This window comes from Bombus vosnesenskii, unplaced genomic scaffold (assembly GCF_011952255.1).
Source record: "Bombus vosnesenskii isolate JDL3184/JDL3185 unplaced genomic scaffold, Bvos_JDL3184-5_v1.1 scf7180000013315, whole genome shotgun sequence".
In the NCBI taxonomy this organism is placed as follows: Eukaryota; Metazoa; Arthropoda; class Insecta; order Hymenoptera; family Apidae; genus Bombus; species Bombus vosnesenskii.
Genome location: NW_022882961.1, coordinates 13,765 through 157,943, shown reverse-complemented (window position 1 = coordinate 157,943; position 144,179 = coordinate 13,765). Strand labels below are relative to the sequence as shown.

Here is a 144,179-nt window from a genome sequence, read left to right as displayed (position 1 = left end):
CGAAGACAGAACGAAGAATCAGAACGATGGAAGGAGAAACGTCTGGCGCAGAGAATATTTCTACGATTGGCCGAGCCTGTCTTTACGACTGGGGACAATAATTTCGAGGGGTTTGCTTCTTTTGATTGAACCAGTTCGACCGTGTTAATTGCTTTCGTGCTGTTCTTCCGCTTTGTCCCAGTGTCCCTCGTTTGAACCATATGCCGCTTTGTTCACATTTCCTTTCTCTTATTTCCGTTGCGGTCGAATTGGACACACGTTGAAATCGATCAAAGAAACTTTTTTCGCGGCATCCCATTTTTTCCCCTAATAGTTTCTATGCAAAACAAGCCATCGTACAAAGCATTTGGTGGAGATTTCTTTTAGATGCCACGTAGATGCGAGCATTGAATAAAAACCGGCTATGGTAAAAAGGCATAGAGCGCGTATGAAGTAAACTGTACGCCAATTGTAGGAGGCGTGCCCGTGGGTTGCAAAAACGCAGAGGAGAACCTGACGTGTTTCGATCTCACTCGCTGCACGCAATTTGCCGTAGATAAAAGCCAAAGTCCCAACGAAACACCTCACGTACGTTCCGACCACATGATTTATAGCGCAGTAGGTATTCGAGGAATTGGGCTAACGTTGTGTCGGTTGCTCCTTGAATGGACAAGATTGCAGTGTTTTCAGCTTTCGGGCACTAAGGGTTTCCTAATGCACCGCCACGTCGGACGACGCTTCTACCTCATTTCGAACACGGACTGACTCGAACGTGAATTTCCTTCCGTTTATATCGTATTTTCATCAAAGCAAAAATAATTGTGACACCTCAAACACTTATTGTTTATTTTACGCGACCACTCGTATACTTCTCTTTCTAAGTCGCTTGATATTTTGCGAGGCAAAATGATTGTTAGAATATGGATACGACTTTTTAGATTAATTCTATTATTTATCCATATGTTACTCGGTTGAATGTAATTTTACGCTATTTTATACGACGAAATACAAATGAAGCGCAATTTTATAGCATGAAAGTGTCCAGTGATTAACGGATCGGAGCGTACATATTCCCAAATCGAATCAGATCAGATGAGAAAGATACTTCCATTTGCAATGAAATGCGACCGAACGTAAGACAAAAATAATGGATGGTACACTGACAATCGGGTGGCGCAGTCGAACGCATCGTGTCAAAACGTTCATGTCAAAATATGGGTCACAGTAGAGCAATCAGCAACGAACCAGTCTTTTCGTTCGATGGGATGGATCGAGAGCGTTTGGAGCTAAAGGGGTGTGCTTTCAGGGAGGGGAAAGGACAGGGGAGATGGAAACAGCGACATCGGTGGACAAGTTCTCGTTTTTCTGACGACTACAGTGGAACGTCACTGTTCGATGGGAAAACAGCGTAGCTGTAATTTTTCATTTTCGTCATTCCTATTTCATCTTAGCCTTCGATCTCTTTGAATTTTTCTCTTATCAAGCGAAAAAATCCCATCTTCTCTGTTATTCGTTGTACGGTGTCAATTTAAAAAAAAATTTCGACATCAAGCAACGCGGAATACCAAAGATCGGTCCTTTCTTGAAATTAAAGAAAGGAAAAGAAACGATACCGTGTCTTCTCGTGGTATCAACCTTGGAAGTTGAGAATCGAATCCGGTGGACCGGCCAAATCGCGATTTCATAGTCCATCAAAACTCGATCTTGCTCGTGGCGGCTGTAAATTTTGAAATTCCTAGCCGAAACTTGCTGGCACCGTGTTCCACCGGTGTATTCACGCACACAAAGCCGCGACGGTGGAAGTTATTGGTTTCAACCGATACGCTTTATCCGCCTTTCTCTACCTTCATCTCGCTCCTCCGCTACCCTTTGGTCGACTGAATTCCGTCTTTTACCGCTCTGAGTAGCACCGATTCTTCTTTTCTTCGCCTCCCTGTCGGCCGATTTCGCGGCCAGTTTTCTGGACGTCGAATTCAGTTTCGAACAAGGACACCGTGTCTCGCGATAACTCAAGACCTGCATTGTTGCTTCATAAATGAAGAATCTTCACTTTTGTTCTTTGGAAACCAGCGAAAAAGACCGATAGAAAGATGTGAACAGAAGTGGCTTTCATATTTGGACTAATTGCAAGAAAGGAATCTGTCAAACAAGATGTACACGGTTGACTCTGGATATTAAAAACGATGAGAACATCTTACGTGTAGTTTGAGACTTATTTTTTAAGCTATGTACAGTTCCATTTTGAATTGTAAGTGCATGTGAGCATGCGATCCAACCTACATCAGCGTACCTATGCATTTGGCTGGCACATTGAGTGACGTATCACAATGTCGCTCGTCAAATACGTACCGGTTGACTATGCTTGAGTAAGAAATGTTGGAAATGCACGTGTGCGGCCATTTCTAGCTCAAAATTAGATTGTTTATGGCCGGCAAACGAGCTTTAATCACCATTTCAGCCATTCAGAGATTGCGATAATCAGCTTCATAAATGGAAAAATAGCGTAACGTCATAATATAAACATTCCTTATACAACTAAATTATTAATTTTTTTAGAAGTTCGACATTGGAGTAGCTTCCCTGTTTGAATTTCCAAAATACTTCTTGAAAAAGAGCGATTAGCGAAATAAAATACCAATTTTCTGACAGAGAAATCCGTCAGCGAGGAAGGAACGTTTTTAAATTTCGCGTCTCCATTTGTCGAATACCGTTGCTTAATGACCTTCTTCCCTCGCTGCGAATTTACGCCTTCTTTCATTCCCCCATCCGCCGTCTTTGGCGTCATACTTTGTATTTAGAAGGGCGTATAATAAATTTCGTGGTCGATGCTGGAGAAACAAATCAAGCTCGCAGCACGCCGGTCCATGGCCTCCTTTAGAAGCTCAACGCGATTCTTCGAAATATAAAGGTGGCTGTAACGATGCAAGGGAGTGAGGTTGGTAAAATTAGATCGCTGCTATAAAATCAAAATGGACGGGATGAATCTGAATGCGCGGCCTGTCACGTCGATATCGTGTTATTTAAATTTCTTCGACGACAGCCGTTTATGAAATTCTAATTTCCTTCTCCGAATCGCTCAGAAACATGGATATCGTATTTTTCGTTGTTTTCTGTTCGTTTTAATACACCGTGCTCAGTCAAGACTCAAGAAAAGAGAGACTCGGTGATCGACGATTACAGAGGAGAAACGAATTGATCAGATAATACTAAACGTTTATAGATCTTTTACAGTCTGACATTTCGAGTAAAATAATAGTTTTTAAACGTTTTAACAATTTACTAATTATTTTTCAAGTTTACATAAGTTTTCGTAGGTGTACGGATACCTGAAGATTATTTTGCATACATATACACAGATACTGAAATTTCGTAGACATAGTTTTGGTAAAATGTGATTGATTAGGAAGATATTAAATTCTAAAATTCATTTGGGAAAGAAAAAAATATAGCGTAGGTATTATGGCTTTCACAGCTTCTAGAAACATCGATCTCAATTATTACGTTTGCCTGGAATCAAAATGCATAGATAATTTTTCGAAATACGGTTTTGGGTTTAAATGGAAATCGCGAAAGTTGGCTGTGCAAGTCCGTTAATTCGCGTTTACGCGAGCAGTTCCAAGTGCAAGGTCTACTTTAATCTGAAAGTTCGCGGGAGTTGGATAGTGAATAATTAAAATGGTTGACCGAAGAACGATGATTCGGTACGTTCGCAGTTTCGCTTCATCATATGCACTCATGGAGATTAGTCGAACTTGGCGAAACTACGCGGTTGCCTTTTACAATTTTCAGAGAGCAGAGGAGTTATTCGAATTATTCAACGATAGCGTTGGTTAAAAATGAAAACTTGAGGGGAATGTGGCGAAAATGCGACGCACAGTTTTGGCGAAAACAACAATATCGACGCCATGGAATTTCGACGTTTTCATCGAACACTCGCTGTCGATCCTGAAATCCTACATTACCATTTATATTGAGTTTCACAATGCGCAACAATTTCCACAATATTTCACCGAATGTTCGCTGAATCAGCGATTTGACATAGATGAACGTGCTCTCGTAACGTGTTATAGCGTTATAACTACTCTCGACGAGCCAGCGAAACTAGGTTAATATGTATACTTCGAGTTTTCCTCGCTTTAGCCTAATCGTACAATTTTACCGTGGTGTTTTGCCGATTTCTACGCTTCTAAATTCGTCGTTTTATCGCGATACATATCAACATGGGATTACATTCGGTGGAAGAAATATCCCTGAGTTTTCTGTGTTCAACGAAAAATAGAGAAAAAGAAATATCATTGTCATTAAACATCAAAAAACGGCAGAAAAACGTCGAATTCATAGCTCACTGTCTCGTCTGCGGATGTATATAAGCTTTGGTCGAGAGGATTTAAAAAGGATCATGGATCAAACAGGGATAATCTTTCGACAATAGGAGGATCCTCGAATTCGAGAATCCAAGGCACGCGACCAATACACACGTTTGTGATTTAATGCCTCGAGGCTAATTCCGAGTCGCTGAGATTCCAGTACCGAGAACTCACGCCGGACGGCGATAAAGCAGGCTACTTAATCCGCCAAGGAACATGAGATTTATGGGTCAAGGATCGATGAAATCGCTCCGTTGCGACTGGAATATCCTTAAGCTTAATCGGACGTGCGCACCTAGTCCTTAGACTATCACGAATCTAAAGATCGAAATATAACTTCGATCGTTTCTCGTTGCTTGCTACAGGAAGATTTGTGCCCGTGATTGTTCTATTTCGAATAAGAATCGTTTAAAAGAAATAGATACTTCCTAGCGATTCTTTTTTTATTTGTAAACTGTTTTAAAAAACGATCGATTTATCGTAATAATCCTTTCGAGTCTTGAAACGTCTATGGGTCTTGTTGTAAAGATTTCTTCATGTGTTAAATTGTTAGTCTATAAATCTCATCGTAAAGATATTTCCAAACTTCAATAGTTGTTCCACTAGTTTTATCGTACAGATTTGCTCGACTTTTGTAGTACCAGGCGTCTAAGTCTCGAAATACAATATTACTGTATTTATTCTATTATGAAAATTCCTTGCGAATTTGAAATTGTTACTCTATAGACCTTTGAGAGTACCATTTCTCAAAGTCATGGCAACAGGCTAAAGAATTTTCATTTAGATCGAGTGCTAACCCTTTCCGGCGGCCAGATCAAACGAAAGGCAATTCCTGCGAGAGAAAAATCCCAGCCAGAGCGGCACACTTTTATCCCGTGGAAGATGTATTACTTAAAATCCTGGTGGTCGAACGATTCCGTGGATCGATAAGTTCGAAGTCTATGGCGAATCTCCTGCTGGAAATCCTCGAGGCGACACACGTCCGACCGGCGCGGCGTGGCCACGTCGTAAGAGGGAGAGCCCTCGGACACATCCACTTTTCTTCTGCATTTTTGCCAGCTGACAACCGTTTCCTCTCCCACAGGAGAGCCATCGCAACTCACTCTCTCTCTCTCTCTTTCTCACTTAAAATCTATAGGTAGCCGCCGAGGCGACGCGACAGAAAGGAGGCCGTGTCGACCGGTGATGGATGGACGGCCGAGCGCCAAAAGCAGCGCGTTGCCTGTGAAAACTTCAAGAATTGTTGAGATAGAAAGGCAAGAAGAGACGGTAGCGGGCTGGAAAAATGTAAGCAGCCACTTCAAATGACGGAAGACGCTTCTTGCCAACGACACCTTGTTTAGGATATCAATTTTCGCTTATCTACTTCCTCTTCTTATTCAACTTATGTTCTTTCTTAAGTACATTTAGCAGGGTATCTTATATCTTCTTGCTCGTGTTCTCTGTTAGGAATAGCCAAGGTATGTCACGAGTTTAACGAGGTTTATGATATTGACATTGTTGTTTTTCAGATGAAGATCTTCGATATTTCTTTTATATTATTTCTACTTACATTTATTCCCAAAAGAATACCTAATATGAATTGGAAAATTTACTTTCCACTGGAGACCTTTCCTAAACCGATATCTGTATCTTGTACACGTTTATCATAAAGTGACTCTTAACGCAATACAAAGGAACACGACGCGTTTACAGCACGGCACAGCGAAATCAACAGAATAAATAGACGTACCTTGCGTACAATTTACTTGGCAGAATCTTCCAAAAATCGACAAACATCGAGGGTCTGGAAGGGTCTGGCGAAGAATATGAGCATCGTCGGTCACATCTCTAGAACCTTCTGGCAGTTCGAGCTCACCTAGAAAAAAGATGAAGAAAATGTTAGAGGCGAGGGGAGAGTAGAAACGAAGAAGAGTGGAATCCGTGGGATAAGTTGGGCGGAGCTGGTCGTATATAGAGAGAGGAAAAAATGCGAGTGTCGCGGTGGTTCGAGCGGGCGTACGGTGCGGCGTGTCCATTATTTACGCGGGTCGCAGCCGGCTGGAATTGTCATTGTCTGAAAATGTGTTTACACCGGGTTGAAATACGGCCGGGATTCGGTCCAGCGACGGCCGCCTTCATTTTTCCAGCGTTTGTCTCCGGGAGAAGCGTCAACCGTTCCGGGAAAAGAACCAAGGGAAATTCCTTCGTTCCTTCACCAGTGTTTTGACTCCGTGCCCCTTCCTCCTTCACTCTTTCGCCACGTTAAGACGGCTTTGGATTCGCGAGGCCCGTTTTTCATCGCGTGTCTTCCGCTTTAACGTGGACTACCCTTGCGCCCGTTTCTACTTGAATGAACGACCGTGAATCGTCAACACGAGCAATTTACCGCGTAAACAGACGTATTCCCCCTCTCTCAGCTTGAAATGTTGAAACGCAGTCTGCCGGTTCTCGGTTCTCTCGTCTTTGAGAAAAGCTGGCGAATCCTGAAAAACATTTGGAGAATTAGAAAAAATTAAAAAGATATTTTTACTTTAGAGAGGGGAAATATGATACAAGGACATTGGGAAAAGAAACTGTAGCAATGAAAAGAGTACACAGAGGTCCTAGAAATTACTGATGACAAAAAGCAATGGTAAAGGAAATTTCAGTAATTAGAAACAGCAGCGATAAGAGAAACGTAAAGGTGTCGGGAAATGAGATCAGTAAAAGAAAAAGAAAAAGAAAAAGCTGTAGGCATTGGGAGACGATACATGATTTCATATACCGCAGGCTAAGGAAACATCGATATGTATGATGTGCAGCATTTTTAGCGTAATTTCTACACTTTTTACGAGATTCAAAGAAAAGAAGAGCAAGTTGTTATAAATATTCGAGTCTGTTAATAAACGAGTAGATTTCAGATAATTAAGATGTAAATAAGCGAATAAAAAATTTGCAATCACTGTATCGTGGTAAATATTATTAAAAGTATTTTTTACATTTCTGAAAGATAATTATTCTGGCAATTTTAATACTGATTGCTACAGTATGTATCTAACTACGGTACACAGATTAAAGGACCATTTAAAATATCTCGCAAAATCTCTGATTACAGCATTAAATTAATTATTATAAAATAAATGGAGAATAAAACAGTAAACAAATGAATCATTAATGGAGAGAGAAAAATGTCAATGCCATATGAGTAAAATCCTGATTGTTACTTTATAGGGCGTACCTTTAGTAGAACAGCAATTGACAGGTAATTAACATGCAGCAGAATATGAAAGAGTAAAAAGTTTATAAAACATCAAAGAAATGTAACGTTACAGCAAAATACTTCAAACAAATATAAATATTTTAATTTGCATGGTGCACGGTGAAAATTTTAGAGAAATCATTTTCTCCAGTTTACAGTACACAAAGTTGGAATATTCGAAGCGAACGTACATCAAGGGAAGGCGATTTTAACGACGTAGCCGAAGTGTTGAGAAAATACGTCGCTGTCGTGGTCTCGTGAAAGAATTATGGAGAATGGGAATCGCGGCGTGAAAATAAGTAATATATTTTAGCGTTTCGCGCGAGGAATAATCGGCTGTCGGCCGTCTCGAGGAGAAAGGAAAACCGCGGGATACATGGAGCGCCGTCGTCAGCGCAGATACGGGTGATTAATGAATCGAAAAAATGCTTTTAGCATCGCTACCGACTAAGAAGCGTCTATACGTGCCGCTAAAAAATGTCCAGACGTTATTTCCACCGAATACCGCGAGGCTTTCCGAAATTTATTCGCCAAGTTAAACGCAGCGATAAATCACGTTATTCAACGTTACCGCGTTGCGATTGTTACGCTTGAAATTGCAAAACAGGATGTGTTCTATCCTATCGCTACTAATCCCACCGTTTTAATCATCGTTCATAAACCAAAGCAATTCGTAAACTCTTTAATATCCGATTTATCCTAATCCTTGCAGGAAAATTGGAAATTTGAAGTAGAGTTAGGAGATTGGAGAAATTGCGTACGAATTGTTCGTTTGTTTGTTTCGTGATATTTAAACAAGCTTATGTATTATGATAAGTATTACAGCAAGCTTTCTGGTCGTTAATGGATTAAGCAAGAAAAGCCTCAGATATTAAAATGGAAAAATAGAAATATAAAGAGGTTTACAAAAGCATCTTGTTAAACAAATTTGTTATAATTTAACGTGGCTTACTATGAGATAGGAACAAAGCACTTACGAATTTCTCGAAACTCTGTAGATTTTTTGTTAACTCGTATTTGAGAGCGAAAAAAAGCCACGACTCATTCTGCCAACAAAGAGAGCTTTGAATATTACACTCGCTTTTTAGTTACTCTCAGTTTTATCCCATTCCCTGGCTTATTTACGCTTTGTTTATTGCCTCTTTTTTGCTGATGAACAATTTACAATTACTCCAACTCACAACTAGTAGAAATTTTTCAGAACACAGTTTCTTGTGATACACGGGCATCTTACTATTAATCCATTATTGTCGAATTCTGTATGCTCGTCCAACGTCGGAACTTCGACAATCTCCTTGGGGAGGTCTCGTTGTGCTGGACGCTCCAAGTGTGATATAATCCATGTTGAAGCGTCTCCTCGAGGACGAGGCATCGATCTAGGTTCTCTCGGGTTATGCACCGTCTACGAGAGCCCCGGGAGAAAAAGGCGCTAGGGAACGAAACTAAAAGGGACAGAAATTCTCGCGTGACTTGTTGGTCACAATACCGGCTCGTGATGGAGTTGCAAGAGCAGAAACTTACCTTTTCGACTTCCTGGGGATTCCCGTTACGCTTTCTCTGCTTCTTCAACCATCGTTCGTATTCGAAAATCATTTCATCTTTGATCGGTGACAGTTGATTAAATTTAAGCAAAGGAATATCAGGCAGACAAGAATATCGGCATTATTTCCAGTACATAGCGATTCAAAGTCTTCGGTGTCCATAAAAGAGTAGAATAGATTTCAGGAAGAAAGCCAAGGCACCGAGAATTCCATCGTTCCAGTTTTCTTCTTTCGACGAAATACGTTTGCTTACATGCACGCTCCGCCTCTTCAAATATGATATCTCGAGGATATGATATCTGGTTCGTCGACGAGCCTTCGCGAGCAATTTGCCAACGAGCAACGGGAAATTTCCGAGCGAGAAGAGAGACTTTTGCCGGTTCCAGTCTGTCGCGCTTGGTTCAATTAGGAAAAATGCCGTAGACGGTCGACGGAGTTAAAGGTTCGCCAGGCAAGACCTTCCGACGGAATTCTTCCTCTTCCTGCATATTGCTCTCGCTGCGAATCACAAAAGGCCGAGAAATACAATAAACTTCTCTTCAACAGGGACATCTGGCAAATAGGAAACGAGCTATAACCGAACGAAGTTACACGTCAAAGCAGGCAAAGTTGAATGAAGTTTCATATATCTCAGTCTTGTCTACGTACCGCTTCCCGTAGGCAATTACGCGTTGCCAGTTCGCTTCCTCTCCAAGCTATCTACTAATTTACAAGCAACAAATCACGGTTCTTCAACGTCATCTTGTTTTGTTATTCGAATGCAACGTATCAAAGTTACAGGATCGCCATCCAATTTCTCGACTTTTTCTAGTCGCTGCGAAAAAGGTAACGAGACTCTTCGAGTATTGTTTCAACGACTAAGCAGACGACTCGAGAAAATTGCTGTCCACTTATATTGACAAAAACTTAACGTTCTACGGAACAGTCAGGTGTCTACGGTCTAAATTCTAGGACACTGGAAAACATTGTCTGGCTGGAGACAGGTCGTTCTGGAAAGGAACGAATTATGTCAGTAACGTCCTGCATTGCGTTGGTAGCGTCGTCATCTGGCGTGCAATTATCCTGTGTCCGTTTAAATTAGGTGTTCGTTCGTTCTAACTGACGTTTTCGTGCGATACTCTTGCAAGAGAATGCGCGAGTATTTCGCTTTACTTTGTTATATCTGTCTGTTCCTTTAATTTATCGTATATCGGTGACTCGGTCGTTGAATCATTCGATAGCAGTAGTTGAACACTCGCGATGATTCGTTTAAATTGAAACGATTCAATTTCCAAATTGCATTAAAGAATAAATTTCATTGGAGAAAACGAATCGTAGAATAAACTTACTAAAGCAATATTTCTCGATCTATTTTCAGTCATATGTTTACAATCATACTTCTTTGATTCAGAAAAGCCAAATGACTTGTGACTTCTTTTGCTATGTAAAAATACAATTTTAGTAAAATATGTTACTTTACTTTTACATAATACGACAACGCAATCATATCGAAACGAATAAATATCAAAAAGAAATCAATTCCAAGGGGATTACGACGCACAGATTGAGAACCTTGAGTTTAAGACATAAAACTGTCATTGGTTCTATGTCAAATAAGAAATGCCAAGTAAGATATTCCACGCCTGTCAATTTATCGAAAAATTAAATAATAATTTTATCGCAGAAATCAGTTAGTTACCGTTAAATTATCGGGGAAAGTTTTATGAAAATACGCCGGTTTTAAATGTTCGAACTTAAAACCATTAGAACTCTAACCATAGAAAGTCGACGATTATCATGAAATCGACTTGATCTTAGAGAAAACTTGAGATTAAGGCCTTCTTGCCGAGCTTTCGACGATATATCAGGTCTTTTCATATGCAAACACTATCGTCGACTTTGCTCGAGTACTATCGGCTAGTGAGTTATTGATCACAGATATCTATACCCGTGTCGAGTACTTCGGACAGATTTCAAGATTTAAAAGTCGACGAAATATTCGATTCCGTTTTTAATTCCAATTTTTCCCAAGTTGCGCCATGTAAAAAGCGAATGACAGAACGATTTTTCGAAATTGACACTTTTCAGTACAAAGGCCCGAGCAGAAAGGTTTCGCCATTTATTTTCAATTTATAGCTTTTTTGTTCCACGACGAAACATCTCCCTTTTTCCGGTTTGGCTATTTCTGCTTCGCCAAGCGTTTCAGAATTTTATATTTCGACAGAGAAAACTATAATTTGTTTGAATCGACGGTATCAGTAACAAAATCTCCGTTGTCCGTTCTATTTTCATCTTTGCATACAAAGATTCCAAAAATTACGCGACTTTATTGATCTTTCAGCTACGATCGTCGAATTCGAAACGTAATAATTTGGACAAAAATTGAAAAAAGGCGGCGAGAATCTTATGAGAAAACTTCTCACATTTCGAATGGTATAATGGGAAGCTATTCTACTAGCCGCAGGAGTGTAGCTTGTAAAATAATACAGTGCGGCAAGAAAGTTAGTTTCTTAAGGAGTTTCGTAACGAACGAGGCCAGATAGTATTTCGGGCGTAATTTTGGATAGAGACGCTAGCTTTTTAATTATTACATCAGAATTTGTTGGTACCCCGGGCAATGGTGGTTGATAGTCGAACTCCGTCGACTTGGCCCGTACTGATCTGCAGGCTAACCTCGTTTAGAAACTCGCCTCGACATTTTATACGTACCTTCTAGCCAGCAAAGTATAACGAGATTACGATATCCAATTACTTCAGCAGCGACGTTGGTAGCTACAAAATTTCACGTCCTCCGTCCTGCTGGACGGGAGGAGACGACGATACAGGTTGGTGAAATTGAAAAATTACACGGCCACCGTCCGGAGAACGTCCCGGACACGGGGAGAAAAATGTTGCCTCGGAGAAGTATAAATCGTGTAAAAATCGCAGGTTATCTGACCTAGTTGTCCGTGCTGCTTTCTTTACAGGATAAAACAGATTCAACGACCCACTACTCTGCCAAACGACGGCAAAACAACTTGCACAATTGGCATTTCCTCAAAGCAATCTGTCAGTCTCGTTACCACAAACGTCCATGTCCAATCTTCCAGACATTTATCGTCTAGCCATTCGCGTTACTCGCTTTCGTAACGGAAATTGCTAGATCGTTCGATTTAGAGATATCCACCATCGGGTATTGTCCAAAGAAATAGCACTGACTATCACGATATACACTCCCGCCCATAAGTATTACGATATCTGTTGTTTTCATACGAAGCATGGCGATTAATCTAGATTATCAAGATTCGAACAATTATAAAATCTTTAACGTATCGTTAGCACTAATTATATCGGTAACTTTTCAAACAAAACTGAACATTTTTAAACGTTTTGATCATCACTGAACGATGCTGCAGGTTCTCGTAAATATCCTGATATAATACACGAAGATTGCAGGAGAAAAATATCATAATTGAAATTTCATTGATTTTTTGATTTTGAAGAATCGATATTTTTTATGTGAAACAGTTTTCAAGAAAACCCAAGTAAACAAATTTAATGAATATATGTTCTTAATAAAATGTCGTTGATCGACAGGCTACTGGATTTCAAACTTCCTCTCCCGTGAAAAATGAAAAATATTGCTTATCGCGTCTTCTTTCTATGTTTTCTACTTATGAACAGGGGTGTACCGACAGAATTTACTGTTGTCGGGTACACGCTAAGAACGCGAGTAGAAACGCGAGAGGCTGACGAACGCGGGTCGTTGCAGAAACGTTTCTTTTATAAGGAAACGTCGAGATGTACCGCTAGAATGTTTTTGCGCGATCACGCTGATAATATACACGCGGTAGTAGTCACCGATTAATCACTGGATGACACGTGCTGTCGTCGACGATCGTGTTCGGCCCGATATGGAAGGCTGAATTTACGTCGGAGGCTTGTGCCGACAGAGGGAACGAGTCCGGTAGGAATCCCGTTGGAATGGTGTTCCAAAGAAGGCGAGGCGGCGAAAGTGAAGGGGAAAAAGGCAGACGGACACGGCGCGCCTCTATTGGCCGGTCTGTGCTATTTGTGCCAACGGGTCGTTCGGTTCGTGGAACAATGCGATGAATCACCGGGACCTGCGTGCTATCGATTTCGCTGCTCGTTTTTTCGACATTTTTTCGAATCCAACTTTACCATGTGTTCCTTTGGTACGCTCTATCGCTGGACGATTGAAAAGGAATTTTTCGAGCTGGTGTCTTTCATTGAACCTTGGACACCTCATCGATACTTAATCGAAGGAATTCAGGAGCGGACTTCTCTGCCACTATCGATAACGACCGCAACAAAGACGAAGTGAAAAGGGTGGCTAAGAGAGAAAGGCTCGTATAGAGGGAAGCGTGAAACGAAATGAACGCGCGACAAAAGAACTTCTGCTTCAAGTCACAGAAGAGTCAACGACGTGTACACGTTGGTCTCCGAGTAAATTCAAGTTTAAAGTTGGCCGAAACGCGTGGGAAACGGAAAGGGAAGAGCAGTCTGGAGTTAAGGAGCGGGCTTGAGTTTCATGCGAGTTCGACCACGATGGGCCACATTTTTCTAACTTAATTATCGGAACGAGCACGTCGCAAGGGACGAGCAAGTTTGCTCTATCAAGCGAGCGTTGAAAAGTTTTCGGTTCGGTTCCCGGTTTTCCTCCAATCTCTCCCTACACCTTGTTCTCTTCTTTTGTCCATCTTCGTCGATTCTCTTCGCCATTAGTTGAAACCTCGTTTCGAATTAACGCGGCATCTTGAGGCAGGAAACTCGAAAAGATAACGTGACGTGATGTTTGCCCTTTCTGTTCCATCAAGTCTTTGCTGTTTTTACGCTAGGGAGATTGGTTCTAATGTTCTGGACCAATGTCTCGTTGGTAGCTTGTTCAAGAGTTAGGGCACTTCCGTCCCTTCGATAAAGTTCCTCCAGCCTTTTATTTTCCAACTGACCTGTAATTGGTCCGATGTAATTGTAGTTTCGAAAGTTGGCAACATGAAAGAAGCGCGATCGCATATGTTCCCAAGGAAAAAGCAATCTTGGAACAAGATCTTTACCGAGACAAGACGTGTTCTGCAAGAAACTCGTCTAACGCGTTTACAATTTTCACTACTTACAATGCTGTACGGTAACAAATAACCTTCTCTAAATTCTACAATTTCACAGATGTATTTGATAAATAGAATAATTTTAAAAGAGAAATCTACCTGTAACCCATAACTTCCAATTTCTCAATTCACTAGTACTACTAACAGGTATTTGTAATTGTGCAAAAGGAACCAAGTAGTAAATATCGCTTCTAATTATTAATTCATCGCTACACTTTCTTTTCAAATCTTATTACGAATGTATCACAAGCGCCCGGCTACTTATCTACTATATCCATGTCAACTTTTCCATTCTAAATAAAATAAAATAATTTGTTACTCCACGTTAAACCAGCTCAGCCACATTGTATTCAAACGAGGATTCATTCGATATTCCATAAACGACAAATCCGTCCTCTGATCCCCTCGATTACGCACTCAAAGGCGCGAGACGCGTCTGAAGCTTGCAAATTGCCAGCGGGTCCCTTGTAAACGCGTTCGAGCTAATACTCGTCTCCGTCGCGAATCGTTTCATGTGAACACGCCCCGTCAGATCGAGTTTGTTCGCAGGTAGAACGCGTCATCTCTGCCGGCTGATGCAGGCTCCAACTTTCACCCCCATTCGAGCAGGATGACGAGGGTTCGTTCTGCGGGGAATATCTTGCGGAAGATACACAGTTGCCTTTCTCGTGTCGTAGTCGAAACGGATCTCCAAGTATAAATTCAGCGAAGCGATCGCGACCAACCGACCCGCTGACGTATTGTATAATCGAAATCGAGATTTTATACGCGACTCGAGCTTACCCTCGGACGAGAATTCTCGTCACGGGGGATGGTGAGGAGTTTCGGTGCCGAGGTATGATTTGGGGGATGTCTGATGTTTGATAAATTTATTTCGATTCGTCGTCGAGGAGGCCTAGAATGGCCCTTGCGATTTGAAAACGAGTGGGGAATTTCAGCTTTCGGAAAACTGCTCTTGACCTGCTACGATTTACGAGCTCCATCAAGCGGTTGATTCTCTTCTTTTCTTATTTCCTTTCCAGTTATTTGAGATGCGCTTTCTTGCACATTTTCGTCTTACAAACATTGCTCTGCTATTTAATTCACATAAGGTGGGACTTCACATAAGGTTTATACGAGTTTCATTTATACGAACCAAATCCTAGTTAGCGCACAATTAAACCAACTCTTGACGATCAGATCCACTCAACTATATTACGTGAAGTACACCTGTGAGTGTAACTTCATAAAATCGATTTTAATTGTGATTCATACATATATAATATTCAAAAGAATTGATGTATTATTTATTGATGTATGATATATATACATATAAACAATTTGTCCAGCTATAAGTTCATACAAACGGCGTTCTATATATCTTCGATACTCTAAATTATTTATTTGCAAACGTTACTTTAACGTTATTTGGAAACGTCGGAGTATTTTTCACCGAACGAGCTCCTTTTCTACCACCGGTTAGAAGTACAAACCTGGCAGGAGCTTGATCGACGTAAGAGGCAACAAGAAAGAACGAGGTATCGGATTAACCGCCGGATTCTGCGGAGAGATTACCCCGTCAAGTCAGACAGTGGGAAGAAGGTTAAGATTAGCACATAATCGATTCCCTAAGCAGGAAACAGAAACCGATCCTCCCCTCCGGATTCGTTTTCCCCAAACTGTTAAAAATCATCGTCGGGGGAAAATCCAACAGAAAGATAGAATAATTTTCAGAAATTTCTGTTAAACGATCCAAGAAGAATGGAAGCTGGAGCAATAACCCGCCACGGGAACGCCTTCCAGCGTCGTAAAACGCTTCAATCAGGCTATGATATTTCCGATTCATCGTGAAACTGGCTGTACTGCTCTTGGGTTTCGTTGGGCCACGATCATACCGTAGTCGGAGGACAATAAGAAGGGACCGGTCGAAAATTTATTCCCGGCGAATTCTAGTGTCGTAAAGTCGAACGGACGTCGCGGAGCTCCCGACCATAAATACAAACATGAATAAATGCATCAAACTCGCTCCCGCTTCTCCGATCGGTCCTCCCGCTTGTCGAGCAGCGAGACCGAGATGGGGCTAGCATTAAAATTCAAATATAATCCCGCTGAAAGCGAAACGCGCACGACCGCGAACTCGCGATCGCGCAACAGGATCGGCTCTTGTTGAAAATAAGATCAACAGGAGTCGTTACCTTGAAGAGGAATAAGGGATGAAGAATTGTACCGTCCAGAGTGTAATTTAAGTAGTAGTTTCATTCTACGTGCACTTCTTTAGTGTATAAAAAAGTCAATGATATTTACGTCGGTGACATTATGGTTTTAGTGGTCGAGCTTGTTACACGGACATCGGCTATGCCCTCCGGTTGACTTACGTAGTTTTTGGTCGATACGCGCTTCGACTGCGCTCCAGCGGAAGATTCATAGTTCTGTTTTTATATCGTCGGTCAACGCCAAAGAACCGTGTCTTTCTATTTCTCGTTTCTACTACTTTTCTAATGTTCTACACCGTACAAACACAAGTCATAACAGAAATTTAGTGGTGTTTTTCATTGTATGTGTCCGATTCAACAGAGTTCAATGGTTGCTGTGGCTGATCTATGTTCCGGATCGTTCACAGTGGTCTTTAGAAAGAAGATTCCGGTGAACAGAAACAGTATCGAGATCCGTGTCGGCAACTCAATTCGCGACGTTCTCCAATTTCCACGTCTGTGGCGGTAAATCTTTCGCCTCTTCCTTCTCGAGGCCGATTTAACGATTCGATGGTACAAATACGGAATTTATGGCGTTCAAGACTGGCGAATGGACGATCTTTAAGAGGATCCAACACAGAAAGGTAAATCACGGTGAACGTTCTTTCGAATGTTTCTCCCTGTATCGCGGCGATAAGAAGTTTCATAGCGACTCCTCCTTTTGTTCGGCTGGAATCGATGAACTTGTCAGGTTTGTGTGTATAACTCATTCACTTTTCCACCTTTGGAAAGCCAATTTTGCTCGATCGTCCCGCGGGAGAAGCCCGCTGCCCCGAGATATCTCGCCGATGTAGGCCGAGAAGATTCGTAAGAGTAGAAAAGAGGATGAAGATAAAAGAACAGTTTTTCTCCCGGCTTTGTTATTTCGATATAAACATCAGTTGCTTTCCAACGAAAGACCAGTGGCTTTTATGAGTCAGACCGATTACAAGATGTCGAAGGAGGCTGAGTTTCTCGAATCTTAAATGGATTGTCCGTGTTAATGTGGTTCGATGTTAACTTTAAATGAAATTTTGTTTAACGTCTACGAGTGTGTTGAGTCCTTCGAAAAGTTCGCAGCGTTTTCACGATGAATTTTTATCAAATAACGAAATGGATAAGATACTGAGGAGAATCGAGGAAAAAACATTCAAAATTCATTAACGAAACAGACTCATTTTCATGCAGTGAGACAATTTTGAACTTTATCAGAGTTTAGCTAGAATTTTTATGGCGCGAAGAAACCGTTATTATTGAATTAAAATTCTAAATCCACTTACTATGTCCACGTCAAATAATGAAAATTAACAAATGACTTTGTAAGGCTAACTTGTTGAAGAAATGCTCGTTGGGCTGCTTAGGCGAATCCTATACACGATACTACTACAGACGTATTTGCAATTCAGGAGCAAGTTATCGATTATTAGTTCAAAATTACTAGCTTGCAAACTACCCATTGATCTCTCCGATCCAACCGATTCTCTTGCGAATGTTGCTCGTTATTCCGCCCAAGGATCACCGGTAGCTTTGTACGAGCTTCACCGCCATCGTTGCCAATCTTCTCAACGTCGGGACGTCGCTTTTCTAGATTTCCACGATCGTTCTAATTCGAAACGTTTCCAAGATGCTGCACGGCTGTTCGCATTTTTAGTATCTTACCGTATGGAGAAAGGAAACGTTTCCTTATCTTCGATACGAAGATATACCGAGAGAAGGCGACGGATTGTATCTGAAAATCCCGAGCATCTATTCGAACAGATTGTCGGAAACGTCGAGCGTAACATGAAGGATGTTTCCACCAGGTGTACCTGCAAATGTATTCGTTCAAGATACAGGTAAATGAAGTGACGTGAAACTGACGTAGCTGGTAGATACAATTGATTACGTCGCTTTGTCCCTCGAGGGACTTGCGTTTATTTGGCAATAGAACGCGTACATGCTTAAGAGCTATAGACCTATGTATTAAAAGCCAAGAATGTGTCACGATCCAAGAGAATCCGTACAAAGCTTCGCAACATCGTTTTCACCAGGATCGTTTGCTCTCGTTTCCTGAATACTCCGGCAGAAATTTATCAAATCCCTTCTACGTGGCAGCGCGTACAGGCGGATCGATTTGGTCGATCCGACAATGAGCGGAAACAATCGCAGGAAAAATTCGACAACAAGCCCGATCGCCAATCGGATCTGGGTTAATCCGTATATAATTTAAACTGTCAAAGGGAGAAAAGGCCCGTGACAAGGCGATCGATTGCCATCGGATCCATTCATCATCCCGTGCGATACACACGTCGGTCGCATTTCCTCCAATTAGTCGGGCCGTTGTTCGACGATGTTGCTTCCAGCGATCGCGAGTGCAACTTGATTAGAAAACAATGAAAAGAAGACGGAAGAGTAGACGAGAAAAGTAGGAGAGAATCCGGTTAGGTACGTTGGAAGGATGCGACGCGAGGTCTAAGTGGAGGACGCTGATCCTCCGGAGACGGTTCTTGGACTATCAGATATTGGAAAGTCTTTAGGATTAGAGGCAATCACGAAGGCTGTTACCAAGTTGTCGGAGTGACTTAACTTTCGGACAAGGGAAGGTCTCTTGATGCGTTTTCGATCGTTCATCGGCGGCCACGTGACGGCAATTCCATAATAATACGTCAACCTGGGCTAATGCCGACGATGAAACGACCCTTCGATTTTACGGGCACCCCGCTCTCGAGGACGATTAATTTTCCAGCGTAGAATAGCCGTGTCTAGCGAACTACGCGGTTCCAATCGGAGGAAAGGCCACGTCGAATTTTGCCGCCGGGCGAAACTCTCCTCGCAAGTAGGTACGAGGAGATTTCAACGCGTAGATGGTTTTGACGTGCGAGTTTTACGCCTTGTGCGAAGATATTCCCGGAAATGCGGTAGATCAGGATTTCGGGAATATAAATGGAAGAACGTCAGGAAATCGAATTCGAGCGGATATCGTTACGTATTGTAGGAATGGCTCGGTGGAGATAAGACGTCTGACGGACCTACTTCTTTTTCTCCTATGATGGTACTCAAAGCACCAAGATTATGGACCTATAAAACTTTCGAATCAATCAGACAGCCACGTCCCAAGAATTCACTGGTAATCCAATGACGTTCTGAACGACCGACGACGTTCTCGATATGCGTCAGCTTTTGGGGAGCAAAACGAGGAAAAAAAAAATCTAGGTCGCGGAGAAATTTCGTGGAACAAGGAAGAGCCGCGAGCATGTAACTCCAGCAGACAGAGGCCCGATTCATGGAGACGAACTTTTTTAACAGACGGCGTATCCGGAATGCGATAAACAATGAGGACGCGCTGCCTCCGATGCAACGGGCGAAATTTGAACGCGACTTGCCGCCGCGAAATCCGCTCGTAACTTTATCTTTCGTATTCCACCGCGACCAATGGTGTGCATCGCACTACCGCTTCCTATGTTAGCTCCAACACGGCGCACAGCTGCGCAGGAATTCTGAAGACATAAAAGTCACTGGATTGTGAAAAAATTATGCACTCTCCGGGCATATTCTGTCACAAAATATGTTCGAACTACTGCTTCCGTTTTCTTCCCCTTGTTTTTCGTGTTACTGATATTCCTCTACGTCTTAGCTTTTCCGAAATCTATTTTTCTATCGTTGAAAATTGTCAAAAATTAACGTGCGCTGTATTCCGTACAAAATATTCTAAACGTCTCGTTTATCTGATTTTTTAAAAACATATAAAGCTGATCGTTTGAAATGCTGTCGTTTCTAGAATCATTAAAATTTTTGAAAAATATCAGACAACGGAAGACGTTTTAGATATTAGATTAGGAAAACAAAATTTTATTTTAACCGTTCCATCTCTCGCCGGGAGAGGTGGCGAGCTATTGATGTTCTAGTAGAAGAGTTTTCCGATATAGCAAATAACTCCTCTATTTCATAACATTTTTCCATTTCTCCATTAAAAAAATTGGAAGGTTCAATCTGAAAGGTACATTAACGTCGTCCGATGAAATCTGAACCTTTCAGTCTGTAATTACTTTAAAAAAAAAGAAAAACAAGCTATCCAATCTTTACCGACTTCTAAACTTTAGGATCCTAAGAGATATTAAATAGACGATTACGCTATTCGATATATCATATCGTTTCAGCAATTCCATTGCCGCAAAGCATCAAGGAAAACGGTTCCTATATTTATTGAAACACGATGGAGATATTTACAAGACACGGCGTGGCGTAAAAGGGAAATCTAGCGGCTGGCGCGATGCAACGTGGCGCACCCTTTGTAAAATTTTTCGCATTCCGACCCTCTGCGGACCATTACAAAATGGCTCGCGGAGAACGTGCAGAACATAATACGGCGCCGTCGTCGTTTTCGTCGCGGAGGCACGTTCGTGCAACGAAATTTCTCGCTCCGTCAAGAATCAGTGTTGTTTCGGTAGAAAATAGAGGAGCGCGGTTCTTCGAGTATTGTGACGTCCAAACTTGGCAAACGACGTGGAACCGGAGCCTGCCAAAACACGATTAGCTGGGGTCGCTACTTTTGTCCTATTTTTGTTCTAATGTGACGATATAATTCGCGACGTGTCGATGGTAATAATCGACGCGATCGGCGGAGGCCGAGTTCGAATTAAACTCAAATTCGTTTTGTTCTCCTTTCGTAGAAATTTCTGTTTCCTTTTCCCGCGGTGAAATTGCATTTCCGATTTTCAATTGACTCACGATCCACTTTTCACGATGACTTTGTGGAACGATAACGCGGAATAAGCACGAAGTGCACGGTTCACTTGAGACACGATATGCAGAAGAAATGAACGATTCAATAAGGAAATAATGGAAAATCCAGTGGCGTAATAACAACGTTCGAAAGAGAGGCAGGGCAATAGCAATAAATTGGAAAAATTACTGGCACCGGCGGAAGGGGAATTTATAGCCGGCCTGATTGAAACTTATCTAACGCACCATCGAAACGGATGTAACAAATTTCTACGAAATGGCGGTCCACGTCGTTGCCGCTGTTCCGGTAAAACTAAATCACGACGGAAGATAAAACCACCGTGTATGGTTAAACAATTAGAGAAAACTCCTGTGACCATCTATGTCCCTTTGCACCGTTTCGAATGCAGAGAGAAAATCTTTAACTGAATTTTACCTCATACAGAAAAAATACAAAGAAATTGCAATGTCGATATCAAAGGTACTGTAACACGTATAAAGCCGTATACTAAAGGCTTTACAAATATAACTTTTTTCGCACAACCAAAATTGTATTTATTAAACGCCCTTGTTAAATTCACGTAAAATACTCGGGATATAAGCCAAGACCTCAAACTAATAATCGGTATCGATATTGGAAATATTTACAACGTAAACAGATAATGTCAATCGTGCAATTCGATTACTGTTTGTCGAAATGTTACAATACACTTTGCTTACGTCGTAACTAATGTCGTAATACTCGAGAACACAATAAAATTACTAATGCAATGTTGGCAATATATCTCTATAGACGAACGTTACGATGTGGCAACAAGTAATATCCAAATGTTCGCTAGCATTTCTTTAATTAATTAGGAAGATAAGCACGACATATTGTGTTCATCGTGGAACACAATATCGTATCAGTTACCCTTACGATATCTGCGATACAAGTTTCGAAACATGGACATTCAGTTTGCTCTGGAAAAGAATTCGCCGTAGTAGAGAAAAGTGCAGCCAACTTTCCAATCGCCGTAACAATAACGAGCATTATGGGAACGGAGGATCCGATTGCCTGCTGGCACCCGGTAATTCAAACGAAAGAGGCCGCAATCTGATTCCGTGGCGGCACGGCCGAAATTAGTTGCAGAGAATGGCCGGGGGCGGGCGGGCAGAAGCCCGTGGAACGGGAAGAAGGAAAAGAGAAATATTAAAAGGGAGTCGCAGGAGGCATTGTTCCGGTTGTGACTCGCGGTGAAACGCGAATATAGAACGGGGACAGGAGCCAATAGATTTTTATCCGGCGTATGTAGGCCGCGTCGGTTTCACTGATAAAATTATTTCTACCAGAAGAAAGAGCTGGATCTCTCAGGGAATCGCTCCGGGCGTCTTTTAGACACCTTTGGGAATGCTTTTGGAAACGCCCCTCTGAAATCTTGCACGAAAAATAATTAGATTGTTGACTATTTTCACAAAAAAACATCGTACAAGCTCAAGGAAAGACGCAAATGTACCGTAATTAGACGTGGATGGAACTTTCGGGGCTAGAAAGTACCATTTTCGAAACTCTCTCTTGGAAGGAAGAAACGAGGAACTATCGAGTATATTTAACCTACGAATCTCTCGTCTACTACTATCTTGACGTAATTAGTTCGTTGATATGGCCGACTCCTATAAGTTGCGAAAGTATTTGCACCGAGTACTCGTACGAAGTATCGAGGCTTGACCGAGTTTCAACGACGTTGCAAGAATGAAATGACTTCTGCAGCGCCCCTCGACACCGTTAAAGACCGAATGGCGTATTCATAAGATCGCGATAAAAATGGTAGACGACGGCGTAAAACGCTCGACCGTCGAGATTGCTTAATTTTATGCATATGTATCGATAGTTTCCTGCGAACGACTCGATTACGATCGAATAAGCTGGAGTAAATCGTTGCTGGCGATTAGGAAGAAATAACGACGAGAAAGATACACCGGAGAATGAAAATATTTCACGATAACGCAACACGTTAGTATCCTTTCGTTAAGAATATCGACGATTTGGCAAGTAGAAGTTTCTATTAGAAATTGAAGCTTGGATGGCTTGAATTCTCGAGTATTAATCCCAAATTAACGGACTGTGCCTTCGGCGGTCGCATTAAGAGATGCAGTTGCCTTCAGCAGCGACGGAGTCGCGAAAACTCACGCACCCGTGGCTCCGTATATCGGCAAAGTTTCTGCGAAGTGTCTAGCAACGGTGGCGCAGCCAGAGCCCGGAAGTTCAAGCAGCCACAGCTCGCGAGTGGCGATAATTTGATATTAACGCGGAGAAGAAGCCGCCAACCGTATATCAGTTAACTTTGTAATTTAACGGCTGGCCGAGAAGCGTGAAGCGACTCCCAGTCCCGTCCATGAATTCTTCACACATCACTTACATAAAGCGAAGTATGGAAAGTTTACTTTCTTTCTTTTGCTGTGAAAAAATACGTAGAGTGTAGCGACGGCCATGAAGAAGGGTTGAGTGAACTGGAAATAGATAATCGACCGAACTGATGAGTTTGAATATTATTCCGCGACAATGACAAAATACCGGCGTGTAATTTTTAATTTCATTGATTTATGTGCGAGTTATGCTAAACGAGTGAAGGATTTACGGCGATGCCAAGCCGGATGCACAACAATTTGGAAACGTCGCACGCGTCGGTAACGTGACGATAATTTACAGAACCTTCTAACTATTCCCAGCTTCAGCTCGTTGAATTACAGGAAACAGGAAGAACGCATTATCGTAACGCGGTTTTCCGAAATCTTGGATTTTGCACCGTAACATTTAGCGGCCGCGCGAGTGCGAACACGAGAGAACGTCACGTATAGTTCTTCGAAATGTACGTTCGAATAAAACCGGGCCAAATATAGGTTTAACTGTGCCGGCCGTAAGAATCACGTACGAAAAATACGTGCACTGAAATTATACAGTGTAAAATCGAGCAAGTGGACTCCCTAGCCAACCCGTCACGATAGTAAAATATCGGATTTATTTGATCTCGTAGAAATTCCTTTGTTGAATTTACTTCTGTAACAAAATGTTCCTGGTAGATCTACACTGTCGACAATATTCGCTCGAAGCTTTTCAACGAATTAAATTTTGCACACAGGCTGGCAAAATTATTCAGAAACTTATAGAAGACTTTTATGAAATATATCTACAGACTTGTTTTAAATTTTACCGATATCATCGTGATAGTTGAATTCCATTACAGTGTTAAAGAAATTTCAAAATCTTTGATATAACATACGTGATATATTCGTGAATGTTTTCTATAGCAAGCGTTCAAATACTCGTAAAAATACAAATTTGCATAAATATCCACGGTATGGTAATATATGCATGTAATAAATATCTTGCAACTTCTGTATACATTTTCGAACATTATTAATATAATTTTGATAGTGGTGTGTCGTTACAGTATTAATAAAATATTAGAATATTTTACACAACACACACGCGATATGTACATAAAAATACTTTTAAATACTTTCGCGGTTCAGTGTATCTCTATGAAAAAAGAGAAAAGTAATTTAAAGAGTTGGAAATGGTGAATGATGTTGGCCGATCGAGGGGACTAGATTCTCCTAACACGTCGAAGCCGGAATAAGTAAATTGCATGCGCTTCGATTTGCATAATTGCTGCCGTTTGATTATCACACGTGGCCGCACGTTTAAACCGTGCTCTCTCCGCGTGTAGATCACTATCTGACTCGCGTGTATTCGATTTAAACCGGAAACGGCGCGTCGCAATAATTTCAGCCGGCCATTTGTTCAATTTAAAATCCGGCCCGGCAAGTTATTGTCTTTTGTAGGACACGCCGAAATCGTTTCGCGTTATGGAAATGGCCTCTTTAACGATTTTCGACCGTTCAACTGTACGCTTCTTTTTCGATTAATATTTACGAGTATCTCATTTTTCGTTTCCCGTCCTCTCTTCCTCTTTTTCTGCGTTTCTCTCTTCGATCGTTAAATACGAGTATACATCATCGAATCGCAATTTCCGCTTACGAGATGAGGCGGCTACGATCCATAGTAACGTCAAACTCACGTCCTTTTAATCATTTTGTACGTCCAACGTCGGACAACGATACGATTGTTGTTGCATATTAAATGCTGGATCACGTTTGTCAAAAGCGCTACAAAGCCTATTAATTGCGAGAATTCCTCAATTTAAAATAATAACTTAGCTTTCCAGTATCGTCGACCTGATTTAAACCTCCACGCTATGAAAATACGAAACTCGAATGGAATTCCGGTATAATTAGATGTAGATTGCTCGCATTTTTCGGCTTGAATTTGGTCCTTTGTGTCAAACGAAGACTGCGCAATGAAATATGCTCTATGAGGATTTTTAATAAATTATTAATACATTCAAATAAGAAATGTATATTTACTTTATGCGAAGAGAAGGTAGAATACATATATTTTTTTTTATCCTTGGTAATAAGAAAATTGAGTTCCTAAACAGCATGCTAAAATACTAGAATAAGAGAAGAAAAGGAAATTGGAAGTTCTTGTGGGTATCGTATAGGTCCTTTGTCGTACAGGAGTTTTCGCTAACCGAGTGCTTGAACCACTTTCCTTCGAATCAGAGGTCCCGGGTTCGAATCCGCGATTTCTCAACGTCTTCTGATTTTTCATTACTTTGACATTTCTTTCCAGATTTCTTTTAGTTCCTCCATATATATATATGTGTGTGTGTGTATACATATCGTTACAATATAAAAATATAGAATTTGAAAGAGGAAAGAGAAGAAATATGATACAACTTAAATTTCGAATTTCACCAATAGATATAATCTTCAAATGCCAATTAAAAGAGATTCAAAGATAATGAATTTAGACAGGCTACGGATAAATATTCGAACCAGAAAAAGAAAAAAGGAAAAGAGAAAAATACGAGTAGCCTAAATTTTTGAAGTGTGTGTCGAATCCCGAGATATCATAACTGCATCGGGCAAAAAGAGTGGAGACTGAGAATTTTCGAAATTGGGTGAAAACGCATGTATTAGAATTCTGGAAGGTGACAGAACTTCGAAAAACGACGACGTCACGGAGAAAATTGATAAACGATAGAAATTCAGTCATCAAAGAACTGGCAAATCACCTACGTGGATGCGTGTATTCGTACTTAAAAAAGGAAAAAAACAAAAAAAAAAAACGATAGAACAGTTTTTCCCAAGAGGAAAAACGAACGGTTAATTGTTGCATGCAGTCGTCGCATACAGGTAAATCATATTGGATTCTGGCGCGTAATAAACGTTGATTCGATAAACTCTCAAAGGCAGGAACTAGGCTCGACCTCTCGTGCACGGAGTTTTGTACGGTCGAATAGAATATCGTGTCTGAAAAGCGCGCGGCTCCAGACAATTTTCCCTCCTACGCGCGTGCTTGTGCACGTAACCTGACAAATTGTTGATGAATTCAGAAACAACAGCAGAAACAGAGAAATAGGTTGCGTGTCGGCCTGTTGAGCTGGCCTTGCCCGTTGTTTACGAAACGATGACGGTTGTCTATGTTTCAGTGAACGTGTTACGCTTTGTAATTTCTGCGCGCTCACTTTCGGACCCGTTTTAAATGCACCGTAACACGGAATGCGTAATTGCAGCGTTGTTGCTGAAAAATGCAATATGAATTACAAAAGAGATTACTGATGGTGGTCATCTAACATTCTCTTCTTTTTCGAATTAGTATTCGTAACTTAAATAGCTTAATGGCGGGAAATTGATATAAATATAATATTGACATTGACAATATTGACGGACTGTAGGACCGGAGACATGCTTTAGGAGACGCGGCGATTCAGTGTCAGTTCGGTACGTTGATGCAGTAAACTACGGTGTTTACAAAGGCAAGAATTTACTGGCCATGATTGCTGACCGGAAATCAACGTATAATTGTACATAATCATCGTGTACGCACGGTCGAACACTATGTTGATGTTAGGAATATTTTGACACGTTGAAGGAGTACGAGTCAATAAAGTGCGATATCTACTGAAAACATTCTTAACACGTTCGGTGCACAGAAGATTAGAGCAAAAGTTCAGAATACGTTCGATATGTTTAACGATACTATGACTGCGTTATAATAAACAGCTGTTCAAATTTTATTTCATAAATTTCTTGGGATTGCAGATCTTTTTAAATGTTTTTATTTTAGGTAACAATGATCCAGTTTGAACGGACTGTCAACTTTTTAAATTACTTTATCAAGACGTGAAAGACAAAATTACAACAGCTGAATCAACAGTATCACTAAGTAGTTGCATCGACGCATCGTATGTATCAGTAGCAACGAATTTGTACAATTTATGTACATCTAAATATATTAAATTTTCTACCGCTTGGTAGTATTTTTATACGACTATAAAAATTCTAAATGAAACGGAAAGATGCTACTTTCGTTCATAATTCATAATTAAATCTAAATTAATGTTAATGTATCAACGACATTGAAAAAATCGAAGCGAACGTATTGAGTAAATAACATTTATTCCGATAACCGAGCAAACCTATAAATGTTCCCAAGTAAATCCAACCGGGATCTCCAACCATCGTAGGATCAGCGACCTCATCTTTTCCTTTCCTGTCTCTGCACGTTCCTTTCAGACACACTCAGCGTAGCTTCTGAATTTATTATTTGCCGGGTCGAATTATTTTTGCGCCATGTAATCCCCTAAGCTGCGACGTTGTCCGGGACATCCTTCCCGCCGGGTTGGGTAGACTTTTCGCGTTTAACTCGCTTACGTACTAGCACACGCGCCACCGTGGAATTTATGCTCCCGCAGCTGCCGTGCCCGCGCGCCAGTCTACACTCCTCGCCTTCAATTTCATCAGAAATACACCTGGCGGCGTGCCGTTGCAATTCCGGGCATGCAAATTGAATGAAGCTTGTTTCTTTTCTTGTCTTTAATCTGTACCGCTGTGTACATGCGTGCAGAAGTTAGGACCGGGAAATGTTATTTGATAGGATGACGATTGTTGACTATAAACGCTAGACGTATCAAAACAGTCAAAGTGGCTGGCGTAAGACTTTTAGTTTTTGCAATTATCAAAAATCTACGAGTAACGCGGAAATACACAGAGTAATTAAGTTATAGTAAATTAAAATTAATATACTGCGTGAATAATTATAATAAACTTATTGTATCTTCATACGTTCAATTTTTCGGGATTCTTACCAATTCGACCAGAATTTTCCGAAACTACGTCCTGTGTACGAAGACTGTTCCGTTTAGAGTTTTATACATGCGAATGGAATAGAAAACTCGACAGTTGTTACTTTCGAGAATTACTTTGTAATACCATAGGTATCTCATGAAAAAGCTTACAAAATTATACAAAATAATTTCTTATTCGATATAACAACGATTACGAAAAAGATACCGTTAGAAAGGAATCCGTCGAGTCATTATTATACCTTGAATAATTCCTAATTTCAGGCAAGACTGACGATACTTTGGGCAAGGATGTAGAATTCCGTAGTCATCTTTAATGGTGGTTTGCTAAAGTCGTTAGCTCAAACGAAAAAGAAGCGAAAGGGATTTTTATTTGAACCAGGATGAGACGAAACTGCCGTTGGAATAAAATTTAACTTTTAAGTTCACATCAGGCGAACGACCGACCACAACGTTCTAATTGTATCTAGCAATAAGTATCATTTGGAAAGCGTAACAGAAACGAAACGTTTGTTAATCCAACAGCGAGTATTATTCCCATTATTCGCGTCTCGTATTCAACGGAATTAAACATAGAAATATCTCTGAAACTCGTATTTCCCTGAAAATGACGAGTGAAAGCTCACACCTCCATAGCGACCGTTATACCGTGTCCAGTTTTTTTTTTGCATTTTCGAACGGTCTCTCGTTGCGATAATTAATCGGAAATCTAATAGTGTGCGCCGAGATAAGAAGGAATATCGAGAAAATTTTTATTTAATCGGTTATAGTTCCGGCTCACCTTCCGATAAAGCAGAATTCTCGAAAATACTCCAGTTCTCTCCGTAGAGCTGCAAAATCTATCCGGACTTATCGCGTTATCGAGACGCTTGAACGTGCTGATATAATCCTCGGAAGCGAATGAAATATTCCAGAACGGATCAGCTTTTGGGATCACTGAAAATGAGAAGCCTTCGGAAAGTTTACGATGCTACCTCGATCCTTTGATATTTGCGGAGGAATGTCAAATAAAGGAATGACCCAAATAAAGGTATAATAATATCCGCGAGAATAAAATAAACGGATTAACCAAATGCATCGCTGATTTCTCGAATGATTGGCCATTTCCGTGAAATGGAAACGCAGTACGATTGGTTCTTCTGATTTTCATTGACATGAGTATCGTAAAATATTTCGTAGAATTGATTCATCGGAGTTTCATCGACCATAGAATGCTAGAATATTTCCTGGCAATGACAAGAACCGAGGCTCGCCGATTTCTCAAATAATTTATTATTTTCGTAAAATCAAAGCGCAGAGAGTATCCGTGTTCGAAATAAACGTTTCTTTAACAAGTTCTCCACAATTTCATCCGCGCTAGAATAGTCGGATATTTCGTGGCATGTAGATTGATGCAGATAGCCGTGGTTTATATTGCCTAGCCGTCAGTGAACTACTATTTCCGCGAGTATCTCCGCGGTATGACCGAGCAGGAACCGGCGATGATATTACTTTTCATGGCGTCCCATTAATCACGCGCCTATCTGGCCGGAGTTACGTGATGCAATTTGACGTTAGAAGCGTGCACAGCGACGGCTGTGCGAGCGAAGGAGAGAAAAAAAAATAAATTTAGATGTACACGCAAATACACGAGAGTAGCCAGGGACGCGGTTTGGCAATTATACGAAACCAGCGTGGCCGTGCTCGCAATGGAAAAATGAAATTTCACTTTGCTTCCGTGGTATGTTGGAAATTTTCGATTCTCGAGGTGCACGTATTAGCGTTGCGTAGTTCTCTCTGCGAGTCTGCATAATGCGCCTCGTCCAGTGACAGCGTCAACGTCTGTCAATTACTCCCTAAAACAGTGATTTGAATTCAGAACGATCGCGTGACACAGGTTACGAAACATTTTCTTCCGCGTCAAAGTTCCAGGGAACGTTGTACAGGGATCAGTCGATCGTAAAGTACGATGATCGTTTGCACCCATTAGACTTAAAACTCCGACACGGCGAGACATTACAGAGAACTCGAAACTCGTTAGACTTCGTCGAACGTTCGTACTTCTCGCGAGCATTCCGAATTCTGGCGAGAATTAGAAGTTCATCGAACTGTGTGACGAAGCCTGAACAGAGATCGACTGCATCCGTTGAAACCAAAGCGAGAAACTTCCGCTGACAACTATCAGCTACACCGTTCCAAGCCTCGATCCGAATTTGGACTGGTTGTTAACCGCTTTCCGCATAAACCTTATCGGTTAACCCGTTCTTCGTGCTGCCGTTAAATAACCGGAAGACACTGTCGACGCTATCGATCATCCGTGTCCAAAAGAAGACTACTGTGCGCACGGTTTAGGGTATCCTGCAGAGTTTCACCGGCGATTGTTTCTTGCAGGCAATTGTTTTTAGGTCAGACGTATTCTGCGTCGGATTTACTTTCCTTTTGTCATCCGGCTGGCTTCTTTTATTATGTAAATCTACGCGCTGTCGGCGGCCTACGGAGACCGCACGAACCACACATAAGGGGTTTTAATATTAACGGACCGCGCGGGGGCGGTTAACAGTCGCCTTTCTCTTCCTCTCTGCTACGAAACATGGGACACAGGACACAGGGATGGTGCCGCTGTTCCATGGAACGAGTCGCTGCGGGAACTCGTTGGTATGCCACCCCTCCCATCCCATCCCACCGGCTCTCTGGTACCGTGTTGAACATGACAAGACTTCGTAGTGCCTCCTTCGAAGATACACCATTCATACTGATCGCTCTTGCCCGTTTTCTCAACCAGCCGGCTCTCATTTTCTTTTCTCGACGTGTATTTTTATTGAGAGAAGCAGGATGTACCAAGGTGTTCATTGTATTTTATTCGCCATAGATACGAGATTATAAAGGCGTGTGTTTATCGGAGAAGTTAGCCAATATAGTAGTTACGAGTCTATCCATCAATCTTCTGTCATCTGGATACACACTCGAATCGATTTTGTACTTACGTTATCGAGGTCGTTGCTCCGCGAGTTTTGCGAGACAGAGTTCACGCAATCCGTGTGGCTAGCGCATTAAGAATCGCACGAATTTTCATCAATCTCGCGCGAAAATAGTAAGTTTGCCGGACACGTTTCACGTTTAGCTGTTTTTAAAGTTGGGGCGGAGAAAAATAAGAGACCCTTGGCACGAGCTGCCTGCCAGAAGTTTGAAGAGCTCCCAGCGTGCGTGAGTAGAAGAAATCAATCCATGGGAGTAAAGTTTCCGATATTGTGACTCGGTTGAGTGGAAAACCGATGGTGTATTCGCGTTAGCAATTTATTTAACCGCATATTCTAGTCATTCCTAAAAAAAAAACCACTACCGACGGCCCTACTTGCACATGCGTCGTGTAAAGAAATTTCTTCTAGAAAAAGAGTATATATTAAATTCACGTGGTAGCCAAAGTGTTAATGAAAAAACAATATCGAATGGGTTAATGTGATTCGTTCCTAAACGCGATAAACGAAGAGAGATCTCATCTGGGAAAGCCAAGGACACGGTGAAGGAGTGAAAGAGACCTCCCTGTTCGCGACAATCTCTCGGTCAACGTAGCGCCGAATCGATATACGATCCACGTGAAAGAGGAGTCATAAATTTCCCGTTTAATCCCGAGGGTATACACCGTTGATGTGTTTGTCGGCTCAGCTGCTAGGATGCCGGGCATCATCGTCGTCCCTTCCCTCTGGCGTCGCTCTAACTTTGTTACCGGCGCTGGTTGGATCCTGGCCGAGGCGAAACGAACGGAACGCCGCGTTTTTCCTGCACGTGCACACGCGAAAATATGCGTCCACGCCGCAGCTAGTCCCAGCCCACAAATCACACTCCATTTCCATGCTAATATCTGATGGAATTGGCATCTAGCCATTTTCCTCTCCTACGTTCGCTCACAGACTCTTTTTATCCTCATCGGACTACGTCTTTATCTCGTTTCTCGGTGCCCATACGAGATTCGTGTATCGAGGTATAAAACGGTCGATTATTCGAGGACGTTGGTCATCGGATACGAGTCTTATCCCATGGAAATCGGTCGCTGATTCCTGTCCTCCGCAGTTCGTACCGTTCGTGTCAATACGGTTTCTTCCATCTACGGAATTAATAGTTCGATAGACTCGTGGCGCCGTCGCGATCTCGAAACTTGGCAGCTGCCTGACTGCAAACGCTCCTCCAGTCAATCTGTTCCCCTGCGGGAAAATTAAACGCGTTTACTCAGCATCGTCCACGGCTATGACTCTTGCTTTCTTCTAAATACAAAATTCTGCTTCATCCTTAGAAAACAAACTGAAGCATCGACGTAGACAATTCTCAAAGATGCTTGTCGTCTTTCTACACTTTTGACAGCGTCCACGGCATGTCGCTGATAAAGTGGACTAAAACTAGAGAAACGTGTTTACGGCGTAATGCGATAAAGTATCAATATGAGTATAATCAAACGTATATATTATGAAACACTGTTTCATATAAAACAAAAGGATCTTTCATATTTGTTCCAAACTTTGGCAATATAATCATGACGGTCAAGTCTCATAACGAATCTAACGAAATTTCAAGTTCTTTCCTATAACACATGGTATATTCATAAAAGATCTGTATATTTTTCTGCCCGTGTATATTCACAAGCGAACAGGTTATCGGAAACTGAAAGAACACGAAAACACATCGAGCTGTGCTTCGCGCGAGCAAGAAAGGAAAAAACAAAAGATGCTGACTCGATAAGCAATTTGCCGAGAGTCGGGGAGAAACAAGCTGGTCCAGCCGGGTGGAAGGGAGGCAACGAGGAGGAGGGCGGGTGCTTTTACCCCTGGCCAAGCCAAATTGATTAGAAGGCTCGTTCGTTCACGGGTGGTCGTTCGATCACAACCGATACACGAAGAAGTTCGAATGACCCGATTTTCGGCGTGCTCCATGAACATCGGTGACCGGGGGATGGAAAGAGAAGCTGAACGGACGAATCGGAACGACCGGCCCTATTTCGTTTTAGCATCTCTCGATCGGTATTTCCCGGGGATAAGCATATTTCCCTGGAGTTTCGAGATATCGTGGAAACTTCTTGCCCCACGGATTCCAGGGGATTCGGCGTAATGCAAACAGCCCACCCTCGAAATTGTTTGCTCGCGTGCGTACGCCCCCTGTTTATTTCAGCCCCTGAAACTTCTTCGCGGCCGCCTATCTTCTTTTCCTTAGTCAAACACGGGATAACCGTACGTCACTGTATCACTGCTTTAATCGTTCTATTTAACGTTCCCCATCTACGTTGTTTGCACTTACTTTCGCCACGATATTCACAGCATTTCGCACATTTTCTAAGCGTATCCCCTAGATGTAATCAACCATGAGTATCGTATAAATGTAAGACATAAAAAATTTTATCAAAAAGTTGAGTTTATTATTCTGTTGCAATCGTAAAACTGAAGCTCGCTTCGGTTTTGTTTCGCTTCACTGAAACAGTTATTCAAACGTAAAACTGTAATGGTTTAAAATTAGGGGCAATATTAAAGTTCGAAATACCGTCCTCTTTGTGTTCCGTATATTTCCATGCTATAACCTTTTAACGAAGTTCTAAATGACCTACATTTACGTAACCTTTTTTTGCTTCCTGATACCTATAAAGTATATCGATAAAGTATAGCTGTTACCCTATACATAGGCACGGCCTGTACATTGTACCTCACTTCAAGATCTATAATTACAAAGTTAAAGCCCTGTTCGCAAGATATTGATTAAACGTTAAGTAACGATCGAATGTCATTGTCTTCGAAATTTTAAATTTCGTCACGACGAAATGCAGATTACCAGATGCACCCGGCTGAATTTTATAACGCGACGGTATTTTAATCTCATTCATTTCGTCGGTCAAGCGCTCGTCGATCTCGCCGGTGTATAAAGCGCGTAAGATCCATTGTGTACGGATTATAACGTGTTCCACGGTGGTGAGACAATACGCAGCACTGTCGCGCAAACTTTTATTTATTGTTGGCCGTCACGGTATTTCTACTCGCTTTCCTGATTCCTCTCGCGATCTCTGTACGTGGAAACAATATTTACATACGTGAATAATGATCGTGATTTCAACATCTTTTATTTTCTCAGCGAATTTATGCATCAAAATATCTCGTCACTTGAGGGAAATTTGAGAAAGCTGTTTGAACACGGACTGATGATTTCAAGCGTGCGATATCGCCGGCTGTAAACAATTTATCTCGTCCTTTCCACGGACCCTATACAATGATACTATTGCGAAACGTCGGTAAAATCGAGTTCATGCCTTGGACGATTTGATTACGTTCCCTTACGTCATCGAAGCTGAAGCGACGAGACGATTCTCGCAAGATTTGTTTCAATCTGTTCCACGCTCTTGACTTGGTTTTTTGGTGAAAAGCGTTCTAAACGAATCGTTCGTTTCAAGAAGTTTCAAGCAGTTGGTATAAATTACACCTTTTGCTCGAAAAAGCTATCAAACCTTCCTTTTCGTCCTTTTCCCTCCTTTTCGATCCCTTGGAACGAGGCTCTCCTTTGTGCAGAGTAGTTAGACGGGTATTCAAACCTTTTCGGTCGCGCTGCATCTTCCGCTGCTTTTAACTAACAAAATGAGAAAAAGACACTATCCTTGTCACTAGTAAAACGTTGCTAATACAACGTCACATCTAAATCCAAACACAGTCATATGAACTCTTTTTGTTCAGCTCACTCTAACAATTTCTAGAATTTATTCATCGCAAATGTTCAAAGCAAATATCTGTTACTTTTGACAATTAAAACATTTCCGTGTTACTATTCGAGAAGGTCTCGAACATTTAATTGACAATCAAGAGCTGGACGTTTCCTGCTCTGCAACGATAGACGTGCCATAATCCTGGAGGATTAAGGGCTAAACGCGACCAGGACAATACAATTGCCACTTGGATTTTAGTTATTACAGATTACTAACACGTGTTACAACTGTATCTGTAGAGAAGAACCAACAAAGATGAACTACAATGTTTGCGCAACGGTTATGCCTTTATAATTAGCGTGTTAAAATTCTTCATTTTAGCCGCCAAATGACACAAAAATAAGAAGATCCATAAACATAGATTCATTTCGCATTTCGTTATATTTTGCCCGCGTAGTTTTCTCAGGTTTGTCTTACCTTCTGTAGATGTCTTATTATTCATTGTTGAGAGTGTACTTTACAACAACGCAATACATAAAACACATTCCATCTAAATAGGAAGCTCCTATACAAATACTCCATCTATCACTACTATTTTGCGATATTTCATAATATAGAAATCGATAGCAGCTTATAGACTGCACGAACCAAGAACGACTTATAAAGCAGCTCTTTCCTTATAATCTCAAATAGGAGAACCTATACTCCTAAATCCTTCCTAATACATTCTTTCCAAATTCGTTCTTTCTGTCGATATAAATAGTCGCGTCGAACGAACGAAGTAGAGCCGAACGATCGTGCACACGAGGATGGTCTGAGTTTGCCGAGTGACTCGTCAGCAGTTTTAAAAACGGCGAAACAAGCGAATCGTTGGTAGGATTACATACGTGTCACGGCGTCGCGTCGACCCGTTTATGGTGCGACGCGTCCCTATATGGCGATGGACCACCATTCGAAGGCAACGTAACGACTGGCGAGGATTAATTTATGGCTGCGTTACGGTGCTGCCGGTGGCGGGCCATTAGCACGGGGGCAGTGAAATGACTCCTACTGGGATTAATTTAACACCGTGACAACCGCGTCGCGGTGACTTTTGACACTGGCGACCGAATTAACGAGCTATGTTAGGTTACGACAAAAAAAAGAGAGAGAGAGAGAGAAACTGGAGAAAAAGGAAGAGAGGAAAACGAGGGAACAACAAGGCAGATAAAACGCGAGGGGATAGTGTTCCGTGCTGGAAAACTCGAAGTAATAGTCGTCGAAAGTTGTCGTTGATCAATCTCATAATCCGATCGTATAGCAAAATTAGTTTTGAATAAAAAGTATTGGAATATTAGCTACAATTGACACCAGTTACCAGTTAAAATTACTTGTCTTACATCTTTTTTGTGACAAATGATTTTATAGAAATAAGTCATTGGTTTCTTAATAATAGAAGATAAATCGTAGACTTGTGTAATGCAATTGCGGGATTAGAAGAAGATAGAGTTGGTCGGTTTGGCTCGTGAGAGTTGTCTTAATCGTTACATTTAAATGAACCAACCATGGATTATTTTCCTCGGTCTACCATTTTACCGAGACTGGATAAGAGCTAAAAAATATTCAGCCCCGAGCTCGTATATATACACATACGTATGTAACACGAACGAAGACAGATACAACGATCCAGATGGAGTGGCCGTGGCCGAATGCCACGAATAGGAAGCGGGGAAAGAGTACGGTAAGACAAGCAGCGAGCGACAGATGTCGTTTAGTCAATTAGTGTAGCGAACAGGTCGGTAAAATGCTCGACATCGAGGGAAATACTTAGGGCCAAGCGTAGAGAACGGAATAAGGAGAGTGATTGAAATCGATCGCAACGTCGAAAGGCAGTTTAATTAGTCTGCCTCGGTTTAACGTGTCTCCTCTCGCAAACAGATACGGCTGCGGTAGCAGCCTCCAGCAAAGGAAATCAATCGAGCGCCGATATATCGGTCAACGACTCGTTTTCAAAATATCCTTGGAAATCCGGAGGATTGTCGGATCTTTCGAGTAATCTCGGATACCGAATTTCGATCTACTGTAATTAATTTGCAATAATGATTTCCTCGTCGCTTTTTCTTTTTCTTTTTCTCCATTTCTGACAATTTATCGTTGGCCATCTTTCAGAAATAAAAGACACAGTTTTCGTCTGTGTGCTATATCAAAAAAGAACTGTGCGACCACAGACTCTTCTCTTTATCCAGACCAACCAATATGTTTTCTCGGGTATTTCCTTGATAATGGCGGACAATTCATCACAAAATAGCGCATACGTGTCCCACAAACGCTCTTTATTGTCCTTCGCTTGGTTGGTTGCTCGTAAACCCTCCAACAGTGTCCGCACGCTCCGTGGCGGCATATAGTTTCAACGTATGACAGGTTCCAATTAAAACTTTAGAGTTGCCAGCCTGGCATTTCGGTGAAATTATTGCTACGATTACCGTTACTATTGCTGCGTCAAACTGCACCTGGCCAAGCCAATGGATATTCAATCCCATAACGCGGCAACACGATACTCCGACCTGCCCTGCCTTTGTTCTCCTCTCGATTGTCATCTTGGCGTTACTTGATTTCACAACAGCCAACTGAAAATCCTCTCTCCGCTCGATAAAATTTCACGATTCGAAACATAGAAAACCGCCAACATACCGTAAATCTAAATGTCTGTCAGCCAGTTATTTTATTTTTGACTTTATCCGAAGGAAATCACGTGGCACGCCCCGCGAATCCCGTTTTACGACGTTACAACTCGCCCCGTGCGATAAGAGCGATTCGACGATGACAAGTTAGCGCGTGGCCGTTGTTTACCTAGTAGCAACAAGTATTCTTAAGAATATGCTGGTTCACAGGGTCGCGCTTCTTTATCCGAGACAAAGTGAGGCACGTCTTTCGTACCGGATACGTCCTTTCCACGAAGCGGCGAAACATAATCAAGTTTTCCACGCCATCGGTTCGTTAGCCACCGTCTCTCGATCCCATCTCACGAACTAGACTCTTCCTATTCTCGTTTTTCGAACGCGGTATTCGTTGATCCTCGAAACGAGAAGAAACGTTTTATTCCCAGTCCATATCGAAATAATTTGACGACCTACGCGGAATGTAGAAAACGGTCGTAATTCAGAGCGCGAGATTGCGAGAGCGCAGATTTCGGCCGCGTTATCTGATAACGCGAGGCATGTTTCCTCGCGCGGATCCAATCGAACGCGTATTGAACTCGATTCACGAGCCGAGGGATCGGATAAGCGAGTTCGTTGGTAACTTCCAACTTCATAGATCATCCCGCGGAAATATGATGTCGAATACGCGCCGTTTAAATTTTCGACGATAGACTGGTGCCTGGTCGGCGCGTAACAGCGCCGTTCGCGCGTCCCTCGATCGCATCGATAAGTTCCCCCGATACTGTCGTCCGTAAACTAAAGGAATTATAGCGATATTAACTTGTCATCGTGGATCGCGTCGTCTTTGTGCCGATGGAAAATTCAACGGTTTATTCCCTTGAGTGTTCGAAATGTATACAGATTCACACAGATGTGAATACATTATGAATATATTAATGTCTGTAATATGAAACACTTTGAAAACCGACGTTGTTACGAGATTCGACTATCACGATTATGTTGGCAAAATTAGAAACTGAAGGGAATATGTATGTAGAAATTACAGTGATATGCAGGGGATGTCTCCGGCGAATATCTTAAAGCGTATCTCTGTCATTCGCCAAGCGTGCGTTAAGTTTTAGCTCGATTTAGTTGCGTTTCAGTTAGATTCGCGGCAAGTTTCGGTCAAACCTAATTACAGAAAGCAAAACGCGGGAGTTAGGTTCCCATTGAGACACGGTCGTTGGATGCTGATTATATTCACTTTGGACTTGGGATAACTTTAAATTAGATATTGGTTAAATCATGGCCAGGTTTCACAGGAAAGGCGTGTGTTAGCCATGAAGCGGCCGGGTCGATGAGCACGGTAAATCTTGCGCCTCCGGTTCACTCTGTTTTTAATTAATTGCACGGAACGATTACTTAATCGTGCATCGATTGTTTTGTAATTGACGGCCAGATGAATTGGCTGAACTGGATGAACGCCGGGTGATAAATTAGTAGACACGAGACCCCGAGGTGGAGCACGCGCGAGTTTAAAGCTGCCCTTGTTTAAGCTATATTCATAGCTCATTCCCTGGCTGACGTGTTGCACTTTCACGGGAACGAGCACGGCTTTTTTTTTATACGATCGTGCACTTTCCCTTGAAAAATTACCATGTACCCCTTACGTTCCGGCAAAACGACCTGAGCGAATAATAACCGAGCCGGAGTTGGTCGAAAAATTCAACCCAACGATCTCACGAATTCCACTGGGTTATCTTCTAGCAGGGAATTAAATTTCCATTTATCGAGCGTATTCCCATTTATTTAATCACGAATATGATTTTAGAGATCGGCTCAAAGGAGATACGATAAAAATGGATTTTTCGTGTTGTGTGTAATTTTAAAGTCGAGAATCATTTATTAAAGTTAGAAAGCAATTCATAAATTTTGTTAAACGCACGACAACCATTTCAATGACGGTAAACTGTATGTTTCATTATCGTTAATTTGATATTAATCAAAAATCAGATGTATGATATTGTATTATAAAAATAAAAATATAGCAAAAACGATTTTATTTTTTAATCTGGAAAGAGAAGTTATTAACAGCGTTACCTTTATAGGAATATGCAACGACATTCGTGTTACAGAACAAGTGATATATGTTAAACTATTGACCAAAAATAAAGCTTGGAATATTATATTAAAAAAGTAAAAATCTAAAGAATCGTACATTTTATCATCACTAATGATAAATATTCAATAACTTTCGCGTTCTAAGGTAATTACTGCGATTGTTAATGTACCACGCTTTCGCGAGTACCAAACGAAAGGAATTTTTTAACGAGTTCGATAACATCCAGATAATGGGTTTAACGCGAAAACGTAGGGCGTAACGAGGAACAATGTTTCGTTAAGTTTGTTTGTAGCAAATTTGTCTGGAAGAACGAAACTAATTCGAATTTCGACGGAAGCCGCGACGACCACACCCTCTTCCTTTTATCTTTGAAAGAATGCAGCTGGAGGAACACGCGACACCAAGGGCAGCTACGTGGAATTCATACGCGTCCGAAGACTTTTGACCAGCGCTCTGCTAAAAAATCCATTAATTATAAGCGCCAGGGGCTCGTTCGCGTTTAATTATCGCCGCCCCAACGCGTTCGTTTCGTATCTCTATTTAACGGAGCCGACGATTATTGATGTTCGAAAAATCGTACTGCGAGCGAGAGAGAAGCTCTCGTCTACCCAAAAACCATTCTCCCACCGAGTAGGGTGAAATGTTACGAATTAAAACAGAAGAGACGTGAAATTATCCAAATGCTACGTGGACGTACGACGTGAACAAACGAGCCGATCGAAAGTGGAGAGATATCTTCGTGGCGAGAGTTTTCGAAGCTGGAAAAAGCAGGTAGCGAGGGAGAAAAACGCGCGAGCGAAGACCCACGGCAAAGACGGATGGAAGAAGGGTCGGAAGAAATCGTGGAAAGAATCACGCTGGCTTTTCAAATAAATTCCCGCCTCCGTTTGGTATTTAGCCAGTCTGAAGGACTTAAAATATAAATCTTCTTTCCTACAGATGTATTCTTTTTTTCTTTTTTTTTTTTTTTTATCAGAAACAACCCTCTTTCGTGATCCATCTCTTTCCCACTGTTATTCGCTATATTTTATAAGAAGGAAATATGAAAATTCCTAAAATGTAATCGAGAAACCAGGTCATGCTGTCCGTTAACACCGTTTCTGCGATGGAAAAGATATCGCCGTCCGACAATTTCTTGCCTAAACAACTCGTTCGCGACTCAGCTGTCGAGACTTCTCGTTCCGGCTTTTATCAGCCCTATAACCAGGTGAGATAAGAACGTTATCTCGACAACCGGCGTAAAGGCGATGGAACATTTCGCCTGCTTACTTTCAGAGGCGATTCGAAATAAATTTGAAACACTGGCTTTTCTGATCGTCCCTCGGGAACGTTCCACGATCTCCGTTCCACGATCGAATTCTGAGGACAAGGTATCTCGAACAAGGACCCTCAGGATGAAACTGTACAGGCTCTCGAGTGCATGGACATAGTTACGTCGAGACTGCCTCGCTCCCGTCGAGATCCGGCTATTATGTGCCTCGCGATTATTAATTTCCACTTACAATGCCGGCAGGACCTGTCGTGTGTCGATGGTCCTGGTTTCCTGCACGGATCCTCCATGAACACGGGTTCGAGACCTCTTAATTATTGTCGTATTCCACCCTTCTCGCTGCTGCTCCATCTTCAGGAAGCGGTTAGCTTCTCTCGCGTATTATTAGCGTCTAGCTGCCTCCCCTCGTAATCGACTATATTGCATTCGGTATAGTGCTATAATGTACAATTCCAGATTCCTCGCTATTAAGTTTTTACTTGAAATAACGTTGTTCCTTTCAGAAGTGATTCGATTTCTATTAGATCGTGAGCATTAAATTATTTATATTATCGTGCATAAATATTTGTATAGTTCTAAGTTATTCTAAATATACGAAATACACTTCAAATGAGATTCCCTAATGCCAACTTGGCCACTGATATTATCTGAGACAAATTGAATTGTCAGTAGATATCGACGGAAGGAGTAGTTGATATTAGATCTGTATGTATTCTAAAAGTCTATATACATTTTGTACAGTGATACGAAGTACGTAGATTTTATACATACATTTTATACATTTTATTATAGGAAGAATCTTGAGTGATGCAAGTATATTTCTTGTTTTAATATAAATCTAGTGGCATTCGATATAAATCGCCTGGCAAGGGGTAAAGAATTAACTGTAGAGAAACGTTCTTCTACGATAATTTGGAAATGTAGCAAAATTATAAACCTTTTGACGAAATTGTTCCGAGTGTCCAAATACTTATCGACGGTAGCGTATATTTTCTGGTATATCGTTCGTATATATAAAATTCAGTTTGCTATAGGAACGTTGGCGTTAAACGAAGATCATACGTTATGATCGGCGATGCGATACAAACTGAATTAGAAATGTTTTGATTTTAATTTCGAGATTTACTCTCAGTGTACTGATGTGACTAACTATTGATTAAAAAGTTACCGCCATTCAGACGATATTTACAAATCGATAAATACCGATGATCTTCGATATTTTCCACGCTTTGAGAATTTCCGAAATAACGACCCCTTTGACGGGTCGATAATTCGAACAGAAATTACGTTCTCTGTGAATATGGCATTTTTGTTTTCATTGATCCGATCCAGCGTCAATATGTACATCACAATTACACTAATTGGAAAAGACTCGGCTCTCGTTTGATGTTTGAGGAATTTTATTTATCGTACAATTTCGCTAAATCGATCATAGAACGAGATCAGTCAGGTACGATCAAATTAAATTGAACCGCGCACAAACGCATCTCGTAATTGAAACGTCATGTTACCAGTAATAACATAAATTCCACTTTACGATTTTCTGTTATCAAAAATATATTTTCAACGCATGGTATCGTTTAGCCATTCAAACGACACTCTTTCCCAAAGCCACGTTATTTTACCTGATCATGAATTAAAAGGCAAATATTAAAATAAAGTCGGTAAAAGAACCTTCATAATTTTCACTCTTCTCGTCTTTATACTCCGATCTTTGAAACTTTCCAAATATCGGAAGAATGCGCTCGCGAGATAATAATTATTTCCGCCGTGGATATCTCCTGAAAACTTTCGCACACTCGAAAATTCTTTCCCCTGGTTGCAACCACTCTTTCAAGAGGCGCATGTTAATTTTGAAAACACGCCGCTTGCGAAAACACGAGCTCGATATTAAACTCAATTTAGAAATTTCTTACCTCCTGCCTTTGCATATTTCGGACTGCAATAGCGCGCTTATATATATGAAACATAAGCCGCAATGAGACGAAGAAGAATGACCATAGAGAGCGTTTCACATCTGACTGATTAAAGCGACGAGAATTTCTCGGTTATAATCGCCACGCTCTGGGTCGGATCGAAAATCCGCCTGTTCCACGTGCGAACGATAATTCGATTCAAATGCCAGCCGCCGAATCTATCCAAAATGCGATCATCGACTAGAATCGGATGATCCAGCATTCCTAATTTCGACTTACTTCCAGGTCGATTTGCTTCCGCTTACGCGGATTCTATTTGTATCGCTTTCGATCCGAAAAACGAGATGAATATCCAATCGTCCGTCCGATTCGTCTTATCGAACGTGAAACTTTAACTTTTTAGGATTTTAGAAACGTCTATCGTTCATTTTTATTTTACAGTATTCGAAGCCATGAATTTCGAAACAGTATACGTGTCTAGTCTTTGACACTATACACTTAGATACACTTAGACCCATCCATTGTAACATAAAGATCCCATCCTTTAAACATTTTTTAACATAATTTACGGCTTCTTTTTTTTATTCTGATTCGAATCAGAAAAATTTGTTACGACATATTTGCAGAGAATTCGTCCATGAAAGGAATGGGTCGACGAGACACAGAAAGATTCAATCGACTGGGATGCCTATTACACCGATAATTCAGAAGTCGATGAAACGCCTATGCTTTTCTATCAGCCCCGAATCGAATACACTTCGCGGCTGTTATTGATAGAGAACATAAAGTTCGCTGTGGATTATTATCTAAGGGCGCATCTATTACATCGTCATAGATTATAGATTCCTGGGTTCGTGTTCAATTTTCTCCAACTGCGTCATAAATCTCACCTCGAAAATTGAAGGCACCACCATCTCGGTTCGCTTGATCGGCTCGTAGAAGCTTCGCCAAGGAGACGACTTTTCCTTTTTTTGATTCAGATCTTTTTTCTCCGTTTCTTTTTTTTCTCGGTTTCCACCCAAAGTGGAAACTTCTCCTCCTTAAAAAATCCGACATCACTTCGAAAGTCACTTTTCCACGACCGAACATTCAAACGCGTGTCTCATGCATATTTTTCGATGTTCTTTCATTTCAAGTTGGTTGTTCAAGCGGCATGCGGAGAAATGCAAATTAACCAGGTTCTCGAAACTACGAAGGCGGAAAAGCTCGTGTCTTTTTCGCGGTAATAAAACGTTTTCTTACATTCTTAATCTCCTAATGACTTTCTTCTGGGTAATTTGTCTTCTAGATTTGATGTTTTATTCCTACATAAAACTCTCAATGATTCGATAACTTGATATTACAGAGAAACTTCACTTTTCTTTAAAAACTCACGTCATTCTAAATTATTGTGAGTTAAATATCATCGTAATGCTCATTTTTAACGTATTAGTCGATTTCAATCGTTCGATTTAACAGTTAACTGTTTCGATGATTTTTAAATCAGTCGCTGAATGGACACTTTCCTGACCACATCTCGTTAATATTATTTATATACATGTCTCATGTAAGACTCACTTCAGGAGCGGACAAAAACAATAAAAGAAATTCATACAAACATGTATTCTATTTAAGCTTGTTTCAATATTATGCTAAACTTTCGTGTTTTGATAATCCGCTACAGAAATTGTTCCAAATGGCTGTCCTCGGTCTGTATCGTTCGACATACACTTGGAATTCTTGAAACACTGCGAAATTCTTTGACGCGACGACCATTTGCTTGCGTACAAACCGAGGATTATCATTTCGAGCACCTTCTAGAAAAATAAGCTTTCGCGGATTATCATAATACAACAGTTGCCATAACGTTGAAATAAGGTCAAATAAAATACAATAATTTATACAAATTTTTTCCATGGTTTCTGTGTTCCCTGTCCACTGCTGAAGTAAGTCCAACATATTGTGGAACAGTTTGTATGATATTTCACTTTGTATCTCATAAATGTATACATTTTCCAATTGCTTTTTCTCTGAATAAGTAAACGGCCTGCGAGAACTACGTCGCGAGAATTCGAAAAGGATCAAACAGATTAAATCTCGTTCGAGTCGATTGAGTCTCGTTATGAGAATACGTCTCAGAAGAAAGTACCGAGAGACTACTCGCCGTTAACGGAATTCCGAGACTCAGTTTTTTTTTGTAGTGGCTGGAAGAAAACCACTTCGGCTAGAACGGCTTCGAAACTGTCGATTCAGGCGAGCTTATCGAGGTAATTAAACTTCTTCCGCGCACGTGACTGCTGAGGAGGAAATCTCCGCGAGCGAATATAGCCCACGACGTTCTCGTCGGCTCGCAAATCGTGATTCCCCAGGATTTCTTACCTCGTGGATTCTGTCGGATTGATGGCCGGGTAAATAGTGGACGGGCCTGGCAGTCGATGGTCGACGATTCGATCGCGCTCCATCGGCCGAATTAATTGTGAACCATCGTGCACCGTGAATTAATTATAAGAGCCAGCTTCCAGGGGTACAATTTCGTCGGTTTGTTACTCGAAATTGGACGACAGGAAATTCACGGACGTTGAATTTTACACCGAAGCCAGCCTCCACGCACATTTTTCTCAAATTTCACCTGTTATCGTGTTTTCCGAAAGCTTGTTCCGAGGCTCGTTTATTTTACCCGGAGAATCGACCTTATTGCCAACACTATGTTATAACAATAGCAAGTTTCGAAGCGGAGAGTTATGATTTCCCGGAATCAAGCTTCCATTTTGTCCAATATCTATCAAATTACTCTGGCTTTCATGTAGCCAGAAATAAAGGATTGCGTGTTTTCCCGATACGGTACAATGGTGAGAGTCCGTGTCTCGCTGATTTAGAGATTAAACCGACTGCGGAATTTTATAATAAATCCTAGGGTGCACACGCCTTGAATTTACGATAGCGCGAATTCCTTTTTTTTTTATTTTATTCTCCCGATCTCGAGGGCATCCGAGGAACAATAGACACGACGTGTATAAAAAGAGTTGGCACTACAATGACGAACCCCGTTGCGTATCGGGAACGCTTTTCTCAAATAGAAAAGCCACCCGGCGAGTTTTGCCGGGGACGCGGCCAAACGAAACGGCGACGCATCCCAGGCTGAACTTAAAAATGTATGCATGAGCTGGTGTGGCCGAAACGAACGTCTTTCAACGAGGCGAACCACGATCAGAAATCTCGGTTTCACGGAGGTCCGTGGTGGGACACGGTATCCAGTAGCGTATGATAAACGTGGTCGCGAGCTTTATTGTTTCCTCTCCAGGATTCGTCTTCCCAGTCTATCCTCCTCCGAGTGAGCAAAACGGAACGAACCGGTCGGGTCATCGCACGGAAACGAAGAAAAAAAGGGACGACCAACAGTGGAGACGGAGGAATAGGAGAATAGGTCAGAGGCTGGGGAGGATTCGAGGGGGAAGAGAAGAAGAGGCAAAAGGTGCCTCTAGCGATGCACAGCGTGGGTGAATGGAGCCAGAGAAGGAATCGCATATTCAATCGCGAACGAAAAGAATGTCTTTTGTCGGCGGGGCCGGGTGTGCGACTCCAACAGTAGATTCACATGCCGTTTGAATAACAGCAACCCCTTCCTTCGCTTCAACCTCTCGCCGAATCCTGTCACAGTCTTTCCCCCGATATCTCAGTCGCATATAACCCTTGTTCTTCCTTTTCTTTCTATCGTTAGCCTGTCCCTCCCTGCTTTGGATAGCTGGTTGTCCCCTTCTTGCCGTCTGACTGCCTAAACTGCATCGTCTATCGGAGATCCAGCCCCAAGATCTCTGTCCTACGCTCTCCCCGTTGCTCCTTTCTTCGAGATGCGAGTTGACGCTTCATTTCCCCGATACTCTCCAGCTGCACTTGCAAACGGCGCGTCCATCGCGACGCGTTTCACCGATCTTCTGAAGCGAAAGTTGTTCTTTATATTCTGTCGGATGACCACGTGTGAGTAAACCGTACGGAATACTTAAACAGCGCAGAGAACTGTCAACGAGGAGCGAGTACATACGTGCCGACGAATATCTGAAAAACGAGACGGGTTGAGATTTTTGTCCGCGAGCAGCGTGGCTTCTGACCGCGCGCGCCAGCGCAATTAGAGGCAGGCCACGAGGTATAAACGACGCGGGTGAAATTCAATTTGGCGTCGGGGGACACAAAGGCGTGACAGAACCCGGTAGAATTTATTACCGCGGTATCCCGGTTCCTATGTACTCGGCACAGCCCTCCGCGAATTAACATTATAATAAGCTAACGTAAATTCGTTTCGACAAACGCCCGGGAATAATCGCGAACACGTTTAACTGGCGTTTCGCATTGATTATTGTGGGTCAACGTGCGACCCGGCTTATATGTATTTACCTTGCAAACAGCCGGACTAACGCTTTGTGCGATGACCCTGCTTCCCGTTCATAAACTTCCACCTACGAGTCGTAAATTACTCGCGTAACGTATCGACCAAATGGTCAGCGGCGATAACGCTCCGCGTTATGGAATGAAACTCGCCCAAATCTCGATGCTCCTTAACCGATTCTGGAGACGCAAATTGTCGATAAGCGCTCCGTTCCTCGATTTCTAGTCACTGCTGAGGATTCGGTGAAGTAAGATAATATTAAGAGCACGCCAACATCCCGAAAGCACGAGCAAAATTTCGATTAATAGAACACGCCATTCGTCATCACGATCGGTGGTTCGTTCGACAAATAAGCCTCCAAATCGAGCTTCGTGCAATTCGAGCTGGGGCTAGAGCCAGTCGGCGTAAAATGAGTCCGTACGAGGGAACTATCCTCACGCTCACAGTGCGCTGCCTTATTTTCAGCGGCAGATTCTCATCGCCTCACGTCCCGTTGAATCACAAAAGGCGCAGCCCCTGGTGTCTGCCTTCGAAAATCGAGAAGCGTCCGACCATAGACCCTTTATCGCCGAAGGAAAGACGATCCTCTCTCGCCTTTCTCTTCCGCCGTTGTTCCCCGGTTCTCCGCCCTGGTATTCTTTCTTGCGCGCTTAATTCGTCCGCTAATGTCCGGATATCTTCTTAATCGCGATGGCTACCTGCAGCGGCTACGAAATTTCCACGTAACTAACCTAGAACGAGAGCAACGAGACAACGGGAATGGCCACGCGAATGGTCGAAGAACGACGAAGCCAGCGCATCCATGCGTCCTTCTTGTCCGGCAAAAAGCATCGACCACTTTTCCGCTGGAAACTTTCCGAGAAGAAGCTCGTCTCTCCCTTTTCTCTTCTGTTATCCACCTTCCACGCTGGTCTTCTGCAATTCTCTATTCTCCGCTCTCTGTTTGGTCATACCGTGCGTCAGCGAGACTGATAGCACCGGCAAAGTTACGCGGACGAAGGGGGATGCCTTTGGACGAAGAAGCTTTCGTTTCCCGGAAACTAAGAACCGTGAGAGAGGGTAGTGGTAGTAACCGGCAACGACTCCGGCGATCTCGTTTACCCTTTATGGCGCTGACTTATATCGCGTCCCAGCGTCCCCTGTAAATTTTCCTTCCGCGACGCTCTTCGTCGACTTTATCTCCTCGCTGGTTCGGGGTTTGCGCCGCGCTCCATTCTTTCCTCTGGTCACGGAACGTCTCGCGTAACTAGCCAGGAGGGCCGTCTTAATTGCGTAATCACGGTGTTTGTGGTCGAACGAGAACCCGAGATTTCGGGGATTTGCATATAGATTGCGACTTAACCGCCTCTCGACGCGCTGGAAAATTTCTCCGGCGACGGGAGCTTCTCCTCTCTCCCTTTCTCTGCAACCTCCACAACGTCCGGAGTTCAACGGTCGAAGATTTTTTAGCAGAGTTGGGATAGGGAAAGGTAGAATGGTCGCGCATTTTGGAAAAATATCGTTGCCACTTGAAATGGAGGGAGGATTTCTGTTTTATCATGATTGTAGGGCAGATAGGATAAAAGGTGGAATGAAAGTGTACATGTAGCTGAATATTGGTACGTCGTTCACTCTGTTCTCTAAACTCAGCGCGAAGATATTGTTAGTTATCTCGATCGTTAAAAAAATCCTTTACAGGATTCAACGGAGCGAAATTTAACCGAATCTAAAACCAGCAATCGAATATTGTAAATCAAAACCTTGATAATTTTTAAAATGGGAAATTAAAAATTCATCAAAGAGGTGGACTATAATTTCAGAAATCAGTAAAAAATATATCATATATCGATAAATACCGTAAAATTTTTATTCACGAAACGACCTAATTTAACGTATAGACATGTATCGGTAAATAAACGATGTTCCATTTCATATATTTACCTTGGCTGATTGACCACGAAATTTAATTCCAAAATTTAATTAAAAAAAAAATTAAATGGTATTCGATTTATCGTACGATGAATATAAATAATTATTCGACTTCCCTTCGCTCCTTCTCCGCCTGTTCTTTTCCGTTGCCTAACTGGTCGAGCTGTGTAACTTTTATTAATTTGGTTCTGCATCGGTAACAAGATCCTCTCACTTTGTTATCAATAATAAAATCGCGGAGATTGAAATTGTCCAGGCGTCTAAAGATACAAACTTTTTATTGGACGATTCCGCGCGGGAATGAATCGAACCTAAAACAAAATCAATTTGCGTTATTAAACAGTTGATACGGAATTGTCTGTTCACCGGGAAGCCGCTGGAAACGACAACGAGTTGGCTTGATTGATACCAGTAAAGAATATCGCCGAACAATTTATTCCCATTGTCCGATTGTGAAATAATTCGCCAGTTTCAAGGTATCGATGTGCTGGCGCGTTGAAGAGCGATTTTCGTTAAAAAATATACTTCACATTTCGAATGCAAAACACTGAAGAATATTCTTGAAACAAAGTTTGCCGAGATTGGATAGGAAGACCTGTGCCGAAACTAATTGCCTTGGAACAATCTTTCGCAGATTCGGTTTGCGCTCGTACACGCCGAGTAAAAATCGTGGCTCGAAAACGTTTCCATTCGTTGGTGGATCCAAGGTTGAAATATTTTCAAAGAGAACGAAATTTTCTGGAGAGCAGCCATTCGAAGAATTTTTTTAAATCTCTGGATGCGGGAAATCAGATTACTCGTTGTATACCACATAATACAGAAGCTTTTACATTCGCGGCGCGGAACACAATTTTAAATTACCGAAGGAGATTATTTTCCGCAAATTGTAGAAGTACGATGCATAATGCAACCGACGAATTATAAATTGCTAGCATGCAGCTAAAATGAAAATCACATTTATCCTGAAAATATAATCTTTTGTATTCCATTTACTTCGAATATGATAGAAGCAGAAATTATTTCACGAGCTTGTAAGATAAACGTCTTAAATAATCTTCAGCGATCTAATAGATCGTACAAAGATCGTTCATCTAATCTAATCTATTAAATCGAAGGTCGAATAAATTGCAAAGTTTCCAAACTGCGTCTGCCGAGAAACGTTTTGTAGGATATTCAGCGACTCGGCAAAGAAAGGAGAAAGAATCTCGCATGGTTTTCGCTGATCGAGTCGCGAATCGAATCCAGGGGATAACCATCGTTGAAATGATGGCATGCAGATTTTTATAGCGGGCCGTTTACGCAAAAGTAGAGAAGTTTCGCCGGTGAGAAATAGATTTCTCGGTCGGTGAGAAAAAAAAATGGCTCGGTAAAGGGGAGAAGTCGCTTTGAGATCTTCTTGACGTCGAACTAAGCCTCTTTGGCTCGATGTGCTCAAACTTTCGTCGTTCCGTGTCTTTCCCTACCCCAGGAAAGAAAGATCAAATCGTGAATTGTGCGATCGAGGAGAAAAATAAAATTTGTCTATAATACGAAAGAAGAGGGACGTTCATAAATCGTATACAATATACGTTCTTCGTATTTTATCATAGGATAATGCGAACACGTGGAATAAACTAAGGCAACGACGAAAATGGAACGTCTGTAATAAAAGTAAAAAGTTGTCGAGCTACTTCTGCAGGTAGGAGGGGTTAACGCAAGTGCAACTGACAGGGAGTGCAACGTAGGGTCAAGAAGAGCGTAACTGACGTAATATGAACACTGCGATGAAAGCTTACATAATAAACGTGTAACTAAGATAGAGAGAAAAGATAATAAAGAACTGTCGTGTTTTATGAATGTTTTAAATTAATAACTTAGTTTATTTGTTAGTACTGAAATTAACAAGCAATCATTCGATAATAGTAATCGTAAACGAAGAAAATAATCCAGCAAGATTAACTGGTAAAGCGAGTAGATTTGATTTCGAAACTTTGACCAACGTTCAGTTCCTTGAGTTTCTATATTTTTGTCTATTTCAATCAATCATTTTGGAAGTTCATTTCGCAATAAGAAAAGGATTATGTGGAACAACTTTAAGAAAAAAGGATGACAAATATTTGAACCAAATTAGAATCATTATCTGGAATTCAAGAGCTTCTCCAAGTCCTTTTCCGTTGTCGGATAAATTCGATGACCACTAGTGGCCACAATTGGCTGCACGAACTACCTCTGGTGAACGAAACTGACCATTTGGTGAACAATTCAGCTATTATACCCAAATACGAAATGCACCAAATACACGAGCAAACGGCTCAAAAAACAAAAGAAAAGAAAAGAGAACAGAAAGGAATGGAATTTGGCGACTGGAATTAGAGACACTTCTGACAAAGACACATAAAAGAAACTGCAAAAAAAGAACAAGACAAAGGAAGGGGCGAAAAACAATTTCAAAAATCCGATGACGAAAAATAAATCATTTAACAAGCCTCGATTGTACATGTTGATCCATTGAAAACGACGAATAAAACAGTTCTGAAAAATGGTGACAAATGCATAGTTAAAATCAGTAGAAGGCATACGTGTATGAAAGACGGAGAAAGAAGGTGTAGAAAGGTGAGTAGTGACCCGACGGAAACGAAAACCATGAATTCTGGCCGCAATGTCAAGCAAGTTTTCTCGCGCTCTGCAGCGCGCACGTTTTCCAATGAAGATCCCAGCTGTGCGATAAAGTTCATTTCGCTGGCCGACCGGCTGGCAACGACAGTATCTTCTCTTCTTTCCAAGCAGAGAGTCGAGAGATAGAGCAGACATCCAAGCGCCCGGCGAGCAAGCGAGCGAGGCCAAGAGGACGATTATCGCGGCGGCAACCGGGTGAAAATTGAAATTTGCCCTCGTCGAGGACCGATCGGCTGCTTCACGGAACAGTGAAGAGTAGGAGATGGAGGGGGAGGAAAGAAACGAAGCAGCCCAGCATCCATTGGCTCGAAATAAGTTTCATTTTCGATAACGGGGAAACGAGAAGGGGGCGTGCGATCAGAATGGACGAAGTAATGAGTTCTGAAATCAATCGTCACGAATGTGCGATCCGATGCGCGGTTATTGCAAGTGGCGGCTGAGAAGAACACGCCATCCAGATGAAAATATGAATTTTTCTGTACAACGTAGAACAGTGTAGGTTTCTCGTTCAAGGAAATGAGAAGTTGGTCAAACGGAACTTTGTTTCGGGGGATTGAAAACCAGTTAGTCGAAACCATAAAAATTACAATTCCATTGCACTCGTCGATCGATTGTCGACTCGAAACGATTTGCAGAGCAGGCTCACCCTTTCGATACACGTTCTCGTTGGTTAAATAGATAAACAACATAGGCTCTTCAATAATTCAATTCTGGGTCAACACTACGTTCTATCCGCCGTTCCCCCTTGGCGAAAATTGCGTCGCAAACTCCCAGGTTTCCTGAAATTGCAGCTTATCTCTGGCGACAAGGAACCAACCATCGTCTCCATCTTCCTTGCCAGCGTTCGTTAACCAAGAAGCTCGTGGAAATTTCCCGTGGTTTCATATGTCACGTACCAGCGCCGTAAAAACATACACATTTCCCGAAGTTAGGTGCTTTCAGTCCAGATCCGACGTCTGCATGTTTACGGAGTGGCCGCTGGAAAAAGTGAAGCGAACCGGTGACTTGTCGGGCAACACGATATCACTAAAAAGAATGCTCGGCGACGTCGTTTATAAAAATTAGCCAGCTTGCCGCTGCACCTTCCAGAAAATCTAAATCTAAGCATCGTTCGGCAGAGAAGATATTACAGATGCTACGAAGATGCTAATTGTGCGATGTAAAATTGTGCTCGACGTAAAAGTTGATCAAAAGCGGGGATGATCTCAAAAAGCGCGTGAAACAAGTAATCAGGAAGTCCAGAGTTGTTTGTTCGGACAATACTGTTCAGCGCATTCGAGGAACGGTATGTCTGTATTTTCTTGACTAAGAAACTCTCCGAAGTAATCTTAAAATCATAAGGAAAGCTGTTTTTCTTTTGGCAAAGCGGAGAGTGAAAGAGAAAGAGAGAGAGAGAGAGCTTTTGGATTCTCGAAAAATCACAGATAGCGGTCGACGGCAGCCATATTGTCAGCCTTTTAATTTAATTTAAACTCTAGCTTAAACTCTAACAAACTTCCACTCTAACGAGCGAGAAGATCACGGGGAATAAACTTTCCTACTTTGGGCGGGTATCCCGTCTCATTTATGCGAGAAGATCAAAGACAGGACGAAGTTCGACCGCGGCTTAACAAATCGATCCTCTGGAACGATAATGCCCGGTTAATTAAACGAAGACCAGCGCCGCCGCGGCTCGCCTCGATTTTCGTAATTAAGTCTCGCTCCATGTCTGGAAATTGACAAGCCCTTTTTCGGAATCACCGTTTGCTTTAAGCGCGGAGAAGCTTAATTACCGGTTGATTGAATACATTACGCGATTTCCACGGCAAATTGATCGAGCTTGTTTCTCATGATCGTTTATATTGAAATTTACTTTCGAACACTGGAACATCGTTGACGTTCTATCGAGTCGTGTACGATCGATTGGATGAAATTCCTTTCCGTATTATAAACCTCGTATTGTGTTTCGGTTCGTGTCTTTACCTTAAAGCGAACCATTCTTCAGGCAGAATCAAGTTTTTACGTAATCCTTTAAATTGTTTTAAACAATTTACACTTATTGCTGCTGTAACGTGACTCATAAATGTTGATCCGTGTTTTGTTCTTTTATGCGAAAACGTTTAATCTATCGGCATATAATAAATAAATAATGATAATAACAAATAAAATAAAATAGCCAATTATTCCCAGAAACCTTCGTCATTCCGATGAACGATATTTCCGACCATTTCGGAAAGCTCTTTATTGTTTACGCAGCGGCCGCGTGAATACTGGTGCAACATGCATGTAGAAATATCCGTTACACGCTATAGCTTTTCCTTCGGAATAAAATCGCCGCGATTTCGCCGCGTACCGACGTAAAATCATCTGGAAACACTGAGATCTGCGACTGCGATTCATGCAATCACCGTTGCATTTAATAAATTATAAACACGATAATTAGTTCCACTGAAAATTTCCTCATTATTTCCAAATGATCTAGTCGTGTTTTTTAGTACAATGAAATCGAATATTTGTAAAACGCGGCTGGTGGGAATATCACGTTTTCAAGCTGATGTTTTATCTTTAGGCCTCGACTTTACGAGAACACAATGGAATTTCCCTTCCAGAATATTACGCTGGCAGAACCCTCCCGTAAAATGTCGTTGCTCCACCAATACTTCTACAACGCGTCCTATAACCAGCTCCGAATTTACCGTGAAAATCCTCAACGATTCTTACCATAACGTTACCATTTCCGCTCAGAGTAACACGAAATGCCCGGAATATGCCCCTCTCTTCTTCTCTCACTCTCTCTTTCTGTCTCTCGATACGTTCCCGTGTGCAAACGAATTCTTCCATGGTTCTATAAGCGATTCCATGGCCGCAAAAATAGAACCAGCTTCTCTCATCTTTGGCATGAAAAGCGACGGGGGCCAATATCTTATGGGGCGCGATCGCCTCGCATTCTCGCTTTTACCGATTTTCCTCCGGGTACAGATAAAAAGGGAGACCAGCGAGCCGTGAAAATACCACAGGGAACAGGCATGAATTCGCGGAAATATCTCGCCGCGAGCCAAGCTACACCTGTTCCGCCGGTTCTTCGCCACCTCCCACAAACGCCATACGATTCGTCGCGAGAAACTTTCCAGATTCTGAGGTTGACGTCAGGGATAGTTTCCTTGACAAACCGACGCTCGTAAATTGGCGAACAAACGCAATTCAACAACATTTGTCGGCGATTTTTCTTTCATCCAACGACGATGAAATTCTCGCCACAACTATAGGAAAAGCTATTTCATCTGAATATTACTACCAACTGGTAAAGTGATTGATGAATTCATCTTGTACCTAATTTAATTTACAATTTCGTGATTTTTCGATCACACCTCTCACATTCAATTGGATATCATACACCTAAGTACACTTCTCATTAGCATCTATATAATCTATGTGTTGCAACGACGTACATTACACAAAAGTGTTCAAATGCTTCATTACTTTTGACAATATGTATTTTGTTTATGAAATTACTGATAAATCAACATATACGAACACTGTCACATGTCTTTTTTGGCTTCAGATCTCTGAGTGAAAATTTGCAAAATAAGAATCTATTTGTAATCTTCAATGTTGCAAAATAAATTTTACAATATAATAATATTTATTCCAATACCTCAAACCCCGTACATTAAGGTCAAAAAAAGAACAACAAAATAGTTTCTAAGATAAAAATTCCGAAATGTAGTTTGATTGAGAAAAAATTAGGAAAAAATGGTCAGAGTGGGAAAACATTGCAAAGCTAAATAATTCGTATTTATTAAACATATTGGAAACCAACACAAATGGTGACTTTAACTCCCTTTAACTTCACGTGAACTATATAATACTTCGTCTTAATCACAATCCTTGGCGTTGAGATCAGAATGCGACCGATTTGACATGAAATGATCCCTATTGCTGTGATTTTGCTGAATTTTCGATTCACTGCTATTCAATACGATTCAATGTAATCTATTTAAACTATGAGAAGCAGTGATATCGGTGTAAAGTCGACGAAGGAAATCAAGGAGCGGAGAGCGTTACCAGGAGTAACTCGTTGTAAGTAGAATTGGACGCTATCTGGCCGGACGCGAAGTCAAACCGAAGTAGGTTGACTAGAAGCGAAACCAAACCTTGTGATACGAAGTAGTCAGGCAAGCAGAAATAGAGCGATCGTAAAATGAAGATAGTATAGCAAATGGGAAGAGAGAAAGAGAAAGAGAGAGAAGGGAATCAAGCTAGTAGAAATGCAGTAGTTAAACGCTACGAAAGAACTTACACAAGACAGAGTAATTAACGCTAAAGTAGGAGCAGAGATGCATGTAAAAGTAGCTGTAACAAAGGTTCACGAGAAAAGCTGCATAATTAGTGGGCTACACAGGCAGCTCTGCGTTAATGCGTAGAAACAAGGAGTAGTTGGTAGAAAAGAAGCATTTGAGTGAGTAGCAACACGCTAATTAGACAAGTTGAAATAAAGTTGCAGGTCAGGCAAAAAACGTCATAATTAACGTACAAGAGACTAGTATACTTGGAAAATAAAGGTAAAAACTGAAGAATTCAACTAATTGCATACAGCACATCGATGAATTAACAATGTCAGAGTGGTGGATGCGAAATACCAAATCTCTGGCAAAAAAGACCATGGATCCGAGGGCTAAATAAAGGGTATATGAGAGAAACAAAGATGTAAAACTAATTCGTTGGAGATGTTTCATTAATTGTCAAGAGCCTGGAAACATACCAGGCCGCCATTAGCCGAACCAGAATCGAAACATGGACTGAGAGGGGCAGGATTAATGTTCGGTCCGCGCAAACGGTTTCCCGCCATGACTTCCCCTTTCACGAGAGCGCGGCTCTTGCGAGCAAGGTGCGGCGAAAAGATTCTTTTCTCCCCCTCGAACCCGCAGACTCATTATTTTTCCCTCGGTTCATGAACCGCGCGGACTAAATCTGCCAGAAAACGCAAGGGTTCCGGACAAAGAAAATAGGGTCGACCGTGTCGTGCAATCACGGACGCGATAAATCCGCGAGGCCGAAGCTCGATACGTCGATCCACCGATAAATCGTGGCGATCCCCTTCTGTAGCTGGGTCAATCCCGGTTCTGAAATCAAGAACACCGAAGTTGGTGACTCTTGTCCGCGAATTTTTAATAACCGCGATAAATCTCGCGGCCACTGTATTCCAAGGGAACCCGTGGCTGAAACGGGGAAAAAAGGGAAAGAGAATGGGGAGAAGCGATCCCCAGAAGGTATAACGAAGCTGAGTAGAAAAAAAGGGAGGAAGAGCGGTCACGATGAAGAATATACTCGGGACTTACTAGAAACGAAATCCTCTTTCGAATTTATCTTCTTTTCGAAGCGGCAGGGTGCACTGAATCTCTGCAAACAAGTACCCTGCGAGAGGGACTAATTGAAACGCCGTATTCAACGGAAGATAAGTGGACTCGGAGCGAGGATGAGCCCAAATGATAGCCATTGAGCGTCGTCGATTCCACCTGTTCTTGTTGTCGAACATCGACATCGATTCTGTAAATTATATCGCGGAATACGCTTTAATAATGGAAGTTGGGAGACCCTTCTGTCTATCGAATTCGCGTATAGCCAAAGGAAAGGATGATTCTTATCCTTTAACCTTCAGTTGTAGGTAGAATCTATTGCACATTTGTTTTCGCATTTCGCCTTCTCGCGAAACTAATGATGAAATACAAGATCCTGAAAATTGGATATTTAGCGTTCTCTAATTTGTTACTCCTTTACCAACGATTTCCCTAAGGAAATTAAAGGATGGCGGATATTAGTGGCTCGACACGGAGTAGCTTCCGGTCTTCCAGTGAGCCCTGTGAAAAATGAACGAGCCGTTCTTTTTTTCTTTACTGTCACGACGCTCTTAACTTTAAAATAATTTATTCGTGTCTAAATGGACAGCGAAGGAACCCGGCCGCTTTAACGATCCCTCGAATCGGAGGATCTTTTATTACCATCACGGCAAAACGTATCTTTGAAAGCTTTCCATCCATGAATTATTCATTTATCGATAACATTGTTAATCTCCCTCCTTCGTCTCCGCGAGGAGAAAAATTCTTGAACAAAGGGGATCGCCTGGGGACTCATCGCACTACTACCAAACATCATCATTTCGATGTCTGCGGGGCAAAATTGTTTTAATTAGTTGCTCTAATTACATGAAAAGCTACGGAACACCTCGCGACCCGCGAAACGGAGTTACCGGGAAGATTTTACGACCGAGCACGAGTCCGTGATAAATCACAATTAAAAACGAAAGAAACGAAGGATTTGCGGAGAAAGAGAAAGAAATTTCGTGGCTACTGTTGCCACGCGAAAGCAAATAAAGTAAACAGAGGAAGAGAAAGAGGAGAGAGAAGGTAATAGTTGGCGAAGGACGCGGAAAAGGGGTATAAAAATGGCGCACCTCGACTTGTCGTAATTTTCGCGGTAATTGTTATTAAGTATCAGTTCAACCTCCGTATCTCCGATGCGATCGTAATTCATGCGAGATGCTCGCACATTTGCCAAAAAAACAACAGCGAATTAAAGTAAAACGTGAATAAAGCCGTAACCGCGAATCCCCACGGCTATTCTTTTCGGTCTTCCTCCGTGAGAAATAGCCCAAGTTATGAAGCAGAAGTTAAATCGAGCATGGGGCAACTTTTAAACCGGCCGCCGTAAGTTTCCTTCGATTGCTGCAAATAGTTTAATCGCTGATTCTAGTCGGCTGCGAGGGTTAGAAGGGCAGCTTCGTAATCGGGAAGTTGTTGGTTTGCTTTGGCAATTTAAGTAAGTGGCGTTACGTAGTTTTCATTTCTGCTGATTCGGTACTTGGATTCTTTCTGCTATGTATGTCGAATAATTGGAAATTGAAAACTGTAAGCTGCTATTGCCGTATAATTCACTTTCTCCCTGGTTATTTCCTAGAAATGTTAATATTAAATTGCGAATATTTATGCGTTTATGTGAAATTTAAGAGAGCAAAAATGAGCGCAATGAACGTAATATGCAAAATTCTATAAAATATTCAAAGGAGTACACATTTGATATATGCACATCTCTATTTGCATTTCGCTTCTTTGGTTCATAAAAATATGAATTTGAATAAACATTCGCAGTCTGGTGATTATTGTGTTCGATCTCGATGACCTCAAGTTTGCTGCTTCCATCGATTACTCGAAGCTTATTCCGATAAACCCTTCGAATGCAACCTCACGTCTCGAGTGTAAGTCTTCCTTTCATTCTCCAATCTTGGAAAGAAGATTCCAAACCGAAAGACCTGCTTCAACGAAAACAAAACTCTTCGTACTTATCTTTGGTTTCGCTAACTGCCAATCTTCTCGCGATATAATCTATCCACGATCTTTGCCTCCCAGTTTTTATACCATCGTCCGCCACGTCAGACGTCGGTAGTTCGAGTTTTGCCGTCGGAACGAAAGGGAGAAGCGAGAGGGTGAGCGAATAAATAGCTGATTGCGCGAGGGAACTGAGGGTAAGGCAACGCTGAAAAGAGGCGTTGCATATACTATCAATCAAAAGTTTGGATACATACCAGGAACACGTATCTACGGGTAATGTAGCGTGAAATGTGCGGTTATTTTTGTTCCTTGGAAAGAGCTTAGTCGTAACGAAACGTGTATTCCGCGTAATCGATCCATTTCTGCTTCCCTTCTTGCCGTGTGAATTCTATTGACCTTTTCGTCGGGCTCGGAATGATTCTAAGATTACGCGACATCTATCGTTGTCGCGGCAAAGAAAATCAACAGAAGGAGATCAAGAGAAACAGAAATCCACCCGTTGTGTTTCCAACCCTGCTGTGTTACCCCTGTGACAAATTGGATGAAGACATCAGGAAACGTGCTTCAAAATCGAAACGACGTTTGTCAAGATTACTAGCGCGAATAGAAGCACCAACGAAGCTCTCGAAACTTTCCGAGGTGGAAACAGAAAGCACAGATCCAGATTCCATTGGAGGAACGTTTTAAAAATTGTTCCTCGAACACCGTAAATCTTCGAGCGACGAGTTTCTTTCTCATTAGCACGACCGAAAGTTTCGAGCGCTGTGTAACGTCCGAGTGGATAAGCTCGCGAGAATAAAGGGAGAGGAGGAAGATACAGAAGGCAGACAGAGCCAGCGTGTAACGGGTGGAACGCTTTATGAAGCATTTTCAGACGTGCGAGGCATGCAAGGTGACCGACGTTAACCACTAATTGTACCCGGCAAAAGAGAAATTACAAAGGCAGCTGACTTTCATCGGTTCCTCAATTTTCCGGCATTCCGCTCGGGTAACAACAACACGTTTCGTCAACTGGATTCATCCTGTACGAATTAATTTTTCAGTGATATCTTTTACATTCATTAGTTCGTCCAATACAAGAATTTTATAAAATTAATAAAAAATAAATAGAAAGATACCCGCAACGTCATCACCTTTCCCTGTTCTTCGGTTTACGGAGGCGAGCGATATAAGTTCTGAGTGATTTATTTATCGAATATCCAAGTTTCTATGTGTTTCAACATCTACAGAAAACTTCAAAGTCTCGACAATCATTCCTAAGGTCTGAAAAATCTACGAAGCTCTTCGAACCAAAGCTTCAAAATCGCATCTCTCGAATTTTTAAATATCCCATCGCAATCGTTTCTACTCGCATGAAAAAAAATCCATGATAGCGACCAAAGAAGCAGGATAGCGCGCATGCAAGCAATTGCCGGATGGTAATGGAAGAAAAAGAAAAGAGGCGACCGCGTCCCCACGAAATAAAATAGTTCCGATCGAGGGCTGACCAAACTCCATCGATTCCCGAATTGCAGCTCTTTCGTTCGTTACGTCGTTAGCGTAGCGGCGGTGTGTCCGAGCGGATTCAATATCGATTACAATAGAGCCGGGCAACGAGGCGGCGGAATTCCGTAGCCGCGTTCGATTTACTTTCAATTCACTGTCCGCTGCGCCTCTGCGACGTTTCTCCGGTAATTGTTCACGCGATTAATCGCTACTCCAAGAGCTCTGCTTTCCACCAAGATTCCCGAAAATACCGCGCGAGTATCCGATACCATCGATCCTAGTTTGTTGGAGTTGCATGTTAGAGGTTTAATATATGGCTAGAGACGATAGTTATTTTGGAAAAGCAGATTTTAACTGTTTGGCCGCCTGTATACCAACACTCAGATAATACGTGACTTGAAATATTTTAGTAGAATAGATTTAGACGATATACGGTTTTAGGTTTCACATTCGCATATATCAACAGCAAGTACCTTTGTCACAAATTTCGTAATTTTCAACGATCATACTAATAGAGATCCTTTACAGTTTTCGAGCACACAGTTCGCTTTATTATATAATTACAAAAATTCAACGGAGTTTTGACAAGCATAGAAAAACCAAGAGCTTTGAATTACTAGTTAGATTTTTAAGACGGTAGAAGTACACAGAGTATAAAATCGATATTCACAGAATCGCATAGTATAGTTTCAATAAATCATTCGTCAATCGTAACGAGCGTTATTTCTTCACGACCTGAATTCCGATAAATTCGGTGATTCATCGAAGTAATCGAAGGCTTTTAAGCAGCAACAGCATGACCTAATATAGAGGAATCATGGCAGACGATTCCGACATATGTAACAGGAAAAAGCAAACAACTTTTCGCGAACAACACGCGTTGTAATACAATGTGCCACGCAAAGGGCGATATGTGCGTTACCGGGCAACGATTGCACCTCGTTCGACGTGCAATTTTGATTGCATTATACGCATAATGGATAGACAGCCGGGAATGTGTTTAGCGTCTAACGAAGAAATGATTTGATCGGAAAGCCGCGGTTGATGAGGCCGCCCGAAACGCTGCGCCTCTGATTACGTATCAGCTGCGAATTACAAACACGTTCCACCTGGTAATTTTATTTGCGCCACAGACAAATATCGATGGGAATCCAACGATCCTCTATGCAACACGTTTGCCCAGTCATTAGAGTTTACAAGCGGTTTAAACGTATAGAGCTGCATGAAATATCTAAGAAAAATTGGGAAAACGGTTGACAAAGCTGTATATGCTTCCAAAGCTCCAAGTTTTGAAGAATTATATTTTGAAGAAGGAGAGAAAAGAAAGAAGACGAGGAGATCCACAGACTGGAAAGTTCGTTTGTCCACGTAGCCACTGGTGGGCAACGCCAATAAACTTTCATTATAAATCTCCGTACTCGGCGGGGAGAATCAACGAATTAACGTAAAAATATTGCGCACGTTGGAAACCCAGAGCAGCTTTCGCTGCCATCTAGTTGGCCAAAATCAACGCCGTGATATATCGCTTGGATCTGTTCGTACGTCCTAACCGAAAGGAATTCCACACAAATTTGCTAGCAAGCGTTTCTACTCCTCTTCGAATCTCTGCTGTACCATTCCATCGAACTTCGCATTAATTATCTTACGAAAAGAAAACGAAGAATCCTTTTGTCGAGATTCGATCGGATGCTATATATACATATATATAAAACTTTTTGTTAATTTCTTCATTTCATTATACAAGCCTCCAATTATCCCACTGAAATATTCGTTTTAGCGCAAACCACGATCGGAAATCTTTTAGGCAGAATTTCTATTTAAAGGACTCGTTGCAATGCGGAAACATCGGTTCTTTGCATTGCCGATTGCATCACTGGGTTCCCCGGTGGTCGGCGCAGTGTGCGATACGTCGATTTCAGGTCGCAACGCGGAACGGAAACGCGTAACCATGGCAGAAGCCACCGGAACCATGTCAACCAATGGTCGTACAGAGCCAAATACAGGTTTACAAAGCGGCCGTTTGACCGAGCTCCGCATACGGTCACGCATGGCCGCACGAAAAGCGGATGGAGCTTCGAGGACCGTGGCTCTGCTACGTCCAGGCGTCGTCGTTTAAGCGTTCCGTCGTTGCAACGACGACGCGAACCGAAGCCCGGCACTCTCCGCGCGTTTCCGCCGATCCGACCGAGACCTCTTGTGAACCGGACGGAATCACGACAAAACAGACCTGGCCACTGTTCCCTTGGTTCCGTACAGCGTGGTAAAGCTATGAATTCTACAACAGAGTAACTTGTTTTGTACGACCAAGAGTGAATGTGTATTGTTTCAGGAAGAGAGGGAGTGGTAACGAATGCTGTCAAGTTCTCGGTTGTTCGATGAAATTCTAAAACGCAGAAATATTCAGAGTTGATTATCGTTAAATCGAAATCCGCTTTTTAGCAATCTGATTTGTCTCTTAGAGAGAGAAAGAGAGAGAGAGAGAGAGAGAGTGGCAAGAAACAATGGAACGTTAATAAGTTTATTCTGTATAGGGAAACTCTAACTACTGAATGTACCTGTCACGATTCGAGTTCATGTTTCGTGTATCTACGTAACAGACGGAATACTGCGTTTCATCGGATCGAGAAAATCTTCAGCGATTACTCGTGGTCGCGTTTCGATTATCAATTGAACTGCAACGTGGCTTATAATCGAACCGTCAGAAATCCCACCACTGGATTCGATAACATTTCATTGAACCGTTTAAGAATGCATCGTTGGAACGATCGGAACGCAAACGTCGCTTGACAAGATTATACAGCTTGTTTCCTATTCCTGGGTTGCGCTCATTGCCGAGTGTCTCCGTGTTCCAGGCGCCACGGAATCGATAATCGAAGTCCATTAATGATCATACACCGTTATCCTCCGGAATGGTTGCGAATAGAATGCAGCTTAGGAGAACCGAGCGCACCACGGATCCTTTAATTGGTCTTGTTGCGAGACCATCTTTCACGCGAACGTAATTGCGACCCGATTTGCATAAAAAGTAACTGCTGCTGTGTTACGAATATCCGGAAAATTAAAAGATAGCTTTTTAGCGTAGCCGCTCCGAAAAGTTTCCTTCAATCTAATTATCAAATATCGTGTTAATAAAGTTAATACGACATTAATAAAGTTAATTTCGAGCGGTTCTATTATCGAGTACATTTTAGAGAATTGGTTTATCGACGAGCAGTGAAATCATTGTCGGTAGTCTCTTACCGTGCATAATTCACGAGCAACATTAGCGAGTTTCCAATTAATCGAAAGAATCTGAGTCGCGATCAAAGAACAAAGAAGGGATGTCCGAAATGCAGATGTCAAGCGGCAACAGTTTGGCATAAATTAACTGATTTTCACAATGGACCTTTATAGGAGGACGTTTAACCTCGCGTGTGTAGCACCTATCGAGTTCATTGTTTGCGGTCGCAACACTACGCAGTCACGCTCGAAACGAACAGAAAGGGAGAGCAGTGCGCGCTAGAGTTGAAAAGGGAGAGCATCGTATTATGCGGCATTGTCCCTCAGTATTGTGCATGATCGCTAGCGAGTAATAATGTGAATCTGTCTTTCGTGTGTAAACTGATAAATGGTTGTTCGATGGTACATTAAATAGAACTGGAGTATAAACGAGCAAAGAGGAATTCATTTTACTGTTAGATAAGATATTGATTTGATATAACGAAGGAACGAAATATCGAATCACTGGTAGTTTATGTTAGAACAATTGAAATAAGTCGTGATGAATGATGATTAAATACTAATAAAATAATAAGAAAAGTATAATGTAGAATAATGCGTTATGTTATTAGCTCGATATCGTTTTACGGTAACTATTTTTTGAGAAACGATGTGGATTATCCAGGTCAGTATAAACATCGCTACCAAAATGGTCAACCAATCCGCGGTCACTTTGTTATTAACGAAATTCTCCCGAAAGTGAAAAGTGTGAACCGCAAAACGAAAACTAATTAAAGTATACAGACCTGGTTTATTTTACTTCTCGTTTGCGAACACGATGACAATAATCGATGTTCTGCGAACGATTATGTATTATTTCGAGAAGACGATTGACAATTACAATCTTCTTTATTATACCAAGAACAAATCGCACGCGAAGGAGGATTCGCGGTTTTAATTAAAAGAATCCTAAGCAATATAGACGCTGAACAATTCGCAATTATAATTGAGAAAGTCTTTGACTTTCACCATAGGACTGTCACGGAGAAATTCGTAATTTCGATCGAAAGAATCTGAAGTATCCTTAAATTATCCGACTCTAGACTTTGAGTAGTTAGAAATTGCAATCGAGAAGAGCTTAAATAATTACGATAAACGTCAAATAATTACAGACCGTAGCCAAGAAAAAGTTAAGCTGTATGATCTATAAATTAAAAATATACAAGTAATCGTAACAGGCGCTAGTAAGTTTCAAATATACAAGGAACCAACAAATTGACACTAAATAATTTATAATTTCAAATTCTTCGAAATCCAATACTTTACACTATAAGAATAATACTCGTAGTTACTACGCTTCGTATTACACAGAAAAAATACTACCATCATGTACCGTAAGCTATGACAGCGAACCGGACGAATAAAAAGCATGTGACTCATCGTTTGTAGACCGCGCAACTATACTTCCACTGCCTCGCCAAAACGAATTGAAGAAATATTCTTTTGATCGAGATTCATCTTGCACGCTAGAGGAAGATACTAAATGAAAAATAAAATATAAAGTTGAGAACCTGTTTGAAAACCAACATCCACGTGCACACGTATACTGATGTATGTATTCGTATTCGAACACGGAACTGTGTTGCGTCTGATCGATACGAGCATCGCGATCGAACTAATGTCGAAATACGACGAGACACAAGGGAAACTCACAAGGTAGTATATATTTTCGGTAGTACTGGGAAGATATTTTGATCATATTGCTTTTTATAATTCACTCTATTATATTAATTATAATTTTAGTCATTTTTGGTCATTATCAAGGATTGCAGTTAATATTGATAATATGGCTGTTTTTAACACAGTATGTATTAATATTATGAACAATTATTTGCGACAATTATTAATATTCTACTTTAATTCTTGATTTTAAAATACATTAGAGGGTGCAAATGAGCGACCATCTTGTTTCTACCAGTAAATATACCGCACGTTATAATATATTAAACGTTTTGTACGCGAATTGTATACTTATTATAATAATCTTGCGTTAATTCTTTCATATGAAGCAACGTTTCCAGAATTTGCATACATTTAACTAAATTTCGTTCACGGTAAGCTATTTCTGCGATATTCCTCACCGAGTAGCTCTTCACGCAGTAACTTCGCGCTCCTCTGCGAAACTTTCATACGAAATCATACGTATTAAACAAACTACACTTGAATGTTATTTATTTCCTCCCTTTCTTGCAAAGTCATTCACAGAATTCCTACGTAAAAGTAAATATGCTAAAGAAATTATTCTCCGTCTTTATATGTTTCCATTTATATGTTTCCATTCTTGCAATCTTGTTACTTTAATCCTGGAAATGTTTCAGTAATTTCCAGAAATTCCATATGGATATTCTATAATATTAGTATAAACTAGGTAATTTTCATAGTAATTTTCAAAATATTCGTAACTGGCAACGAATAATCTAACGCTAGAACAGAGAAAAACGGCCCTCTTTGAATATGACGTGTGCCAAAGGGACTCAAGCGAATCCCGCATACGTGCCGTTTAGTCTCGTGAATATTTACAGAGATACACTAAGTTCATAGCATTATGAGCTTCTGAGGTTGCGCCACGTGAACGGAACAATCTGTTTGTCCGAAATGTATTAATATCCTACAGCAGCTCGTATAAATATTAATAAGCTGTTCGTATGACGGATGCTGCTGGCAACGCGTTATTTCGATGTTATAATATCGAATGCGGTGCTACCCTTCCCCGCCTCCTGCTGTTTACCGCGTTGAAAATATCACCATGCTAGGAGCATTAAAAGGAGAGCCTCGAAAAAGCGACAATATAATTTATGCCACGTTTCCAATTACGATTTTATACGGAAATCAAAATATACATGAAATCGTATTGACAGAAGAATACATAGCAAAATTAATACTTTGTTGAATAGCTCTTGATTAAATGTGCAATTAAGGAGATAAAACATACAAGGAAATGGTGCATTGAATAAATTCTATTGAAAGTTTCGTTATACATAAAAATGAGGGTGTAATTAGGCTATCTATAGTACTTGATTAAAAAAATGTAACCAAGATAGTATTTCAACTGTTTGACTAGAAAATTCACTCCATATCTATATATATATATTTATTTATTATAGATGTCTAAGACCTTTTTACCAGAAAGCTCTTTAGTTCTTAAAAGTTGTGCTTAGTTCGATGAGAAGAAAAACTTTAGAAGTGTTAAGTATAATTAATATACAGCTCGACACAGACTTGACATCGTCTAGCCTCGAGACCAGGCTAGAAATCTTTCTATTATATTAATTCCACGGCATGCATACTTTTTGCCGTGGCAACCTGAACTATGTTGTATCCGGCAAAGTTGCCGCCTTAATTTATGATAATCTCGAAGATCCTACTTGAATTGCATTACGCGAGGTTGAGTACCCCTCGTTATCGGTTTTATTCATGCATCGAATAACAAACTTCCGGTTATGAAATGAACAGATCGGGCTCCGGAAAATTAATGTGAATTTCAAGTTATACAACAATTACTCGTAGAAAATTTCCTGGTAATAATCGCTAATAGAAAACCATCAACTCACTCGCTACGAAATATCTATGCGGCTATCACTACCAGGCAATAAATGCTTCGTTCACCACTAATTTGAAATTCTTCCTCTGCTGGTATTGTCTGTGCTTAACGCTCCTGTTCTCCTGGTATCAGTTCCAGTTTCCTGGTTCTCCACGATTCTTCGAACGAAACATAAAGACACAACCGTTTAAACGGTCAACCCTCCGTGAGCAAACATATTTTTTAACATTAATAATATTATTTACGTAGATTGATATTAATTAACTCAAACTATTGTACATCTATCACCTATTCTTAAAAGGATTATATCTTTGAATCTATCGGATTTTTTGTTCTCTTCTCCCGTATTCCTTTTTATCCAAGAATTGATACAAACATCGAAAATCCACAAAAATGTGCTTATCGTATTTTTCACTCTATCGTATGGTCTCTATATGAGACACTTAATGCTAATTTATCTTTATGAAGTAATCACTACAGAAAGTGTAACTATGACGTTGGTGCGCGATTTTTCCAATGTACAGAAAAATCTTCATTGTTGAGAATAAACAGTACCTTTGCGCATCAGCCTCGATTAACCCACAGATAAAAAAAACAGTTATTGTTTTTAACGAACTCTTATAATCGGCGTGTATCTCAGCCGATATATCGACGTATCCCAGCACTATCCATTTTAAAGCCTCTGTTACTTAGAAATACCACAAATTCTCCACTGATGCGATTGAATTTATCAATTGCTCCAACAAACTACCCTTTGCTCTCTGCATCTTCCTTGTGTCCCCGTGTCTTGGCGATCGTCCCACGTCGAAATAACGCGCATTCCTTCTCCGTACGTGAAAAGGAAACGAGGACGATGTATGGTTCAAGAGGTGCTCGCATGGTTCAGAATCGGAATTAAATCCCGACGATATCGTCGCGGCGTGTTTGCGAGGGAGTAGCGGGCCGGAACGCTCAATCGCAATTCGCCCGAAAGCGAGCTTTGTGCCTGCCACGTTTCCGGTAAACTTCTCTTCGTCCCTTTCTCTCTTCCTCTCTCTTTCTCTCGTTTGCTCTCCAAGGTGAATGTTGAACTCTCGTTCGCTCGCGAAGTCGTAGGCGTTCCAGGAAATTTCGAACAGCGGTTGTACTCGGCCACGATAAGCCGCCCTCCGGGCGAGACGACCCGTTGCTCTGGAAGCAAAGGAACTTGCCAGACGAGGAGCCAGCGCACTATCTACCAGCCTCGATCCGACGTAATATTACCAGGGCCGAAGCTTCCTCCGCTCCGCTGCTTATTATTCGGCTCCTAGCGTGCACACAGAGTACAGCCGTAGCTTCAAAACGGAAAGGAACCGCCAACCTCTTCCGGAACCGCGTTTCACGCGAGCTCTACTGTTGCGGATCAATGGAACCGATGTGGATCGATCAGCTTACCATTCCTTTGCTGTGTGACTCGATTAAATTTGTTGTAACGCGTTGCTATCGATAGAGACGGTCTTAATATGCTGACTATGAGGGTGGCCTCATGTCTCTAGTCCGCTAAATTAGCACTGTGTACTGAATGTGCATCTGAGTCGTATATATTTGTTTGTTACGTACGCGGTATCAAGTTGAATGCGAAAGACGAACCAGAAAACACGAAGTTTCGTAAAATTAATCAAATTCATGTGAAATGCAGTTTCTCGGTATACAGACGGGTATTGTAGTGGTCCTTCTATGCTCGCTATCCGTCGAACTTACGCTGAGAAGGTGGACAACAGCGTTTGGTAGCCAATCCGCAAGAATCTAAATTACGTTATTTAATTTTAAAGTATTTCGTTTCAATTCTCACCCTGTACTTTGGTGATTAAATGTAATGCAGAATAAAATTAGGAAATATCTGATCCTCCGATCCAAACATCTATAATCGATGATATCAATTGAACATTAAAAAAAAAGGAGGAAATTTCCAATTCACAGGTGTGCTGGGTCGCTTTATCGACCATTCCACCACTTTCTTTCCTTCTTCACCGCGCCACTGCATTATCAAAGTGTGAACAATCCCAAACAGTTTCCGAGCATTCGCGTAAACGTATGTATTGGTTCAATTACTCTGGCTAGTCCAGAGCTGAAAATCGGTCCGCTCATTCCGTAATAGTTCCCTGCGGGTTAGATCGGTTGTTTTTCCGCGAGCTGTCGCGCCCAAGGTATGTATCCCCGTATCCCCGAGTAAAATTTCAATGGTTATTCGATCGTGCGCCGGAACCGGGCTCGCCTCCCTACGTGCATGAATTGCAAAACATTGTCACGCGTTGTGACGCCACTCCTCTCCCGTGGGCTTTCGTCCCGGTGTGAAACAATGTTACGCCGATATTCGATGGACTGGTTTGTTTGCGTTCGCGACCGCGCCGGGCCGTGGCCAATCCGTGGAATATCCCCATCGAAACTCATCCGTGAAGTGGCCGGCAATGGTACATATCAACTGGCCGAAGACGTGTAAACGCAGCTACCAACGATTCGCATTCATCCATCCCAACCACTGTAACGAACCGGAATTTTACCCCCGCGATCGAGATGGTTCTGGTGGTAATGAGGTAACCTGGTTCATACTAGAACTCCAATACTGTACGAGGGCTATAATATCATGTGGATTAAATCGATTTATTGTTAGAATGGCGGAAGGTAAAAGATTTAAAATATAAGCGATATCCATGCATGTATAAAATTATTATAACTTTGTAAGACGCAATTATGTTTGTCAAAAGCAAGACATGGACACATAGTACTTATATAGTCTGGGAAAAATGAATATTACCAACATAGTAAGACGTGCCTGACACAAGAATTACTAATATTAAGAAGTATATAAGATTAATAATATTAATAAGTATTCATTTTAAACTATCAACATTAAAACAAGAGCTTCTACTCGATGAACTAATTCTACAAAATTCTATTGTATATTCTCATCTTTACCGATATTTCTCAGAGTACTATCGTGACCATTATGTATCAAGATTTTATAAAGCACTCCGGTATCAAACAACTTCAAATCCTTTCACGAAGATACAGGCAGGATTCTGCATTCGAGTGGTTGCTTATCAAGCGCTTTTGCCTGGTTACGAGGTAATTCCTTCGGGACGTAAAAAACACGGCTCGCGAAGAAAAACCTGACCTGGTGGAGGGCAATCTCCATGAATCGCGGTCGTATGCACGAGATCGCGCGGTTTTCGCATCGCTCCGCCACTTTTAATGCGTCCTCCGCAGCAACCGGTAACAGTCGGCCCTGCAACCAACCTCGTTCGAGATTTGTCACGCCATGCGCGGATTTATAGACGCGTTCTATATGTACACGCGACTCGTTCATTGTTATTCATTGATGGACGTAAATAACAAAACAGCAGAGACTCGTTAAACAAAGCTAGAAAAGGAAGACAGGCGCCTACTGGAATATTCATGCAAATCATTGCTGCGGCTTTCTTCTCCTAGCAATCCCGTTTCAATCCTTCCTAATCGATCAGGAATTAATCAAACTAGTGAGCGATCCATGTGCCTCTTTTCAATGCAACACCTCTCTAAATGTTCTAGGAGTAGTTGATAATCCTGGTTTCTTAATTTTTGCCTAAAAAATTTGCAATCCCCTCTTCCATACCTTAATTTTCCACTTTCTTTTCCAAAAGATTCGTAACTTTCCCTTTCGCCAACCAGCAGATCGAGCAATTGATTTATCATAACATCACAAATACAATTCCTTTAAAAAAATTATGAAATCCAGGTGGCAAAAAAAAAAAAATATTAGGTGAATTCTCAGAAATCAGTGCAATCGATCGAACAAAATTCCAAATGAAATGTTACGCCTTAATTGCACCTTGAAATATTCTTAAGTATTCTCCGAGCACTGCCAAGTTCCAACTTTTGAAGTTAGGAATTAAGAATTACTGCGAAGCATGAGGAATTTGCACACTGTCGAAGTTTGAATCAGCTGGCATTCGACGCCAGTTCTCTCTTCGTCGAGGCACTTTCTCGTTTTCTCGCCGGCCACACATTCGACAGCGTGCAATCGTATTTCACCCGATGTCCGCCACTTCCGATCCAGCGAAGCTCGCAGGGCCAGCAGACGACTTTTTGTCCGAGCGTCACGTACGCGACGACGACGACAGGGGTAAAACGGGTGCGATTTTATATCGGCGAATCCCAACGGACGACGTCTGCATAATCGCCGGCTGTCCAATGTCCAACGTCCCGATGCTCCGTTCGACGCGTCATAAACACGTCTCGCTGAAACGCGATGCCTTTGTGCCAAGTTTCGCAGATAGACGGAAAATATTGTTGTTCACCACAGACACCTTGCATGGTAAAAAGCTCGTGCACGCGTTATTATGGGACTTCTCTTAACTTGGAGTATCATAATAAATGGTGATAAAATACACCTCTGCCATATTACAATTTTAATCAATCAATGTCATTATCCGTTGACATAATTCTGATAATCTGTTTTGACAAGAATCTTCTATTACGATAATACGTTGTTGAGGCGTCAAACATACCACGACAAAATTGCATGAATCGACAATTAGGAAAACTGGATAAGTCAAGTAATCACCACAAGTTGCCACAAAATTGCTATAAAAAGATGACAGAAGAAAAAAGATAACGCTTCTTTTACGATACGCTGTACATACACAATGGATCTACCCTGCAGGTTAATGTTAGATTAACCACTAGTTTCATCACACTCGGTTAATCTCCAATTTATTCCATATTCAAAGAGGAACTCTATAGAAATTCTGTCTTACTGACTGCCTTTAAAGGATATCGTGGTAACTGCCGTTATTCGGCGTAGGGATCCTGCGCAAACTTAAAGCCAGAAAATTTGGTATCGCCCCAGGCGTCGCGGAGGCGGCAGTTTGAAAGACTGGCGCGGAAATTGCCGGCTGACCTAATCTTGGCGCAGCTTTTCGAGCAGCCCATGGAAAATTCGAAGCTTGTGGCTCATGTTGAAGTTCTTGTCTTTCAGGTTTCTCGGTGTGCGTGTCGTCGAGGCACATACACCGTTGAACACCTTTCCGCGCTGCTTTCTAAAAGCTTCCACGTCAATCGATGTGCGATAGGTGTGTCTTCTTCGGGACAAGAACCAGGATTCAGCCTTTCTAGAAAACTCACGAACACTCCCCTTTGCCTCGAGCAGGATCGTTTCATTAATTCCATGTATATGTTTGCATCGGAGTTCGTTCTCTATTTGGATCATCGAGCGGGACTGCTGCCCAGTGCATGCCAGTTTGGCTTGGACATGCTGCGAATGCATGTGACTTTGTCCGGCTGCATTTGAATTCTTTCTCAAAAGTCCTCCAGAGAATGCAACTGTCTTCTGATAACTACTGTGTGTTCGTGTTATAACTCCAGTCTCGACAATAATCAACTCCAAGGATCGATCTCAGTAGATGCAAACGATACGTAATTCCGTAAAACGTGTAAAATAAAGATACACGAAATGACGTATGCAGGCATATGGAAACTGTGTTTGAAAAACTTTGTGCGGTTCTGTTATAAAGACCGGTTGAAATGCGAATGTTCTATCCTTTACAACGAATTGTTAATAAACGCGGACATTTAGGTAATAAACAGATCAGTGGATATTTTATCCTCTTGACTTTAAACATCAAAGAGTCGGTTATGTCGAATGAAAGAATGCTGATAATATCCCAAAGTCTTTTATAAACATTCTAAATTAGTCGACACGATCAAACTGCGAACACCAGAAATGTATCTCCAACGGCGTGTAAAAGCGCAAGTGCCTTTGGTGAATCGCTTCAACGCATTTTCAAAGCTATAGTCGTGCAAATCGCGGGATATTCACGGTCGAATTAACGCGATAACTTTGCCGGCAACGGGAAAGCCCTCGGCTCGAACGAGGCGTGTTCACTAGTATGGCTGCGCGTGAGAATTTTCTATCGTACAAACCCTGTTCTAGTCCAGAGACGAGAACGAAAGCTGTTAACATCGACATTTTCGGCAATTAGTGAGAAGTTAGGCGAGAAGAGGATCAACGATGGCTTGCGAACGGGGATATACTTTAGAGACAGACAATTTGCATCGGGCTGACATCCAGGAGCAATCTAAGCCGGAAATTACACGACGTTTCGAGGAATTCTCGCGGAATATCGGTTATCGACGAGCGGAAGAAGCACGTGTGCACGCGAATTTGCTTTGAAGACACGTTTAGTCCGCGACCATAAAATTTCCGGATACCATCACCCGTCGACCGTCACGTTTCAGGAGCACGATAAGACGGCTAAACACCATCGAGAACTCCGACCACGAGATCCCTATTAAATCATAGCACTTTATGAAGACTTGTATGCTGCCTAGGATTATCAGGACAGGCTCTTTCTTTTTCGTTCAAGCGTTTGGTCTTTATGCTTGCAAGAGTACGTATACGTTGGAACGTACGTTGGCTTCTGTCGCTGAATTTAAATGGAGGTAGTTGTCAAACTTGAAGGAAACATAAATGGATGGTGCTTCTGAAAGCTGGAATACACGATTAAATTCCAACTCCTAAAATCTTGATTTACACCACTACGATTTTCAGTCCATCGATTAACTCTGTCAAGTAAGATAGGTTCATTTGTGACAAAACTGATTGGTTATTGGTGACGTAATAAACGGTGAAATTCCTTATACAATTACATTGTTTTTTATGCAAGTACCCTTTGAAATGAAAACGGACCAAATACGACAAAAACCTTGGGTTAGCCTAATGGGCAATTGTGCAAAGTTTCATTAAAATTGGCAAGCACCAGTCGCCAATTTTCCTTCCTAAGTAAACTCTTAAACCTTATCTTTTCATAGTTTCGCTAACTCGTTTGTGCTGAGTAACTGGAATATTTAAACTTTGACCCTTGACCGATTTTACGATTTCCGTATATCTCGAGGGCAGCTCCTCTCGAAAAGCGCAAAAGCTTCCTGCGAGCAGCTAAACACGCTTGTCCAGCATTTGAAATCCAGATCATCCCCTAGAGAACAGGATGTTCCACCTCTATTACATCGACTTCGTTTTCCTTCGATAATCAAAGTATCTCGCCTGCAACGTCGGTGGAACCGCAGACTGGTAACGGTTTCCGTATATCGTATGAAACTGTACCGACAAACTGCTGCCAGTGGTCGGGGAAACGCGACGAAGGGAGGAGGATGGTCAAGAAAGGAAACGCATTAAAGGGCAAAGAAGTGGGGTCGGACGTGTGCGCGAGCGTTGGAAAGGAGTACGATGTGCCGAGAGAGGAAAGTGGAAGGCAACAGGAAGAGAGGACGCATCGAAAACGGAGGAAAAGCGAGGTGGAACCCTCTCAGTGAGTCTCTCTTTCCGTCTTCGAATGTTATTTGTATCCGTCCTCTTCTGCTTCCTTTCTATATCGCGCTTCTTCTTTTCTCGACTCTCCCTCTGCCATCTTGCTAGCGATGGACTCAAGAGCGCTTTGAGTTATTTCATAGCCGAGACGTATCCGTCTGGATAATACAAGTCTCTGGCGACTTATTAGAAATGTCAAAGAACTTCCAGCAACGGAGAAAAGTCAACGAGCATCGTCAAAATGTAACATAACATAACCTGTAAAAAAGTGACACAGCAGATGCGGTAGAACAATTTTTCGTTTCCATTTGCCAAAAACAATGAGACGTTCGACTTGCAAGCGATCTCCTAGTCACAACATTTGTCAGAACGTGCCTTTATCGGGTGAGAAAGGGTTTTCTCCGCAACTCGACGATAGAGTTCAAACTTCACAAGCTCTCGGCGTTCGACACCCTTAAATTCGAAGCGACTGTAACCTCTGTACGACTAAATCGCTCGAAAACTCGCGACACAGAGGATCGAATGCCCATCACTACTCATCCCGTCCCTTCGTCGTCTCGGTTCTCGACTCTCTCCGTCTCTCGGGTTCGGACCCATCGTCGACGTTCTGTTCATCCAAACGCCCTCCCACGCCGCCCCCGCTTCTCGTCCAGCGTTCAATCGAGCCTCTTCCCTCTCTCTCGACGTGCGCTCTCTCTTTCTCCCTTTCTCTCTCTCCGTGTCTCGCCGCCCCTCGCGTCTCGCGCCGGCTCCACCGCTCCCATCCAGTCGGAGGCTCGCAGTCCGCCGGCGACTCTTCAATGAGAACGACGACGGTTCCGTGGCTGGGCGAGCGTTTCCACCGGGTGTCACGTTTCCGTCGACGGAAATAAATGCGTGTGCCGAAGTGCGTGTCCCTGCTCGCGCCCTACGTCGTCCCGTCCCTAGGATCGTTCGGGAGAATCGTCCACGAGAAATTCCACTCTCGTTGTGTGCCGGTCCGTGGCAATTTTTCCAACGCCGCGCCTCGTCGCTTCTGAACCACGATCGCTTCCTATTACACGCGGCTGTCAGTCACAAAAAGGCAACTGCAAGCGTTGTCTGCTACCATCTACGCTTTTCAGAATATCGATCATCCGATCCAGAAATTCTACCACGAAGACTCCAGTACTATCGGTACGCAGTTATTGTTCCGTGTTTGTGGATGGGTTGTTTGATCGGTTTGAAGAGGGATTTCGGCGACGCGGCTGGGCAAACAGAGAATTCGTAGCGATAGGTAGTGAAGAGAAGGATTGATTGATTGATGACGAACCGTGGGTGTGAGGTTGGATGGGTTTGTTGGTGTTGCGGTAGGGAAACGTAGGGTGAAGTATCTTTCGCGGTTGCACTATGCTTCACCGGAAAATCTCGGCAAGTTTGTGGTTGCATCGTTCGAGGTAGGAATACCGGAGCACGTTGCGATCATTTTTCCGGAGTTTTGACTTTATGCTTTCTTTTGATAGAATAATTGTTAGGGACGCTTCATATCTGCAATCTTTCTCTCGTTTTTCTTTACATAAACACTCGTGCAAACGGTAAAACGTGAACGTTATTGAAAAAAACTGAACGAGTTGCAAGGGAAATTTATCTCTAAATATTTCTTCGTCTGCATTAATAGAAAGCTAATTAAAGAGCCAGCCATCAACGAGTCAGTGAGAGAAAACGATTCAAAGATCGCTGAACATTGTCGAAAAGGGGTGGAAAGAGATCGGTGGACCGGTGAAAGATTCTGGTCGTGCGAAGACAAAGCGAAACCGCTTGTTCAATCTAAATTTAAGCTACGGTAGTTACGTTTCAAAAACGTTTGAACCTCGTTTACCTCCCGAAGTACGGGCGAGCAAGTTTAATAAAGGCAGTCGGGTAGAGGGTAGTTCGCAACGAGTCCAACTTTCTTGCCGAGGACTTTTAATCTCGTGATCCGTCGGCCCGTATCAATCTCGAGTGCCGAGGAACAGAGACGAAACGAGAGAGGACGCGTCGTTTCGGCTCGCACCGTCCTCCGTGTTACGTGAAAACGCGCAACCCTCGCGGCGGCCAGGGGTGAGTTTCGTGCGTTAACCCTTCGCCAGCTGCGAGACCGACGTACACGCGGCCTAATTAAATCGTCTCGGCCACGAACAAAATATCTCTATACCCGGCAGACTTTATATTTATGGAAAAATTTCCGCGGATGAGTCTCCTTATTCCTTTTAATCTCTGGTAAAGATCGAAAAATATTTCCATTTACGATGTGAAGGATATTCCTTTCAAAAAGAAGAATGTTGTTTCGCTAAAATATAACATTGTTCAGACGATCACGAAGCTGTGCTCCTTTTTCATGTATATTATATCGATAAACAAGTGAATGTATGGTGCAATTACGTCGTTGATTATGAACGGCACTTTGTGTAAAGTGGAGTGATTGGAGGATGAGAAGTTGATGAAGAGCCGTCCTCGGAGTAAGTGATTCATGGTGACTCGTGTTTTCGTCAAGGAAACGAACGTAAGTGTCAGAAACATTAACGAGTAGCGGAAGTTCCAATTGTAGCAATTCTATTCCTATTACTATTCATTTCAAGCTTTCGCTTCTAGAAGAAGAATGCACTCGGCTGCAATTCGCGAAATAGGAACACGGATAAAGAATAAAAGTATGACAATCACAGCCCAGCTACTCGCTATAGACACTTCGACTTTTCATCTTCCGTAACGTTGTACCCCACGTCAGTATCAAGGCCTAGATTGTTGAAATCGAGAGAAAATCGATGGTCGACGTCAGACATAATACGCGTTGTTCCTAGCGAGGAACAGCGTACTCACTGCGATTCGTTTCACGTTTTAACGCGAGCTTCGCATCATCAACGACGATCATCCGCGAGAGCAGTGTCGTTCGATTATCGACTTCGCCCAGGAAACCGATTTTCGTCGCTTGAAACGCGTGGGCGCGAGACGTCACCTATGACAAACGTCCACGCGATTTTTCGCCGACGTTCAGCCGCAATTCGTAAAAAGAGATCACGAGATAAGCGTTTCGATCGATACTTGGATACATTCGTTTTCGGAGCTCGACCATCAAAGTCGTCACACGGGTTTTCTCGCGTGCAAGTGACGCATCATGACAAATCAAGCGACACGATATCCTGATTTTATTCCTAGAAACACACGCTATGCACTTCGCCGACAAATTCGCCGACTAATTCAAAACCTGCGTCGGAAGAAGCTGAGAAGAAAATTGATGTGAATCCCTATTTAGAATGCACATCCGTGACCTACAGAATCAGTCTTGGAAATGGATAAGATAAAGAGGTCGTAATTGGAAAAAAGACGAGACGAGTCGATGGAACCGCTATCAAAGGAATATCAACGGCATCGCGGCATAAATATGTATACGCGTTATTTGCATGGCAAACGCAGTGACGATCTTTGTTACCGATATCGTGATGATCGCCGAGGATCGCTACCGATCTCTGACGTCACAAGGTTGAATTCTGCGAACGAAAGAACCCTAGCAGGCCACCGGTATTTCGCTGCAGCCTGAATTTTGATTCTCTTCTGTCACATTTTAATGCGCAGCCATACACGGCTGGGCATCGACCGTGCGCGGTGCACGCGCGTGCATTCCTTCGACATATCTCTCACCCGCTGTTCCTCCTTCGATTTGCACCCTTGGGAACCACCCACTTCCACGGTTCTCGAAGATGGACAGCGTCGATTTCGTTTCGCCTTCGTGTCTGATCCATCTCGATCTCGCTAAAGAAGAATTTCACAAAGAAGCCAGAAATTTGAAAAAATTACGAATCTCGCATGCAAGTGAAATAGGTGATCTGTAACGTATACGTATCTTTTATTGATGATTTTAGGGATCGAAATCATGCTTTGAAGAAGACGCAGAATTTTCTCTTTCTTTGTTATGTATCCCGAGAACAGTGAGAGATATCGAGAAGAAGCTTAGATATCTTCTTTTTCTGTCTACGATAGCGTGTGAAAATTCCTTTCGAAAAATCAATATCTTTCGAGTTACTCCTAACATCAGCTCTTAGAAGTCGAATTTTCTTCGTAGAGAAGGATATTAGGTACCTTAGGAGTACGAGGAAGCTTTGTTATCGCGTATTAGAAAAGAAAACCAGGCTAAGTCAATCATTTGTCCAGGTAAATCCGACAACGTGGTGCTTGCAAAGCCCACCAAGGACCATTAAACTTCTGGGACGACCCTTACAACGTCTCCAGTTTCCTAGTTCTGAAGCGATACCGGTCGAAGCATCGCTCTTCAAACGATCAGCGATCAAAACCATAAAACCGTGGCAGTCGGGGCGGGGGGTTGCGTACTTCACCAGCGTTTTACGGCTTCATTAAGTTGCCGTTACGAGGTGGATACCAGAGGCTGAACAAAGTGAGCTGAACGCGGCGCAGCGATAAACCGCGCCGATTTATGAATACCGTGAGAACCTTAACGATCGTTGCTAATCATTTCTGGGATGGCAGGATGGTCCTCGTATCTGGCGAGATTACCGCGCAAATTCGAAAAGCCGAGATAATGGTGGGACCGATGGAATTCTCAGCACGAGATCGCTTCCTCGATGGATCGATGCTCGAAGAAACGAGGGCAAATAAAATAAACCGCTTGTGGCTTTAGAAATGCATTAGCCTACTTTAGTGGTGCAATGAAGTAGCTGCTCGTTCAACGAGAAATTGGCTATGTTTAGAGCGGAATTACGATAGGTTCTGCTGATCCTTCCGATTTACGTATATACGAGATTTTGATTAACGTAGCAACGGAATGTTTCAATAATTCACCGTTCTTTCCCGACAAACGTATCTACGAACTTCGATGCCAGAAATCCCTCGACGCGTTGGCGCACGCGCGCGAACTTCAATTAGCGGTCGCTGGCAATTAACAATGTACACGGTACTCGTTCGCCGTGGCCGAAAATTCGGAGGAACAGCGGATACGCCGCGAATTAACGATTAAACCGATCGAACCGCCCCTATCACCTCCATTTTTCCCCACCCCTCTGTGCCATGTACATGTCGCCGATTTATCTTCCCGCATTTTTCCCTCCGTGGAACAATTTCGGGAACCTCGCAATGGAAAACAACGAATTTCATTCAATATTTTCCACCCCTGCTCCTCCACCACTCTTTTCCCCTCTCTCGATAAGTAAAATCATATTACTTTAATCAATCCTGTCAATAACGTGTATGTTACACGAAACATTTTGAAATTTCTGCTGCACTATTATGAGACTCCGCTATCAAGATTAAACCGATAAAGTTTGAAAGAAAATTATTTAAACGGACAATATTATATTAATAAACCTAAATATTCGGTGGAATAATACTTAACACTCATTGTATGCTTAAGATGGCTATTCATGCTATATACTAATTCTCTGCTAAATATCTGTTCGCGATGAAAATATCTCTCAATTTCTATAATACATTCTCTATGTACAGATTTGTTTCAAACTTTACCGATTTAACGCGTCTTGTCCTGGTGTCAACGTATAATATTTCGAAATGTATCGTAACACGTATAATATCAACATAGAAATTTTCTATGTTACACGTTCAAGTACTTTCACGAGCCAATATACATCCCCATCTCAAAAAGTTCACAAGGAACATCCATCCCGCGTGACCCAGTCTGCCGAGCAATTTTTCCGTTCTGGCGCAATTAATCGTTAGGATCGGTAGTTTGCCAAAATCACCACATTCTTTATCCCACAGGCGGATGCCGGGAACAACCACGACATATCCGCGGCAATCATCCCAGGAATTCGACGAATCTACCGGAAAGACCAAGGGAAAAAGGAAATATCTGGGTTAAGCAGTCTTCTGCCAATTCAAGCAGCGAAGACCAACAGATGCGTCGAAGATCCGTGACCTTCGACTGGCTCGGCTGAAATCCAGTCGCACGGTGGACCGAAATCTGATAAACGAAAGGCTGTACCAAGGTAGATTCAACAGAGATCGCTGTGGATCGCGCGATACGATGAAAATCGTGGGCAAAGGCGCGCCAACGTTTAATCTCTGCATAGTTTGGCGAAAGTAGACGATGCTTGACGCTCTTCCATCGAGTGTTTCTGCTCGGAGCAGCACCGTGACTGACGTTCGACTGGCTCGTTGAATCGATCCGGCAAACCCGGCCGGGTTATCGCGCGCGATTGTCGCGTAGCAATCATGTCGATCGAACTGGCCAATCGTTACTAGAGCGGTAACGGCGATGGCTCGTCGTGCTGCCGATCCGGGGACGATTGATCTTGGTGATCGCGCGTGCTAGTGACTTGCCAGTGTCAAAGTGGAATTATGCTAGTGTGCATCGCGACGTCTCTGCGGCGCGCTTCGCGCTTCTCGCCCTCTTCTCTGCCTGCTTCTAAGGGTAAGTGTCATTTTATTTGCGCTTGCAATTTTTCTTTTGCGACGACTGACTCGCCAATCAATCTGGACGCAAATATTGGATTATTTCAATATCATGTACAATTTAATATTAACGCATCCTGTACCCAATTATTTTCAATAATTCGTGCCCATTACGTATGCAAAGCTTCGTAATAAAGATAGGCATTGTGTGAAAATTATTCGTTAGCATAAAGAATCGTGGCTAATGCAAAGTTTCATGTTGAATTAACACATTCGTTGATTGTTTTAAAAAGGATTTAGGAATAGAATCAGTTGCGAAACGAGTCGACACCAACAAAGTTACAAAACGTTGTAAACTGTCATCGTATTCGGACAGGATGATACTGTTGCGCCGATTTGATCCTGCAGAGTGTCGCGTCGAATGTCGTGTCGAGTATCAAAAGATCGGGAGCTCGGACATGTATGGAATCATCGCGGGACTCGTTCTCGAACACGGCCACGCCTATGGTCCAATGATTCTCCTCTGTTTTCTCGACGTATTTTGCTTTGATAGAGCTTAATCCGTTTATATCCGCGAGGTCGGAGGCTAGCTACCGAAAGGGAGGCGGCTGGAAATTTTCAATCAACGGATCGCTCGTCCATTTGCCGGATAACTTGTTTTCCCTTTGTTTGCGAATTCGAGCTCGAATTTCCCGCGCGTTCCCGTCAGCCGGAATAAGGCTAAAATCTCTTTGCGTTTACTTGTTTTTCCATCGTCCGTGTTTTTTTCTTTGCGAACCACCGCCACTAAATGCGTTTGACGCGGCGGCTCATCGGGGAAAATGTAAATCGCATCAAAAAAGTTCCGCTGTCCACGTTCGACCGTACTTAGAAAAAGAAACACCAAACTTGAATCGCCTGACTTTTCCCTAATTTTGAAACTGTTCAATGTAACTGTAGAACGTTTCGTTGAAATTCACGCGGATGTAAGATATGAACGAAAATTCGAATAAAGAAGATCTTAAATATTTACACAGCCAGCGGAGAGAGGAACATAATCGAGCCGTCTCAAAGGAAAACGTAACATCCGATGATATTCACGAGGAAAGTGTACGCACATGCATCAAAGTGTCGGAAATTGTTTTACATTTTACTTGTTCGCGGATCACACGGCCCCCGTTCAGCCGATCGGGAGCACGTAATCACACTTTACACGCGTGACAAACGCTATTTGTCTTCAAACTTTGTCGTAGTCTCGGCGAGTGTATGGGAATGCGCCAACTTCTTTCACGCTTCTCTTCTCCTAAACCATTCGTTCCCCTTTCCAGCATGTCAACGTTACCACACCGAATACGATGAAATAATATGAAATTGCAATTACTGTTTATCTGTTTGTTTACCTGCTATGACAACGACATAAGGCGTGCAATAAAAAGATCGAAATGAAAGATACGTATATTGAAAAATATAAAGTACAAGAAGGGCGACAAGCTTTCTATCGATATATTTTACGCGGTACCACTCTAATCAACAAAAAATGCGTCGTCTTAAATCCATACAGTTTCTGTGAAAAATTAGGAATTCGACATTTTGTCTATTTTGATAAATCTTTTCATATATCCACGAAGGAGCGAAAGAAGGGAAAATGTAGAGAGAACGCAATATATCGTTACGTAACGTGTATGCTTGAAATGACAATGATTGGCCGAAATTCGCAGAAGCAATGGCAATTAGAGAAGGAAACGAGTATTTCATCGCGTCTATCGATAGCATCCTCGTCAAATTTACAAAACGAATTACCCGATAGTTGAAAATCCTTCAAGTAATTAATTGTCCCTGATTACATCGTTAAATGATCCGGTTCAAGCAGAAACGATCGGCAGCGCGAAAATTGCTCGGCTCGAATTCCGCGAACAACAGAGAGAATTCGCTTATTTTACCGAATCGCGTTGATACCAGAGTCGAGATAACGGTCGTATTTCCAGTCAAAAACGAAACAGCTAATTAAATATTTTTATACTAGGTTGAATTTCGCTAGCCAAACGATTCATAAACTACAGATTCTTCGCTCGTTTGAACTAGAATCGTAAAAGTTCGCCGAGGTGAATGTACATAGAACAATTAGAAAATCGCCGAGTGGTCTAACGTTTTTTAGCTGTCTGGCAATTTCGCGTCCCGATAAATACTCCTTTTCCTAATTGGACAAATAGGCGCCGAATACGAATAAGTTATGGGAAGCTGCTCCCCTTCGTGCAAATAATTGACTTCTGTCAATATTTGGACACGAGTCTGCATTTATTTTGTTCCGACCTATGGAAATTGTCTCGAGTCGAAACAACGACGTGTAGTGTTGATAAAGTCAGTGGAAGAGAATTCGTGAAATTTCACCGAGAGACATACTGGCTCACGAAAGTCCGTGAACATTTTCTATGGCAAACATTTACGTCCACATTGTATGTATCGTATAAAACGCCTTCAAATTTCATTAGCGCTATAATGCGACACGACTGTCACGATTATATTGCTGGAATCTGAAGGCGATCTGAGAATGTACATAGAAATTACGCGATATTTAACAACATATAAATCTGTCGATATAACTTTACGATATAACTTTTCCAATATAATCATAGTCTCGTAAGAGTGCCAATGAAATGTCCAAATGTTTCGTATAAATGCTGAAACGTTTCCACAAGTCTTGGTACACTTTCGTGAACCTGTGTATATACAAAATACTAAGAAACTCAAAATATCGGTCAAAGATGCGTTTTCGATACTTTCAAGAGAAAGATGTTCTCTCGTGTGTCTCGCATGATGAGAGTGGGACGCGGAACTGTAATTAATTAATCCAATTGCTGGCATCGGTCGAAGAATTGCCCGGTGACATTTGAATTGCGGTTGGTAACGCGATATTTGCCGGCCACTCGAAAGTGCAGCGCACTTTTGGTACTCGGCCAAAGAGACGTCCGGCCGTAAGACGTCCGACTATTCCGATGCATTAGCGTATAATTTATCTACGGATGGCAAAGATTTATGTACGTTGCATCGTGCGTTACGAAATATGAGTTTACATTGTGCACTTCCTGTGTTATATCGCCGAAGTGCAACGGACCGAGAGCGGCCCCGAATTAATATTGACAGTCGACGATATTCGCCTTTCGTTCGAAACAAAGATACGCGATGTAAAAGGTCCGCGGAGCTCAAAGGGATTTCCGGTTTGTTTGAGAGCGCGTCGTTACTGACGAACGTTAACGACGGAAGCTTTTAATACTTTTTTCCCGTTCTCCAATGGGAAATGCCTTTATCGTAGAGGCTGGTCAAGAAAATTCCCAGGATGTTAACGCTGGCTCGAAGCCTTTAGCAACGCCTTTAATGACATTCTTTGGCATACGAAACGGTTCGGGCGAATTACCAAAGCGAAACGCCTGTCAGTCGACTGATCTCCTCGAGAGAGCAGGGGCCAACGCGATGGTAATTGCACGAGATCGTTGTAAACGGCGTTCTAAGGGTTTCTCGGTGCATTCCTCCACGACCACAAGCATTACCATCCCACCCGAATCTCAGCTTGCCAAGGTCGAAATTTACGCCCTTCCAAACAAGCTATTTGCCGAATTTCAACGAGTCCAACACCTTTTAATGTGCAATCGTTATTTTCTATACGAAAGAACAATACCAATGATCTGAATTAGGAAATTATGTTTCGGGAGCAGCCAATTAAAATAAAAGCAATTTAATCAAAGGCAAGTCACAATTCAAATACCTTTGAGGTGGCACACGATGGAAAAGCTCTCGGGCAACATCAATTATAATAATTATCCGTTGAATATGCAGAGAAAACGCGGCAGAATATAGCGATACGGATGACACAGTTTCCGGTGATTGGTATGCAAGCCGACAAACAATATCAAAGTGACAGGAATTTCGAACTTTCAACGAGCCATTGTTCCCGATACTATATAATATTAATTACTCAACTTCTAACGAATATAAGTTATGCTTTAACAAAGCGATCTTGACGAGCTCGTTAGAGTATCGCGCTCAGTTTGAAATTAACGACCCTCCATGATTGCCTGTAGCTCTTTGGCTCATTGTTCAATTATTAACAGTTCAGATATTGTTCGTGAAACGTTTAGCGGTGTACGAGCATCGACTGATTACTCTTCGAGCACCGGCGGGACCTTCTATCGTCATATCCGATTTCTCGGGTTACTCCTCTCCGGATCAAACTATTCTCTGTTATATAAAACAAACTTAACTTCGAAATAGAGCTCGTGTCGCAAATTCCTCGCGCACTAAAAAATATCGACTGTTATTAGTTTTTGATGAATTCTTATTATCAAGTTTTGTAAATTAGGACTGCCATTTGCTTTATATTCTATCACACGCTAATTTTTCTTCGCCTACGATTTCCTACAATACATCTACGATTTAACCATGTTGAAGAAATACTTATGGTACAATGACAGCACTTATTTTGGCAATTATGGAATCTTTCCCTTGCGTTCCTGATTTGTGCAATGAACTTCTATAATATATTCTAATATATCTTCTAACCTTGATATAACGATAAGCTATTGAACTATTTCACTGCTTCGTCTTTAGAAGTCTTTGGAATTCGTCGATAAAGGTTATGATATATTTATATGACATGAATATGATATATTTTATGATGTATTTATATAATACGTGTTAAATTTATAGAAAGCAATTGTATGGAAAGGTCGTATAGGATTTACGAGACACAGTCTGACCACCGCTGGTACAAATCCCTCTGAATTTTTCTCGAAAGCTAAAAAGATTCCAGAGAAAATAAAGCGAATGTAATTTACAGCCTATGCCGGAAGTCGTTGAATCGTCGAGATTAGCTCGACAACGCGATGGCAGACCTGCGTCTGACACCTGCAAGGCAAATTAATTCGCGACAGCTGTCTCGGTCGTCAGAGACCGATTAAGTGGTGGGTGGAGCTGAGCGGTCGTGTAACAAATTAGGTCTGGTCCGACTGGGTTGCTACATTGGGACGGCTCGCGGAAATAGCGATCGCGGGGTCGTCGAAGCCGCGCTTCGGCGTTGGCCAGATAACCTGACCGCTCCCACCGATAAGCGAGTACTCGTCGCGGCTTCATTATCGCGCGACAATGGGGTCAGATCGCCGCGATTCCTGCCCGAAACGACTCCACGATCCATCCACGCGGTCTCGATAAAGCGGCTACGGATTTTTATAATCGCTCTACGCCGCTGTTATCTGGGATCGTTCGGTTCCGCCATCCCGATAATGCGCACGATGGATGTTGTGACCAATCTAGTTATCGACGCATAATTCTTTCTCCGGTATTTTTACTGATTTCGATAGAAATAGCTTCGTAATCTCCACCAATGACGATATCATCCGAAACAAGAGAACAAAGTACGGCAATAAATTGGAGATGGTAAAAATTGCAGCTGAAATTGTTTTACTTTCAGCTAAAATACTCCAATAGCGGAACGTTGCAAGAACGGTTAGTCGAACGTTTATCAAGCATTAAGTGTTTGATCCATACTTCATCCGACAATCGAGCAAATATTGACGTATCATGAGGAACGCTACAACGAATCATTCCAGCAACTAAAACAATTTGAAACGCAACAATGTTTATTTTACCACGACAAATACAACGCGAAAGCTAGACTTATATGCTGGTCCAATTCGTTGATCGATAACGAACAAACTTGGGCATAACCGCATTTTCTTTCAGCGATGCGCTTTTCATCTGGCAATCGTACAAACAGTACATCGGTTCGATGTTTCGCGCGAAAAGCTCAGTCAGAGTTAAGGATTATTTCTGGAAAGGCAAGCGGAAAATAAACGACGAATCGATGCCCGTCCTCCGTTGCTGGATTATTTCTGGATAAACCCAGAGATGCATCCCAGCCCGTTGTGATTAAAAACCAATACACGTGAAACAATAATCAGGTCATTAGAAGTAGCCATGATTGGAATTGTTCCGGAAGCCGGTAGTTCTCAATCCGCAGTATCGAGTTTCGAAAATTATTTTGGTACGAGTGGTTATTAGTCGGGAACAAAGGGGAACCCCAAGAACAGCTAAACAGCCGACGAGAGTTGCTCGTGCAGACAGAGCAGAATTTCACCATTTACGTCAGTTAACAAGTATGCACTTATTTTCCACGTAAAACAAAACAGATGAAAATTATATCCCTCTCTAGCGATACGATGTGTTCGCTACGGTCTCGTTCATAATCACGACGGAACAATGATTTTACGTGAAACGTTGCTTCTTTTATTCCACGATATATGCCAAAATACTGTAAATACTCACTGTAAATACTTTGTAAAGAAACAGCTGTGCGATGCTTTCAATATTTCATTGCTGAATTTACGAGTTCATTTAATCATACGTTCTCGGGTTTCTATCCGTTGTTACGAGTGGTTTAATGTTAATTTCGAAATAGCTCGCGCACTCTAAAGTACCGATGGATATAAGCTACTCGCGAGCACGAAATATTCCCAAAAATAATATTCATCCTCGATAGTAAAACTAGTGGAAAGCTTTGAACTTTCTTTGTCTCGGTTCCTTAATTTTGCGCTGCTCTGTGGAGGAATCTTTGCCGAGTGCGCTTCCTCCGTAGCCGATAGCACTCATGAACAAAATAATCTCTGAAACGCGGAAGTATATTCCTTCTCGCGAGAACGGGCTGGGCTAATTAATTAGAAGCGTTACGCGGGTTACTTCGAGGTAATTGCCCGGTTGGCGCGGCTATACACGAGTTACGCTCGAAGCTACATCGACCATTAATTTCAGGGAAAATACGGAGCCACGGGTGCACGGGTGGTAAAAGCAATAAGTTCTTTCTCTGAACTGTCTACGAATCGCGTTTCACACTCAAGAGACGAATAAAATGATGTTTTCAAATTAGAGTCATGGCTGAGAACAAAATTTTCTCTTTTTTCTATGGAACCTAAGTAATCGTATTCTTGGCTTTATCTCGACTATGGCGCATAGAAAATGGAGCAAAAGAGTCCGCCTTGTGTACGAGTCCTTCTTTTTACCTCTTTCTGCGCCGTTTTCTACAAAATATCCTGATAAAATGCCACTCGTGGAGATAAACGGGAAACCGGTGCCGTGGAAATTTTCTGAGACGTCGCGTCTCGGCGTTCGCGTTTCATCGTCGATTGGTCTCTCATCGACGACGTCGGCGTATTCGTCGTGTCGCTCCGGGAACTCCTAACTCTTCCACCTGCGCTTATTCTTCTCCTTGTGTTTTTATTTATACATTCGTCTTGTTCGTTCGGCTGCCTTTTTACAGGCGATCGGAGCCAACAAACACGTTTTCAGACTCACGATCACGTCTCTTCTAGGTTGGAATAAATTCGCTGGATGGCGTAAAAAGTTTTATCGAGATACAACTGCCTCGATAATAAAATTCGCACGAATACTCTGCAATTTGAAAATCACGAAAATGATGGGTGAAACACGACATACGTTAAACAGAGAATGTCTCGTAAAGGTGATGGCAAACTTTACAAGCACGTAAAGCATGTAGTTCGTCGAAGGAAATGAGAGTGCCTTAATGGACATGGATCCAATCGATGCAAATATCAATGCACGTTTCTAATTGTGCAGACACAACGATTCGATAATCGGCCTTACAACCGTCTAGGTTGATCGAATCGATAATGGAATTCCATCGGGGTATCTTTAAACCGCGTGCCATATTGGCCGTAATAGAGGGGTAGGGACGCGGAATGGTCGGGCAACGAGAACTCCATCAATCCGTTTCGCGGTTTGATTGAGTGCCAACGGAGACCTGTCAGCAGAGACTAGCATAATATCTCGCGTGTGATAATCGAGTCTCGAATTCGGGAGAACGATGGTCGAGGATTACAGATGATCGGGCCTCCGAATTACAGAATCGGGAGCTCTCTCGCCTCGCTACTAGTAGACTGTTCTCTCGTGTATGGAAAATGATTCCCATCGTGTTCGCCGCACGTATGCTGTCTCTTAACGCTTTGATGGACGGTCTGTTGAAGGAAATACAATGTGCCACGTGTGCCGAAACTCGCTGTCGAAGCTGTAGCATCCTTTACAGTCGAGACATCAGTGTCCAGAACATGATTGAAACGTGAGTCGTCTGAAACGTGGCTGATGCGATGCAATGCGTGGATTTATTGAAAAATATCGATCAGGTATCGTGGAAAGCTAGCACAAAGACGCTTTCACTGTGAAATGCGAACAAGATGTACTGTAATGATGAATGAGCCACCGAGAAAAGGGAATGGATGCGTGGCTGATCCTGAATGGCATTTTTTCCCTTAAGTGCTGACTCAATCCCTGTTCGTGGATATTGAAACGTGTTATCTATCGAATCGTTTCGATACGAGACGATAGAGAAGATGCTCATGTACTCGTAGTAGTACGACGAAAATATAAACAGGACTTTGAAAGATTTTCGATATTTTTATATCGATAGAAAAATCATATCATAGGAATTTTCAGTCTCGACTATTTCTAGCGCTACAGAATATTATTACCAACCAAACGAACGAACGAGGCTCATTCACAGGAAGCCGAAATAGCAAAACGAGTTAAGCAAAGTACCTTCTATACATGTTCCTTTGCAAACGCTGGCTTTTCAACGAGTCAGCTTCCAGCAACGTAAATGCCTTTCCAGCAGGTTACCTCATACGCCGTTTGATTAACACCATGGAGAGTGTGTGGACGGCGCGGTTTCGGCATGCTGCACGTGACACTACGGGCCTACCATCCATTATTCTGTCCTCTCTTCGCGCGGCACGGCCCTCGCATTCTCTTCGCCGGCTTAAACTGATTTTCACCGGTACTCCCGTCGCCCGCGCTTCTCTTTCTTCCTTTCAACGTTCCCGGATGTCCCGTTTATAATGGCTGGTACTAATCGAGACAGCGAACTCGTCGCCGCTTTAACTGTCAGTTTTCTCCACTCTCTCGCCCAAACCCCTCGGTTTCATTTGCTAAAACGTCTCTCCGATTACTAGGCCGTCCTTTGTCGAGAACTTTCAACGGCCGAATAGCGTAATTAATATTTGAGAACGACATTCCGCAAATAGAGAAGTAATTTAATGAGGAACGCTTTGTCGTTCGAGCAATACTCACGTTCGCGAAACGCTCTTTCTAATGTGCAACGAAATAATCCCGGCGTTCTCTGTCCATGTCGCGTTTTGCAATTCGTTTCTCAAGAGTACGCGTCGTTCTTCAAAATAAGTTTCATCGTCGTCGTTGGACGAAAATTTTTACGGTTCGCTGTGAACAGGGAACGAGGATCGCCCAGTATACGCGCCTCAAATATTTTTCGCTTTGTCGTTATCTCGTTCAGAGAAGTAATAAGTTTGACAGTGGTTCGTGTTCGCGGTGGAAGATCAGAACTCACAATATCGGCCGGTTTTTTTCTAAATGGTTTTACTCGAGTTTCCAGCGAAATAACCAACAGCTGTCTTTGAATCCTTTCGCGTCCTTTGACGAATGGCTCATTTAGCGGTTGCGAAAGAAATAAGCGGGCTACCGATGTTATCATAAATCTGCTCATTCATCGCTTTCCGCGAACTGCCTCGCGCAAAAGCTGAAGGCCCGCCTGTGTGCGCATAAAATGCAATTAAGGGCGAAATAAAAAGACGAGATTCTAATAATCTTTCTGCTATTGTAACTATTCGCCGCGATCAAGTTATACGTTTAAAGCGTTCTATTGTCAGCCTACTATTAACTTACTAGCAGAAAAATGGTAAAAACGGGAACGCTGTATTGTGTGAGACGAACGATCCTAATCTCTTTACGTTTCGTATATGTCGCCGCTGAAAATGCTATTTAGGTATTAATCTTAGCGCGTAACCTGCTCCTCTTCGTCAGATATGTATTCAAGGAAAGCTGAGAGGCGTGTTTGCGCAAACAGAGTATGTTAGGACATTTTCAACGATCGTAAACTTGCAAAATCCGTCTTTTGTGTCCTTCGCTCCTTTTTTCATTATCAGCGTCTCTTCCTTCGTTTGTTCGTATTTCTCTTCATTTCCTGCGTCTCTCGATGTCTCTTCTTAACGTTCTCCAAAAGAATTTATATATACAAAGTTAATGAAGCAAACTTTATCGCCAGACGCGAACAAAGAAAAAAAGCAACGGGTGATCTCAAAAAATAACGAAGTACCTGTGGAGTGCCGCGAGAGAGTAAAACGCGTCTTCGTCGTGGCAGCACTTTTTTGATTTTGATGGATCACACTCTGCTCGCGACGATCTTTCAACCTGCCTTCCTTCGAGCCACTTCTTTCCTCGTTTTATTAGCCGTCTAATGCTAGCGCTAAGCAAATGTCCTCGATGACAATGATGGACGCGAAATCGTTAAGCGGCTCGAATGGTTAAACCAAATTCAAGAGACGATACTTTTACATCATTTACTGGTTCTTCCTGCGGGGGATAAGACTGACACGAATTGAAAATCGAGATTGATTGCAATTATTTCGATGGCAAATCGGTGTCGAACAACAAATCGAACAGCTTTCGAACAATATCCACCGTGACAAACACGATGTTGATATCGTTTTAATTAATTGCGTTCGATAACAAATACAATTGCACATGATACCGCAGTGTGAGTAGTTCAGATTGTATCTATAGAAACTTATCGTAACATGTGATTATTTTAGTCACCTAAAATTTAACGTTTTTAAATCCAATCTTGAACTTTAGGGAAAATAATCAAATTTGTTGAAGAAAAAATTTAGAATATATCGTGTACTTTATTTCCAGCAAGAAAATGATATTAAAAACAATATCAAATGATCCTATGGTAGAGCTATATAAATTAGCAAGATGAGCTGTCAATGTAAGTACTCAATATACATCGAGCTTATCGCGTCACTAATAACTCAAATAGTTCGTTTTCAAACGTACATGATAGCTTGAAAGTTGGTCATAGCGAAATTTATCGATTTACATGACAAACTACTTAATTACACTCAAATGTCCCTTCGCCTCGAACAACCCTACGTTATCCTAGATTTTGATTTGTGTAAACGTCCAGTTACAACGTAACACCGTGATCTACGTCACCATACGACCCACCCTTAATTCATCTGTGGTCCATGTGAACAGCCTAACCGTGGATTACCCTGGCCAGTTACAACCTACCGCCGTGATCGTAGCAATTCCGCCATAGTTAAGAACCGTGACCCACGACTCCTCTATATTATCCGAATGCACGAAACATCGTGAGCCACGACAGGCTACAACACCGGTTACCTCGCAGCAATGGCGCATCGTGAGCCACGCAACCGTACGACCTGGCCACTATCGGCCACCTTTGACCCAGCTGGAACGTGCTAACGAGTACGTCAGCCAGAACGAGACGGAAAGCCCCGTGTTGGCGAGGGTGTGACGAGAGAAAGAGTGAGTGTGTGCCTGTGTCGGAACAGCTGTTTCCGCGCGATACGCTTTCACGCATGACGTGAACCCGGCGCTATCTATCGGATATTCTTTCGTTGTCACGAATTTTCACCTACCGTTATCCGGTACACGTCGTGTCATCCCTTTCAGTCATCGCGCTGTATGCGCTCGTGGCTGTGGCTGGTGCGAGCGCACGGACACGGAATATCGTCTGGGATACAAAAGCCTTCTCATTCGATTTGACACAAGTCCAGTCACGATTTCTCAAAAAAGGTATAAAAAACGAAAATATAGTATGACGAAGGCCAAAAGAAAGCATGAAAGAGGAGAAGAGAGAGAGAGAGAATTAAATAAGGGAGGAGAGGATAAACGAGGAGAAGAGAGGGCGAATAGTTAGTATTGTTGCTGATGTGCTGTTATCGTAAAAATTACCCCTCGGCAGAATCATAAATTGAGGAATGCGAACAATAGAAAGGGGTCCAGCGAGGAATATCAATAACGAGTGAAAAATAGATACACCACGGTTTCGCCTGGACGAAAAGGAACAAAAAGCGGAAAGGCTCATTGGCACGAGTGGAACGTTGGGTTATATCGTTTCACGGCAACTGTACGCATAGCTTTTCTGTGACTACTCGTGTATATGTTCATATAGTGTGCGCATATATGTATACATATGTATAGATGTATATACACACCTCTGTATTACCGCGGAAACCCCGCTGGGAATGACCAACACATTACAAAGGGTAATATTATAATGAAGGTTATATTCAGCGGGGAATCCGCTTTTATGGATTCACTATCCGGGGCGCTGAAAGTCTTTAAACCCGCCGCGGTTGTGATCAAAGAACGACTGAGACTAGCTGCGCAAATTGCTCCGAGATAAATCGATGATAGGCATATCAGAGACGCTTCTTTTCATCGTGTTATAGTATAGTATGAAACTCGGGGATCGCAAAGTTTCAAACTTCCTACGAAGAGCATTACTTCTGCAGCGTAGCACTGGCGAATTAAACTCAAACCAAGTTCTTGAATCTCTGCATATCTTCGCTTATCGAATTTCCTATAGGACCTTCTTTCCTCGCGTAGACGACTTGATCGACGCCTGCGAAACGAGCAGCCAGCAGTGAGTGCCAAAAAAGCTGAGATCACGTTGGATTAAGATCCCTTTCAGACAGCAACAGTGTGCTCGCCACGCGGACTAGCCGTCAAAGTGGCGAAAAATGCTGAAAACTTTACCAACCACCGCAGCTGCTGTCGTTCCATAGACTTGACGCGTTCCTCGCTCACGATCCACGATCGTTGTGCATTTTTCAATCCGACTACATTCATGCATTTAAATTGGCCTGGGGGCTTTTATAAATCCTGGAATACCGTCAAATCGGGCCCTGTATCACCAACGTAAAACAAACTCGCGCGAGAGATCCGATACATCCATCGTTCCGTCTCGTGGACGCGATTAAATGGCCCGAAGTGAAATTTTTACGAGCCGCGACTGCCTGTCCAGAGATATCGCAAGATCCGCCGTGTGTTTTGCAGACTATCGGCCGGCTCGAATGGCCAAAGAAATCCTGGAACGTAGCCAACAGGTTCCAGAGGCTGCGAGTTTTGGCTGATCTCGGCACGTCCGTCTTCTAAAGATGGATTTTCATCCCTTCGGGACCTTTGACCCCACCATGTGGCTCTGCTGTCGCGGCCAGTTGCATTCTCCATTGGGGTGGAACTATTCCGTATTCTATTATGCACACCGTTGCTTGAAAATTGGTATAATTTGAGCGGTGCAAAGTAATTGAAGATTTATAACTGTGATGTAATTGAAAATTTATAGTTGCGAAGGAGAATTGATGCGGAAAGTCTCAAGCAACTGGGCGAGGTTACGACTCTAAAATAATTCAATACAGAATATTTCAATAAACCAGAGTAAATGATACGTGTTAACCACCTTCGTTGCATGTTCGATTGATGTTTTTTTCTTTTTTCTTTTTTTGTATAACCAACACATGCGTTCTTTCGTTATGCGTGTTCGTTAATGCTGCTAATCGATGAAGTCTTATTTTTAAATTTATGATAGCTTCAAGTTTGCGGGAGTCTGTACATTTTGGGAAGCGAGTTAAACCGCCTGAATTGTTCTGCCATTACAGTGTTATTTTGAACGATTTAGAAGGTAACAATGTGGCGGAAACATGAATTTCATTTATTTAGTTGTTTAGTCGGGAAATTGAAATTTCTGCTGATTAACAGTGGAAAAACAGATGTCTCTATTAAATTAACTGACAAGTGGACGATGTCAGTCACAGCGGCTACCTTTTAAATCGGATTAAAATGAAATTTCACGCGTGCTCGGCCGTGCAATCTGGTCGTTCGCAATCGAGGCGCACTCGAATAATTTATTGTGGAGTCGGTTCGGTGTGGTTTGTCATAGTTCTGCTCGAGGATCTTGTCCACGCGTGAAATACTGTCATAAGAAGATTTCGATGCATAAATAAGTGCATTGTATCGATTCTTTATAATATGTTCAACGGTATAAAACAGAGAAGGTACGATTTTTAGAGAATTCAGGAACGAAATTTACTACATTAAATTAATTTAATGTGTTTTACGAAATCTCACAGAAACCTTTCGTCAATATACTATAAGCGTGATACGAAATAGAATTTGGAGAATTTCATTGGTAGCGTAATAAGACAGGGCCATCGTGATTATATTGGCAAAATATGAAGGTCTCTCTTTACTGATTATATTAGTTACTGCTTATATATTATTTACATTTAGTTATTGATTACGTTAATATGCTGATATTTAGTGGGATGATCTTTAGTATTAATTACATGTTTAATATCGAATACTAAACAACATTTGCGTTTTGGCATTAGTACCAAAGCAATAACGAATATGTTGCACACCTAACAGTAAGTTCTCGAATATTTACATGAGCTACTATATGTGCAATATTGGCAAACCGAATATCGCGACCTGATGTCCGCGAATCATACGAACGCGTGAGCAATTTGGCACGTGGCGGGTACGCGGATTCGCCGTCGACGAAATTTCGGTTAACTGCGTCAGTCGTCGAAAGTAGCGCCGTCAGACAAAACGCTGTAATTAGAGCAGTAATTGCCCTGGTGAAAGTACAGAGGAAGAGAACGCGTTATATTGTGCGCGGGAAGAAGAGACAGAGGAGGGAAGAAGCGAAATCAGCTACGGTACTAGGGCAATCATGGTAATTACTCGTGAGCATGTACATTACTGTGGCGTCCAGTGTCTGGAGAAAAGGAGCGCCTAGGAGTGGCTAGATTTCGTCCACGCCTCATTGCGTCTTGCATCTCATATTGTTCTCATCCGATGAAACAAAGGTCAAGAATTTATGATGTCGTGGCGAGAACACATCTTCACGGACAAAAGAGTTGCGTGTGCGTATGCAGAGTATCGCCCAGGGATTAACAGGATATATTTGTCGCGATATCCTATGGGTATAATCGAGCAAAAATTATTACAGTGTCTACGAGAAATATTGAGACGACATTATATTTATTATAGAGCATTTTAAATCAGCAATATTTATATATTTTTGTTGTTTGATTATGACCACGGAATATAACGGCCAAGCTTCGCTGTTAAACAGCCTGTATAAACGCAATTGTGTCAACGCGATCGTGACTCTATTTGAATAACGCGAGCCGAAGCATGTAATTAGGCAGTATAACAACGCGTTAAATCGTTATAAGCGGTGGAGGTTCAACGAAATGTAGGACGCTCAGCGATGAGAGATATTGATCGCTTTCTGTTCGAATGGATTCTCGATATAAATAGACCAGTTGCTTCTTTCTATCTTTTTTCTTTTTTCTTTTTTTTATTGGTCACTGCATAAATGGACCATAAAGCGAGTCTAACGAGGCTCCACTCTCGAACAACAAAGCTGCTCATCACCGAACCACCGGCTTCCAAAGAAGATAGGTAATCCCCGATTTTCCATCGATAATGCGTACGAGGTTACAGTCGTCTCTCAAAAATTGATCGTGAAATTTTGTAGCGTGGTTCCTTCCACCTGAAACGATCGCACAATGCCTCTCGATTTCTCTGGCGTGTGCTAGTGCGAGAGGACGAGATGTGCGCGAACTGAAAGAAAAATTCCCTGAGGGTGTACGACGAGGTCGACCACAAAAGAACGCCTCGATACGCTTTCGAATCGTTTCACTGATTCTGTGTTTCGCGGGCAAGAAGTCGAGACCAAGTCGAACCGGTTATTCCCGGGCTCCAGATGGAAAGCCCAGGCAACCCCTTGCGCGCCCCACGGTCTGCCTCCGCCTCGTGAAGAAACACAAACGTTAATTTTCCGTTAATAATTCAGAGACATTGGCGGTTGGCCCCTCGGGCGTTCGAGTATTCCGAGTTCCACCGGTTATGCAAACTTGTCCCAGTGGTAGTAATTTCTCGCCAAGTCGAAACAGAGGTTCTCTCTCTGGCGTCGCGTGGCAAAAGTGGTCGGGTTATTAGCCGGAGCCTGTGGTGTAACGCCCGGTCCGTTCGTCGAGAACAAGAAGATACGTCATAATAGACGATGTTAGTTTTTAATTACACATTAAACATTTGCACAGCCGTGAGGATTCGTGTCGTTCCCACGAACGCTTTCAACGCTACCGAATGCCTTTTCTCTTGGCACGCCCGCCATTCGATTCCTTGCAATTTTCACGCTTGTTTACATGCTCTGAATGGTTATCGCGCTCCTCGTGCTTTTTCTTGCTGTCGTACACTCCCAGGGGGGACGGCGATCCCCATTCTAAAAGCGACTTCGTCGCGTCGAAAACTTCTACTTCTGCATCTGCGTTGCTGAATTGAGACGTTCATTTCGGAGAGGAAATCGAGGGAGCGCCAGGGTTCTTTAGATTCGAGAAATTGATCGTTAACGCGTTCCTTTCATGGACGTGTTAGCGGAATCTTTTCCAATGGCGGTGTTGAACGACTGATGGTGACGCAACGATGACACGGAATCGGAAAGGAAGGTAGGCTGACGAAAGGGAGCGAATCCGTCACGGTAACTTTTATTAGAAAAGTTCGCGGTGTCGCATCGAATTATGCACACAATGATCCGCGTCGTCGGGCTTCGACGGAAGATTTCTCGAGCGAATGGCGTCAAATAACCTCTGACGTTTCCCTGCTAAACGACCAATATTGGATTCTAATCGTGTATAGACTAACAGTTCCGTTTCGTAAACGAACAATTAAATAGAAAATATGTAACGTATAATACCAAGACACGGATTATAAAACTCTTACAATTAATGTAACTTTAAAAAGAGAACAACTGTAATAGTGACGAATGTAAACACGATAGGTCTCGTTCAACTTGCGCACGCTAACTGACCGACCAAAAAATTCTCAAAAAATATCTACGTCCATCGAAAAAGCTCGGTGAATATTACTTTAAAATTATTGGGAGTAATATAGATCAAATAACTTTATCAAATAAGATTGATACTTATGTCCCAAGATACTAGAGTTACGTACTAGAAGAAATACTATATTTTCTCTACTGGAAACATCAGAGCAAGACATAATAATAATAATCGCTGAATCCTTGAATTATGCAAGCTTGTAATGCGGAATAGCAGCTCATCTGTCAAATGATAAAGTAAGATAAAGTAAAAGATAAATGTAATAGTAATAATAATAGTAATAATAATAACAATAAATATCATGCGTTGGCATACTAAGACTGTTAGATACAGCTAGCCAAACTTTCTCGTATTCTCACACAATGAAACCCGAAATAGAGCGTAGTTAATCCATCCGTCAACCAAGTCGACGAAATATCTTTTCCAAGCTACCCACATCGCCCGTCCTCGACAGAAACCGACCAAGCCATGCACGGATGAAATTCAAGGATGATTTGAATCGCGTGTAATCGTCCACAAGGTCGCAGACGACTCGTTTCCATTGGCGTCACGGTGCTAACGAGCAATTACAGTGAGTCCAGGCTCATGGAGGGCGGCTCAATTTTGCAGGCGCATCGATCGGATTGTGCAACAAGTTTTCAACGACGAGAAAGAGAATCGATCGAAGGTTCGACTCTGTCTCCCCGCCCTTCTAGTCGTTCGTATCGATGAGAAAGCTCGGATTTGCAGCGGGGCATAAATCCGAGCTTAAACGACGCTCACCGCCATTTATAAAGCGGTTGCTCTGTCGCCTCGAAGTGCCTGCGCGTCGATTAATGGAATTCCTCGGCGACGTAGCGATCGTTCGTGCGAATAAATTCACGAAGGGTCGCCGGAGATCTCTCAGGGAAAAGCGGAGGAGGCCCTTTGCCCTTCGTCGCCACCCCGGCTGATCGTTAATGGGACTCTAACGGAAATTGATTCGCCGAGTAACGGTGAATGCGACGTTTAGCTACGCGCATCCTTCGATACTCGAGAATTCTCGATACAATAAGACTTGCCTGTGCGGCGAGCTCACGAAGACGGCTTTAGAAACGGCGGAGCTAATCAAATCCCGAATCTGTAGACGTCAGGGTTGCGACGAGCCGTGAAGCATAGTGTATAGCTCCGGAAAATATTTCGACATTTATCATAAAAAACTTTCAGATGTATCGTGTGCGTTACATGAGACGTTTCTAAATTTCATTGCCACTGTGATTGAAGGTTTGATACTGTAATTTGAAAGCAATCTGAAAATGTGTATAGAAGCTACAAGATATTTAGCGATATATAAATTTATCGAGTCTCGTAATGATACCATTACATTTCAAAACGTTTCATATAACTTACATGATATATTCATGAACTGTTTCTACCACTGTTCGAATATTTCATGAGAGACATTTACTTTATCTTTGAAATTAGTTCCTTTAGCAGAGAGTTTCAAGACGTTTGTTCTTTTCTTACGGATAGCTGATTTGTCGAGGTTTTTATGCTTATGAATTGAATAAGGACTTTCTGCAAAGAAGTAAGACAAATAGAGAGTGTCCGTAGGTAAACACCTAGTGGATCAAAGCAACTTCTGCTCAGGATTTGTGGTATAGATAGTAGGCTTAGGCAGAGGCTATTTGTTGGCGGTCTGGAAAGGCTCAATTGATTGGGGTAGTTGTCCGGCAAACAAATCCCTATCCAATCCACTTTCTGTTCTGTATCTGCTTCTAGGAGTTTCGAACGCTATTTGTACAGATGTAACGCGGATCCTATCAGCCATTCCTGCAAAAGAAAAATTGGTTAATATGGAATCGGCGCGACTTCAATTTAGGGGTTGCAAATGGCCAATTTTGTTATGGAGACTGGATCTGTCGTTGAAATGAGACTTTTATCAAATTTATCATCGCCCCTCGTTGTTAACCGAGTTTTGACTGTATCGCGGCTTCTTAAACGGATTTGTTAAGACCCTGACGGTGATTCGAAATTGGTTCACGAAACGGTTGAACCACGAGAAAGCAATCCCTAGCGTAGGGATGCTAAGTAGGAAAGCAATTTTGCATTCCAAGATAGAGTGTGCCGGAGTGAAATTGGGAAATCGGCTGGTTTGCATCGCTAATTAATTCTAACTACACTATTCGCTGAACTTGCGAAACTTCGATAATCCTGTAGCTGGTTGTTCATCGTACACGTTTTCTTACGCGGATTAACAATCGGAAACAAATTTATTACGACCTGATACTTTCATTCCTCTTTTATTAGGCTGTGATATATAAAGTACCGCGATATTCGAAAATCGTTCATTCAGATTACACGAAGAAGTTGCTACTTGAATTAATAAAGGATTATTTTAATAAAACACGAACATGGTACTGCTTTCAATTTCATTGAAATATTCGCTAATCCGTCTTGATCTTTATCATCGTTTGTAAATCAAGGCACGTTCCCCGAACGCAACAATATCAAGAGGGTTTCTCGCAGAAAGAAAGACATTTGTAAGGGGGCAAGTAGCCGCAAACGATGGTGAAGCGTAGATCGCGCAAATGGACGAGATGAGGCCGTGGAAAAGGAGTTAAGAGACCAGCTGGCAAAAAGTCTGGAAGACGGCGAAGCCAAATTTCTTGCTCGACCGCAGCAAAGACAGCCGACGTCGAGGCTAAAGAGAGCGAAACTCCTCGCGCAATTAGCAACGCCCGGCGTATACCGATAAAGTCAATTAACCTATCGAGTTAATGAAATACCCACTGACGATTAGCCCTCGTTTCCTTGCGACGAGCATCGTGCTCGGTGATAAGGGGATATACGTGACTCAAATTCTCCATTGTGGCCGACGTTATATCTTCGTATCCAAGGAATTAAAATGTTCACCGCGCTTGCAGGCGCTTTTACACGCTTTCCCACCTATCTCTCGTTTTAATGGACGATTCGTGTGCCTCTGGTAATTAACAAGGATAAAGACACAAGTGTGTGTCGTCAAAGTTTCACAGATATTTCGAAAGTTATATGATTTAATATACATATAGAATATTTGGTGTACGTTACGCGTGCGAATTAATTGATCTTCTCCTTTGTGCATCACATAAATTACTGGCGGTACACGTAAAAGAGACCGAACTATCGTGATTGGAAAATTGAATTTACTACGGTTAATGCATTTCTTAGAGACTTTGCGCAACCCAGAAGAGTTGCCCGAGTGTTCGGCAGTGAAACGATTAAAACTCGGCGAAGTATTCAAGTAATTACAGAGCAAAATCGGTATCGAACCGCGTGCTGCCGCAGAAGGTTAATTGCTTTCGGTATTTTGCGCCCATAAAGCCCTCGCAGACAGACAGGATACCTTCTTGTGTGTACGTTCAGCCGTCGAAACTTCCAGTTTCCCTGCGGAAACTTCTTAAAAGCAGTATCGAGATGCGCAACGTTCGGCTGACGTTTAAGCAATTAACCGCTAATTACTCAGTCATTCATCGCACTTCCATCCTGTCGAGTTCGCAGAACTCCGACCTGACGCGTTCAAAGCGAACAACATCTGACATATCCAGAGTAGAACGAGTCCAGTGATTCAATTTACACTCTCGACCATAAGTCACGGATCATTTGTCAATCTTAGACATAAGCTTTGATAAAATCTTCAAAGCATAGTCCTATTTCATTAACGTTCATTTTTTCATTGATCCGTCATCGTTATGTTATAATCATTTTAATTTCTGTAAATTTCATAAAATTCTAATACCATCTATACGAAACAAATAATGATAAGAGAAATATTAAACGAATCTGTAAAATTTCATATCACAGTCACAATATTAGAGAAGCAAAATTCGATAATACAAGATAATTTAAAAAAAAATTGCAAATGAAACGTTTCGGTGACACAACGTTGATCTCTAGTGGGTCGTCAATAAATAAATAAATAATACATAAATCTGTCCGGAGAAAAAACGAATCGTCAATTGCAAATCACCAACCGGCCAACGATCGATCGTTCTAACGACTTGTGTGCGATCTCCATTCTATCAACGACACACCGTAAAGTTCCAAAGAGTAGTCCAGGCGGACTAAACGAAGCGGTCCATTCTGATCGGTCGTTCTCTGGTTTCGCGCGTCAAAAATAAAACGTCGCTTCCACCGTCAGTGACGATCTCCTCTCCCTTCCGTCGTCTATCGTCCTTTATGGGAAACCACGAATAGCTCGTAAGTTCGCTCGAGACCTCTCTTCTATGAATATCTCTCCGGGCGAGACAACGCGATATGCTTGCACAGAGAGGAACAGAGGAAGAAAGAAAGAGAGAGAGAGAGAGAGGGAAACGGGGAAACAGAGAGGGCGAAAGAGAGAAAGTGCAGCAGCCCTGCCGCAGACTCGGTGACGTGCCCGAGGGCACTGCACTCCACCATCTTTCGACCAATATTGTGACACGCTCCGGATTTTCCGTGGCTTTATCACAACTTCCTTACCTCACAGAATTCCCTGTTCATCTGTCATCATCAATGACACGACTTCGAGTGGATCCATCAACTTTTAACTTCTTGCCTCGTTTAATTTGTGATTTGTGGTGTGGTAAATTCATAGAAATTCTTAGACGTTAAAACAAGTAGCTACATTCACTTCTGGGTTAGATTCGTGTTTTTTAGATTTGTGATTCAAGAAAATATTTGCACATTTACCACGTGGATAACTATTATGGGTACAATATGTTTTTCATGGGTAGACCGAGACTTGTTATGCACTTATGAAGAATTTGAATACGTGGAAAGCGTTTAGGGGATACATAATGTGCAAACACATACAAAATGTCCAAAAGTAAACTTCTGATAGTGATATAATATTTATTTCTAGAATGTGAAACAAATATCCATTTAGGTTTCATTTGTATTTACACAAATTCATAAAATGTTGTGTATACAAAAATTCATAAACATTAGGCAACTGTGATAAATCTCTTGTACGAAATGTTGCTACAAATGATCCAATATCTTCTTAAGTTACTCGTGTTTCGTATACGTTAAAAACAGTACGTTAGTCCACTTCTAGAAGCGTCAACAAAATTTGGAGTGTAACTGATTCAGATTTTATGACAGAACGAGAGAAACATTGAACGGCGTAATAGAATAGCTATATTAATTTCGATGATTGAGCGACGACGTAGTTTGTCACAGTGTTGATAAAAAATCAAACTTTTTGACAATTATTACCGCGAAAAAATAATGCCTGTAATAAAGAAAGACCGTCACTCCGGGAAAAATAAATGACCCGTCGCTCGATGAAAATTGTAATTCGAATAAACCAACGGTGTACAGGAATAATGACACGCAAAATAACACGCTTGTCACGCTCGGGGATTGTCCAGTGCATTCGCAAAAGCGCACAATGCTTCTCTGTTGGTATCACGGCTAACGTCGGCCGTGTCAATGCACGCAGATCTAATCATTTTCATTATCGAGTTGTAACGCCGCTCTAATTGATTGCAATGACATGTTTCTTTTATTACTGGCTTGAATTAATGCGCCACGCTTTGAAATCCTATATTTTATTCGTGCGCATTAACGCGGTATGAATGTCGTTGTGTGACTACTCGCTGCTTCCATCGGATAATTCGATTCGCGAATGAACATGTAACACAAATCGAGAGAAAAATTAAAGGATGCTTTTCGATCTATAAAGCATTTCGGTTGGAATGAAAATAATAATGAAGGCAGAATACCGTGTACGCGTGCAAATCGGCTTTTTAATTTTGAATGATTAAACGAAGCTATTTATGGTTGTAATCCGGGAATTTTTATTTCCAAATATCCTCCTGCTTCATTTTGCGAATCGATGCAGTATGTATCGTAATATCGTTCTGTAAGTAACGTCGTTTTTTACTTTGCAGTATGGAGTTCTGATTATAAAATAAAATCAAATTGTGGCTACTAAAAGCAACTAAAACGATTGCAAATAGAATTAATATAAACTGAACGACACTATTAAATGGCAAAAGAATTTTGTTCTATCGCGACCAAGTTTTGTATAACACGCTTCATATATTCATAAAACGTATCAACAAGTGTTCGAACAATTTCGTGAGTTGTTGTACGTCGTGGATTCAACGTGGCCGTAAACCTTACGAGAGGCTATATCACAGAGTCTGTGTGGAATATATTGCGTTAGCAAACCACGAATTCGACCTGTTAGCCGCACACAGTTAGGAGACAGGCTGGCTCGTCGTATACACGTCCGGCGTCTACACCTCTGGCTCTCAACGTGATGCGTCAGACGACTGAAAAGCAGACGTTTATATAACGAGGCAACTTTATGAAAAGCTAACTGTAACTCCGTCGCGAGTTCGGCCTCCTTCAGCTCTGTTTCACAGGACCGGCTGAAAGTGCCGTGACTTCTTCCAGTCTCCTTACTAATCAACTCCCTCGGCTAAACTCTCTGCTCGTCTTCGTCCCTCCGTCACTGTCACCGCGCTTTTCTGTCTATTCGCGGGAAAGGGAACTCGTTCATTGTTCTCGAGGGCAATTAAGATTTAAGTTATAGCGAAGACGCGTTCTCGCTTATCGTTACCGAACGTTTCGAGGGGAAGAGTCCCGCGTCCAGCGTTTCCTCGAACGACTTTAAACGGAGGGCTTAAAACGTGAGAAAAACGTGAAGCATCTGTTCGAGCGCTTCTCGAGAGGATATCGAGGGAGTTTACGAGTCTGTTAAACTCGTTAGAAACGGTGTCGAAACCCGAGCACGCTCTTTATACCCGATCAACGTGAGCATGACGCGAAATAAAGTGACAAGCGCGCAACCACTGTCGCAGATCATAATTACATAATAATTACATAATAATTACACAATGTTCAATATCGCAGCGTGATTTTCGTTATTTTAATGGTTACCGGCTGTAATTAATAATTATCATGTAAATATCCAATTGACGATCGTATCGATTTATCAGTCAACTCATTCAAGTGCGTTATTATTTCGCGTTTCCAAACAATACTTCACAATACTAAATTACAATAATTTGCTCTTGCAATTAACATACCCTCGACGTTAGCCCTTCGTCCAGTCAGCTTATATTTTCATCTGTTAATTACTGTCATTTTAATTCGTTTCGATTCGATCAGCCTCGATGTTGCTCGCGGTGTTTCCTTTGATAATTAACCCATATCCTATTTCGTATCATCTATCGTTCATTATCACAGACCGCTTTAATGTTTGGCGTCATCTCGATTCATTTACTTCTCACGAGCGGAACGAAATTTCTCCATAATTGACACAGGGAGCAGAGCAAGAGAAGAAAGGGGCAGCGCGCGCGCGAGAACCAGAATGGTAAGAGAACGGGGGCGCAATCTCTATACCCCAACTTTGAATCGTGCTCGAAATTCCTTGCCAACGGGAAATATCGCCGGGGTCAGGAATTATTCTGATGCGGTATTAAACGAGGAACCCTAAGATCACGGGATTAAGCCGGGCAAAATTCGGGCGTTGAAATAGTGTCGTCGCGTGACACATGCGCTATGCTCGGTCGCTGTCTTCGAATTATGAAATTGTGAAATTCGAAACGTTTCTTGAATTTCCGACGAGAGAGCCACGCTTGTTCATAGTGCCGTGAAATTAGCTACAACTAACAAACGACATACCATGCAACATCGTCGTTCGTTCCTATATATTATCATGAACTGTTAAGATTCACGGAGCAGAATAATCGACGGGCTCGGCATCAAAATTGGGAGAGCGGTCAGAGAGAGACAGAGACACGGAACGAGGTGAATCCGGATTGGCGGCGACACGAAATGCCACTCAGAAGTCAGGCGACGGGTCGGCGAGTGTCAAGACACTCCCCTTGAAAAGAGACGTCACAATAAAGTCCGGTGAAAGGGAACAGAGTCCGGTGAAAGGGAGCAGAGTCCGATTCCAGCGGGTTGGCTTGGAAGAGAAGAAAACGTGCCCCTGTCCCCATCGTGAAAAGGTCGGAAGCGAGGTCGCATCCGACTTTTTGTCGCTCGGTCTCGCGAGGAGACTCGTTAATACCTGGCCTCGGTGTTTCAGGCGTATCAAGCGCGTGATTCGCGCGACATCGCTAAGTCCGCCCTTTTGATGTCTCGCCTCCCGATGATAAGCAGAAAAAGGAGAGGTGTATGCACGCGCGGTATGTCGAGCCTCGCCGCGTCGTATTTAGGTCGAAGCGACGCGACACCTCGGGGCGACATCACAGCGAGAAAAGACTCGTTCCTTACTCTCCTCGTTAGCGGCATCGGATTATTAAAGATTCATTATTCTTATAAAGGCATTGACCGCCGATATCCCCTTGGAAATAAGCTTCGTTATCGAACAGAGACTTGGATCTTATGAGAAGAATGGCGTGTATCGAACTTGGTATCTTCGGTGTCCCGAACGCTCTTAACGTTTCCCTGATACATAATACGAAAGTCTGGAGAATCGATGAAAAGCTTGGAATCAGTAGTAGGGAAGGTTCGATAAACGTACACGCAACAAAAGCTTTTCCATACTTTCCAGAGTCCTCCTGGCCGCTTATCGCGTGTACCACGCGCAAACGATCTCCGAGAGGCATTTCCTCGCGAGATAATGCGGGAGTGGTCGATGAACAGATGAAAGGGAACCGGAGGGTTTGCCCCAGACAAAGCTGGCCGCGAAGCTAGAGGGGACTTAATGCGACGTTACTTTGTTTCATAAGTGTCCCCCATATCTGTCGGTCCCGAGTTAGGTAACTATTACTCGTATTTACCCGTCGTGTTTCCCCTTTCCCTCGTATCTTGGTTATGCTTCGACATACGATCGCCAATGGTGCCGTTCGTGGCCGCAGGCCATTGTGAAACGCCGTCCCTCGTGTCACTTGTAACCCCTTTGTTCGAAGAACCTGGCTTTTGTCCATACTCACCAATTCCTATCCTATTTGCCTCATCTTGGAATTCATTTTCGAAAACGCTTGACGGATTACTTTGTTCTAAAAATCCATCGATACTGACGAAACGAGATTGGGTGGTAATTTTTCAACTGCGTGGAAATTTGTTACAGCTGCTATTATCAATTCTGACAAAAGAATTTGTCGAACACATACCTCTGTGTTACGACGTTAATAACTTTTCAAACTTTTCTCTCGTATAATTTTCATTCGGAATAGCTGTCTTTTATAGAGCAAATTAAATGTTCCTTTTTACAGAGTGGATGTTGAAGCCTCCGTTGATTATTATTATTCTACTACTACTGCGTTCAGTTTCCGAGAAATTTCCAATGTAAGATCGTTTAACGTTACGATATTGTAAAATATCTCCGTGCGATATTAAACGAACGCATCAACGAACGCGTGTTTCGTCGAGGAAAATCGTGTCAATGGCGACACGAATCAACGGAGCGAGAGAAATAAATTCAATTAAAAAGCTGAGAAATCATTATTTCTTTCTTCTTTTTATTTATCTTACTTCGACAAAGAGTTACGAACGAAGGGGAAAGATACTACCCGTCCTTGTCGCGAAACTAACTATTTCTCGAAACTTTAAGACGCTCCAGAGGCGATCGCATTAAGTCGTCTGCCACTTTATCGGAATTAAATTAGCCGAAGCTAGCTCTCTTTTTCACGAAAGAAACGACGACGATGCGAAAAGATGTTTTCACTGCGAAAAATTCGTTCCCGTGTCTCGTATATCCACTCGCGATTTTATCACCCTCTCGTAGTTTTGCACACGCTCTTGATTTGTCTTCTGCAATTTCAAGTGCAATTGATGATTCGAATGCGAAAAAATACATATTTTCCTTCAATTTCCACCTGGATTCAGCGGAGAAAACTTTGTTGTTGTTTCTTAATTGAATTCTGAAGTTCTCGAATCTAATTTAACTTGGTCGTCGGCAACGAAAATGGTAGCGGAATCGTAGGAATTGTTGATAAAATAGCTGGTATTGTTGCGCGACGAACACGTCTCCTCAAAATAACTCCCTTCTTTACCTATTTTTTAATTAACGCGTTGTTCCAGATATCTAGATGCAGCTAAACATGAATATCGACGAGCTCGATCAAAACGAGCAGAGACACTGGAAATCCCGGGACGGCATCGTTAGCTTGGTAACTGGAAACCGCGAAAAGTCTGCTCAGACTCGCAGACACTGCGCTCCTCCGTCCGGAATTTGCAGATTCGTCGATACGTTGGCTTTGCATGATCAAATATCGTAATGAAGTGGCGAAAGCAGCTCAGCGCGTCAGCTCGTAAATGCGAATCAAAGCTGACGATGCTTCGCGTGTGTATGTACGCAGGACATGCTGGTTGAAACTACATCTGGCGCAAAATCATCAGAATTTCACCAACAACATTGCAACGTTCTCTCGTGCTCGATCGAATGGAACGGTATCCCGTGTTTGGAAAGTCGTACGTGCGTGTAATGAAAAACGACGATATAATATCAGAAATAACGTTATCGCAAACCGTTCAACGGCGCGTGTGGATTAGTGAATAAAATCATATCAATACTTCGTTACAGCACTTCCATTAATAGCGCTCGAGTATCACTCGAAATATTCGAAGGAAAAAAGGCTGAACGTCCATCATCTCTTCCTCCGAAGCGATATAAACGGGTTATTGGTCCGAAGCTGTTCACGAACCGATCGTCTCGAGGAACTAATTATTTCTGATTTCGATGCTACCGTGATTTCCGTGGAAATTGGCTGCTGGAGTACTTAACTCTCGCACTCATCAGATATCACGCGTGTTCTATTAACATATGCCTTGCAAGAGAGCTCATAGCCCGTCATTCAGCTCACTGGATAGCTACAGAGGCAGAAAGAAACGAAGAAGCCCGAATGGATAGAGAAAGAGAGGGCTCTTTGTACTTCGCAGCGCGAGCTTCATGCCATCGCCAATCTCCAACGATACAAAAACTTAATGCTCGCGAGCTTCCTGCTTGGTCGTCGCAGTTTTTCTAACCGTACGGACCTGATCGACCTTTTCTCTTCTCGTCGCCTCGTTTCATCGTGCGTTCGCTCTAGAAGAGAGGACAAAGTGATCTCGAATTAATGGAACACCCTTTGTGTTGGGCTGCGTCGCGCGGAAACAAAAATAGGTAGTGTTTAATTGAAAAATACGCTATTATTCGGTAAAGACTTAGGGAAAGAGAAAGAGCAACCATTGTCATTTGCATTTTCACCGTTTCGTCACGCTTTTTCTTCAATTTTGGTTGACGCGGCGAACGCTAGCCGCAACGTCCCGAGGCTCGTCACACGTTTTCCCTGCCAGCTACCGCGATTTTCAAAGCGCTTTTTGATGAACTTGTGATTGGAAAAAGCGTATTTCTACCTCGCTTGTCACTTACTCGAAGTGCTTTTTTCTTCCCCTCCCTTATTTTCCAATTCTTGCTCTTTTAAAGTATTTTTTCCATGAAATATTTTTAATTATACTCTTGGCACCTTTCTCTAGCGAGATACAGTAGAACTACGTTTATATAAATCTGCGGGAGACAAACAGACTCATAGTGGAAGCAGGCAACCTGCAAAGTTTAACTAACTCTGACACAAAATATATATTTTGAGATAACAAAGAAGATTGTGAATCATAAACTTCAATTAATCAGGCACTAATTACAAGTAACATTTCGTCCGTGTAAATAAAGTTCCACTCTGTCCGAAAAGTTTAACATTTCATTCGAATTAAATAAGCCATTCCATTTTAACGTAACTTAAAATGATTACGTGAGGGATTGCAAGTACTTACGATAGTGAAAAAGGAGGGGAAAAACGGAAGGCATCGTAGCCAGCGCACAGAGGAATAATATCTCGGAAGACATTAATCACGGTGAAAATATTAGTCAAGGAGCCGTTAAGATGCGGCATTGTCTTATTGCAAAAAAGTTTGATAAACGAGCCGGTTTGAAATATCGTCTCTAGGAACGTCATCCGCGAAGATATTTCGTGATACATCACATTATCGCGCCACGATTAAGCGTGATTTTCCATGCGAATCGACCGCTGAAATGTCTCGCGCGCTATCTTTTTGCCATCTGCGAAATGAACGAGAATTATCATTTTCTTGTTCGGTGATCTTAAAATCGACAAAGGTCACCGCATGTCCGAAAAAAATTTCCATACGAGTCAGTGGATCGTAGTTAACGTTTAGTGGAAAATTTCAATTGTGGAAATCGGCTGTATGGTCGTACCAGGCATGATTCAGCCTTTTAATGAAATAATGGAGAGGAATAACCCTCTCTCAGCCCGAAATCAGATTGCACAAATTCTCGAGCGCGAGCAGGGGAGATCTGAAGCGCGTCGATCTACTACGACTGCTGTGTAAATTTCCCCTCTCTTTCTCTCCTCCTCTTCTCTTTTCTTCTCTCTCTCTCTCTCTTTGGATTCTATCGGGGATCCTCTATTCCCGGATATAAATTATCGTCCACCATCGGACGGGATACTGGTTTATAGGCTGGGGGCCGAGCACACGCACATGGCGCATACTGAGGAATTATTTTAATGCGAGGGGCTGGTCAATGCGTTTTAATGTCACTTGGCAAAAAATCAGACCATCGACCAATCGAAAAATCGAACATCACACAGGCATTCTATAATAGACTTTACGTATACTCGGGTTTTTGTATCGTTTGATTACTTCTCTGCATTATTACGAAGAGGAGATGGAAGAGGAACGAGCGTCAAAGAAAGTCGGAGCTGAATAGTTCGGCGCCTCGATAGAAAAATAAACCGTAAGAAACTTTTTCCTCTCGCGTCGTTCGATTTTTAGTAGCACCAGTCAAACAGCGCCTTAGAAGCAACTACTCCTTTGACCTGATTCGATTTTTTCGCAATCCGTGTCACGAGCAATTTCTGTGAAATTTGTTTCTTGATCTTGCACGAATTTCCTGTGTTGCGACGCTACGGAGACAATTTTGACGATATTTCCATCCTGCTCTTCGCAAAATGCATTATTTCTCCTTGTTTCAGCGAGAAATACTGGGGCGGGAAAAAAGAGAGGAGAAACGCGAGAACACGGATGAACACGTCATGAGACGTAATTATCCGAGTTATTCTGTTCTAACTAAGAATCTTAACATTTTTACGAACGAATCGATGATTAGAGGAAACGCAAATCATCTTTCGTTTCCTTCGCTCTATCGTAAAAGCGACCTGCTTTTACTTCGCTGTAAACGCAGCAGTTTTTAAGAAGACAACCTTATTCCCTTGTAAAATCTATCTCTACGAGCACTCGCCGGAAATGCAGACGGGAATTTCTCTAGAGAGGATGTTCCTCCGCCCATAAATTTTATGCAAAATTGGTTTGCTTGTTCTATGTCTGTGAGACAAAACGTCAACGAAATAAAACTTGCACGTATCAGCACAGCCGTTCATCATACACGACATTTTTATCTTCGAACAAAAGGGACCATAGAAATTCTTCGATAATCTTTCCAGGATATATCTATGTTATCCCGTGGTAATGGTATTTCATAGAAAAATCCTTCTTCGAGGTATATTAAAGAAATGGAAAATGAATAAAAGTGAGAATTTTTAGAACTCTCGGTCACATTGGTTACATTTGCCTGACATTTCAATTTCAAGAACATGTTTCAAGTTGTATATTCTTCAATTTACATTCTAGTATTTTGCTTACATATTGTACTTATCATATACTTGAAGAAACATTCAAATGTATTGTATACAGCTCTTGAATGATTAATCGTACCAACTTCGTTCGTCAGAAAATGATCTATTTAGTTAATCCTTATCATCTTGGAAACACTCTCTGTGGCGTGTACTATGGTTGGACTGTGAATTTTTATAGAAATTCATACTCACACGATCATAACGCTAAACCACTGGAACATGAATAGAAATTTCTTTCACCCTCGAAATATTATTACGAGTACATATTTTACTTTGGATACTTTGTATGCTTTTTTGCACATTATGTACATTTTCACATTTTCACATTTTCCCTTATTTAAATTTTCAACAAACGTACAATAAACATCCGCAGTTTAATTATACTAATTTCCTTCGAACTCCATGTGTAACAATATGACGAGTTTACCCCGCAAATAAAAAAATATAAATATTCGCAACGTAGACAGGTGTGACCACTCCTCTTTAAATAATAATTTATCGTATGATTTTGTTGATTCTGATCCGTGTTTAAAAAGGTTGATTACACGCTCTATTCGTCGCAGAGAACTGTCTGCAGACGTAAATCGAATGAAAAAAAACGGGACGCATGTGGTGTACATAAAATATAATATTCAGCAAACTCGGAATTATGCAAAAGTTGTTTTACCGTGTTACAAATGGGAGAGAGAGAGAGAGAGAGAGAACTCGTGGTATGCCACAACGAAATAAACGGAACAAGTGCGGACATTATTCTCAGTGACGCGGCAACGTTTCAATTAGTCTGCATCGGAAAATTTCCTCGTTATAAATTAGCAAATTAATCGATGGCAGAAGGCACGCCATTCACCTTTCTCTCTGCGACGCCAATTTAAAATTGCGTTTAATTAAGTTAACACCGCGATTCGCGGACCGGTTCACGTCGTCGAGCCAAGCTTTTAACGTCCGTTTCCTTTCTTGCGCGTGAAATGAAACGACATCGCGTCCGTGTTCTTCGACATCGATCGCTTTTATTCCAAGGTAAAGATATTTTTTATTGTCTCGCGATCGTTATTGAAACGATTTCTTTCTGCTTCTCCTTGAAAGGCATCCGTCGAACAATGCTAGAATAATGAAGCCGGAATCCTTTCTTATTTAGTCGATAAAAGAATCTGCAGTTTCTTTTTGTTGCTCTCCGCTCTTAAATTCGAACGCAGTGACTTCAGCAGCTTCCATCAAAGTTTTCAGAATTCGTTAAACCTTCCAGAAAGTTTATAACCGCTTTTCAGACAGTCAGAAATATATAAAAAATAAAAATCTTCGTGTTTCATATTTACACCCCGATCAAAAACGTTAGGACACTTACAGGAAATAAAATAAACCACAAAAAATTCTCGAAACTCGTTAAAACATCTGCAATTATTATATTTCGTTTAGAACCTCGTCATATAAAGAATGTTATAAAAAGTTTCACTAATTATCACAGTTTTCGTAAATTTTCCTTTACGTATTCTGAAACATTGTTTTAGACAAATATATAGTTCGACTCAATTCGCACGTTCTATACGGAATCAGTAAGTGCCCTAATACTTACTAACGACGGTATACGTTACTTAAACCGTTCGTTTTAACGAGAATTGAAAACGCTATCGAAAACGAGAGACGTGACCGTTATTATACTTACCGCGATAACAATCGCCGTGGGAAAACGGTTCGCCCTCCGAGGCATTACATAAATCTGCATGCTTCTGATCGAACCGTTACTCTCGGGATAAAGGCAGCAAGTTCTCGCAACGGGTTTCGATACGCTGAACACTGCAATCATCCGGTATTGTGTGTTATTTTATAGGAACACGTTCGCGTTACGTGTTCCTCCCACCGTGGCAGCTTTTCCCCGAAAGGCGTCGAACGTGCGATCGGAGCGTGTTCAGTTGGTTAATCGCGACGAACGATGGCGAATGGAAACCGAGCTTTTCAGCCTGTCGACGTTAAGGGCCGCGTTTCTGCTTCATTACTGAATTCCACGCGAGAGGACACAATGAAGTAAAAATACAACGAAGGGAGCTACGGGTGCTGCATGAATGTAAATCGATGAAGAGAAATCTTGCAAGCTCCAAACGAAAAAAAGAAGAAAAAAACGAAGAAAAAGGAAAGAGAGAAGAAGTTTATTGAAAAAAAATCTCCAAGTCATCGACGAAGAATGAAATTCTGCTGAGAGGTTCGAAAGGATACGCGACTTTTCATACATTTCGCGAAAGTCACAACGTGATTAAAACGTTCAATTGAAATCGAACGTTATTTCAGCAAAAAAGCGAAGGAAACGTTCTTGACGCTTGATTACCAAACAAATGGATTTTCTTTCTTTGATCCTGGAATTATTTCCATCTGGCAGGCGAACTGGTGTACGTCGTAATGGCGTTCAGAAACGATAAACAAAGAAAACACAAATTCCCATGGCGCTTATTAATTATAAAATATCATGTACAATGAGAAACTTCGTACAGAAGTTTTCCCGTTGTTTGGACGCTAGGAAAAACCGGTTGCACTGCACTAATTAATTTCACTCGCTCCCTATCTCTCTCTCTCTCTCTCTCTCTCTCTCTCTTTCTCCCTCTCTCCCTCGTCATTATTTCCGTGGAGAAATTAAAGAGCGCCGATTTCTCGGACGTTTTGTCAGGAACGCCGGCAACAATCGGCCCGCTTCGATAAATTTTTAGCCAGTGGAGAAATGGCCGAGCGGAGAAGCTTTGTTGGTAATTGTTCTATTATATCGCACCACAATCATGAACTATAAAATTTCGGCGCTGTCGTCGTTTGTCTTTGCGAGAACGTTTATACACAACGAAGTTACAAATTTCCTTTCATTCATCGTGTCACTGCGCTATGCTTGAGACGATTTGAAAATTGCAATGGAGAAGTATGAAAAGCACAATTTTGTTGATTTCTTTAACTTCCATGTTATTTAATAGTCAAAAAGGGAGTAGTTATCGCTTCCCTTAAAAAGAGGAACGACCTATTCTCAACCCACAAATACTAAAAACTATTTCACATAGTGTTATGTAAGAGCCATCGTATGAGAATCAATACCTTTCGAAAGAGCTAAGAAATCAATATTTTTGATGTACATACGTTTCGAAAAGAACTCCACGACCAAAATCGATAAAAATCCAATTTTGGTAATATGTGACTGGTTGACAAGGCATTGGATTTTAAAATGAAAAACAGAAAACTGTCACATAACGTGTCTTTTTCGTATGATTCACATTTACTTGCAAAGAACGCTTTCTTCGTCGTATAAGAATGGGTGTTAGAATGGGTGTACGAAGACACGAAAATGGCACAATGGCAGCTGGCAGGCCGTGTCGCTGATCAGTCGACAACCGCGATGGCATTAACGACAGCCTGAAGGCGTTCGCGTTTTCGCCTGGCCTCATCCAAAGACGCGGAAAGCATTGAATCGACTGTCATAACCATTCGCGATTTCTATACGTGGATAGATATGTGAGCGCGATGAAAGAGAGCTTTGAGAGGGGGTTCGCCCAACTTATCGCCGCGAAGAAAGCGGCGCAGCCGTGAGAGACGGGCACACACGCTTCAAAATCCACGGTAAATATGCGCGACAAACGTTTCTCTTACGGAAAAGGGAACCTTTGACGCTCGTATTCGGAGCGTACGGGGCGGAAATTCTCACGTGGGAAAGCTCGACGTAGTCTGATTGCACGCCAGAAAACTCCTGTCAGGGACAGGTCTTCCAGATATTTTTCAAATAAACAGGTCTCCTTGGTTTACAATTTAAACTTGGTAAATATTCTGAATTGAAACAGCACGTTTTAAATAATTTGGTCAAACTGCATTTGGCAATGCGATAATATCGTTGAAATTTTCCTTGAATAAAGAGAAATTTTGAATTCTGACTGTTCAATATACGCGAGAAGAATGCTGATCGGTTTGCAATTTTTCCGTCCTGAATCACGTTTCGTAACACGAAACGTCGTAGAAGATGGCAGAGAAACGAGCGCGGTTTTAACAACGAGCAATTCGCCAAGTTGTGCGAATCTACAAAGAGAAAGAGCTTCCGCCAGTTTCACGTACTTGCAGTCACGATTTTCGGAATCTGATAAATCATCTTTTCATTCGTCTTAGACAGTCTGTCAAAAAATGTCTCAAGTGCTTAGCGTATCATTTATAATGGAATAGAAATTTTGGGAATTTGATAGCCAACGAGTAACGTCATTTTGTCGAAGCATAAAATTGCGAAAATTTTACAGTCGACGAGTGCGATGAGATAAAACAAAAAAGGACTCGAAGGGCGAAAAAATAGTGGGTGGCGAGACTGTCGTCACGGTTAGGCGAGATATCCCCGATGAGGAGTGGCAGAAAATCTCACGGACATGCCAAAAAGAGCTGTCCACGCTATTTATCCAATTTCAAACGGCACAGGTGGTGCGCAGCTTAGTAGCGGCTCCCAAATGTGACGGACGCATCATACGGTTAGGGTGCTCGAATTAATCCTCTTCCGATACCGCTTCATGGTATCAGCGGATATCTCAAAAAAATGCCATGTTTCCTATGGTAATCTGGGATAATACACAGAGAATTGGAAATTCGGCACGCCACTTTCCTAGTGTTTGCCTCGTTTGTTCCCCAACTTCATTCATAACATCTAGCACATGTTTTAAAAAAGTAAACTTATAGGAGAAATGAAAAATTAGAATGGACTTGATGAAATTCGAGAATATTGCCACGCAGAATAGAGTTATTTTTGGGGATGTTTGTCTCGAACTGCGTGATGCAAGGATTTCCAGGTATTGAACTAACATCCGTACTATACGACCATATATACGTTCATACATATGTATATGATATGAGAGCAACAACAGAAATTTGCAACGAAAGACTGACAATGAATTTCTATAAGAACCGACTGATATAACAAAAGCATAATCCAAGAGGAACAGGTTTCCGTTCCTCGTCAAAACGTTTCAGAAGAAGAATCGAGAATATTCGTTTTAGTATCTCATCCATATACACTCTCTAACTGCGCGTGTCTTTCCATAAATAACAATTTCAGCGTCACGTCGCGCTTTAAAGGAGTTTTACTACTAGCACGAACGATAAAAAAGCGTCTCGCGATATTTCGGCGATGAATAACGCGGCGGTTCTTGAAAACACGATTTTACGAGTGTACCCCCCTTTTCTTTTGCAACTTTTCTACCTTGGAAAACAACGGGCAGGGAGATAAAACAAGGAAAACGGTGAACAAGAGAGAGAGAGAGAGAGGAAGAGAGGGAGACGAGGTGGATTCTGCGCGGAATTGTTCTGACCACGAGGAAACACCGGCGGGAGGCCGGTCCCCTGGGCGCGATAATTTATTTCCTTTACAATTCCGTCAGTACAATGCCGCGTGTTAAAATATTACCCGAGCTTTATAACCGCGTGCATCCCCCTTTCCACTTCTTTCTTTCTGTCTTCGGCGAGATAGGAGGCACACGCGTGTACGTATTTCATCCAGCCTTACGTCGCTAGACTTGTGTGTTATTCAAACGTTTGCTATTTGTAATCGCGTTTGGGAACGTTCGGGGGATTCTCGTATCGCATTCACGATACGCGAGTACAGCGTCGAATAAAAACACGCGAGTTGTGAATTTCAAAACGCGGGAACCGCTGCACTGGTGAGGGTTTTGTAGGATGATTTAGAACACGGAAATAAAAAAGCAGAAGAATCCGAGAGATTTTGAAAATGATCAAATATAATAAGTTTGATAATTGACATTTTGTTTAATAGAAATTAATAATTTGTCGAGATTGCGTTAAATTTAATGAAAGTATATCGGTTAACAGGCATCCAGCGTGACAAATTATAAAAGGATTTAACTTTAAAAAAAAGTTCAACGTGCCTTTCGCATAAACGATGGAGTTTTCAACTTAAGAGTCTTCAACTCAAATCCCCAGTTAGTCAGGTTTCACGTTTTCTTCTATTTTCTTTGCCATGCTCGAAATTTACCTCTCAGAGGTTACAAAATTTTCGAGCGGAAGTTTTCTTCGTACTCGAGAGAAGAAAAACCGTACGCTAAACGGAAAGTAGTAGTTGTGCATAAAAATTGTAGAAAAAACACGCGTACCAGCTGAAGGTGAGTGAACGTCACTTACACATCGATGGGGAGTAACAACCTAATGTTATTGGTATTAGTGACTCTGAAAATGTTGGCTAAAAAAGGCGAAGATTGATGAGGGTAATCGGAAAAACAAAACAGTAATAGGAAGTTATAAAAGAAACAAACACGTTCGGTAGTTGTACGGGGAGAAATGCAACAAGGGCGAAGTTCGCCAAGATTCTGAGACCGATGGTGGACGTGTTCTGAAAGAATGCCTTTGGGTGTCGTTCCGCGTAACTTCGGGTCGTCTTTCAGGAGAAAGTTAAAGACTTGAACAGAGGAGCGAAGGATAAAAGACCATATTGCGGTGCCGAACTTGGGCCAAAGTTTCTGCAAGTCACAGTGTCTGGCCATAATAATGCGGAGGAAAAGAAGCTTCAACATAGGAAAAGATAGAAAGAGAGCACTTTGTACCTGACTTTCAAACTGATGCAAGGGATATTGTTTCAAACCCCATAGCGTCCTGCTTGACGTCGACAGAGGACCGATGTAATAATTCAGACTTTCCTCCGATACCAGCTAGAGGAACAAACGAGTGGAAGAATGAGGTGTCCTCGATCAACATGACTGAGATTTTACCCTCGTTCGTCTTTGAAACCTACCTCAAAGAAGAAAACATGAGCAGACGATTATTTCAACGTTTTCTATTTTCTCTTATACGATAACTTCCGGTGCACGGTGAAAAATCCGAGAATGGCAGTCCAGAACGACGAAGCCAACTGTAAATAATGGAAACCTGCTCGAAGCAAAGAACGTACACTTCCGTTCGTAAATATTAAGACATGCTGTAAATGATTTCACAAGTCTGATTTATAGCGTTGAACTGTTTCATCCATCTTCAATTTTTTTCATAATCTTTACATCAACGGTGTCTATTTCGTTCTAAAATTCTTGCAAATAATTTCACGATTTGTTGCCACGTACTTTGGATCGTTACCTTGTACAAATACAAAATTCTAACAATTTGGGTTAATCACAACGATTTATAACAAAGTCAATAAATATCCTAATATGTATGAACAACGAGGCTACATATTTGAAAGTAACGATTTCTTAGAACGAAACCGCATTAATATCATAGTAAACGGTAGAAAATCGAAGCCATTTTCTTCTATAGCGAAACGTCACACGAAACAGGCCGATCTGCAGGAGACTTCGCGGCGCAGGCAACCAGGCAAACTCAATTCCTGTTCAATCCCGTTTTACAACCACTTAATGACATCACGTGCACCTAGTACGGGGATTCGTTGCGCGCGGAAAACGAGGCAGACTTTGTCGCCGAAAGGAAACTGGTCTAAATGGAAGGGCGAAGTGTCTTCGATCAACGCGCTCGTAATTGTCTTCGCCACGGCTGAGTCCTTTACCTCGATAATACAAAACGAAAACGAAAACGAAAGGAGACGATTCTTTTGTTCCTTCATCCAGCAGGGCGATGAATACCAGTTTCAGACCCAAGCAAGCAAATGGGAGGGGCGGACGACGTCGCTGTATCCAGGACGATCACAGTTTATGATGCGAGCACAGGAATACTAATCATCGATTGGAACGAAGGTCTCTCTTAGAGGATCGATCGGTAAGGTACAGAACACTGTATTCTACTTACAACTATAGACAAGTTATGCTCGTCTAGAGTAAATCGGCTGTCATTGATCTTGGACAGCGGGGAAATTAGCGGGTCTTCAGTTAGGACCATGTTTGAGAAGATATCGTTACATAAAGTTGCAGGTGTTTTCGTGAATTTTAATTTATCTCGCTTGCTTGTATCATTGTTTAACTTTACAATAAAAGTATGTCAGAAAATCTTCTCTGCTAGTGAACTGGGGCCTATCTGTTTGATAATACTCATATTGTCATGACGAAAACTGTACCGAACTACAAGGATCAGGAAGAAATTAGTAATGATTTTATTACCAAATCTGTATCACCAGAAAGTAAGTAATATACTAAAACTCACTGTTTCCTACTGCTCTGTCTTGTCAACTTCTAAATATAAGTATTTTGGAGCAAATTTATTATTATAATTTATTTAAAGTTCTATAATCCAACAACGACTTTTACTAGGAACAGTTCGTCTCTATATACAAATAAAAACGCATAATGACAAAGCAAAATTCTGAATTAACTTGTCCATTCTGTCGAACAAAATCCGAAGCGACTCTTTCCAATTCCATAACGATTCTCCGTGATTCAGCATCCAACAGCAGCAATTTCCTCGACACTCATCTTTTAATCCCGGAGAGTACGCGACCGACTCGGTCGACTGTCGTTTCTCAAAGTGAACGAAGAAAAAGATAGAGCTGATCGCGAACGAAAGAGGTGACCGTAATCTTGGCGTATAGGGGCGAGATAAACGCGGAATAACAGCAGAGGCCGTTGTTCTGCGATATAATACAACCGGAGCAAGATGGGAACAGTTTTGTTGCCTTTAAATGCAAACGGTACGAGCCAAGCGTGACGGATAATCCGATGCTCCCGGGGAATGTCGTATCGCGCATTATTTTTCTCTGTCTCCGGGAAATTTCGAAGTGACTGCGCCTCGGGAAAAATCTCGACGCGATTCCACTGAATTTACCGCTTCTCCGGAGCACTCGTTTCCAGCCAAATGACACGAACACGGTTTGTCGCCAGGGAATTTAATGAACTAGAAATCTTCTTACAACGTTTTAGATATACACACCATAAGTACATAAGTATTGGGACACTTGCAGAAACTGAGGTAAACCTGCAAGTGTGTTTTCTAATAAAATTATCGACTGAAATGTAACTACGATACAATTAAAACTACGGCTGAAACTTCTGATGTAATTTATGCGGCTCGTAATTAAGCCATTCAGAAGTCGCAATGATCAACTTCCTAAATTGAACGATACAGGAAAGTAACGATGTTACGAACAATATTTTTTAACTTTATCTTAGAATTTGCTATTATGATATTATTCAATCTTCTTGCGATAAACGAACTGGAGGAAGTAATTTGTTTCTTAAAAATTTAATGCACATTTGTGTGATGAAATTAAAAAAGCAAGAAAAAGTGAAGTCAATTGGTTTCTGAGAGACTCAGTTCTGTATCGTTTCCCAGGAAGCTTGTCAATTTAAAAAAAAAAAAGACACTGAAAGATTCAACGAGTAGAATTTATCCAAAGACTACATTTTCTCACAATAATGGATTTCGAAGAAATGTTCAGCGTTTCGTCAGTTTCCCGGAGAAACGATCTTCATCCGAGATCAAGGATGATTCGTGAAACTGCGAGAACGTAGCGAAAAGACGATTCACGACTGGCATTCTACGAAGAGAGGAAATCTTTGGAAAATGAAATAGCGGTACGCGATAGTGAACAAACTCTCGCCGCAGAAGTCAGTGAAACTTGCAACGGATCCGTACACGCGATACTTTGCCCAGCGGTGAAACAATCTCCGCCCTAAGACTTCCATCTCCGTTTTCATCTTCCCCTTACCCGTTCACTGCGATAACTTTGCGTTATCATTATCGAGCCCATTGTTACCGCTCCGTACACACCGTTCAAAATTTACGAAACTGCCTACGAAAGACGGGGGGCTATGAATTTCGCCAGCGCTTTGAATCTTCTGTTAGAAGCAACGATAACGAAGATCGTGGTACGCCATCTTTTTCGACGCATTTGGGAACTACAACGTTCATACGGATGTTGAACATAACGCGCAATCTCGCGAAATCCTACCTTACGTCTTCTAAATAGCATTCCGCAATGAAACGTTCGCTCGTATGAAACTTCAAATGAACTAATTAACAAATGACGTTCTTAAAATATTACGAGCACTTGTTCACGAGTATTAAGATATCTTGTGATTGCGTATAAGACGCGACAGTTGATTCCATGAAACGATTACTCGGTCGAAGCTTTGCATTTCTAAAAGGTAAAGATTTAAGACTGTACAAACATCTCTAAGTTTCTGCATATATTGTCAGATTTGTTTCCAAGCTGCCAGTATGCTCGTGATAATTTACAGCACTAATGAAATTTCTAAAGTTCCTCATTACAGTACTTATGAAATTTCAAAGTAACATAATACGAGCATATTATATTATATAAATATATTATTATTATAATATATTTCGACGCACATCTATCTATGAAGAATATATATTTAGCATATAGCTATGTTTTCGAATGGCTGTTCAATTACACTCTGCAATTCGAGATACACCGATTAATTTCATTATTTCGCCGACATTAATCCACAGAGATAGAACACGGCTGTAAAACCTCGGCAACTTAATATTCACGGGACATCGAGCCGAGTAATTATTTTTCTAACTCGGCTTCGCGTCGCCCTGGCAGCGACGATCATTAGCGTCGTTAATTTCGCGTGCGTCCCAGGAAGGAAGAACGTGTTTTTCACAGGAATCGGGAGCGGAGCAGACAACGTAAGCCGGCTTGGCCTGTAACGAAAATAGGATGATTCGACGAAGCCACTTCAGCCACCAGGTTATTTCGGGGCGGCAGTTCGAGGGATGGTTTCGGCGTGGTTGTTTTGGGACACGCCATCGCTACGGCCTCGCCGCTGCTCCCAGACAATTACGGTTTCGCGAATCGGGGGAAAGATACGGTCCACAATTCCTTCCAAAAACAACTGCTTTCCCCCGTGGGATTAGGGGGAAACGCGCCGTAATAGAAGTTGATCATGATCGAAACAATTATTCGTCGAGCGTTTTTATCTCTTTCGCACAGCTTTTTTCGACAATATCTGACAAATGTTGCAAATTTGATTTTTGCTTTAAGCCTTCTTGGTGGTTAGAATATGCAAAAGCTCACAGGAGAAAAATATGATGAGTACATCTTTGTCATGCTACTTTATGGCTGAGCAGAAGAATTTTATCATGATATAACTGCAAACGAAAATAAGTTAAAATAAACAAGAAATAAATGGATAATATAAGGAAAGTGTAAAGAAGACGCGTTTCGTTCCGGAACGAAATAAGGAGACAATTTTGATAAAATAGAATTGACTGCTTAGAGGTACTGAATTTTAAAATTGCTTTTCTGTAAAAAAGAATAGAAAATATGATTCATCGTGTACTCCTCTTGTTTGAGTCAGATTATATGTCTTTGTGTGCAATATAAGCGGTGGAGAAATTTTGATACATTGTTCGTCGATAATTTAGCGACACAATACATTTGATTGTTATTCGATAACAAATCGAGGATCGGTTTATTTTCCGCAGATTGCCGAACAATCGTGCAATATTTTGCGTAGTTCGTGTCGGTAACATCACGAGCTTTTGTGAAGGAGAGTAACGAATCTCTTTGGTACTTGTAAATTCAAAGTGCGCACAAGGTATTGTTTTGTTCAATTAGCAAAAAATTCGGCGCTCGTGGTCGCAAATGGAAACTATTTTTCGAAAGCGGTATCAGCTACGTGAATGAAATTCACTGGTTTTAAACGTTTCAACGAGACAATGCCCCGAACGTAGAAGTGAAATTAACCTTCGAACATTAAGTTACAACAGAATAGAAAATTAATTACTGCCTGTCCAAGGAGTTTAAATAGATTAATCCTGAATCATTTACCACCCAGTCGAGTAACTTTTCCCTCTTATCCAATTTCGTTTTTAATCAATTTCTGTGACTGATCAATTTCCACATCGGTGTTCCCATCGAGATACAAAAACTTTCATCGCTGCTCGGGCTTTAACCACATCGCACAAAAAATATAAAATTTAATCGGTTAACAGCCATCTTTTGAGCCGATTCAATTCGCAATTCTTTCACGAGTCGTGCTCTCCCCTATACTTGTTAAACAAACCATTCCATATTTGTCCGTATTCGCTTAAATTTTTTTACCACGCCCTACCGTTAGAAATTATTTTTGCAAAGAATAGAAACTATCAAAAATACAGGGAATGCGATCGAAAGTTGCAGCTTGATAGTTTCCACGTTGAAAAACAGCGGGGATGATTATCGGTATTTTTATTCTCCGCGTAAATTCGATAGCACCACCGACGATATTAACTTGCCTCTCCCTGAGAGTGGAAGGTAGAAGGTGTAGGGTGGAGCGAGCCGTGGCCGTCAGCGCGGAAATCTATGTAATACACTTTAACATTCGGCGAGCGTCGGGGAATAAACCAATTCCTGAGAGTTCTAGCCTGTTGTTGCCAGCGTTATTAGCCCGCCACGGCTCGTTGTTGGTCCGAGTATCATTAATCCGACTGATATCGCGCTTCACCACCGTTATTTACCCCGACGCAGTTTCCCTTTTGCGTTTCGTTGCAAATCAATTTCTCCTCTATCCTCTAACAAAGTTTCAGGAAGCTTGTATAGTACATAGAAGTTGTATCCGTTTTAATTGTCGATTAATTATCGAGTGTGCACGAGAACGAAATAATCTGATTACGTAGTCATTCGACTAGAGAAGCTTTCAAAAGTTTCTTTATCACATGACATAATAGAAGAAAAAATTATAACTGTTAAAATCGCGTTGTATTGTAACTGCATCACGGGGAGATAATTATCAACAAAAAAGACCTCGCTAGGATCCTCGTGGTGAGTGGAGGATTCATAAAGTTGCGAAAGCTTCGACATCTCATCCAAGGTAGCAACTTTCGAAAAACGCGGGTAGTTTGCTCCTACTACAAAGTTAAGCCGGTGGTTTCCGTAAATTATAAATTAAAGCGCGTTCTAATGGAACGCGAACCATCGAAGTTGGACTTTTATAAGCGACCTGGAACGAAGGGTGGCTGCAAGTAGGACAAATGCGCTGAAAATAACGTTCATAAAGTATCCCCTCCTACGTATGGAGCCGTTTTTACGTTCTACTTAAGATCGAATGTTTGCGGGAAGTTTTCAGCATCGGGGAGCTGTGCGGCCGCTGTTTGGCAACGTAGAATCAAATTTCAATATGCAACCGGCTGTTACGTTTCGCCAAGTACATGATCGTTCGTAAAATAGGTCACGTCGATTCGCCAAACTTTCGCTCGTGTATCGCAGCCGATTTGCCGCGCTTCGATAAGATCAAACTTTCCGAAACACTTTCATCGCCCTTCTTTTACTCCTCCTTTTTCTCTTTCGTATATTTTCTGACAAAACATCCGATTCTCTTGCTGTTCTAACGAAAATTTCACCGCTTTCTATTTTATCTTTAATTTATTTATTCGGTGGACAGCCACACGTAAAAATCTGTATGAAATCGTTACCAATCTCTTTCCTCAGATATCGGTAATATGCAGAGACCACGTAAGAGAAAAGTATTCTAATTCCTAGCGAACAAGGATATACTAAAAATGTGTTTCAAAAACTTACTATTAAATCCCAGAGTTTTGAACGCAGAACGTATCGGTAATACGACTGTTAAATGAAATCTTGTTGAATGTTGAATTTCTTCGAGGGAAGAAAGATGGAAAAACAGAAGTTTACTATCACGTGGCTTCTCGTAAGATAGGAAATTTAATTAAGCAAGAGAGTTCGATAATAGTCGCTCATCAAGGCAAGGGATACAACGACAGTGAGCAGAAGTCAGCTGTGTCGCGCGTTTCACGAAGCTTCGGCGATTATTAGAGCACGTAGAACGTTAAATTTTCAAGCGATTTCGCTCTATGGTTCGAAGCTTATCCTACAGGATCGCTCGTCACGCCGCGCAGGCAGAAACTACACGGTGCTTACGTTCCCGTGAATACAGCCAGGGCTCGCATGCAAAGCTGCAAGCTCGTAAGAGATACCTGCTGGCTGTAATGAATTGTATGGATCAGCCATAAAAGTCCCTGGTTCCCGGATGTCCTTATTATCTTATGCAGAATCGTGATACTGTATTTCGCCTTATTCCTCGTTGTGCCTGGGCGAAAGCCGCGCTCGCGACCAGCTTAATTTTCGAGGCAAAAGATAAATTAATATTCAGCGAAGCATAGGAAATCCGGTGGCACGTTTGAAATACTGAAAGCCCCTGCTATGCGCACCGTACGTTTTGAAATTCGTCGGGTCGAGTCGAATAGCCGATTCGCAAATGAATTCAACTCACGATCCAATTATTTCCAATAAAAATCCTTCGCATTAGTTCGCTAAATTTTCTCGCTCGGCGGTCAAATTCCGTGAAAATATCAAATTTCCTCAGGTTCCTTGACATCTATACACCAGTGTTAAACAGAGATTTCTGCCAGCAAGTTGCCTGGCATCTTTTGTGGGCCAAATGTGCCACGCAAGTTCACCAATTATTCAGCCAACCAGAGAACCTACTCATGCAGCTTTATTACTCAGCTCTGCTTCTACCAAAAACCAGCGAGTTTCTTCGACAATTTCCACCTCCGAAAGTTCCACTAAGAAGAGCCGCACCGTGATGTGGACGGTTAAGAACGAGCATTCCAGGTCGATAGGAAAAAGCTATTTTCCCCGAGGAGTTTGTCAGTCGGGGGTCTTTACCATTCACTCTGTCCATTTTCACATGCGCCAGGCGTATGTAAAATACATAGCTGGAAGCCATACACATCATCGCAGATTGCGGGTCATTCCATTCTTGGCTCCTTTCTGCTCTTTCTCTTTTCCCATCTCACGCTGCCTCTCGTACGCTCTTCCTCCGCGTGGTTTACCTTTTGTACGCTTCTTTCCACGTTCCTTTCTCAAGGACTTAACACCTTTCTTTTTCGCAGCACTATCAGGACTTTTCTCATAAAGCGGTCGTGCCGCGTGCTTTTCACAGGGTGGTTCCGTTTCGCCCCCGCGAGAAATATCAAAATTCCGGGTCGCCGGTCACGGACTAGTTCGATAGTGTAACGAGTTCTCAAAATCATCGCGTCCAACTTCCACGACAAGTCCTGAAATTCATTCCAAGGGTTACGAGACGACTGTGCATCGCGTTTCCAACTTCCAGATACCGACTTTCCCACATACCCACCGACTTCAGCTCGTTTGCGTATCGACGTTACAGCCACCTTTCTAGATCGTTCAGCGCGATCTCTTAACGGTGTTGTTCTTCCAACTTCCAGGGGAACTCGAGCTGCTTTTCTCCAGGTGGATGGAGAATGATTCCCTTGTGCCACCGGGACTTGGATCTGGCGAATCAGAAACAAGTGTACCTCTTTGTGCGTCTCTTATCATTTCCTCTCTTGGCAAGGAATTAGGTTAAGATAGAGTTGCTGTTCTAGTATTTAAACTTCAAACATCACTTCACCCTGGCTAAGAATGATCAAACTTGTACAGTGACTGCAAATTTTCGTTCGTAGCAGCAAATTTTTGTAGACATACGAGAGTGCTATTAGATAGTACAAAATTTAATATACTTAATAATTGCATTTTGTTGAAGTTAAATGTACGTAAATGCAGAATACACAATTCCGTGATAAAATGTGTTCCTACTTTCTCTCAATAAATTCACAGCATAAAATTCAGCAAATGTGTGTAGGCTGATTTGTGCTTCTCTCTGGACTTTGTCCCAAATCACATCTTGACTCGCCACATAATTCCAACATAACGTTTCCTTCAGGATTCTTTGTTGCTTGACTTGAGTTTAATTCAAACATCACACTGAATCAGGCAATCCCATATTGTGTTAAGTTTGTTTTTCGCGCTGAGCATCGAATGGAAAACGATTTGATAAACCAACACAGGTAAACCAAAGTTAAAAAGCGATCAGAGATAACAGCGAGCAAGCCTGTTCCCCAAAATTCTCGCAGTTAATACAGATCTGCGTGCTGTTTAGAATGGCGTAATGCGGAGCTGCATCTGCATAACGCGTGGAATACAATGTGCAATAGCTGACTGCGGCGCCTAAGGTTGAGCGTCGGTAATGAAATCGCGACTTGCTCGCCTCTAATGACGACCCCGGGGCGTCGCGACGCTTACCGTTTTCACGATAACGATGTAGAGAAACGAACCGAGCTCTAGCCCGTTTAAAATGCACGAAAACCGAGTCATAATAGAATTTTCAACCGTTCACGATGTTGCGAGACCGCGTACTTCGACGCGCCGCCTGCATCGTGTCCGAAGCGTTTCTTGGTCGCTCTGGAGTTTCTGTTTTGCGCGTTGCTATCAAGAAAAAATCATCGTATGCAAATTATGGAATTAAGGTATCGGTGTTCTCAGAGTTCGTGATAATTTTGGATAAATGAAAACTTTTGGAGAAACTAACATCGTGTAAATGCATAACGTATTGTATAAAGTTGAAGTATTTGCAAGAAATTTTCATCATCGAAGGATTAATATTACCTATTCGACATTTTATCGTATGAAAGGCGTGTATGGTTTTCTTGAATATTTGAAAACAAGGATATACGGTTTCATCTCAAACTGTGAACGTGTTACGTTACTTTTACGTCGCTTTACGCTATTGGACACTCTTCTCGAAATAGCCAGCTATCCCAAAGAAGCACAGCTATTTCGCCACTACAAAGCTTTCTTGGATCGCTGAAATGGAGGAACATGTCTTTCTCAGAAACACTGAATCGAAGGCATTGAAAGTTTAAACATCCTCACTATCTGTCGACGCGCTTAAATTGGACAAACGTCACAGTAGCTAGATTGCTCGGGATAACCATAAATTCTCTAGCCTATTTTCTCTACAATTCGCCCGTACTTCGACGCTAAAATAAAAATTACCACCCCAGTCACGCGAATCGCCGAGCATTCTCATTACGATTCCACTGGCGTCGGCAATTGCAGCAAGTCGCAACGGATGTATATCGCGATACTTTATCGGCGCTTCGTCGAGGTCACCATGGAATTTTTACCGTTCCAATCGCTTAGTCCCATTAGTGTCGCCGGAAAATGGAACGCCCACGGGTTTTTAACGTCGACGTTTTATGGTGTATCGAGGTAGCTTGTCAAAGGACATTGAAAATTGTACGATAAATTTCCCTATGTCACGTTTCTACCGTGAAGTATCAAATTTTTGCGTTTTTGAATTTCCATGAAATTCTCTATCGTCCGACTGATCACGAACGTTGCCAATATTTTACAATATTTTCGTTAAACAAGTTAATTTCTTTAGCCGACTGACAAAGCAGATTTGTAGGAACAAGTCTACGTTCTCCAACTACTTCGAACAACTTAAGAATCTCCCCGTCGAATTTCCTTCCAACTTCCTCGCCTAAGGCGCCACTGCTTAAGCACCTAAGTACCTTTAAATCGAGTTTTACCTGCTTAAAACTCTTTTGATTCGCTTTAAATAATGAATGGCTACTAGGAACAGGGGAAGTATTTTTAAATCCAACTTCGTTCGAGAGGTTTTCTCCGCGAGGAGGAAAAGTGCCGTCGAAGAATGGAACAGGCAAGACGAGCCTCCTATTAATATCTTACGAAACCGATAAAACGAATTCTTCCGGGAAAAAAAAGGAACAGGAAAACGAAATAAAAAGCTTCCTGCAGAATTATAATCAACATCTTTATGACCAGGAAACGCGGATTCCGGCGGCATTCCACCGAAACGGGGGAAAACAGCTAATAGACCGACGATTACGTAAAGGGAAGGTATTCCAAACGCTCGATATCGTTCTTTTAATAACACCTGCTGTCTGAAACGCTGTTTTATAACGTACCTGGCGGACTGCATTCTCGAAAATCTTAAGTGTCCTCGTTGTTCACAGTAGTCTATAACCGTGCGCGCCAGACCCAGCCTCAACCAGCGTTCGCGTCGTTGCAAACGTTGGATATGGCCATTGTTGGCGGAAAACGTCGAGGCACAATGGAATACCAGAGCGATAGAGCGTCGCTATCGCTGCATGGGATATTAGTTTATCCATAGATCGACGAAAATGGTGAGATTCGCAAGCTCGCTTCTTCCTTGTATCTATGGTTGGTTGCATCGAGCATCTGTGACTCTCGGCATCTGACTTTCTAACAATGGGAAACTATAACGCGACGCATAGTTGGATAGAAATGCAGAGAACACGTTCGATCCTTCGAAATGGATTAATATTTCGATCGGTCTAGTCTTTCAAGCAATCGTCAGTTCCGATGTTTCGAAATAGATTAATATTTGGATCGGTCGAGTCTTCGAAGCAATTTGTCCGTTCGAGATTGACGGATTCGAAATAGAAGGATTTTGGTTTGGTGATTTGAAACGTTGCCTCGTGGCTGGCCTTGACATCAATTTCGTCAGTGTTACGGACAGATTGCTACGGAAGAGATCGATTCGGCCAGTCGAAACAATTTGTCCGCCGGCGAATAGGCTTCCTGATCAGTGAACAGTCCGGCAGACAGGCGTGGCGGCGATTCGTCAAGCGGCGTATGCTTCGTATCGGTGGGCGTAATGGTATTTGTTCCTTCGCTAACTGCTTGGGGAACTAGTTCGTGTGGGTGGAAAGAACCGGGGCAACGTAATTCCACGTTCCCTTCGTACGCTCGGATCATTATACTTAATCACCTACATTGTTTTTTATCCTTCGAACCGAGAACGAACTAAAACAGGATGTATAACGTCTTATAAATTCGAAACTAACGACATCTGGATCCATATTCGCTAAGAGTTTCATATTTGTTGCGATGAATACATGTCCTTAATGTTCAACACCAGCTTTCTACAACACTCCAACTTGAATACTTGGTAAAATCATTCGGACCAAGAATAAAATCGCGGAACACAATTGGGAAACTGAAAAGACGCTTACGAGATTCGACGTCGAGTAGGCAGGGATTATTATGATATCGAGAGGCTTGTCTTGGAAAGATGCGCGACAGCAGTGGCAAAGAATGCTAGACAGACAGCAGGCAGAGCCAATAAATTTCAATGCTCAAGCTGGGTTCTTTGGCTAGTGGATGGAGCTAGTAAACCGAAGAATCGAAGGAGTCCTGGCCCTGATTACCATCGTATTAGATTTTCCATGAGAGAGAGAGAGGGGGAGAGAGAGAGAGAGAGAAAGAGAGAGAGAGAGAGAAAGAGAGAGGCCCCCTTCCATATCTCTTAAAAAATTCCCTCCTTCAACTGCCACGTAATGAAACTTCCAGACTGAAACCCCTTCTCCTCGGATATATTTCGTTCAGCAACAAGCTGCTGCATTTTCCATTCCGTGACTCCGTCGAAGATAAATTCGTTGGAATAGGAAAAATCGACCAATGGTACACTAAATTGATCGGATTAGAACGCGACTCTGAATCTTTAATCGTTCCAGTTGTGTTCTTTATACTTTCGATGGATATAGTTCTTGACCTCCTCCTTTTTTTAAATTGTCTATTTACATTTTCGTTAACAAGATCGCGAAAACTACGATTGCTAGGCTTTGTCGAACGATAGAGGATCGAGGGAGGCGGAATGGGAAACTCTCGACATGCAGTCGGTTCTTGTAGTCCGTGTCCACACAACTATTAAAAACATTTATCACGTTTTGTTTCGCAGTGCATACGAGACAATCCGTGAACAGACGACACGATTGCAAATATCCGTTTGTCCGGTCTGTTACGCTCAAATTTTTCTCAACTATCCTCGAAAATCCATGTTCCCCGAAAAACAACGAACGGATGTTGCTCTCGCTGGTCCAGCGTTTACAAAATACCTGAATTTCTGTAACATAATACGACAGCTCTCTTCTGCTATTTTTGCTTTCGTAGCTGCTCTTCTCTATTGGTATGAAGCCAATAAAACCATGCACGTGTACACGCAAACAATGTCTAATATTTGTAAAATGGCGAGCGCATTGTTACAAACACAGGAAACAAACTTCGAGAGCGCCGCGTTTTCAGTTCAATTTTGCCAGATTTTGCAGCGTTCTGTATCAGTTTTCGGGTTGAAAGCCGCGCATAACACACAGCTAAAATGCCATTGAGAAGATAAATACGCGTAAAGTATTACAAAGCGCGTGTTGTTATAATGTTCCAGGATTCGATTTCGAACATGGCAAAGACACTTGAAATTTACAAACTTCTTGCAGAGACTCGTTCAACAAATTCCAGTAGCTTCGATCGCGGTCGTCGAACTGATGAAACGCAACCAACTACCGTCGCACAGATAAGCTTATCTGAAATGAAGATTTCCAGATTCGAGGGAGCATCGGTGAAATTCCCGAAAGTCCAAGATTAGTTTCCATGAATTCAGCCGATCGAGTAAGGTACCCGGTAAGGTTCAATTATACTGCGATACGAAAACATTCATTTCCGCTTGGAAATTCCATTTCGATCGGGGCTCGACGCAGCGTGAAGGAGCTCCGGAGGTATCTGCGGTTTCGCCGGATTAGATGTCTCTCGGCGAGCGCGCGATTCACTTCCTGCCGGATCTCAGCTGGCAATAACGTTTCGAGCGGAAACGCGGTCAGGGCTGTGCACTATGCAACGCGAGACTGCGTGCATTTGCCTGTTCGTAAGGGATCCGATTGAAAAGACGTTCAGCCGTCTTATTCGGTAGCTCCAAGGAAGGCGAAGCAAATAGACGACGCGCGGCGAAAAAGAACCAAAAGTCTCTTATCGTCGATACGTCTACGCGAGTATGTGATACGGATAAGTGGAATGCCGGGTCACGTATCTCCGATCCAGGTCTCTCTATACCGCGCGCGCACACGTCGGAAACCGAACGACACGTGTACTTCGATGCCTGAGTGCGTTTCATCGGCCGTTTCGTTGCAACGATAGGCGCAACTCGTCGACGACGAAGGGTGTCTCGAAATTTGTATCAACGTGCGAAGAACGTCTCGAGTTTCTCGCGCTCGTTCGAGCATTCCACGTCAGAGATATGGGCGTTGTGTTGTATGGGGAATATTGAATAATGGAAGTTATCGAAAACATCGACGAAGATGGATATGCTTCGCGGTGCATGTTTCATGGAGACATTTCAGGCCGATTGCATCGAGCAGCAGGCTTTTGTTGCGCCTCGATGATCTTTTCAAGATGCTTCTCTCTAGAGGAAGATTGTCTTGGGAAGTCACTGGAAATAGAGATGACGACACGTATCCTTCTACATTTATTCTTGTTAATAATTTCTTGCGTTTCTAACGAAATGGAAACAAATTATTGCGCGAGTTTCGGCCGTTCCGTGGTGCATTTGTAGTCACGGCAAGGATTTCCTTCCTTTTCGTTATTCATTATCGTTATCCGTGGAAACTTATTCTCGCGAAACTTGGCTTAGTAGTTACTCCGGCAATCTCGTTTGGAATAACGAAGCAAAATTAATAAGACGCTACACTACGTCGATAATTACAGTCCCTGGCGTGCCAGTTGGAGTACGAAAACGGACGTTTGTCACTGTTTAAGTAAAAAAAAAAAAAAAAATATCTGAGAGAAGATTAATATCTGCTAATGATGCTGTTAACGCTTAACGGTAACTCCTTTGACTATAAGGAAGTGTAACATCTAATAACAGGAGCAATCACTGAAGTAGCAAGCGTAAATGACTTTAGTATTAACCCAACGACGAAGGTAGAAAAATATATTTACGATACTTTATGAAAGTAATGGAATCTCTAATTATGCATTAGCGACTGTAAAGTGATGTAAAAACGACAAAACCAATATTGACGTTTCGAAAAGACTCTATTAAAAAGAATAGAAATTAATATTCTACTGTAAAAGTGCTTCTAAGAATGCATTCTAATTAAGAAGCAATAGAATCTGGAGAAAATCGTAAAATAATTCAGACAGTCCCTCGATTCATTTCTTTGTTACATTTAAACGTAATATCGCTCATTTTGCTTCATATTTAATGCGTAAAAGCTAGCTCGCAAGCCAACACTCCTGCGCGACCTTACATCCCTCCCTTAAGCTTTCTCTTTACCAGTTTCTTCGTCAAATTCCAAACTTCCAATCATAGTACGCGAGCGCTGACAAAATATCTCAACAATTCCAGTTTGCGCGTTCTCGACGTCTCGTTTCTACCACCCGCTCCCTCCCCCCCGCCCCCAACCTCGATCCCGAAACCCACCAAACGGCGAGATCGCGAGCGACAACAGAAGAAGCAATTATCCGGAACAATTTACCATCCCGGCTGTGTAGTCTGGTTCCACGGTGAAAAAGTGTCGCTGCTCGCGAATACTCGCATCGCGCGTGACGACTGGCGAACAACCCCAGCTAACGGCGGCCGGGGATGGAAATTGCTAAGCCGTTGCCAGGCGTAACGCTCAAGTACGGCGGTCGATGTTCTGCGGCGGCAAGTTTGCGACGTGACGCATCATTTACGGTGTTGCCTCTAATTTCAGATTGTATTTCAGCCAGGTTAATTCCCCGTGCCTGGGTGCGTGGCCGTTTGGCCCGACAACCACGGAGAATCTGGCGTGTCTACGTGTGAATCTCGCACCGATCCAACGCCGGCGTTAACGTCGTTACCCCCAAGAAACTTGCAAATGCAATTTATATGGATTGTGCGTATCGCACGATCCATGCTGCTGGATTAACTCCTGCGTTTACACGCAAACACTGCAAGCGAAGTAGCCTGACAGGCGCAGTTAATCGCATCTGTGTTTGAACAGACCAATAATATCGCGCTCGTCATTTTGCCGGTTACACCGGGCGATTGTATTACAAGGAAATCTCAGGAGAAGAATTTGATAGGTACGTTTTTTTTTATTTTTTCATTTCCATGTGACTTTTTGACTGAAGAGGTGGATTTTAATATGACGTAAATGAAAATGAAAGATGGGGAAAGATGGACGTAATATGCAAAATAATATAAGATGTCCGATATGGTATTTAGTATTTAGTGGGCGACACAAATTTTTGCTTGGCTTCTTTAACTGTATTTACAAAGTTGTACAGGTTATTTCGCTCGGAATTCATTGTATTTGTAACGTTTGTTGAATCTGTTATCGATACAATGGCATTGGGACTTCTACACACATCATCGATTAAATCCAAATGGTTCTAGACCGAAAGCGCCTTCGGCGAGACGTTAAACCAGAGTTCTGTCGTCTGGAGAGAAGGTCGAAGGATCACGCAAATAATTGGTAGGTATCTCGTGACCTACTTGTTGTCTGAGGTTCTACGTAAATTGAGCCTGACTGAGCATTAATTGATCGCTGGAAGGCTGATTGCTTCGGGAGATCGTCCAACTGTTTCCACTCGATGATTATGGCCCGACTGTTCGAGTATTAACTGATAAACGGACTGCTTATTTTGACTGAAACGCATCGTCGACGTGATTTCCTTGTATAATCAGTCTATCTGTGTTAATCAGTGTATGTAAGTTAAGGAAAACCAATCCATTTTGATTCGTTTAACAGGTTCTGATAAAGCTTTCCAATCCCATTAAGATACCATAGTCTGGTAGATGAACTACAGACTACTTATGGTCAAGAATCTTGCTTAAGTTAACTACAAAGTAAAGTTAGAGGTGAATGGCAAGAAAGTGGATACAGAAATTCTACATCAGACAGGCCATTCTTTAAACTTCGGCAAGAGTAGAGAGTAGGGGCAATGGTAGATAGCACTCCCAATTGTATCTTTGCTTTTCAATTCTCTTCCATTTCCTTTTCTTCCTTTGCTTTTTTTCTTTCTTCTCTCTGTTTCTTCGTTTTTCCTCTTCTTTTCCTCCTCTGTCCACTCATTTCCCTTCTTTGTTTTATTCTCATTCTATTTCGTCTCCTTTCTTCTTTCCCCTACTTGCCCTATCCTTTTCTTCCGTCAATTTAGAATAAATGCACAAGCCTTCGCGGTATGAGATAAAATGCTTTAGACCCGCGTAATTTCGTTATTATCCGGGCTTCAATCTTAATTTGAACGTTATAAGTTGTAGCGAAGTTACCGATATCCAAACCATGCGGAAGTTATAGTTGCCGAAGTGGTCTACCCAGTTCCGAAGTTCTGCTGTGTAGCAGTAACCGCAACCCGTGGCTCCAGAAACTGAATATAATTAATGGAAAAATTACCAGGGATGATTTGTAGGTCGAAGTTCCGTATCGCAGTATTATATTCTCATTCCGTATAGCAATTTTACATAGATAACAGCGTGTCTCAGCTTGTCAGAGTCTACCTCAAAGTTTACCATCTAAAGTCTTCCAAGTATTAATTATAAAAACACCATTATTATTATTATTATTATATTAATAACGATATTACTCTTTCAATTTTTATATCTTCTTCTGATAAAATTCGTTACAAATTACAGTTTGGCACAGGCCTCCGTAGGGAAGAAAATTTCTTGTAAATGGAAAATAAGAAGATAAAGGCATGTTTGGAGAACAGGTCCCGTCTAGAGTCTTTTGTCGCCTCGTTCCACTGTTCGAAACGCTTATCTTTCGATAATCTAGCCGGTGGGATGGGTCTTGAAAGAGAACACCGGCGGGTGTTAAATATTCAAGTCTCATATGCAGTATCTCTTCGCAGTCGGATGTTTCATGATACCGGATTCGCGAATCGATACCGTGCTTTGTTTACGAGCCACCTACGCTGCTCGACTGTTGTGCCCTGGGCCTTTTTAAACCAAATAGCTTCCAGTAAAATAGTTTTCCCGTTTAAAATGTACAGTGCCAGCCGGAAACGTTTCCAACACTTCTGCGTGCGCGTCAGCGTCGATGATCAGCGAATCGTCAAATAACTTTCAAATTCTCGACCGTTATCAAAACGAAACGAAATTTCGCCGAGTCTTCGAGCTAAATTACTCTAGCGATAAATTGAAATTTCTAGAGTATTCGAACTGTAGAAACTGTAGAAGTAAAGAGGTAAAACAATTTACCTCTATCTAAACATTACACAAAGATACGCGTTCAATTTATTCGAGACGACTTCGTTAACGTGTACTGAATCATGCATCCACTCTTGATCGGCGTGCGATCGAAAAATTGAAAAAAGTCGGCTAAAATTCGCCGGTCGTTTCCTATGGTCGAATTAAAGCTCAATGGCCGGAGTTTCGGCGGGACGAAATCGATTCGGCGCCTCGTGGCGTACTTTTATTCCGCGTAATTCACGGACTTTGACCGTTCGACGACGGTAATGGAGCAACCGATCTCGGCCCGGGGCGATAGCGCATTGTAATCGATAGCGTGCTGGTCCATTCTTTCCATTCCTTCATTACCGAGGAATCCACAAAGGATCCGACGCGTCATTAACATCGAAACAAGACGAGTCTCATGAATAAATTCCACGAGAACGAGCGCCGTCTTTTTCCTCGTGAGCGCGACGCGCTCGCTTGTTAAACGCCTTTGTTAAGGGACTGTCACTTTTCGCAGGCCTGAATACCTTTTGCCTCGCGGCTAGCAAAAACTTCTCTTTTCTACATTCTAAATATCAATTCTCCTTTCTCTGTACGAGTCTTTCTCCCCTCTGGAAATTTCCGCCAGCTTCCGAACCACGAACCTCGATAAGAAAGCTCCAATCTCCTTTCAAAAGCGAAATCCACGAATTTCATAATGAATAGCGTTTAGCGAAAGCGCCGACGGTGTCTAAGCGGCGATTTCTCGCTAACAATACAAGCAATCGCTAGCAGCGCTCGCGGTAATTGCATCTGTTATTCGTAGACACGGCGGCGCCCGAGTGAAAACAGGGGAGGAGATTTCAGGAAAAACGAAAGGAGGGGTCAGGAAGTCTCGTGCAACGTTTTTGCGGCAAGGTGTCGCCCTTTTGTCGTGTCTGCCCCGCCTTTCCACGCCGGAACTCGTTCTTGATGTGCTTATGAATTTTTTAACCGAAATATTTTTCTATTCTCCGTATTTTTCGCGTAATCATGCATTCGATAAAGATTAGAGCTTCTTCGAGTCGTTTGTCGTTCCAAGCACGATGTCTTCAGCACTTTCTTCGTGTTTGATATTTTTTCCCTAAATCTTCGATGTGCAATTTCTTGCAGAAAAGTAATCTTTGGTTAATTATTTTTGGAAAAAATAGACATTGAATCGTTGGATATACCTTGGAAAATTGGTTTAGAGTTATCTATGCGAAACATCGAACCGTTTCTTGTCCGAAAATTCTTGTCGATAATACCTCTTAAATATTTTCTCCGTTTGATATTTATTCCTTGAACCTCTGATTGCAAATTTCTTTTTAATTGGTCTTTAGTACATTGCTGAGAAGATGGTGAATCGTTGAATACATCTTGGAGAATTGATCAAGAGCTATTTAAGTGAAAGATTGTACCATGTGAAATATAGTCGTGCGAACAGTGAAGGTAAGATCAAGTAGATTGGATTAGCACAAGTGCATCACGTTCATTAAGTGAATTGAGTGCGTTGATTGCATTGAGAGAGTTGAAACATTGAATGTGTTGCATGTGAATCTTTCTGTTCCGTCTCAGAAACAAATTTTTCTTTCCATGGGGTGCCACATATGATATTTTCTAACAATATCGAATAATCTGTGCATTTATATACTTACGATGCAATGAAAATCGTACAATTCTAATGATACGACGAAGGAATAGAGAACGAAATAAGGAAAAAGCAGAAATATCATTACATATCCTCATGACGATACATTTTCTCAGACGCTTGAAATTCGATTCGAGCGCTGTGATGTCGTCTACCATTCGCATCGCATTATCGCTGTCCTACACGGACACTGTCCGCAAATCCCATAAATATAAGAAATAAATATCTTCGAGCATGTGGCGTGAAAATCGAACGCAGGATTATGGCCATAACGAAACGCGTTGTATGCTGTATTTTCACGATTTCGTTGGCGTTCCGTAGTTTTTATGGAGCCACGTCTTCGGATAGATCAATATTATGGGGCTAGGGGGCACTTCCACGAACGCCAGAAAACGCAAAAATTGTTCTACGATCGACGACGGATCGAGGAAAAGCAGAGTCATTTTAGGAAATCGAACTGAAACGTACACTCTCGCGGGAGAAATGAATTATCCAATCCCATTGTCGTTTTGTCGTCTTTTTATCGCAGCATCTTTTCTTCTCAAATCTATTCTTTCGCAGTGATACTTGGTAAAAGATATCAATGGGGGTGGGATTAAAAGCTTGTTACGGAATGATCTTCGAATATCTTGGTTGACAGTCGTGAAAATTTATGTGACTGCAGCGCGGACGAATCGGAAGGACGATAAATCACGGGGACGACAAAAGAAATTACACCATTTTACGTAAATGAATGGACGGAAAGAGGGGAGATTCAACGTCGAATGTAACGGGTAGACGAGCTTTGACGAATTTCATGAGAATATGTGCTTCGTCGAGCCACAATTTACCGTTAACACCGGTTCGGGCATTTCCCACGCGTTCGTTCAATTTATCAGATCGGCCACGAATGTGTTCAATTCATTTATTAAATTCTTCGTGAGTGGCGTTCGACGCGTTGGCACGAGAACATCGTTCCACGAACGTAAATTTCACCTGGTAATTTCATTAACCCTTGTAAAATTAACGTCCATCCGCCTAGACGCGTCTGTCTCATCGTTGAGTTTTATCGCTCGTAATTTTTCCAAAAAATTGGAGGAATTTATGTTATACATTTTTAATAACATCTGGCTATCATCGAGAATGAAGAAACGACGAACGTCGACAATTATCTCTCGATTCTCAGACACTGCACTTTTGGACCTCGGGCACATTTTCGACTATTGTAATTGGGATCCCTCGGGCGCCTTAATACTTTCAAGACGTTGAAGGCTTCCGTGACATTCCGTGACATTCGTGTAATTTCCATTTTTCGAGCAACTGTCGAAATAATCCGCTCTATCCGCCGATCGATCCAAGGTATCACGAGACTCTATCCGCACGATTCCTTTGTCAACCAAACATTCCCTCTTCTCGTCGTTTCAGCTACAGAACATAAAACAAGAAGCCGGTAGAAAACCACCCTTAACTGTCTATACTGAAATAAAACTGTTATAAACGTTAGAAGACCTTTAATCCCTTTTCTCGAGTATTTCTCCGTGTTTTCGCAAAACATAGCTGCCTCTATGTTCACATAAACGTTCTCAAACGTTCTCTACGCCTTTGCAGAGCTGAATTTTCCTCACAAAGCAGCGTCGGAGAAAAGAAAACGAAGGGCTGATCGTGAGAAGAACAAAGTCGAAGGTGAAAGAAATTAAACGGTCTGGCCTGGCGGCTTCGAATGGCCATAGAAGAAATTGTCGGAGGCGGAGGACCGTCTAGGGCAAAAGGACGAATCGAGGGACTTGAATTCTAATTATAAAAGCGGCGATGATAACATTATGCCTGGCGGATTCCCGATAGCGTCGCGTGGTACGGATTAACGACGCTATGGAAACGGCGTGGCGGGCGAACAGCCAGAGAGACGGTTAATTAAAAATAATATTCTCCGTCTGGTGCGTGCGTGTTCATTGGCCGCCACATAATCGTGGCAGCTGCCGCTTAGTGTCGTGTCACGAACCCATCTAAAGTCGACCGAAGTAACTACAGATCGCGTGGAAGAGTACAATTTATCTTGAAAAAAGACTTCAATAGCTGAAGGTCCTTAAACTTGTAAAATAAGCCTGATTAAGCGTGGTTAAACAAAACTACCGGCGATGAAATATCTTTGTTTTCAAACGTTTTAGAGTTAAACAAGGCTCATTTTGGAGGGCTCCGGTGATTTACAGGTACTTCTGATTTCAGCTAACTTCCGAAATCTTCAAGCGGCAGCTAATAGAACTTTGGTAGCGCAACTCGAACAGACAAAGTTCCGAGACTCTTCGAGGAATTCCATGACGGGTTTCGTACAATTAGAAGACGAGAGGATCGCGAGACGGCGAATAAATTCGCAAACCTTTCGTCTTGGTTTCGCATATCGTCTGCATTCCCTTTGGTAATCCGTTTGCCTCTCGACGCAACGAAATGGCTCGTTAATTTACTGAAACAGCATCGACCCGTGTTCTTTCGTTCTAAATTAAAACGAGCATCGGTTGCGATACGCCAGCCAGAAATTAGCTTACAGCTGTATCTAATACCTTTCGAGCGATGAAAAATTGAAATATTTTCTCGTTTTTCTACAACATCCGATACTGTCAGTTTATTTCGAACCGTAGGAAAACTCGCAAACTCGTTTTTTCCCGTTCCAACCTTTCTCGCCCGCAGCTTTCTCCTTTCTCCTTCTTCAATTGGTTTCTCGCACTGTGTTTGTACTCCCTAGGCCATAGAGCGGCGTCGTACCTCGAGCCTCGGATTAATGAGCGGCGCGAAATTAACGATGCGGTCCTCGAACAACGATCCCTCACCGATCTACTTCCGTCTGAGTCGCTCCGAACCCCAGGAATACGCTGAATAATTAATTTGCTCGCTAGTGAATAAAATTCAGAATCCAGGAAACGTAACCTGGATATTTTTTGAATAATAAATCAACATTCTGTGCGATATGCTATTATTTATATACATTTATGCGAATTTTCCACAAGACAAGATTTTTGAAGATTCGAGTAGTGTTCAGTTCATAAGAATATGAATCTAGTCACGTATTTCGACTTTGACAAACAAACATTTTGTAATTAATTAAGCTGTAACTTTATTTTTTACCACGATACGATTTCATGATTTGAAAAAATACTAGTAACACACCACTATAATTCTCAGGTTCCACCAACCTATTGTCACTTCTTACAAATCTCCGTAATTCCAATGAAAACTTGGATTTATTCTTATCGTAGCGACTGCTAGGTACAAACGTCCAAGGACGAAGGAGAATTTCTTTCAAAAATCAGACGGTCGTTCGGTGGCAAATGGATCGGAATAAGGGTCGACTGGAAGACAAAGTATACGACTGTTTGATCAGCAATACGTAAGAGTTTCGAGCTAAGCGGAATCGTCCATTTGCCAGGGTGGTTAGCAACAGAAACGCCGTAAAACTGCACGGTGATCGCCACTATTTGGCGTACGCTCTCGACGATAAATATTTCCCGATTGTTCTAGCGGAGCGTGGAAAAGGCCGCTGCATCTTGTTTACGGCGAACTTCCTCTAATTTATACGGAAACTTCGCCGCGCCACTTTTAAAGCGTCGTCCATTATGATTGCCCGGCAACTTTCACGAAGCAGCTACTAATTTATGCGGCCGGCTATACGTGCCGTGTGCTTCCGTTGCGGCGTTTAACGCTAGTATTGCTTCGGATTCAACCACGTACACATTCCAATCCCGCGGAAAGTTTAATCTACTTGCTCCCGCGATTTGTACACGATGATGCAAATGTAATGGAACACCAAGTTTTCGTGATCGAGGCTAGAGATAGCGAGACGAGAAATATAGTTAGAAAGATTCCATAAACGTTCTACGTGCGAGTATACTGTCCCGCAAAGTTTTGCGGCGGGTTACTTTCGGATCGTTCTATATATTCTCCGTTGGAAGTCAAAGATTGTTTCCAGCGCGAGCAGGCAAAATTTCGTCCCCCGCCATCACGAAGAAATTCGGCAATCTCCATTCTCTCTTTCCTCCGTAAGCTTCACAGAGAACGTATGCAGATCGTGAGAGCGTGTCAATCCATCTGTCTGCCGTCGCATTACGATTCAACAATCGCAACGGTGAATTTTAATAAAATTCTCTAGTCCCGAGTTAACCTACCTGTTCTCGGTTCGCGCTTCCCTCTGATTTAATAAAACTTTCCGTTTCTTCTTACACCGTTATCCGATCGAATTTTAATCCGTCCACGCTTTGAAATCTCATCGCAGACTCCTCGTATTAGCATTCTACTGTCTACTCGGAACGAAATGAAACTCTGTCAACTATAAACACCGGTCACCGTACCACGGCTAGAAAGTAAAATGAGGATTAAACTTCGAGTAATTCGAACCATATATACGTAGTTCGAATATCTCGTGCCTATTCACGAGTCAGTTCCGAAGCTCGTAGATCGATCAGAGGGCTCCTTCGCTCTGTATACTGAAACACAACACAGCCTGTTCCGAGCCGAGCCAGAAGGTTGCCGGATTCACTGGGATAAACAACGAGGTGGCACCGATTAAAACCATGGGGAATCGATTAAACTGTCCACGGGAGGATAAACGTTCGTCGGAATTGCATCGGCGCGAGGAACGCACACGGTGCGCGCAACTCCAATACCCTGGCGAGACTTAAAACGGGTTAGGCGTGGATGCGCGCACCCGAATCGATATTCAGTCATTCTTTTATACGTATCCGGTCGCCGCTACACGCGTTTCCTCTGCCTCCTTCTATCGATGTTTCTCCTTGGTCGGCGTCCCCTTTCCTCGCTACGCTTCCTCAGAGCAAGAAGAAGCGGCCCTTCCTATCTCCCGAGCGATATTTCTTTTCAAAGTGCTGAGCTGCTCCGGCTCTTTGTACTACGCCATACTTTAACCCGTCCACGGGGATTCTTTATCCTTCCAGCCGTCTCCCAATCCACCCTTTTCTCCATCCTGACTCGGCCATTCCATCTCCATTGCGTCTCCAAGTCGGAACGAACCGGAACACGAAGAAGAAGAACAAGCGACTGTGAAACGAATTCGACCCCTTCGAAGCTCTGTCCTCCGGATGAAGTCGAATTCCGTTTCTAATAAACGCCAACGGCTCTCGTGTCGCCTAGGCACGCTCGTTTCATCCACCTAATCGGCCGGCTCTTGCTCTACCGCTCGGCCAGATCGATCGACAAGGAAATAGTAAAACGAGAAAAATGTAGAGCGTTGCGTTTCGAACAGAGAAATCCATTTTCCGGCTCGCCAATTTTGTGCTCTTTTTTTTATATTTTTAGTTTTAACTATTACTATTTTTAACATACGTACGATAGCCCGTTGACGTGTAAAATCTGAAAATATCAGTTTTGATTCTGTCAATCGAGCTCCTGATCATACGCAAAAGTCAATGAACGTGTAAAACTGTACACAATGTGCACAAACTTAATACATCAGCGCACAACTTTCAAAATGACGCTTAAGACTAGAGTCTTTAGATTCCACTCGACAAAAGCTGTAGTGCGTTGTAAAAGAAAGTCACAAGTTCGGTATGACGCAAAACGAAGATCGTCATCGTAGGATGAAAAGGATTTGCAGGTGATTTGCGTATGGAATATGGAGTAGAACGAAGATACCTATCTGAATGGATTAATTAGCCAAACTACGTAGGAGACCTGTACCGGCCCAGTATATACGTGATCTCTATCCATGTTAATTTCAGGGGATTATCCCTTTTCTTGTAGCATTGTATAATACCATGTAACGAACAGGGAAATGACTTGAATAGAAGTAAGTACCTTGACGAACTGTCTGTTCAAAGACAAAATGGATGAACGAAATGGATCTCTTTTTAATAGTAACGAGGATGAGAATCCTAATAGATAATTTTATTTTTCGTGAAAGATCCCTGTACCATTTCGATTGCGTTCATTATAGGTAAACGCATTAGATCTGGAGCTATCAGTCTGTTATAGACCTCGTATTCCAAGGAATCCGCTAAGTTCATAGCCAATTAGACCACCATCGCTCACGATTACAGGGGAATTTCTGTGTATCGCGAGCGATATCGATCTCCGGGTCTTACCGCAAGGGGATTACCGTGAGTGGAAACCCGAGGGAGTTACATTATTATCCAAAACTCCACTAGTCTTGTGAGAACGAACACAGTTTTCTCGCGCTTGACCTGCGTAACGCTGAACTCCTAGCAGGAAACCATAATTCATTTTTTAACTGCAGCCATTCTATCTCCGTCATATTTACAATATTTCGTGTCAATATTTATAAGAAATAATTGGTATAATTCAATTCGATACTCTATATGCGAAATTGTTTATTCATTTAGCAATTACTAATAATACACGCTATTTGTATTTCCTCCTATTTGTTCGTCATATATTACCGCGAATCGTTTATTAATCGAAATGAAACGTTTCTTCAAAATAACATCAGTTTGAAACAGGAGGTGGCATCGCCCATCCGTCTGACAGACATCGGTTGTTCGTCACGAATTGAAAAA

General features: G+C 42.1%; 2 long non-coding RNA genes across 2 annotated transcripts; one reads left to right on the top strand and one right to left on the bottom strand.

Moving 5' to 3' along the window:
• The first annotated feature begins 75,440 nt into the window (after window positions 1-75,440).
• LOC117235296 lies at window positions 75,441-139,717 on the top strand. Its single transcript, XR_004493650.1, has 3 exons — window positions 75,441-75,836; window positions 80,403-81,054; window positions 139,273-139,717. It is a non-coding gene; the product is annotated as an uncharacterized LOC117235296 (long non-coding RNA).
• Window positions 111,264-113,172, bottom strand: LOC117235297. Its single transcript, XR_004493651.1, has 2 exons — window positions 113,042-113,172; window positions 111,264-112,617 (listed from the first exon to the last, which is right to left on the bottom strand). It is a non-coding gene; the product is annotated as an uncharacterized LOC117235297 (long non-coding RNA).
• Window positions 139,718-144,179: the final 4,462 nt, after the last annotated feature.